At 51.8% G+C, this 141588-nt stretch overlaps 2 protein-coding genes across 11 annotated transcripts in view; one reads left to right on the top strand and one right to left on the bottom strand.

Annotated features, from left to right (window-relative positions):
* Positions 1–25995, top strand: part of Slc29a4 (solute carrier family 29 member 4) — a 27295-nt gene extending 1300 nt beyond the window's left edge. The window contains exons 1-11 of one of the 2 annotated variants that reach the window (XM_051161113.1): positions 7766–7891; positions 13132–13311; positions 16079–16210; positions 16792–16905; positions 17376–17504; positions 18358–18432; positions 21487–21731; positions 22506–22647; positions 22766–22953; positions 23919–24159; positions 25559–25995. In XM_051161113.1, the coding sequence (XP_051017070.1) occupies positions 13143–13311; positions 16079–16210; positions 16792–16905; positions 17376–17504; positions 18358–18432; positions 21487–21731; positions 22506–22647; positions 22766–22953; positions 23919–24159; positions 25559–25701 (1578 nt within the window). In that variant the 5' untranslated portion in view covers positions 7766–7891; positions 13132–13142 and the 3' untranslated portion in view covers positions 25702–25995. Of the gene's footprint in view, positions 1–7765; positions 7892–13131; positions 13312–16078; positions 16211–16791; positions 16906–17375; positions 17505–18357; positions 18433–21486; positions 21732–22505; positions 22648–22765; positions 22954–23918; positions 24160–25558 lie in introns of those variants that run through there. The other variant, XM_051161114.1, reaches the window with a different exon arrangement.
* Positions 25996–39080: 13085 nt separating this feature from the next.
* Tnrc18 (trinucleotide repeat containing 18) lies at positions 39081–141250 on the bottom strand. Of its 9 annotated transcripts, none has more exons than XM_051161102.1 (30): positions 140805–141250; positions 136635–137062; positions 111183–111338; positions 107720–107845; positions 104655–106286; positions 91076–91172; positions 90614–90822; positions 90228–90374; positions 89531–89721; positions 88147–88576; positions 86534–87535; positions 80109–80284; positions 78988–79124; positions 78709–78837; positions 76957–77128; positions 73608–73968; positions 69082–69354; positions 64109–64381; positions 56663–57090; positions 53490–53639; positions 52806–52947; positions 50566–50683; positions 50008–50083; positions 49797–49905; positions 46554–46670; positions 45828–45995; positions 44166–45523; positions 41096–41332; positions 40273–40347; positions 39081–39545 (listed from the first exon to the last, which is right to left on the bottom strand). In XM_051161102.1, the coding sequence occupies exons 2-30, from the start codon at positions 136819–136821 to the stop codon at positions 39339–39341; spliced, it is 8883 nt and encodes a 2960-aa protein (XP_051017059.1). In that variant the 5' UTR covers positions 136822–137062; positions 140805–141250; the 3' UTR covers positions 39081–39338. The 9 variants fall into 9 exon arrangements, with proteins under 9 accessions (XP_051017059.1, XP_051017058.1, XP_051017060.1 ...); XM_051161101.1 differs by lacking the exon at positions 140805–141250 and adding an exon at positions 138906–139284; XM_051161103.1 differs by lacking the exon at positions 140805–141250 and adding an exon at positions 138906–139284 and having other exon boundaries at positions 88147–88573.
* Between the last annotated feature and the right edge of the window lie 338 nt (positions 141251–141588).

Below are 141588 nucleotides of genomic sequence, written 5' to 3'. Positions count from 1 at the left end.
CCGGAGCCAGCCTCCAGCAGTGTCGGCCTGCAGCCCTTGCTGCTGCCGCCCTCAGGGGTCCTCCTTATCCACCTCGCCAGGCCAGGTCCTGGGAGCCACAATTGTCCGATTGCCAGACTAGTCCAGGGGGGATTCAGGAGAGCAGTAGATGGATAGATTTGGGAATCTGGGGGAAGGATATGCTGAATATCTGTCCCGTTGCCCTGTGTGACTCGGACAAGCTCTTCCAAGAAGTTGGATGCATTTGCACCCTACCGCACCCCCCACCTGAATCTGGCATTGTGCAGCGGTGGCCAGCATGTCCTTACCCTCCTAGGACAGTCCCCGCTGCCGTTGCTTCCTTCCTTCTTTCTTTCCTTCCTTCATTCCTCCCTTTCTTTGTTTTAATTTTAAAATGTTTCTTCTTCCTGTTTCTTTCTTTTATTCTTATTTCTTGTTGCCTTTATTTGTTTGCTCTTTTTGAGACAAGGCTAGCCCAGAACTCGCTGTATAGCCCAGACTGCCCTCAAATTCCTGATCCTCCTGCCTCTGCCTCCTCAACTACTAAAATTACAAGAGTTCGCTAACATATCCCGATAAATACGTGCATAGCACTGTGGGATTTCACAGTGTCCTCAGAGCCAATTGATTAAAAAAATGAAGTTTAAATAGATTTCGTTGAGAAACTGATTTAATTTTTATTTTAGTTTATGTGCATGTGTGTTTTGACTGCATGCACATCCGTGCACCATGCATGTTCTTGGTGGCCATGAATGCCCTGGGATTGGAGTTACAGATGGTTGTGAGCTACCTATGGTGTGGATGCTAGGAATCGAACTCAGGTCCTCTGGAAGAGTAGGCGGTGTTCATAACCACTATGCTATCGCTCCAGTTCTGAAAACAACCTGATTTTTTAATTGCCCACCCGGACCCCAGCCTCCAGTGCTGGGACTGACCGTGGAGCTTTATGTAAACTAGGCAAGCCTTCTGCCTTTAGAGTTTTGTGCAGTGTTGGAAGCTGAATTCACAGCCTCTTACACACTAAGCAAACACTTGAACTTTGAGCCGTACCCCAAGCCCCTCACTCGTAGATTCTAGGCAGGCATGTTACTGCTGGGCCACACTCTGGTTTCTCCAGTTACCTTTCCGCCTGGGAGGACTTGGGAAGCTGTCCGTGGTGCTGGCTGGAGTGTAGGGCAAGCCACGCGGGAGACCACGCGGGAGTTGATGGCAGGTCCCAGCCAGCGGCTCCCTTCGGCTCCCTCTGCAAATCTTCTGGGGACACATCCCTGACTCCCCACCACCACCACCACCAGGCCAGGTTTTGATGCCTCTGACTTGGTCCACCCAAAGGGATCCCAGAAATCCCAAGTTCTGGCGTTGCTATGAGGATAAGCATAGGTAATTTGTGACAGGGATGTGTCACTGTATTTTATTATAATACACCCTGAGCAGGGCCCTAGCTTCTCCTTTTACCAGCTGGCTCTTCTTGTCACCTATAAAAGGACTCCCTGGGCACCTGAGAATAAGAGCAGGTGTCAAAATGGAGGCCACACCCACATGGGCTCACTGTGATCCTAGCAATGGCCCTCCCTCCTTCCCGCCCTCCTTCCTTCCCTCCCTCCCTCCTTCCCTTCCTCCCTCTCAGAGTGTCTCTGTTCAGTGTCCTGCACAGGCTTCTGGCTGTTTCCACCGAGTTGATGGGAAAGATCCTAATGGCTTTAAGCTAATAAGTTGGGAACAAATTAGGTTTGTGTCCACAGAAAGCGGATGGCAAAGGGTGGACCTGAAAGAGCTTCGGGGAGGGTGACAGGGGACACCTTTGGGCTCTTTCTCTCATTTTAAATGTTAAAATTGCATCTATTTGTCATAGGGGAGGGCAGGCTGGGGGAGGTCAAAAGATAACATGCAAGCTGGATGCGGTGGCGCACGACTTTAATCCCAGCACTTGGGAGGCAGAGGCAGGCAGACAGCTGTGAGTTCGAGCCCAGCCTGGTCTACAGAGTGAGTCCAGGACAGCCAAGGCTACACAGAGAGACCCTGTCAGCCCCCCAAAAAGAAAGACAACATACAGGTGGATGATTTCTCCTTCCACTCTGTGATCCCGGGATAGAACTCAGGTCCCCAGGTTTACCTGCAGGAAACGTCTTTGCCCATTGGGCCACCTCACCACTCCCTCCGAGACTGTTTTATTATGAAAAAATGTACACACAAGTGAAAGCAAGAGGTGTTGCCATGGGTGCTCACAGCCTGTGCTGTTGCTTTTCCCAGCTATCAACCCACCTCCCCATTCCACAGGCAGTCCTTGCTCCACCTCATGCTTAATAGATTTATTTATTTATTTATTTTGGTTTTTCAAGACAGGGTGTCTCTGTGTTAGCCTTGGCTGTCCTGGACTCACTTTGTAGACCAGGCTGGCCTCGAACTCACAGCGATCCCCCTGCCTCTGCCTCCCAAGTGCTGGGATCAAAGGGGCCACCACGCCTGGCCCCGAAGAGAGGATTCTTACCCACTGAATCATCTCTCTCTTCTGTTGTTTTGCTTTTAAATAGGTCTCAGGTAGCCCAGACTGGTCTCAAACTCATTACATAACTAAGGATGACCTTCAAGTCCTCACCCCCCAGCCTCCACCTCTGGAGTGCTGGGATGGCAGGCACATACCACCATGCAGGACCACACTTGTGCTGAGTTTTCACAAACACAATGTCCAAGGCACACGTTACCAGGGCACGGAGCACACACCTCCATGGCTCCCTCCAGTCCTGCTCAACCGACAACAGGGTAGCCAGCATCTGGCTGCCTTAGTGTCCTTTTGTCTGTTCTAGGAATGTACAGAAATGCAGCCACGTGGTGAGTTCCCCCCTACCCCCGTGTCTGTCTGTTCGCTCCAGTAATACATCCGAGGCACACGCAGGTGCAGGGCACGAGGAATGGTTTGCTTTACATTCTGAGTGGGCACGACGTGTGGGCGGGCAAGCGGCAGGCTTTTCTCCATCTCCCATTCGTAACACATGGCTTGCCTCCATTTACTACTATGAATAAAATGTGCAGTTGTCCCTCCATCTCTGCAAGGGATTCTATATAAAACCCTTCTGGCACACAAGGCTTGCTCGATGGTGCCGGGCTTTGCATTGAACCCTTACACACCGACCTGTGCGCATCATTCCATGTGCTTTTTGTTTTCCTTCGAGGAGTGGAAGACAGGGTCTCATGCAGCTCGGGCCGGCCTCAAAGGTGTTATGCAGCCCAGGATAACTTTTAAACATCTGGTCCTCCTGCTTCCAGCTCCCAAGTGTTAGAGCTGCAGGGGCACACGCAAACCGGCATGCCCCATTTTATGAAGGGCTGGGGGTTGAACTCACGGCCTCACCCATGCAAAGCAAGGGTTCAACCAACTGAGTTACATTGTCGGTCTTATTACATTTAATCAAAGGTTTTTTGGTTGGTTTTTTTTTTTTTTTTTCCTGTTAGTAACTATGTGGATAATTACATGATTTTTTTTCCCCATTCTCATAGATTAGTGATAAATTACTGGAAGTGTTGCTCAGTGGCCGGAGTACTTGCCTAGCATGTGTGAAGCAATGAGTTCCACCCTCAGCACGTGCGTGTGCGTGCACGCGCGTACAAACACACACACACACACACACACACACACACACACACACACGGTGGGGAGTTAGAGAGATGGCTCAGTGGTTAAGAACACCAGCTGTTCTTGCAGAGAATCCAAGTTCATCCATGTCAGGCTGTTTACAGCCGCCTGTAACTCCAGCTGCAGGAGACCTGGAAAAATGGCTCAGCAATTAAGAGTATTTGTTCTTGCAGAAGGGACCCACTCTGGGTTCACTCTTCAGCACCCAACTGGTAAGTCACAACTGTAATTCCAGTTCCAGGATACCCAGTGCCTTTTTCTGAAAACCTTGGAGAATAGGTACACACCGATGTGTGTGTGTGCGTGCACACACACACACACACACACACACATATATTTGCATATATGCAGATAAAGCACAAGCATAAAAAATTTTAAAATAACATTCTTTAGAGAGACCACCGTGTCACTTGCAATGTAGCATATTCCTGTTTTCCAAAATTTCCTCAGTTCTTGTAGCTATATTTAGGATTTTTTTTTTTTTTTTGCTACTATCCAAACATGAAATGGCTTTGTTGTTTTCTTAAGTTTTTCTTCATTGAGTTGCACAATCTCGCTCTCCTCTCTCCTTGTGTTTTTACATAATGTTGGGTTCTATCACCTTTAAAACGTTCATAAGATGGTTTTCTTTAATTATGTGACGCAGTTGAAGCCCAGGGTATAGGAGAGAAATAAGAATTTTTTAGTATACTCACATCTCTGCACTCCAGGCTTGTTCTACAGAAATTGCTTGCTTTTGGTGTGTGTGTGTGTGTGTGTGTGTGTGTGTGTGTGTGTGTGTGTGTGTGTGACATCTTGTTGACCCCACTGTTGAGGCAGAGTCTCTCAGTAACCCTGGAGCTAGGTGGTTTAGCTAGAACAGCTGCAGAGTAAGCCCCAGGGACTCTCTCATCTCTGCCTCCCCGGTAGTGGGATTACAAGCACATCACCATTTTTTCAGGTGGGCTCTGGGGATTTGAACTCGGTTCCTCAGGCTTGCACAGCAAGCACTTTATTAATTGAGGCATCTCCCCAGCCCACAAGTTCCTTTTCTTCTGATGGCAGGTTTCTGCTCATTTATTGTTTCCCAGAAAGCCATTTTACCCGGCTCCTTTGGTTTTTTTCTATACCGAGAGAGTGGAAGCTGCCTTTTGGATTCTGCCTCACTTCACTTAACACTCTCACACTCCTGGCTTTCCCTATTATTCTAAATCCTTCCTAACTATGTACATATCTCGGGGACTTAGGATTTCTCTGTAGAGCTTACACATGACTCCCCTGATTTTCTTGGCTTTTTCAATATAGCATTCACATTGTCTCTTGCTGGGAGGCATATGACGTCTGTACTGTCTCCAGCTACGTGACCCCCTGCAGTGCTTGATATTGCCACAGCATCTTAGAATGTAAAGCCTTTCTATATTTAGAACTAATTCCTTGGGTTAGATTTTTTTCTGGACCAAAGGCATGGGGTTTTTTGTTTTGTTTGGTTTGGGTTTTGTTTTTTGTTTTTTGTTTTTTTTTTTAGGCCAATTTATTTTACAGAAGAATTGTTTCAATTGACACTTGAACCAGAAAGAGGAATATTGATTTGCTTATTTAATTTGCACTTCTGGGGATGGCACCAAAACCTTCATGTTACACAAATGCTCTACCACTGAGCCAGGCTCCCAGCCCCTCACTGGGGGATTCTAGGCAGGTGCTCTACCACTGAGCCACACCCCAGCCCCTCACTGGGGGATTCTAGGCAGGGCTCTACCACTGAGCCACACCCCAGCCCCTCACTGGGGGATTCTAGGCAGGGGCTTTACCACTGAGCCACACCCTAGCCCCTCACTGGGGGATTCTAGGCAGGGGTTCTACCACTGAGCCACACCCTAGCCCCTCACTGGGGGATTCTAGGCAGGGGCTCTACCACTGAGCCACACCCCAGCCCCTCAACTGGGGGATTTACAGAAGTGCTCTATCACTGAGTCAAAAGTACCCTTAAGTACATCTTAAGACAGAATCTAAGTTGCTCAGGCTGGCCTTCAGCTCACTCTATAACCAGCCTAGCCTTCCCTTTTGGTATTTCTGCTTCATCCTCTCAGGCAGAAGATGATGTTAAAATCTGGATGTATTCTTGTCCCCTATTGACAAAATGTCTCCCCAAGTTCCAGCTGCTTCCTGGCCTTGCCTGATTTTATGTCCTGACTCCACCTCCCTTCCTTTTCCCTTCCTCTCTTCCTTCCTCTCTCCTTCAGTTCCCTATATATTGCCTTTGCAGGTTAAGGGCTAAGGACAAGGTCTCTGTAGCCCAGGTTGGCCCTTGAATTTCTAATCTTCTTGCCTCCACCTCCCAAGTGCTAGGATAGCAGACATGTGCTGTCACACCTCGTTTATCCAGTGCTGAGCGTTAGACTATGTGAAGACTCAGTGCTGAGCGTTAGACTATGTGAAGACTCATGTGTTTCACATTGAGAATATTACAGTTCACTGGGACCTTCAACAAACCACCGTCTGCAGCTTACAGAGCTATAAATGAAGGCCATGGGTCGCAGGCTGTGCTGTCCTTGAGTGTATACATGACACTCTATTGAGCCGGGTATGATGAGTCACCTGTCATTCCAGCGCTCTAGAGGCGGAGGCACAAAGATCCTGAGTTCCAGGCCAACCTGGGCTATGAAAAGAGAGGCTATCCCACAGGACACTCCCAAGAACTCTGGTCTTTAAGAGAGGCTGACAAGACAACAAGAAAGACCTCAGCCATGGGCAGAACCAATCAGGCTTCCAGGATGAAGTGGGGGTGCAGGCTAGAGTGGGAGGAACCCAGACAAATCTTCAGTCCTGAAGGTTACTGGTCCCATAGACAGGTCTCAGTCTGTAAGAATTTAGGGCATTGTTTCCACCTAATTCCTGACTCCATCTTTATAGCCCCCATCGGCCACAGGGCCAGGGCCAGGGTCAGGGTCAGGGCCAGGGTCAGGGTCAGGGTCAGGGTCAGGGTCAGGGCCAGGGTCAGGGTCAGGGCCAGGGTCAGGGTCAGGGTCAGCAATCAGCATAGGCCCAGGTCAGGAGACTAAACCTGGCAGGAAGGTTGAAGGGGTTGGGCAGCTAAGATATCAAGCCACACTATGTGCTAGACTTGTCAGATACGGTGACCTGGGGGTGGGGAGAAGGATGTGGGGCAGAGACAGGTGGGGTGTGAGTGGGTAGAGGGCTGCACTTATGCTGAAGGTCAGGGAGCAGGATGGGGTGGGTCCATGCTGGGGGGCGGGGGGACGGGGGGGGGGAGGGCATGACACAAGCACAGGAGTTAAAGAGAGGTGGGGCAGAATGGCAGGGCGTGTGTGAAGGCTGTGGGAGGAGTCGTGGGGGGCAGAGTGTATGGGAGGTGATGGGGTGGAGCTAGTGGAGGGAGATGAGGGGAAGTACAAGTCACATGTAAAGGCTGGAGGTGGAGCCAGGTAGATTGGACAAAGTGGGCCCAGAGGAGGGAAATGGAACATGTGGGCATAATGAGGGTGGGGCTAGGCAAATGAAGTAATAAGGCGGGGAAGAGGGAAATGTGAGGCCAGACAGGCAGCAAGGGAAAGGAAGGAGAAGGGGTGTGGAAAGAATAGAGGTGGGGTTAGGCAGGCAGAGGGGAAGGCAGCGAAAGGGGCGGGGTCTGTGGTCTGGGTTGGGGTTGGCCAAGGGCACAGAAGAAACAAGGGTGAATACAGCAAAGAGAAGTGGGGGGCATTAGTGTGGGCAATTCAGAGGCGGATCTAGAGGCAGGGTCATGTAGAGTGAGTGGAGCATGGGTAAAGAAAACGGGCGGGGACTATGAGGACTGGGTAGGGCTAGGGGCGGAGAGCGAAGGTGGAGATGGGGCGGGTGGATGGAGGACAGGAGGAGAGATAGAGAGAGCCTTCTGAGTGGTGGTAGGCTCCGCTGGAGGCTGGACCTAGGTGGAACCGTGTGGAGGGGGCAGAGTGTGGTGGGGCGGAGTCACGACGATGGGGCGGAGCATCTGGATGGCGGAAAGCAAGAGTAGAGGCGGGAACTTGGGCGGAGCGACGCCGTGGGCGGGGCCTGTGGGGCGGGGCCAATCGGGCGGACGGGCGGGGCGTGGGCTGGGCTTGCTCGCCGCAGCTGCTGCGCCCCCCCCACACGCGCTCGCGGACCCAGGCCCGCGGACCGGGACACCAAGGAGGACGCCCGCCGCGCCCGGCCCAAGCCTCGAGGAGCGGGGCGCGGCGCACAGGGTCCGGGCGCGGGCGGCGGGCTGTCACCGAGGATCCCAGCCTGGGGCCGGCCGAGGTGAGTGTCGCCACGGAGGTGGCGGGGAGACGCTGGCGGGGACCTGTCGGAGCCTTTGTCTGCGGCGCACAGCCCCAGTCGCGCCGCCTCCCCCTCCCTCCCTCCCAGGCTCTAAATCGTTGCCGCACCCCTTGTCCTGGGAAGAGGGGTACTCTCACCCAGTGCCAGATCCCCTGCGTCCCAGCTGCGAGTGCGGGACGCAGGCTCTAGAAGGGCACAAATGCGGGTGGCCTTGGCCGAGCCGGGTCATGCCAGTACCTCCTTCCTTGGTCACACCCCAGGGGTCCTCGCACCTTAAGTTTCTTCCGAACCCTCCTCCTTTCTTCTCTCCCGTTTGCCCAGCCAGACCCCTTCTAGTTCTGGAAGAGGTTATGAGTGAGGCGGGGCCTGAACACTGACTGGGTCACGACCTCCGGGTTGCCCCAGAAGTCTCCCCTTTGCTGGGGGCCGTGTGGGCCCGGGGTTTAACTTCAATGCTGCTGGGGCTGCCTAAGGAAGAAACAGTCTGCTGGTGTTGGAATTGTTCAAAACCTAAAGCAGGGAGGGGGGTGGGCCCGGGCTACCCCTCAGCCCTGTGGGCATCCCAGGCCTTGACCAATCTGTGGTACTGACATCACATTCATCTGTCCCCTGGAGCTCAGCGGAGCTGCCCCCAAGGGGACTCAAAACCTACGCTCCTGTAGCAGCGGGGAGTGGAGCCTTATGATGCGTCGGGAGACTCCCTAAACGTCTGGGCACGGGACAGGGGCATCCAAGGGCATATAGTAAACAGGACTTGTGGCTGGAGCCCGAAGTTCAAGGCTTGAGGAGGTTAAACAGGCTGGCTTTCCAAGTAAAATTTAGTTTCCCTGCAGTTTCTGCTGGCTTCAGGTGTGGGGCAAGTAGCTTGGGAGACAATCTCTATAGAAACCGGGAGGGGCCGGTGGTCGCGATCCAGTTAGAGCTATCTGGCTTTCTTCTCTCTTTTTGGTCATCTCTTCTGCACACTGGTGCTGTGTGCCTAGTTTTACAGGACTGCTGAGGGCTTGGAGCCCCCTTTCATCCACCGGGTGCTAAGGGGGCAGTTTGTGTCGCTATTAAAACACTCAAGTGTGGGCAGTTAAGTTTTTCCTACCAACCACCCAGTCCCTCTCTGTGACTCTGTCATTCTCTGCATGGGTGAGCTCTAAGTGGGTGAACTGGTGCCAAGGATGGTCTGAAAGCTAAAGAAATGACCTGTGTCATCCCCAGTGACAAGTGACAAGCACTGAGGGGTCCCAAGTGGGGAGTGTAAAAAAAGCTTCCTTGCCCGTCTGTCTATCTGCATACTCTTACATTTTTAATTAAAATGGATATAGGGAAAGGAAAGAGCTGAGACCCTGGATACTGAACGTGGGGGTTTGGGAGAGGAGAAAGATGAAAGCCGTGGGGACAGTGTGGGTGGCAGCTGCCCGCCACGCTGACTGAGCCAGAGCGAGCAGCCTGGCAGGATGCCGAACACGTCCGCCTTCCCGGATGGTGTGGCTTGAGCCAGGCAGAAACCTCTCATGCTGGCCTGGCTTGCCTGGGAGACTGCATCCTGGGAGTCCCTACTGAATAGGAGCTAGGCTCTTTTGGATTCCCGGTGTCCTCTAGGACTGAGCTTCCATCCTGAGTGACTCAGTGGACACTGTGAATAGCCAATAGTGTCCCCTTCCCCAGCCCCTCCTGTCTAAGGTTGGCGAACTGCAGTCTGATCTGGTAACCCAGCCCCTTTGGAGAGCAGGCAAGTGTATGCCCAGTAACAGACAAGACTAGGGTTGTAGCCAATACCGCTGTCGTTCAAGCCCTGGCCAGCTATGCCTTAGTCCTTCTAAGGCTCTCCCAGTTCTAGACACAATTACTAGGACCAGACTGCCTGAAGAGGGGCTCTTCAAGAGCGACTTGAGCCTGGAGGGGAGGTTCACCTGGCCTCCCAGCTCCCAGTAGGACAAGTTCCCAACCTCTTGTCCACTGACCACGAGTACGAGTCACCTCTGGGTCAGCCACCAATAGGGACAGAGTTCCGTACCTTGGGACCCCCAGATCCTAAGTATGCTGCAGGCTCCAAGGCCCCAAGGAGACCCCAGTCTGAGTCCCTGACCCTAACACAACTCCGTTAAGAATGAGAAAATGGGATTGGGCATGGTGGCAAAATCCCAGCACTCGGGAGGCAGAGACAGGTGGATTGCTGTGAGTTCAAGGCCAGCCTGGTCGACAAAGTGAGTCCAGGACAGCCAGGGCTACACACAGAGAAACCCTGTCTCAAAAAAAAGAAAAGAAGAAGAAGAAGCCAGGCGTGGTGGCGCACGACTTTAATCCCAGCACTCGGGAGGCAGAGGCAGGCGGATCGCTGTGAGTTCGAGGCCAGCCTGGTCTACAAAGTGAGTCCAGGACAGCCAAGGCTACACAGAGAAACTCTGTCTCGGAAAAAAGAAGAAGAAGAAGAAGAAGAAGAAGAAGAAGAAGAAGAAGAAGAAGAAGAAGAAGAAGAAGAAGAAAGAATGAGAAAATAGGGTAAAGACGTAGCCAGGAGGGGGGATTTGGTAACTGGTGGGAAGAACCCACCTTGGGCTCTGGGAAAGAGGTAAACTGAGGCAGAAAAGCGACAGAAACAAGGGCTTGATAAAAAAATGAAACCAGGTGGATCTGGCACAGGGCATGCTGGTAGCACAGGTCCAGAAATATTTGATGCAGTTCTGAAAGGTGGGGTCCCTTAGGGCTGGGGGCCTCCCAGCTTCTTCCATGGTCTCTTCTTCTGCTTCCTGAGAGAGAGAAGCTGTCTCCAGCCTTGATCTGGGTCCAGAGGTGAAATGTCATTTCTATGTATGTCTCATACTCTATGAGAATTGTGTATCTTTTTGTTCTTTTGTTCTTGTTGTTTTTTTAAAAAATAAGATTTTATTTACTATTTATACAGTATTCTACCCATACGTGTGTCCGCGTGCCAGAAGAGGACACCAGATCTCATTGTAGATGGTTGTGAGCCACCATGTGGTTGCTGGGAATTGAACTAAGGACCTTTAGAAGAACAGACAGTGCTCTTACCCTCTCAGCTATCTCTCCAGCCCCCTTTTTTATTATCAGATAAAACTTTCAACAGGGTTTGAAAATTCACCTAATAGAAGTTAAAGGAAGAAAAGCTAGACACCCCATGCACACGGGGTTACTGACATACTGACTGGGACATTTCCCAGACACAGGTTTCCTTTCCTCCAAAGATAAGGGCTGTCAGATCTGAACTGAAGCAAGAAACACTGAGGCAAGACTACAATGGATGTGGCTCAGTGGTAGAGCACCTGCCTAGAATCCCCCAGTGAAGGGCTGATATGTGGCTCAGTGGCAGAGCACCTGCCTAGAATCCCCCAGTGAGGGGCTGGTGGTGTGGCTCAGTGGTAGAGCACCTGCCTAGAATACCCCAGTGAGGGGCTGGGGTGTGGCTCAGTGGTAGAGCACCTGCCTAGAATCCCCCAGTGAGGGGCTGGGGTGTGGGTCAGTGGTAGAGCCCCTGCCTAGAGTCCCCCAGTGAGGGGCTGGGATGTGGCTCAGTAGTAGAGCACCTGTCTAGAGTCCCCCAGTGACGGGCTGATATGTGGCTCAGTGGCAGAGCACCTGCCTAGAATCCCCCAGTGAGGGGTTGGGGTGTGGCTCAGTGGTAGAGCCCCTGCCTAGAATCTCCCTTGAGGGGCTGGAGGTGTGGCTCAGTGTCCCAGATGGAGGGCATCATTACAAACCTGGGTTGGACTGTGGGTTCTACTACTTTCTACCCATGAGAGCAAAGTGGGCGTTATTCACCCTGCATTGCTCACTTCTGTCGACTGGCTAAGGAATGCGTAGCAGCACCTCCCTCCCAGAGAGGACGGATGAGTGAGACAGCTGCAACTCTCTGCTGCCGAACAGTCCCAGTAATTTCAACCGTTGTTTCTGATTGTTCACTGTGTTCTGGCATTCCTGCTCCAAATTATTTTTCCACTCCACCTATGTCTCTTTTTCCCATTGTTTTCTTTTTCATGAAAGCCACCTAACTGCTCTTGGGTCAAAGACCTCTGAGCTGGCCTCCTGGTCTGTAGTCACTGCTCTTTCCACCCGGTTTCCATAGCAACAGGCAAGGTCACATCACCTCACCGCTGAGCTTGTATCCTTAACGATGAGACATCAAAAGAGAAACAGGGCTGGAGAGATGTCTCTGCAGTTAGGAACTCACACTGTTCTTGCAGAAGAAACAAGTTTGGTTCCCAGGACCCGAGTCAGGTGGTGTACTATTGCTCATAACTCCAGTTCTAAGGGGGATCTGAAGCCTATGAGTCCCTTAAGCACTAGCACTAATATATACAAACACACATATAATTAAAAATAATACTCAATGATTTCTTAAAATATACTTTTTAAAGGATGGGAGAAATCAAGGTATGTGTCCTGGGGCATTCCTGTAGTTCCAGCTCTGGGAGGATGGAGCATAAGGATCACAAGTATCAGTGTGGGCTGAGGAGCACGACCTTGTCTCAAGCAAAGCAAAGCAGAGATAGCTCAGTGGTAGAGCACCTGCCTAGAATCCTCCAGTGAGGGGCTGGGGTGTGGCTCAGTGGTAGCGCTCCTGCCTAGAATCCCCCAGTGAGGGGCTGGTGGTGTGGCTCAGTGGTAGAGCCCCTGCCTAGGATTCCCCAGTAAGGGGCTGGGGTGTGGCTCAGTGGTAGAGCACCTGCCTAGAGTCCCCCAGTGAGGGGCTTGGGTGTGGCTCAGTGGTAGCGCTCCTGCCTAGAATCCCCCAGTGAGGGGCTGGTGGTGTGGCTCAGTGGTAGAGCACCTGCCTAGAATCCCCCAATGAGGGGCTGGGGTGTGGCTCAGTGGTAGAGCACCTGCCTAGAATCCCCCAGTGAGGGGCTGAGTGTGGGTCAGTGGTAGAGCCCCTGCCTAGAATCCCCCAGTGAGGGGCTGAGTGTGGCTCAGTGGTAGAGCACCTGCCTAGAATCCCCCAGTGAGGGGCTGGGGTGTGGCTCAGTGGCAGAGCACCTGCCTAGAATCCCCCAATGAGGGGCTGGGGTGTGGCTCAGTGGTAGAGCACCTGAATCACATGTGGGGGTCTCTGAGGTTCATTCTCAGTTCTACAAAATAGATTCAAACAAATACACAAATAGAATCATGGGACAGAAGGACTCCGACATATGCAGCCTGATGACCTAGCTGTAGGATCAAGGTGTCCTCTCCCCTTACCACTTTGCCCGCCTTGTCTCCTTTCCTCACAGCGTGAAGTGCCATGGGCTCCATTGGAAGCCAGCGCCTCAAGGAGCCCTGCGTGGCAGCCACATCTGGCCAGAGTGTGGTGACAAGCTTTAGCTTTGACAACTTCCAGCTGGAGATGTCAGCGGAAGGGGCTCAGGACCCCAGCGTCAGAGTCAGGGGTGTCCCCACATTCACAGACTCTGGTAAGTAAATGATGTGGTCTGCCCCCAGGGCAATGACTAGCCACATGGGCCCTGTGGCCAGTTTGGGCGGCATCAGGAACCTCAGGTTGTCATGGAGACTAAAAAGGCTCAGTCAGTGAGTTGGGCGGTTGGAGTAACAAATATAACTAACTATGCCCACCTCTGCTCTGTGTCACAAGACCTCTGCTATTGGCCCTCCGCCGTGACAGACCCTGGCTGTAGAGTTTCCTTCTCATTTGTTCTTCAAAGCAAACCACTCCTCGTTGCAGAGAACAAGGCTTGGATGTGACATTCAGATACTGTGTGGTCTGGAGCAAAGACCTAAACATCTCTGAGCTTGCGTCCCCAACACTAAAGAGCTGGCCCAACCGACTATGCGATTGGACTTGCAGAGCAGCTCTGGATCCAGGTTCAACCCTGGCACCATCCCTTGCCTGCTTGGGAACTTTGTGCATGCTTGAGGGACAATGCTGTTGCCGGTCTCGATGCAGCTGAGGCAAAATTCATAGTGTCCCTTAAAACCATCCTGGGGACCACCTGGAAGCCACCTGCACGGTAGCACCTGGAAGCCATCTGTGAGATAGCACCTGTGAGGTAGCACCTGTGAGGCAGCACCTGTGATCCACCTGTGTGGTAGCATCTTGTGCAGATGGTTGTTTGAAGTAGAACTCCTTCTGCCTCAGACATGCTCACGACTCTTTTGCCCCTGTGTGGTGGAGTTCTGCTGCCTGAGCCCCATGTTGAGTTTCAAGAATACCTGCTCCTGTGCAGAGGGACAGTGCCAGGCCTCAAGGTGACAACAGTCCTGGCAGGTGCCTGAGACTTTATTTCTGAAGGCTTGGGGCATTAGGGGCCCTGGTTGGCTGTAACACTTGGAATGGAAGTGCCACAAGAGGCCAGGGGCCCCACTCATATGCCAGGCATTTTCTTTCTCATTCCTGTAGACAGCAACAGCCTGCCATCCCCTCGATGGTCAGGGTCAAGTCCCTCATCCACAGAGGTCTTCCTTGGCTGATGCATCAGGACTGGAGTGGCAACCCTTTAAGCCCAAAATGACAGCGTCATGGTGTCATGGGGTCAAAACTAAAATTCCCTAGATGATGGAATGAGGACATAGCCCGGTTGGTAGAGCACTTGCTTAGCGGGTGTGAAGCCCCGGGTTCCATCCCCAGTATCAAGTAGATCAAGTACGGTGGTGTGTACCTGTAATCCCGGCACCCCGGAAGTAGAGACAGGAGGATCAGAAGTCCAGGGTCATTCTTGGCTATGTAATGAGTTGGAGGCCAGCCTGGGCTACATGAGATCTTATTGTGGGTTGAAGGGAGAAGAAAGGGAAAAGGAAAGAAAGTCACTAGATCAGCAGGGACAGTAGATGAGCGTCTTGTTAGTAGTTGCTAAAGGGACGATGATGATGGTTATTAGTACCGTGTCCATCCTGGATCCTAGCATCCCATCTGGGGAGACAGCTGTCTGCCCTGCACACTGTATTACGTTAGACCTTGCTAGCCCCACGAAGCATTGCCGTTGGCTTCTCCCACCACAGCGTCTTCAGAAGGCTGCCCCACCATCTGGTCAGGCTTGCTGTTCCTGTGGCCGTGGCCGTGGCCAGGGTGGTTGTGATGGCTTTTGGTGGGCAGAAGCTGTGACAGTGGTGGGCAGCACATACAGTCGACAGCATCCTTGGTGGCCATAGTGGCTGAGTTAGTAGCTTGTCTCATTGCTGTGACAAAATACCTGACGAAGACAACTTAAAAGGAGAGAGAGGAAAAAAAAGGTTCGTCGTGGCTCACAGTTTGAAAGGTCGGGTCCATTATGGTGGAGAAGGCGTGTTTCCATTCGGTCCAGGGAGGTCCCCAGCCATGGGATTGGTGCTACTCACATTCAGGATGCCTCTCACTACCTCATTTAACCCAATCTAGATCATCTCTCACAGGCATGGTCAGAGGTTCCCCCCTACCCCCACCCCCATTGTGAGTCCATACATCATCTATTTGACAATTGGGATGGGCTATCACTGGGCCTGGGGAAATGGTTCAATGAGTAAAGCACTTGCCAAACAACTGTGATGATCTGAGTTCAAATCCAAGAACCCATATAAAAAGCCAGGCACTGTAGTGCACTTCTGTGATCCACCTGCCTCTACCTCCAGAGTGCTGGGATTAAAGGCATGTGACACCACACCCAACTAAAATTTAAAATAAAAATAAAAAAAAATTAAGGGGCTGGAGAGATGGCTCGGGGCTTAAGGGTTCTTTCTGCTCTTCCAGAGGACTCAAGTTCAGTTCCCAGCACCTCCATCATCAGGTGGCTCACAACTGCCTGTAACTTCAACTCCAGAAAATGCAATGCCCTCTGCTTCTATGGGTACACACATACACACACACTTGGAAAATAAATAAATATAGTGCGGTGGCCCACGTCTTTAATCCCAGCACTTGGAAGGCAGAGGCAGGCAGATCTCTGTGAGTTCGAGGCCAGCCTGGTCTACAAAGTGAGTTCAGGACAACCAGGGCTACACGGAGAAACCCTGTCTCAAAAAAACCAATAAACCAACAAACAAATAGGGTAGGTACACGGAGAAACCAATGAATGAATGAATGAATGAATGAATGAATGAATGAATGGGCTGTAAGTTTGTGGCCTTGTAGATAATGATGTGGATGGCGGGGCCTCTGCTTGTAGGCAGCGGCTGTGGTGATGAAAACCGTGATGTAATGGCCACAGCCTGAGTGTGCTCTCTAATCTCTCTTGGTGTCTCCCCACTTAGCGGCAGAGGAGCCTGTGCCAGACGACCGCTACCATGCCATCTACTTCGCCATGCTGCTGGCTGGCGTGGGCTTCCTACTGCCGTACAACAGCTTTATCACCGATGTGGACTATCTGCACCACAAGTACCCAGGTGGGTCCCTCGGCCGTCCACAGAGCCCTCGCACGCGGCCCAGTACCCTCTCCCTGGGCCAGGGCCTTCTGGGAGTTCCAAGGGACGCGACCCTGCTTGGAGATGTCTCATGAGGAGAATGGCTGATGTGGTCTTAAGGGACACACCGCGCTGAGTGGATGGATAACTGGGAGCCTAGTAGTTACTTTACACGTTGCTATGGTAAAATGAACAGGAAGTGGCTCCCTCTATAACTTCGCTAGGCCCGCCCCTGGTGACTTACTTCCTCCAGTGAGGCTCCGCCTCCTAAATGTTCCACCGCCTTCTCAAACAGCGCCACCTGCTGGGGACCAGGTGTTCCAGCCGGTGAACCCGTAGGGGACATTTCATATTTAAAAGTGGTTTATGGACCTACGTGGTGGAAGCTGTGTTAGCCAGGGCTGTACATGACTGTCAAGTATGTGACTGCATGCTCCACTCGCAACTGCTAAGTGACAAGTTCACTCTGAGCAATCAGCTCCCTTGGGGAGAGTGAAAAGCCATTACAGGGGTGGCTGTAGAGATCAGAAGTCCCCCTGAGTCACTGTCACTCTTATATCCAGGGACCTCCATCGTGTTCGACATGAGCCTCACCTACATCTTGGTGGCATTGGCGGCTGTCCTCCTAAACAACGTTGTGGTGGAGAGGTTAAACCTGCACACAAGGATTACCACAGGTATTCAAAGGCCACCCTGTGTCGTCCTCTCCCGGGAGCTCCTAGCCCATGGCACTGCCCACCCAGCTTCCCAGCCTTGCCTGTGAAACACCTGTGTTTTCTAGGACCACTGCAGGCTTTATGGTTGGAAAAATCAGGGTCAGGCTACTTGCCAGTACAATGCAGGTGCCTCCACAAGGCTCTTGTGACCCCCAAGTTACATCCCCGGGTCCCTACATAACAGCCCTTCTCCCCTTTGGCCATCGCTCTGTCCAGTAGTGGTCAACCTCAAGGCTCGGCACCGGGGGCTCCTCCTCCAGAAAGCCCCCCAGTCTCCCTGTAGACTTTCCTGGAGTCTTCCACCTACGTAATATTCAAGGGGACAAGGTAGCCACAACGTCTGAGACCTCGCTCTCTGGAAAACAGCGTGAGGTGAGGAGCCCTCACCTGGTTGCTCACTGCGCCCCTCGCGACTTCTCTGCTCCCTGCAGGCTACCTCCTCGCCTTGGGTCCCTTGCTCTTTATCAGCATATGTGACGTGTGGCTACAGCTCTTCTCTCATGACCAGGCTTATGCCATCAACCTGGCCGCCGTGGGCACTGTGGCCTTTGGATGCACAGGTAGGGAGTGGGGCCAGGATGTGCCAGGAGGGCTGAGCCTAAGGGCTCTGTGCGTGCCCCCATCCCCACCCCCCATACAAGGTGAGGCAGCCCAAGTGCTGGGCACATAAGCCCCTCACATGCACCCAGCCACTCTCATGTGGTGCGGGCTTGGAATGCAGCACCCTAGTTCTCTTGAACTCCTGATCCTCCTGCCTCCACCTCTTTGGTTTGGATTACAGGCGTGCACCCTGCCTCCCCCATACCCAGTCTATGCCGTGTTGGGCATGGAACCAGGGTTTCATTGTTGCTAGGCAAACTCTGTGCCCAATAAACCATATCCTCAGCCCACTCCTTATTTTTTTAATCGAGACAGGATCTCACATAGTCCAGGCTGGCTTTGAACTCCTAAGTCCTGCTGCCTCCAGCTCCCAAGCACTGGCATTCCATGGACACCCAGATCCTTCTTGCTTTTGCAACAGAAATGGGAGCGGGGAGGCAGAGGCTGTGTTCCATGCAGCCCCTTGGCGAGTTTTTTAGGTTGCCAGCCCCGTTTCAACCCATCACCTGTTCAGTCACTGCTGTGGGAAGAAATGCTGAAAGTTCGCCACATCTCATCCAGCAAGGGACATGTGTCATCTCTGCTCCCATCAGCCAGGACATGTCAGTGACCTTGAACCCCAGGAGCAGGGAAGTGACTGTGCTATGTGCACTGTTCAGGGCAGCACCGTTTCCTTCTTTTGTTGTTGTATGGGCTGTGGTGAACGTCACCACCGCCTCTGGTGCGCTCATCCCTGCTTCCCACTGCCAGCATAGCACCTGCGTCAACCAGTGACAAAAGGTATCTGACCACTCCCTCCCTCTCTCTCTTAAGTGCAGCAATCTAGCTTCTACGGCTACACGGGATTACTGCCCAAGAGGTACACGCAGGGGGTGATGACTGGAGAGAGTGAGTATACAGACCCTCCACCAATAGGACTAGGGACCCTAACGAGCATGTCCTGGTTAGCAAGGTAGGCCAAAAAGGCCTATGCATGCTGGACTGGGGGTGGTGACCATGGATGGTGAGGGATGGAGCCCTGGGTGGGAGGGATCCATGTGTACACCTGTGCATGCCAGGATTCAAGGCAGTGAGCAAGCAGGAGGGTGTGTTTTGTGTGCCTGTCGTTGTGACTTTTTTTGGGAGAGACGTGGACACTCCAGATAGGGTACCATGGGGCACACCAGGAAACAGCTCCAGATAGTCTAGCCTTGGTGAGTTTGTTAGGCTGATTTACAGGGCCACAGATGACTCAAAGATGGCTGCACAGAGAAGCCCACCCTGGCTCATCCCAGCTCCCCTGGTGGGAGAGAGACCCCCAACCCCAATTGTTACTGCTTGAATAACCTTGAAGGGGACAGATCTTGAGAATCTTGTATATGGTTTCATTGACCTTTATATATATATTTTTTTTAAATTTAGTTATTTAAGGCAGGTAGTGGTGGCGCATGCCTTCAATCCCAGCACTTGGGAGGCAGAGGCAGGTGAATTTCTGTGAATTCGAGGCCAACCTGGTCTACAAAGTGAGTCTAAGACAGCCAGGGATACATGGAGAAACCTTGTCTCAAAACAACAACAACAACAACAACAGATTTATTTATTTATTATGTATACAATGTTGTGTCTGCGTGTACACCTGAACACCTGAAGAGGGCATCAGATCCCTTTATAGATGGTTATGAGCCACCATGTGGTTGCTGGGAATTGAACTCAGGGCCTCTGAAAGAGCAGCCAGTGCCCTTAACCTCAGAGCCATCTCTCCAGCCCTTTGCTGGACTTTTTTGGTGTTGTTGTTGTTTGGTTTTTTTTTGTTTTTCGAGACAGGGTTTCTTTGTGTACCCTTGGCTGTCCTGGACTCACTTTGTAGACCAGGCTGGCCTCAAATTCACAGCGATCCTCCTGCCTCTGCTTCCCGAGTGCTGGGATTAAAGGCATACGCCACTACGCCCAGCTCCCTTTGCTGGACTTTTAATCTTTATTTTCTGAGTCTTTCGACCCCTTCCTCCTTCCTCTAGGGAGAGAGTGTTCAGATTTTAGAGGTTTGCAACATTGTGTGAGTGTGTGTCTGTGTGTGTAGGAGAGACTGTGTGTTTGTGTATGTGTGTGCCAGTCTGTGTGTTTGTTTGTGTATGTGTCTGTATGTCTCTGTGTGTGCATGTGTCTGTGTGTATGTGTCTGTCTGTCTGTCTGTCTGTCTGTCTGTCTGTCTGGGCAAGTATGCTAAGGGTTAGCCTGCCCAAGCCCACAATAGCAGCTGCCGCCTCTAAGGACCAAGCCCTCTTCAGATCCCCGCATCCACCACCCACCCACCCCTGCTTAGGGCTCTGTTAAACACGTGTCTGTCAAGCCACCTCCCAGATGCCCCTTTCTGATACACAGCACCCTTGCTCAAACCTGAAAATGTCACCCAGCACCCAGCCCTCAGTAGTGACCCCCTGGACATGCCTTCCCAGGGGACTCTGAGTCTGTCCCCTCCTGTCCTCTGTTCCATAGCTAGTCATAACTGGACAAGAAGCCAATGCCATCCTTGTGGGCTGCTCCCCACATCTCCTCTTTGGCACCCTTCTGTAGGCTTCTTCTACCATGTGTTGCCTGGAACATCAGACCCCACCACCCAGAGCTGACTTCTGGAAGGTGGCCAGCACCTGGGTGGCTTTGCAAGCCAGCAGGTTTTGTTGTTGTTGTTGTTGTTGCTGTTGTTGTTCTGAGACAGGGTCTCATGTAGCCCAGGCTGGCTACATGTAGCTGAGGATAACCTTGAACTTCTGATCCTCCTGCTTCCAACTCCTGAGTGTTGGGAGCTCAGGCATGTGGTACCTCTCTTTACACCATGTTGGGAGTGGACCCCAGGACATCGTCCATGTTTTTTGTTTGTTTGGTTTTGGTTTTATCGAGACAGGGTTTCTCTGTTATCTTGGCCATCCTGGACTCGCTTTGTAAACCAGGCTAGCCTCGAACTCACAACGACCGATCTGCCTGCCTCTGCCTCCCGAGTGCTGGGATTAAAGGTGTGCGCCACCACACGGGGCAACATTGTGCATGTTTAACAAACACTCTACCAGCTGAGCCACATTCCTACCGCAAACCGTTAGGTTTTGTGGTGGAGCCCCTGAGGCTGGCCCATCAGGATGGTGTTGGTGTACTGATTTAAAACCGCAATTCAGTAGCCAAGAGCCCTTCAACATGGGCTTGCTCAGAACCCTGTCCGTCCTCACCAGACCATGGTCCAGCCCCATACTGCTCCACGGCTGTGGGGTTGAGCTTAGACAAAACTCCAAATGCTATCTGCAGCAGTCCTGCCTGCCTTGAGGGTGACACCCTCCTCCAGCTGGCCTTTGCTTTGGTGGGGGGGGGGGACCTCTCAGTATTCCACAGGCACTCAAGACTCTTGCCTGCTCGGAGTACTCTCTCTGTCTGTGGCCTCCTTCTACCAAGCCCAGGAAGGCAGGGCCTTGTGTCCTCTTCACAGGGTTGGGTGGGTGGCGGGGGCGAGGGGGCGGTGGTGGCAGGGGGTGAGGGGGGGATCCTTGGGACAGGATACCCAGCAAGACCTGTCCACAGGTATGTGAGCAGATGACAGAGTCGGGTGGGGGTACTCTGGGCCGAGGAGAGCTGAGGCAGGCTGGGTGGGGCTAGCAAGATCAGACTTAGCTGGGCTGGGCATGGGGAGACAAGGCTAGGGGTGAAGAGCTGCAAGTGGCTGAGGGAAGGCTAGGGAGAAGCTGGGACCTTGGACAGGATGGAGGGGGTGGGGCCTTGTAGGATGGTGGACCAGGTGGACTGGGGCTAAGGCAGTAGACAAAGGAGTGGGTAGGACTCAGTGAGGAAGGGCTAGTGGTGGGTGGGGATAGAGTGGGTGGGGATGGAGCAAGGGTGGTAGAGGCACACGGGTGGGGTGGCATGGATGATAGAGACACTGAGGATGCTCAGTTGCCACCGGCTCACCCCACCCCTGCCCTCCAGGCACGGCCGGGGTGATGATCTCGCTGAGCCGAATCCTCACGAAGCTGCTGCTCCCGGATGAGCGGGCCAGCACCATCATCTTCTTCCTGGTCTCGGCTGGCCTGGAGCTGCTGTGCTTCCTGCTGCACCTGCTGGTGCGGCGCAGCCGGTTTGTGCTCTACTACACCACCCGGCCTCGTGACAGCCGCCCCATCCGAGCAGGCTACCGAGTGCACCACGATGTCGCATCCGGAGACATCCACTTCGTAAGTGCGGTAGCCTAGCCTCCTCCTCCTCCCACGTAGGTGCCTGAAGAGTTCCTCATTGGCCCTGCTCCTGGCCCCGTGATCTCGGGCTGCGGGCATGCTTCCGTATTCTGAGACCTTCCGTTCTGTGGATCGTCCTCTCACCCCTCCACGGCTCCATGGGTAGCCTGCGAACCCTCCACCGGCTGTGGCTTTCCCTATATGAAGCCTGAGGCTCCTCTTCAGCCTCTCTGACACTCTGAGGGCTTTCCAGCTATGGCCAGAGAGAAGAGCCCAGGGTGTGTGGCAGATACTCAGAGCCCAGTTGGGGAGGAGAACCCCAGAGCCTCGAAAGTGGAGTCCAAGGAAGTCAGGTAGATGGAAGGCAGGGGAGTCCTGTGATGAGCTCTCTTGCCTCACAGCTCAGAAGTGCCTCTCTGTGAGGACCCAGCACAGGCCACTGCTTCAAGGGTGGCCTCTTAATACCAACTCCTTAAGTAACTGCAGCCTGGGTGAGCCAATTCACAGTTGTGGAAAGCTAGAGTGCCCTCTGGTGGTCACATGCTGCATACCACCACCATCCCGCTCCACCCTAGGGCTCAGGGGAGGCTGCTGTGACTTCAGGCTGGAGGGAAGAAGTAGGGCAGGTAAAAATTGTCGTCGTCCCCTCTCTTCCTCCTGTCCGATAAGAAGTGCACACAGTAGGTGCTAATGGAATGTCTGGCTGACTGTGGCTCCACCATTTGCCCTGGGTACCCGACCCATGACACCCGTCATCCATCCTTTTCCACCCAGGAGCATCAAACTCCAGCCCTGTCCGGCAGCAGGTCCCCAAAGGACAGCCCAGCCCATGAGGTGACTCACAGCAACAGTGGGGCCTACATGCGTTTTGATGTGCCTCGGCCGCGAGTCAAGCGGAGCTGGCCCACCTTCAGAGGTAAGTGTGAGGCACTGTGGGATCCAATGGCATGAGTGGCTGTCGCCCAGGCTGGAGATGGCAGGGGCCCCATTAATGCCACCCTCTAATAACATCTCGATCCCCCCTCCCCCACCAGCCCTGCTGTTGCACCGGTATGTCGTGGCGCGGGTCATCTGGGCCGACATGCTGTCCATTGCGGTAACCTACTTCATTACACTGTGCCTGTTTCCCGGCCTGGAGTCCGAGATCCGCCACTGTGTGCTGGGCGAGTGGCTGCCCATCCTGGTCATGGCTGTGTTCAACCTGTCAGACTTTGTAGGCAAGGTGAGCCACAGGGTAGCTTTGGGAAACCCCAGGAAAGCTCAGGTGGGGAAAATGGAAGCCATGAGCGTTACCATCTCTAATACTGTCCTTGTCCAGTGTAGCCCTTGCCTGGTCTCTCTGGCGTCAGCTGCCCCTCAGAGGCTAGAATCAGCTCCAGTTCTCCTGCCTTGTGGTCACTAGTGGATCCCTCTGAGGATGACACAGGCACAGGCTTCTTCCAGCTAGGCAGCATATCTGTCACATGAGTAGATGGGTTTGGTGTTCCGGACTAGAATGGGTGGTACCCTAGCCACCCCGAAGCTCAGAGGAGCTATGTCTCTTTGTGGTCAGTTTTGCTATTACTGTGATTTATGGAGTATGGAGTGGGGTGTAACCCTGAGCCTTGCTCTTGTCAGGCAAGCATTCTACCACTAACCCACACCACGAACCCCTTACCAGGAGTACTCAAGTATTCTTCAGTGAGGTGTTGGGGTGTGTCTCAGTGGTAGAGCACCTGCCTAGAATCCCCCAGTGAGGGGCTGGGGTGTAATTCAGTAGCAGAGCCCCTGCCTAGAATCCCCCAGTGAGGGGCTGGGGTGTAACTCAGTAGCAGAGCCCCTGCCTAGAATCCCTCAGTGAGGGGCTGGGGTGTGGCTCAGTGGTAGAGCACCTGCCTAGAATGCCCCAGTGAGGGGCTGGAGTGTGGCTCAGTGGTAGAGCCCCTGCCTAGAATCCCCCAGTGAGGGGCTGGAGATGAGGGACCAGAGGCATGGCTCACCAATAGAGTGCTTGTGTAGCATATTCCAGGTCTTACCTTCCATCACCAGTACTAAAAAGGAAAAGCAAAAGTGTATCAGATGTAGTGGGCCTTGCAAGGTAAGCTGGATGGAGCCAAGGGTGTCTGGGGACAGGGTGTAGCTGGAGGACCGGGTGGAGAAGTGGACTCCTGGACAGGTGGGTGACCCTATACTCCCTGCTCTCTGCAGATCCTAGCAGCCCTGCCCGTGGACTGGCGGGGCACTCACCTGCTTGCCTGCTCTTGCCTGCGTGTGGTCTTCATTCCCCTCTTCATCCTGTGCGTCTATCCCAGTGGCATGCCTGCCCTCCAACACCCTGCCTGGCCCTGCGTCTTCTCACTGCTAATGGGCATCAGCAATGGCTACTTTGGCAGCGTGCCCATGATCCTGGCAGCTGGGAAAGTGAGCCCCAAGCAGCGGGAACTGGCAGGTAAGACCCACTAGCTTGAGGGACACCCAGGGCATCCTCTTGACAGCCTAATGCCCCCCTGGCAAGGAGACTGAGGCCTGAGAAACTGAGCAAGAAGCCAGCCAAGGGCAGCGAGAGAGTGAAAAAACAGATTTGGTTTCAAAAGCTAAGTGACAAGAGACTTGTAGATATAATGACATCTCTAAGTCATTTCTTTATTTCATTCATTCACTTTTTCACTTATTCTGCTGCCAGTTGGGGAGTCTGTATGCCTGGCATTCTCTTGGCAGTGGGGACACAATGCTGCCGACATTTGCAGGATTACAGCCCTGAGGTGGAGACAGCCAATAAACAGAGAGATAACAGATGTGATGTGTCTCACGGTGGTACATCCTAGGGGTTGTTAGTCTGAGAATTTAGGGCAGATGCAGGGGTTAGAGGGCCATACTGTAAAGAGAACAATCTGGCATGACTTTACTGGGGAGGTGGCTTTTGAGCAAAGTCCTGGAGGAAGAAGTTGTTAGAGAGACAGGTACAGGAAGCTGCAAGGAATGGCATCCAAGCAGAAGGAGCCAGTCGTATTTGCAGAAGTCCTGAAGTGTGGCTCAGTGGTAGAACACCTGCCTAGAATCCCCCAGTGAGGGGCTGGGGTGTGGCTCAGTGGTAGAGCACCTGCCTAGAATCCCCCAGTGAGGGGCTGGGGTGTGGCTCAGTGGTAGAACACCTGCCTAGAATCCCCCAGTGAGGGGCTGGGGTGTGGCTCAGTGGCAGAGCACCTGCCTAGAATCCCCCAGTGAGGGGCTGGGGTGTGGCTCAGTGGTAGAGCACCTGCCTAGAATCCCCCAGGGAGGGGCTGGGGTGTGGCTCAGTGGCACCTGCCTAGAATCCCCCAGTGAGGGGGTGGGGTGTGGCTCAGTGGTAGAGCCCCTGTCTAGAATCCCCCAGTGAGGGGCTGGGGTGTGGCTCAGTGGTAGAGCACCTGCCTAGAATCCCCCAGTGAGGGGCTGGGGTGTGGCTCAGTGGCAGAGCACCTGCCTAGAATCCCCCAGTGAGGGGCTGGGGTGTGGCTCAGTGGTAGAGCCTCTGCCTAAATTCCCCCCTGCCTTCCGGGAGGGGCTAAAGGTATGGGTCAGTGGTAGATAACTGGCTTAGCTAGTGAAAGGCTTAGGGCTGGAAAGAAAAGGAGGGTGAAAGGGAGGGGAGGAAGGAAGGAGGGAAGAAAGGAGGGAGTGAGGCAAAGAGAGGGGCAAACAAGTAGGCAAAGCCCTAAAACGGGACAGTGGGTTTCCAGGGGAGGGATGTTTACACAGGGTGTCACAGGCTCTGGAGCAGGGGCAGTTGTCATGAGACGCCATGGCCACAGAGATTGTCTAGCAGCATGGCCTCAGCTCCCGTGGCTAGTGCTGACTCTTGCCCACAGGAAACACCATGACTGTGTCCTACATGTCGGGGTTGACCCTGGGCTCTGCTGTGGCCTACTGCACGTACAGCCTCACCCGCGATGCCCACAGCAGCTGCTTTCAAACAGCCACCGCCAACGACTCCATCCCCGTCGGCCCCTGAGCTGGGCCCACCTGCCCCTGCCCACTGCCCAGGGAGGGCTGCTCGGCCCAGCCACCCCGAGGCCTGAGGACCCTCCCCACCCCTGCCTCAGTGCCTGCGGGGTCCTGGCCGCCTCCTAAGCCACTAATGCCACCTCTCTGCTTTGTTCCAGTTGACCACTGCAACTGGAGCGTTGTCTACGACACCCAGGGCACTGCTTACCCCCTGTGTCCTGTGTTCGTTCAGACACCTGCTCTTCACTCTCTATGTCCAAAGGCCCAACATTTGTCACATCAGCATGGTGGGTGAGGCCGTTCAGGCTCAAAGCAACCCGGAATGGCTGACCAAAAGTCCCAGTTGACTCTCTTCCCTCTGATCCCACTTTGTGTGTGTGGGTGTGTGGGTCTATCACAAGGGTCCCATGGCTTCAATGTGGCTTTCATTCACTGGGCAGGGAACATCGCCTCATGAATATTAGAAATCTTAGAGGAAAGTGACAGTCCCTAGTCCCACTCTGTCCCCTTCTTGTTCTCAGTCACCCTCCCCCCACATAAAGCATTAAGTCTGGAAAACTCTACACAGGTCTACACAGGCCTCTCCCGTAGTCATAGCAACAGTGCTGACCTACCTGGGTGTGCCCATCTGAGGTGGAGGACTTCCTCCATGTATCCCGTAGAGCACAGGCTAAGGGCCATGCCTAGCAGGGATGGCCTCCTGTCTCCTCCCCAGCTCCACCTGACCTTTCCATAATGCAGGGGCAGCTGAGGTCCACTGGTGATGTAGGCCACCCCACCCCCATGCATTGAGAATTAAGTAATGACATGACCACTTGAAACGCTGGCAAATAGCAGCAAGCTGAGGAGTGGAGTCCCTGGGTGGCAGGGCTGGCTGTGGGGCCTCCTGCCAAAGACAGCTTTTGCTAACCCAGGACACTTGCCTCGCTACACACTCTGGCCCCAAGCTGTGACCACCCTGGACCAACCCCCCTGCCATGTCCCATCTACTTGTGTATCTTCTGACTACCGCACTGGCCATTAAAGATGGCAGAGACTGCCCACTGCTGTCTCTCAGGAGGTGTCTGTGAGGGGAAGGGGGTGGGAAACGGGCCAGTGGGGGGTAGGGTGGGGGGGTTAGAGTGGGGTCCTGGTGGGATAAGACTTCCCCACAATGCTGAGATATTTGTGGTTCCACCTATGAAACTGCCTGCCTGCCCTGAGCTTTTGTATTTTTAGAACTGGTGGTTGATCAGGTGTAGTGGATGTAAACATGTTTTTGTTTTGATCCCAAGTGTGGGATGGAGAACAGACTTGTGAGAGATCAGGTGATCTTTATCCACTAGAGAACAAACCACCTCATGCGGGGGCTTAGTTTTGCCAGCTGAAAAACATCTTAGTGCAGACTCTGAGAGGAGCTATATATATATAGAAGCCCAAAACAGGAGGCGGGGTCCTTTTGGGTCTTGGTATTGCTTGGCTCCACTTCGAGATGCTCCTAGAGAGAACCGCTCCAGAGAACGCTCCAGGGCTCCGGGTTCTGGCTGCTGTTCCAGGTTCCAGGAGCAACTGTGGTTGAGTTGCTGGTCTGCTGAAATCCTGCCGACTACACCAGGGGAACTACTCCCAGGAACCGAATGCAAAAAGGTCTGCTTCTCCTGTTCCCATTAGCATCTTCTCTCTCCTATCTAGGGTTGGAGGGTTGGAAGGGAGGTGTAAGCATTAAAGGACCTCAAATAAAGTAGGTTTGGAAAAGGTCGAAGCCTACAGGTGGCACCCAGTGTGCTTGGGCATAATGGGCAACTTAACTTCTAATGTTGTGGAGGAAGACACAGGTTTTGAGGATGCAGAGATGCTGTTTCAGGGTGTCGGCAAAATCACAGCTGCTGTTGCAAAGTTCTTTCCTGCTTTATACCCAGAAGGAATTTTCTGGTTTTTCTTTGTCTTTTTACTGTATTACATTTTTTTTTTTTTTAAAGAGATGAGAGCTGGAAGGGTCAGTAAATTCTATGATTCTGGAAAGGATTGCAGAGTTGGCTGTACAGCTAGAGAATTTGTGGGTAGAGGTTCAAGCATTTGGAAAGCAAAAAGCGCCGTTGGTAAAGGGAAAACACCTGGTAACTGAGAGCCAGTGTTTCCCACAATTGCCGCCCCGCCCCATGTACCAGGTGTTCAGAGCACCAGTGTAGGGAAGGGGGCGGAGAAAACCGGGAAGCTGGAGAGGCTGTACAGATTCTAGAGGAAGCCGAGTGGTGGTGGCGCACACCTTTAATCCCAGCACTTGGGAGGCAAAGGCAGGTGGATCGCTGTGAGTTCGAGGCCAGCCTGGTCTACAAAGCGAGTCCAGGACAGTTAAGGATACACAGTGAAACCCCGTCTCAAAAACAACAAGAAAAAAAAATATTCTAGAGGAATGGGAAAGCAGACAGGCCAAAAGGGCTTTGGAGACGAGTGCTCCGCTAGAGGACTTCTCTAGGGCTGCACAGACACCGTCAGCTTTTCCAGTCTGTGTGCAACATCTCCCTGCTAATGATGGTGGTGAGGCTCATGATGAGATGGCATGGCGTCCAGGAAACATGCTAGATTTAAATCATTTTAAAGATCCTATTATATGCATTCATCTTTTGTTAAACAAATGTTAAGGAACTGAGCCTCGCAGCATAGACTTATTCCCCAAGATTGGAAGGGATTGGTGTCAGCTGTGTTAGAAGCTGCTCAACAGTTACAGTGGCTATCGTGGTGGAGAAATGAAGCCAGGAGAACAGAACAATAAAACATGACAAGGGGGCTAAATGTTAAAGATGAATTGCCTGGTGAAGGGCGTTACGCTGATTTAAGAGAACAAACCCGGTCTGAAGATGTAGTAATTGAACAATGTCGTGTTGCATCTCTAAGAGCTTGGGACGTGGCTGAGGAGCCTGGTAAAACCACCACTTCATTTCCTAAGGTATTTCAGGGCCCTGGAGAAGCCTTCACAGAATCCTTACAGAGATTGGGTTCAGCTGTAGGTAGAGCTCTACCAGATCCTGAGACCAGACAGGCATTGACACGGATCACGGTGTATGAGAATGCGAATACTGAATGTCAGAGAGCAATTAGACCATTAAAAGCATGAGGAGCCCCATTAGATGAGCGGATGAGAGAGAGAGTTGATATTAGCTCTCCGGAGCATCAAAACAGTACCATAGGCCAAGCTATAGCTAGAGGTATCAGATATCAAAACACCCAGTGCTTTAATTGCGGTAAATTGGGCCATTTGCAAAGAAACTGTAAGGTTTCCAGACCTCAAAAATAACAGGTGCACTCACGCTGGAGTAAATGCTACTCAGAGAAGAGCACAAGGAGCTTCCGGCCAGGATGGTGATGATGTGCCAAGACTTCCAGGGCATTGTAGGCACTGTGGGAAGGGAAAACATTGGTCTAGGGGTTGTCAATACAAGAGAGACACATGAGGTAATTTCTTGCCATTGGGTAATGAAAGGAGGGGCCTGTTAGCTCGAGGCCCTGTAGCAAACAATTGGAGCTTTCTTTGATCAGCCAGGAGGCAACAAACTTGCAGGAAAATGAAGACTAGGTACCAATGATTTAATGCATGCTACTGAAGGCAGCCCAGCTTTGGATCTGGCCTCAGATAAATCTGTTACATTATCCCCACAGGTTGAATGTTACAAATAATCACTGATGTTTATGGTCCCTTTACCTTCAGGGACAGTAGGAATAATCTTGGGAAGTAGATTGACTTTTCAAGGCTGTATTATGCATCCTGGTATTATAAATGGTGATTGTGAGGAAGAAATTAGAATCATGGCATATGTAGAGAAGGAGATGCAAATTAATGTAGGTGATAGAATTGCTCAGCTGTTACTGTTTCCTTACCTCAAGGGCAAAGCCACTCCAGTAGAATGAACAGGTGCATTTGGGAGTACTGGAAGATGTGTGTTCTGGCAAACAATGGTTAATGATCAGAGACCTAAATTAATGGTACAAATGAATGGTGTTGAAATAGAAGACTTGAGCCAGGCAGTGGTGGCACACGCCTTTAATCCCAGCACTTGGGAGGCAGAGGCAGGTGGATCTCTGTGAGTTCAAGGCCAGCCTGGTCTACAAAGAGAGTTCCAGGATAGCCAAGGCTACACAGAGAAACCTTGTCTCAAAAAAATAAAAGATTAAAAAAATAAATAAATAAATAAAAAGGAAAGAAAAGAAAAAAAGAAATAGAAGGTTTGGTGGATACAAGAGCAGATGTCATGATCCTTTCTCAAAAGTCTTGGAATCCAGATTGGCCATTTCAGAAGGTTAACACACAATTTATAGGAATTGGTAAAAATTATCTCGAGTAGGACAAAGTGTATGGTAGATTAAGTGTGTGGGACCAGAAGGGCAAACAGGGAAGCTGAGACCCTATGTGGCCGACATACCCATACGTTTGTGGGGAAGGGATCTTTTATCACAATAGGGTACTCAAATTAATATTCCTGCACTCATAGAGACAGACAATGATGAAATTAGGGATGAGATGGTAGATGCTCCTGGGGAAGGCATTGACATGAGTAATCAAGATCAATCACAAGCTGTGCCCATCGCCCAGACACAGAACTTCACAGGTATTGAGTTTCCAAGTTTATAAAAAGAGCCACTGCTGACATACCAACAACCTTGTCCCTAAAATGGATATCAAACAGGCCTGTGTGGCAAGAGCAGTGGCCCATAACAAAAGGAAAATTGCAGGCACTTTAACAACTGATACAGGAGCAGGTGGAGGCTCACCATATAGAAGAGTCTACCAGCCCATGGGAATTCCTCTCACCATATAGAAGAGTCTACCAGCCCATGGGAATTCCTCCGTGTAAAAATCAATGGGTGATATTAACTGGCTGAGGCCTACAATTAGATTAGCTACTTGTAAGTTAAGTAACTTGTTTCAAACATTGCAAAGGGTTTTCCTATTTAAACAGTCCAAGGTGTCTAAAGGCTGAAGCAGACCACAAGATGCATATGTGGATAGAATTGATCCTAAGCTTGATTGTATTTTGATTATTTTGCCTTCAACTCCTTCTCCTACTGGGCTCATTATGCAAAGGGAAGATAAAATCGTGGAATGGATTTTTTGTTTTGTTTTGTTTTTGTTTTTTCGAGACAGGGTTTCTCTGTGTAGCCTTGGCCATCCTAGACTCACTTTGTAGACCAGGCTGGCCTCGAACTCACAGCGATCTGCCTGCCTCTGCCTCCCGAGTGCTGGGATTAAAGGCATGTGCCACCACGCTCGGCTTGTGGAATGGATTTTTTAGCACATAAAGTAAAAAATTGAAGACATAACGTAGAAAATTTTTCTGAATTAATTATAAAAGGTAGACTAAGACTGCATCAACTGTCAGGAACAGATTCGGTAGAAATTGCAGTGTCTCTTACTAATGCTGAGATTATGTCATTATGGGTAATCAATGAAGATTGTCAAAGAGCTTGTAGTAACTACTTGTGAGAAATTAATAACAAATACCCGAAAAGCAAGTATATACAGTTTATAAAAAGAACTAATTGGATCCTTCCTCGCATTGTAAAGAGAACACCAATTCCAGAGACACCAACCTTCTATACTGATGTAAACAGGATGGGAGTGGCAGGTTATAAGTCAGATAAATTAACTAAGGTGATCAAAAGTCCATATACCTCAGTAAAAAAGATCAGAATTGTATGCAATCCTTATGGTGCTGTTAGATTTTCCTGAATCTCTTAATATAAATACTGACTTTCAATATGCAGAAAGAGTTGTTTTGCATATAGAAACTGCTGAACTTATTCCTGATAACTCAGAATTGACTTTGTTATTTATGAAATTGCAACAGGCCATCTGAAGTAGAAACTATGCCTTGTGTATTGTTCATATTTGGTCTCATACAGGTTTACCAGGTCCATTGGCACAAGGAAATGAGGAAATTGACCAATTACTATTAGGAAATGTGTAAGAAGCCTCAATTTCATGAAAAGCATCGTGTTAACAGTAAAGGTTTGAAGAAAAGAATTCTCTATTACTTGGCAACAAGCCAAAGACATGACTAAAAAGTGTCCTATGTAGGCTCAATTTTCTTATCCAATATATTTTATTAACAACTTATTAACTGAGCATATGCCACTTATAACCCGACTAACCAAAACAATAGGAAAATAGGATTAAGAAACACAATAACGAAACCGTAAGGATATCAGTTCCGAGGAACAATTCTTCTGGTGTAATCAGCAGGATTTCTTCTGCTGGACCCTGGAGTAACCAGAACCTCAGCAGGATTCAGAGCCCCAAAGCCTGCCCTCGAGCGGTTCTCTCTAGGAGCGTCTCGAAGTACAGCGATGAACAGCCAAAACTATCCAAAGTCTCCAAAACCCCCACCTTCCAGTTCTTGGCTCATTTATATATCTCCTCCCAGAGTCTGTTCACAGGATCTTTTCAGCTGGCAACAATCAAGCACAAGGTGGTTGGTCTTCTAGTGGATTAACCTCACCAGTTCTCTCACAGGAACATTCCGATCCCACACTTGGGATCGTAAAAAACAGGTTTATGTCTCCTTCAGTCCTTCATGTTCTTTGTATAACCAAACTCCATTGCCTGCCAGAAGTAATCCTAGGGGTACCAAAAGAAATGAAATCTGGCAGAGGGATGTGGTTCATTTTGCAGAATTTGGAAAACAAAGGTATGTACCTCATGCCATGGACACATACTCAGAGTTTCAGTGGGCATCTGCTTTAAGTTCTGAAAAGTCTGATTGTGTAATTATACACTGGAAATAATGGCAATTGTGGGAATACCTGCATACATTAAGATTGACAATGCTAGAGCCGGGCGTGGTGGCGCACGCCTTTAATCCCAGCACTCCACTCGGGAGGCAGAGGCAGGCGGATCGCTGTGAGTTCGAGGCCAGCCTGGTCTACAAAGTGAGTTCAGGATGGCCAAGTCTACACAGAGAAACCCTGTCTCGAAAAACCAAAAAAAAAAAAAAAAAGATTGACAATGCTACTGTATATTTATCCAGTAAGATGAAGAAAAATTTTGCATATTATAATATAAAGCACATCACTGGTATACCACACAATCCTACAGGACAGGCAGTTGTAGAAACAACTAATTGTGCCTTAAAAGAGATGCTTAGTAAGCAAAAGAGAAGTGTAAAGAACCCCCCCCCCGGGATAGATAAAATAATGTTTTGTTGACTTTAAATTTTCTTAACGTTGGTGAAAAGGGACTAACGGCAGCTGAGAGACATTAGGTTATATTTTAAAAACTGGGGAATGAGAACAACCAATATATTACAAGGATCTGACTGGAAACCTGCAATAGTTTTGAGATGGGGACGTGGTTATGTTTATGTGTCTATAGGGAGTGAAAAAATATGGTTACCGGCAAAACGTATAAAGATTCGATCTAAGCAGGGAAGACCTCCTACTACCTGAAACATGAATATGTTCACATAGCAAGGGAATCTGAAGGGCTGCCTGGTCCTTATGACATGCCATCCTTTCATAAAGCAAAGATATTACAGTTCAAAGAGACATATAAAGTCGATGCCTTGAACCTGCTCAAAAATAGGACAGGCGTTTATCTTTAGATAATTTGTACACCTTGCATATTCCATATATATGTAGAAATGTACCCACACTACTACTTTTAAAAGTTTGCTTATTTTCTGACAAAAAAAAAAAAAATAAAGACAAAAACAACCCAGATAGTAATGAAGACAAAGCAGGCTGCCCAGGTGATTCAACCACAAAGACTGCCTCAGCTACTGTTTCCTCAAGAATTTGCATGCATATCAACTTCTATTTATTTATTTATTTATATTTTTCAAGACAGGGTTTCTCTGTGTAGCCTTGGCTGTTCTGGACTCTCTTTGTAGACCAGGCTGGCTTCGAACTCAGAAATCCACCTGTCCCTGCCTCCTGGGATTACCACCATGCCCAGCTCGCCTATCAACTTTAAAAGGGCTAGCCCAAAGGATAGATTCCCCAAAAGATTGGACAGAAACAGATACAGCTAGCTTTTCCAGTGCTTGGCCAATGTCTTATCTTTCTAAGGGTACCCAAAAGATATTTTTACTCCCAGAAAGCAGAAAATAATATTGAGAACCCAGTAGGTGGGGTGGGTGTTTTTGGTCAGTTACCAATGTTTGTTATTGTCTAGGGGGTTGGTTATAAGTTAGTAAAGGTTACATTTAGGGATTTCTTACTTTCTCCCCTCTATCCTTTTTCTCTTATCTTTCTATCCTCTCTAGTGTTAGGGGAAAGAAGGGAAGAGGGAAGGATAAAAGGGGAAGATACATAACTATAAGGTAAAAGGTAGATTAATTCTAATAGCCTCAAATATTTTACATTGGCATTGTAGACCGACAGAAATTTAAGATTATTTTGTTTGCCAGGCAGTGGTGGCACATGCCTTTAGTCCCAGCACTTGGGAGGCAGAGGCAGGTGGATCACTGTGAGTTCGAGGACAGCCTGGTCTACAAAGTGAGTCCAGGATAGTCAAGGCTACACAGAGAAACCCTGTCTCAAAAAAACAAAACAAAACAAAACAAGATTATTTTGTTCCAACTTTTGCTTGATGTAGTGTACATATTGTATATTGATAGATTTTGTTCAATGTTTGCTTAATGTACTGTACATATGCAACTCATTTAAAAATGTGATGTAAAGTTCTAGTCTTGTGAGAGCTAAGCTATTACAACTGTTCAGGATGGTTGGAGATAGAAATTAGTAGTTAGTCACCTATAAATCTTATTTGTAGTCTTGTTAGATACTAGTTTAGTTAATTACAAAAGAAGCTTTATTTAGTTTCTTGTATATGTTTTCAAGTTTAAGCAGATAATACATAGCTAGAAATAAGCAATGCTTGTCTATTTAGATATACTGAGATAGATAAGTTAATCTATCGATATAGATAAATAGATACATAGAATAGATATGATTATGCACTATAGTAAATTGGTAGGTGGTCTTCAAACACTTCAGAGATCTACAGAATATGGCATTTAAAAATAAAGGGCTTTTCTGACAGAGACACACATCTGCTCCTCGTAGCACCTCCAATCTACTTCAGCAAAGATGATTGGCATCAAAGAAACAAGTGTGGCAGAGTAGCCACTGGATTGAGGAACTGTTCTTTTTTTTTAATTTTTTTTTTTTTATGTGCATTGGTGTTTTGCCTGCATGTATGTCTGAGAGGGTGTCAGATCTTGGAGTTACAGTTTGTAAGCTGCCACGTGGGTGCTGGGAATTGAACCTGGGTCCTTTGGAAGAGCAGTCAGTGCTCTTGACCACTGAGCCATCTCTCCAGCCCCAAGGAACTGTTCTTATTTCTACTGCCGATAGCAGACTGACTGTCCAAACTATGATCAAGCATGACACTGAGAAATTGACTATCCAGCTTTGCAGAGACTAGGTGGGCCAGTCCTGCAAAATACCTGTTTCCCAGAACAATCTGTCAGATATTTTGGGCTGGCAGGCTGAAGACTGGATGCCCCAACAATAGAGAAAAACCTGTGATTGTCCAGGCAGTCAACTCTCTCTGTCCTGTCTATACTTTTTGAAGTTGCTTGTCTGCACTTCCTTCATATTAGATAATATCTCCTTAAGTCTTTGATAGGGTTGAAGACTAGATAGCCATAATATTACTATAAGCATTAGTTTAAGAGTTAAGTACATGCCAGGTGGGGTGACGCACACCTTTAATCCCAGCACTTAGGAGGCAGAGGCAGGTGGATTTCTGAGTTCGAGGCTAGCCTGGTCTACAAAGTGAGTCCAGGACAGCCAAGGCTACACAGAGAAATCCTGTCTCAAATAAAATAAAATAATAATGTTTAGAGGTTGATAAATGTAAATTATAATAAAGTGATTTAGGAAAACTTTGGACACTATAAGACTCAGTAGGACAGGCTACATAGAGGAATAATTTCTCCGAGATTGTCAAATACAAATGGACTGGTCCTTGTAAATGTAACTTTTATTGGATAATTGTTATTTTATTGTATATAGTTTATCATTTTTTAAATAGAAATGGGGATATGTAGTGGATGTACACGTTTTTGTTTTGATCCCAACTGTGGGATGGGGAACAGAATTGTGAGAACAGGTGATGTTTATCCACTAGAAGATGAACCACCTTGTGCGGGGGCTTGATTTTTGCCAGCTGAAAAACATCTTAGTACAGACTCTGAGAGGAGATAAGTCCAAAACAGAGGCTGGAGCTTTTTTTTATTGTTTGGCTGTTCATCGCTCCCCTTCAAGACGTTCCTAGAGAGAACGGCTCCAGAGAACACTTCAGGGCTCCAAGTTCTGGCTGCTGTTCCAGGTCCCAGCAGCAACTTTGGTTGAGTTGCTGGTCTGCTGAAATCCTGCCAACTACACCAGGGGAATCGCTCCTAGGAACTGAGTGCAAAAAGGTCTACTTCTCCTGTTCCCATTAGCATCTTCTCTCTCTCCTATCTAGGGTTGGAGGGCTGGAAGGGAGGTATAAGCTCAAAGTAGGTATGGAAAAGGTCGAAGCCTACAGTCAGGGCCTGCTCTCAGGCCTAGTGGTGAGCATCTGGGGCTTGCACTGGCCTTATGGCCACCAGCCCTGTGAGGGTGGGTGCATAGATGCTGCTGGGGTGTAGGAAGAGAGGCTCAAAGACGGGGAGTAGGTTGGTCCCAGGTCTACCACTCTGGAGCTGGAAGGCAGGCTGCTCAAAGCCAGGAATGGAGTCTTTTGGTTGCAGTCCCCAATTCTGGTGACAATTTGGAGACAGACTCTTCCCCCCGCCAACCCCCGCCTTGTTCATATGGGCACATGAGCATGGATGTGTGCACAGAGGCCAGAGGCCTTATTTACCTAGTCTCTCACCAAGCTGTTCCTCAATGTTTAAGGCTAGACCAGCTGGCCCGCCAGAATCCACCTGTCAGCACCCACTGGCTGCACTTTTTTTTGGGGTGGGGTGGGGTGAGCATTCTAGGGATTTGAACTTGGTTCTCATGCCCGGATGCCAACACTCACCTTCACTATTCTTTCTGCATTGCCCCCTCCAAATGGGGACTTGGAGGAGGTCCACCTAAGTCCTATAGCCTCAGGCACGCCCTTGCTGTGCAACCCTTGTGAGCCCCAGTTGAGCAGCCTGATGAATCAAGACCAAGGTGGTGGTGATGCCACAGGTGGCCGCCAGATGGCTCTTCCCACCGTGTTATTCCCGGCAATGGCTAGGTCTGTCTTCTCATGTTAAGACTTGTCATCACACGCCAGGCGTGGTGGTGCATGCCTTTAATCCAGCACTCTGGAGGCAGAGGCAGGCAGATCACTGTGAGTTCAAGGCCAGCCTGGTCTACAAAGTGAGTCTAGGACAACCAGGGCTACACAGAGAAACCCTGTCTTGAAACCCCGCCCCCAAAACAAAACAAAACAAAAGCTTGTCACCACTGTCCTCTTCCCCAACTCTGACACAGGAAAGTCTAGAATGAGAGCTACAGCTCTCCATGTCTCCATGTAAGTTCAAACTTGTGGCTGACCAGTACTCGGTCCTCCACTGGCCCCAGAACTTTTACCCGTGCCTAGACACAGGTGTGTGACTTCCAGATGTGGGCTTGAGTGTGCCTGTATGTAGAGGGCAGAGGACAGGACACCCTGATCCTCAGACACCATCCACTCTTTGGGACGGGTTTTCATTGGCCTGGGCTTGCTGTTTGGCTACCGTAGTTTCTCAGCGCCAGGATCCCGACGGCACCGCCGTGTCTCTTCATTGTTTTGTCTCTTTGTGTGTTTTCTGGGGATGGGACTCAGGCAAGGCATTTTACTGACAATTTCTCCTAAAAGGTTTTAGACTTAACGTGTGTTTTGCCTGCATGTATGTCTGCACCATGCGACACCTGGGCAAAGAGGGCGTCAGATCCTTTGGAAGTGGAGTTACGTATGGCTGTAAGCTCCCATGTGGGTGCTGGGTACTGGGTCTAACACGCAGTAGGCACACCTCCTGAGCCATCTCTCCAGCCCCGAGCTCTTGAATTTTAAACAAGACAAGATGACTCTGGCTTTGAGAACTTTCTGAAACGCTGGACCAAGCTCATCTCTGAGCTCGGTACAGCGGCTCCAGGCTGCAGTATAGACTCTGCCCCCTGGCATGTGGGGCTCCTGTCGCCGAACAACAACGTTGTGCGGCTCCAGTCCTTCTCCATCTCCAGGAGCTCTAGAACAAGGACCCCGGATCCCCCACACCAATTCTACCCACCATCCCACACCCAGAAAATAAGCCACTCTAAGACAACGTATTTTTCCAATTAAATTTTTTTCTTTTCTTTCTTTTTGTTTTTTGTTTGTTTTTTTTTTTTTATGAAAAAAGATCACACAGAATTTGCCAACGAAATTCCAAGAGAAACTTAAAAAAAAAAGAAAAAGTCAGAAACAGTAATTTCCCCCCACCCCCAAAAGAAAACAAAACAAAAAACCGAAATCTGGCTTCTCCTTCCTTCAAGATTGTCCTGCTCAAAGCCTCCGGGGACCCCACTGGGGTCTGGCAGGCACGGGGGGGACTGGCTAAGTGCTTCGGGCTGAGCTGGGGGCTGGGCTCGGGTCCCCTCCATCTGTCTCCATCCCTCGTCCATCTGGGGGCACATACAGTACACATGGGCAGGGGTGAGGGTGCAAGGGAGTAGGGGGTAGGCATGAAGCCGGTGCTAGACACTCACAATCTAACAGGAAATAAAAAATAATATTCTGCACGTCAGAATGTGGTTTTTTTTAATAATTTCATAGCTATTTTTCACAGTTTTAAAAAGTTTATATATATATATTTATATATATTTATCTTTATATATAATTAAAAAGCTGACTCCATTTAAAGGTGTATGATACAGGGGCAGGCTACAATAAACTGTACAGGTAACCCTTTCGGATCCTCCTGGTGGAGGGGCCGGGCGGGCCGTGCCGAGCATGGGCGCGGGTTTCAGCACCATTGGGGTTTTGTGTAGTGTAAGGGTCTGGGCTTGGAGGCGGGGGCCCACTGGGTATGGTGATGCCCCTGGACTGCCCTCCCCTGCCTTATTCCCCAAGTCCAGGCTGTCCTGAGAGGGTGGAAGCCGGGCATGCAGCTGCCCAGATGCCCGGTGTGATTGGTGAAGCTGGCTGGCATTGGGTCCCCCACCCTCCCGAGCCCATGGTGGGAGGCCTTCAATGGACTCCGTGCTGGGTGTAGCTAAATTCCATACTGAGCATCAGTCAGGGTCCTTGGAACGCTCTTTTGCCCCCATCCACAGAACCACAGTCTACAGAGGCCCGGAGCTCGGAGGGCAGCCGCATCAAGCCAATACAAAGTGCTGGAGGGAAATCCCCGCCGAAGTGACCCTGATGGGACAGCAGAGCCGGACCCTGGTAGCTGGGGGTGGGGGGTGGGGTAGGTGGGGGGGCGAGGGGGGGGGTCTCAGCATGAGGGCACCAGGGGATGACCAGAAAGGGTCTGGAAACGTGTGCACATGTGCGCACACACGTGCATGCATACGGGCACACACATGTACACACTCGCACTTGCCCGGGGCGTCCACCTGGCCACATGCACACGCCCACGAGCACACTGGCATGCACACAACACACGTGGTCCCGCGCCATGGCAGTGGTGGGGAGGGGTGGGGGTGGGGTCTCTGTGGGCCCCGCTGGGTAGGCGGCGCTCAGCAGAGCACAGGCACACCGTCTGTGGAGAAGATCATGCCTGTGGTGGGCTCATAGGTGCCCGCGAGGTAGTACAGTCCCTCGCTGTCCTGGTACTTTTTCGTCTTTAGCATCTGCTCATACTGTTCCAAGCCCACCACCAGGCACTTGTGGGACACTGTCTGAACATCGTTCTCGTCCACATGGGAGGACTGGTACAGGGCGCGCTGTGTGGACACAGTGTGGATGTTAGGGACTGGAGGGAACCCTCCCTGGACCGGGGGGGGGGGGGGGACTCAGGATGCCTTAAGGGGAGAGAGGGAGAGAGGGGGAAAAACAGACGGGAACAAAGAGACAAAATGTGAGAGATGGAGACAATGGCAGAAAGACAGGAACTAAGATGGAGGGAAACAGAGGTGACAAGAGGAGACAGAATGCCCAAAGATAAAAATGAATGAACAAAATGGAGACCCCCTAGAACCCGTGCAAGTAGCAGGTGGGTGTGGTAGCCCACCTAACGTCAGCCTTGGAAGACAGAGACAGGGGACCGCTAGAGCAAGCCAGCTAGTAAGACGAGCCATACCAGGGAGCTCTTGGGTTTGGTACCAAGGAAGACTCCCAGTATCACCCGTGGGCCTCTACCTGCCCACACACACTCACACTCTCCACCAGAGGTGTGACCATGTGTATATGCGGACACACAGAAAAGAAATAAAAATGAGAGAAACAACAGAAGATGTGCCTACAAATGCCAGAGCGAGACACAGAAAGGAGGTTCTGGGCTAAAGGCAGTTTCAGTGAGCAGGCAGGACAGAGAAAGGGACCCCAGTAGCTCAGAGCCACAGACACAAGGGAGAGAGGCTGGGAGGGACAGAGCAGAAAGCTTGTAGAATCTGCATCCCATCTGGACAGAGCCTGCACCCCGGCACCATCAGCCCACTGCTGCCTTCTTACCTCCATAAAGTCCTTCCTCTGGCTGGATGCCCGCAGGGCTGCAGGAAGGCTACGCCCCGACTTCTGGTCCCAGTGCTGGGGAGGGATACATGAGGGGAATAAGGGTAAGACTGAGCTTTGTTTTACCCCCACCTGAGACCCCAGGGTGACTAGACAAACTCCCTGGATTCAACCTTCCCACTTGCAGGGTCACTGTTCCCAGGACCCAGATACCCATCCTTAAACGGTGTTATGTTTTTTTTTTTAAAGATTTATTTATTTACTATTATGTATACAGTGCTCTGCCTGCATGTACACTTGCAGGCCAGAAGAGGGCATCAAATCACATTATAGATGGCCGTGAGCCACCGTGTGGTTTCTGGGAATTGAACTCAGGACCTCTGGAAAAGCAGTCAGTGGTCTTAACCTCTGAGCTATCTCTCCAGCCCCGGTGTGATGGTTTTTTATTGCCATTTTTGACACAATCTAGAATTATCTGGGGAAGGGGTCTCAGTAAGGCAATGAATGTCTAGGGCAGGTTGGGTTGTCGGTACATCTGCTGGGGGGTTATCTTGATTTTGTTAACTGAGGTGAGAAGACCCCGCCCACTGTGGGCAGTGCTGCTCCCTGCACGGGTGAGCACTGAGCAGGAACGCATTCATTCTCTGGGCTCCTGACTTGCCTCTGTGACTTCCCACACAGGAGGAGTTTAATGTAGAGCTGCCAGCTAAAAGAAAACCCTTACTCCTCTGCCAGGGTGTTTTATCACATCAACAGAAATGAAACATGATAGGTCTGCCTTTACACACCAGGGTCTCTCTCCGTGCCCATCAGGGAAACCCACCTGGTCCTCGTGGAACTGCTTGCCCGGGCTGGTCTCCTCCGGATGGTAGAACCACTTGACACGGACCACCATGTTGTTGCCCCAGGACTCCCACATGCTCTGGATCCGGCCAATGTAGGGCAGGTTGGGGCGGCCAGCCGACAGGAAGACGGCGCAGTCCCCAATGCGGATCATCTCCTTGCCTCGAACGATGGCCTTGTAGAAGAGCTTGCGAGCTTTGCCCTTCATGCCTCGCCGCTGTGGTATAAGTTCGTTAATCAGACACCGGGAGCCCGGCACTGGGCCCCGCCCCCATGGAGCGGAAGGCAAGACACCCCACCAGCCAGGCCTTGCCTGGGCAGTTCTGGATCCCCCGCCCCCCCCCGGACTTAAGTCACCAGACATCAGTCCTGGAGGTCTGCATGAAAGGTATGCTTTAGCTTGAGTTTGGAAGTACTCCCCTAAATTCACACACCGAGGGCCTATTTAATGACTAGCCCGTGGTACTACTGAGGGGGCGGAACCCTTCAGAACAGGTGCCTAACAGGAGTGAGCTGGTCATGGGAGGTTCAGCCTTAAAGGAGCTACCAGGCCTCCGGCTCTTTGCTCTGTCTGCTTCCTGAAGTCAAGAGGTGAGTAGTGCTGTGCATCAGCACAGGCAGTGGGCGGGGAACCATGAACCAAAACAACCCTTTCTTCTTCCTAAGTTGATTATCTCAAGTACTTTTCTCATAGCAACAAAATCTATTCAAAACGGGGATAGGGGTGGGGCTAGAGAGATGCCTCAGAGGTTAAGAGTGCTGCCCGGTCTTCCAAAGGTCCTGAGTTCAATTCCCAGTGATCACAACCATCTATAATGAGATCTGGTGCCCTCTTCTGGTCTACAGGACTACATGTAGGCAGAGCACCATATACTTAATAAATAAATAACTAAATTTTTTTTTTTAAAAACAGGGAGTGTATGTGTTTGTATGTGCATGCCCAATGTATGTACATGCAGGTATGCAGGTTTAGCCGCCATTAGTGTCTTCTTCTATCACTCTCCACCTTATTTTGTTTATGTGTGTCTTTGTGAGTGTATGTGCACACGTGCATGCAGGTGCCCACAGAGGCAGAAGGTATCAGATCTATTGGAACTAAAGTTACAGGCATTTATGATCCACCAGTGTAAGTGCTGGGATTCGAACTCTGGTCCTCATAAGTGGATAGCAAGTATTCCAGTAACCTCTGAGCCATTTCTCCAGCCCTGGAACCTTTTTCCATTGTTTGAGATAGGGTCTCACTCTCTATGTAGCCCTGGATGTCCTGGAACTCCCTATGTAGACTAGGTTGACCTTGAACTCACAGAGATCTGCCTGCCTCAGCCTGCTGGGATTAAAGGCGTGCGCCATCATTCGTGGCTCCATCTTATTTTCTGAGACAGGATCTCTCACGGAACCTGGAATTCATCAGTCTGCCGCTGAGGATGTATGTGGGAGGGGTGGGAGAGGAGGAGGCAGAAAAGGATGAAAGGGGTGGAGGGAAGGGGACGAAGAAAGTGCCCCCTTCTCAAACAGACCTGATTCTGACATTGCTGCACCCACTCCCTGCAGCCTCACTGAACCTAGGAGCTCATGCTGACACTAGCCAGGGTCTCCTAGAACCCCGGTGGAGGTTACCAGGTACCCCCAACCTGTCACAGTTAATCCTCAGCTCCTGAACCTGCTAGGGTGGCAACACACCTGGGTAGGAAAGAACCTGCTGATGGGGACCCCTCATCAGAGCTGTCCACACAGCCCTTGGGACCCTGGCCTAAGCACATAGATGGGAAAGCCCATCCATGAGCCTGGCTGCTAATGATCAGTTACTGACTGTCCCCAGAGCCTCTGGTAAGGTCTTGGCTGCCCAAGACGGAGTCACTAGGAAGTGGTGAGGCAGCAGCAGGGTGGGGCAAGTGAGGTCACCAGCTCACTCTTGAAGGTATGCCCTCACGGGAATTCAAGGCCCGGGACTCTCCTTCTTTTTCTTTGCTTCCTGGACACAATGTACCTTGTCTCTCATATACACACATACATACATACATACACACACACATACATACATACATACATGAATATATAGCGTGTATGTGCGTGTGGACATGTCTGACTTTATTCACATGTATTCCTATGTACTGTGTTCATGGGTCCATGGGCTATTTATGATAGTTACATTTCTCATTGCTGACCAGATTTTTTTTTAAAAAAGGAGGATTCACTTTAGCTCATGTTTTTCAGAGGATTTAGTGTAAGGTCATTTTGCTCGGGCAAAACACCTGGCAATGAGAAAATGTGGCAGCTATTCACTTTATAGCTGACCAGGAAGACAGGAGGTGATCAGCAATGATATATACTCAGGACCCACCCCTCGGTGACCTACTTCCTCTAGCCAGACACCACTTTGCACAAGGTTCTACATCCAACATGGCGCCATTACAGCGTTTCCTTCTGAACACACGACGGTGTGTGGTGGGTAGGGGATGGCGGTGGGGGTGGGGCACCCTCAATTCAACTCAGTAGCACCCATGCTTGCATGTATGTGCCTGAATGTACATCTGTGTGGGTGCCCGATGCCAGTGTACATGAGGCCTGAGCACACAGGCACACATGTATGCGTGCTTTTTGCACTTGTAGGTGGGTAGATGACAGACAGACCAGCCCTGCCTGTCAGGGTAGAGGTGGGACTTAATGACCCCTGGCCTACCATACGCAGGCTGCTAAGGGGCTACACAGAGTCTAAGCCAGGCAAAAGGCGTTGGCTCTGGTCATGTGTTGCTTCAGTGCTCCCGACTTGAGGTTTAAAAGCAACAGGGACTGAGGGAGGTGCAGTGACAAGCAGGCTGGCTTCTGAGGGATAGGAGGGCCCCCTCTTTCTGGCCTTAGCACCCCAGGAGGGCCTGTGTGTATCCCAGCGGTGTCCTAACTTGAGCTCCAAAAGAAGGCTGTGCAACTTGAGGGCGGGGCCGCTCCACACAGGACACACAGGACGCGGGACTAGAACGAATTTGGGGACCAGGGTGCTCATCTGGAACTCTGGGCCCTCTCACCCCCAGATTCCCTTGTAGCAAGTTTACCTGGGTGGGCTTGCCAAACCACTTCCAAAGCTGCCGGGCAGGTAGGAAGGCGGCAATCTTGGGCCGGTTCTCCACCGATGGCAGCCGCTGCCGCTTGGCCAGCTCCTTGGTGGTAGGCAGATGCACGCCTTCTCTCTTCTTGGGTCTGCTCTTGGCCCCAGCCCCAGCCTGGGTCTTTGGCTGCAGAGTCTGCTGGGGCTGGGGTGGGGGCTGAGGCGGTGGCTGGGTGGCAGGGGGAGCCTTCTTGCCTGGGGAGTGAGCTGAGGAGCGTGCCTTGCTAGGTGGCTTGGGCACCTTGGTAGGGAGTGCTGGCTGCGTGGAGGGACCAGCTGCGGGGGTGGGGGTGGCTTCGTCATCTGAGCTGCATGAAGAGTCCTCGTCTGTGGTGGAAGAGGAGGAGGAAGAAGAGGAGGAGGAGGAGGAAGAGGAAGAGGAGGATGAGGAGGAGGAAGAGGAAGAGGAGGATGAGGAAGATGAGGAAGAAGAGGAGGAAGAGGAGGAGGAGGAGGAGGAAGAGGAAGAGGCGGGAGAAGAGGCCCTGGAGCTGGCGGCACTGCAGGTCCGGCCCCCTGCACCCCGGCTTTCCTCTCTGTTCTTTTCAGCATCTTCTTCACCTTCTGTCTCAGAACCGCTGCTGCTGCTGCTGCTGCTACTGCTGCTGCTGCTGCTGCTACTGCTGCTGCTGCTGCTGCTGCTGCTGCTACTGGGGGTCTCTGACTCCTCTGCTCCATCTTGTTCAGCCTGGGCCTTGTCTGGGCTCTTGGAGATGCTAGGATCCTCTAAAGGAAGGCCCGGCCCGGGCTCCTGAGTGAGGTCTTCCTCCAGAGCCTGAGGCCAGGTGGCCTTGGGCTCACTGTTGCCGACACCTGGTGGGTAGCTGCCCAGGCTGAGCAACCCTGGAGACTCTGGCCAAGCCCCGGGCCCCGGATCTTCCCGCAGGAGCAGGGCTTCTTTGGCCTTTTTGCTTTTGGGAGACATGATCCCCTCGTGGTCTAGTTTGACAAGTAGCTCATCATCCTCCCCTGGCCTCCGGGGACCTTTGGCACCTGACCCCTCAGCAGCCCGAGGCTTCTTGGGTTTGGGGCGAGTGGCAGGCATGGTGACGGGCACGTTGATGAGTGGAGCTGTGCTGGTAGCTGGAAGCTCCCCAAAGGGCTCGGAAGCTGGGCAGCTGGAGAAAGCAGGTGGCATGGGGCTGGGCTGTGCGGAGACCGGGCGAGCTTTGGGGACTCTGGTCCGTTTGTCCACTGCTTCCGGGGTGCCCTTCTTGGAACTTGGAGTGTTGATGGGCTCCAGGGCCAAGGGAGCACCGGGGACCTCCTCTGTGGCAGCCCCTTCCACCAGGACACTGGCTCTGTCTGATAGAGAGATCACAACTGGAGGTCAAGAGTGGAGAGGAGAATGCTGGGAGAAAGGCAGGAGCTCCTGCTGACCAAGCGAGGAGTCAGAAAGCCCTTGTGGGACCCTCTGTAGGGACCTGGGGGAACATAGAGTCTTCAAATGCTCCCAAGCTCCCCTAATCAGGAAGCGAAGCATGTAAACCTGCCCGGCAGCATAGAATTCTGGTTAAGACGGAGACTTCGGTCACATACAGGAAGCCCCAGCATCCAATCCCATAGAAGTCTCATTCCCCTAAACCTCCCCAGACCAGGGAAAACTTACCAGCCTTGGTTTTGGCGCTAGGTTTCCGTCCTCGCCCTCGAGCCTTGCCCCCTGTAGCCTCCTGAGGCCCCGTGGCAGTCCCTTCTTTGCCTTCCCCAGTATCTTTGCTGGTCTTCCTGCTACGGCGTTTTGCACTGGGCACTAGGAGTGCTGGGGACGGCTCAGCACCTACGGGACAAAGGGGACAGTGGCTTAGGTAATACTGATCCAGGCTTCTTGCATGCTGGAGGGATACCCTGCAGCTAGCCCATGTTAGGGAGCTCAGCAATAAGGTCTAGAATCCCCCAGTGAGGGGCTGGTGGTGTGGGTCAATGGTAGAGCACCTGTCTAGAATCCCTCAGTGAGGGCTGGAATTGTGGCTCAGTGGTAGAGCCCCTGCCTAGAATCCCCCAGTGAGGGGCTGGGGTGTGGCTCAGTGGTAGAGCACCTGCCTAGAATCCCCCAGTGAGGGGCTGGGGTGTGGCTCAGTGGTAGAGTGCTTGCCTAGGATCCCCCAGTGAGGGGATGGGAACCTGGTTCAGTGGTAGAGAGCTTGCCTAGCTTGTACAAGGCCCTGGGTTCCATCCCCAGTGATGCAAATGAAGAGAGAATCAAATGCCAAACTGAGCCCAGAGATCTGTGGAGGGAACCCAGGTAACACTGAGAAGGCAGTAGGTGCTTCTGGGTAGGGAGACAAGAGCCAGGGACACCACCCCCTTCTCCCCATGCCATAGGTTCATCACTCACACTGGATTTTATAGTCAGGTGGCAAGAGGCGGATGTGTGAGAGTGGAATCCTGCCCGTGTCCCCATCATCAAACTCCACAGTGATCAGGTCTCCATCATCTTCCAGGTCCAGTAGCCCTGAAGGAAAGAGCAGGTCATGGAGGCTACTGTCCTGGAACTGTAGCCCAGGCCACCAAGGCACCGCCTTAGAGGATCCAGGGATGTACACACAGATGTGCAGGTGTGGTCATGAAGAGCCATACAGGTCAAGGACAGAGGAAGTACGGCTCTCTCATTTCTGGTCTTACACTTTAGAGGTGGGTGGTAGGGATGACTGGTCATACACAAGACCCTCCTCAAAGCCACTTTGTAAAAAGCACTACCAAGTACATTGGCTCTGAATGTCAAAAATAAGAACTGGGCATATATCAACATTCCAGAACATTCCACAGGGACAAAGTCATAACTGATTGTGGTTTTGAGTCAGACCTCTTGCATGTCAGACAGGAGCTCTACCACCAAGCCACATCACCCAACCCTGTTTTCACTTTTTTTTTCTTTTTTTTTGAGGCAGAACCTCACTTAAGTTGCCCATGCCAGCCTTGAACTCACTCTGTAACCCAGGGAGGCCTTGACCTTCTCATCCTCCTGCTTCAGCCTCCCCCCTGAGTACCTGTGAGGTAAGGCCTGTGCCACTAAGCCTCCATGATTTTAAATCTTGCGTTGCTGTTCTGCAAAGAGGTGAGGCCAATAAGAGTGGGGCCAAGGCCAGGGATACAGGGGACTCCAAACCCTAATGAAGGGGTCTATATACGCAAGAGGACTGCAAAGACTTGTGCAGCTTTAGACAGAAGGGTATTAGGTACAGCCGCACACTAGACATGGAGGACACGCCAGCCCCTTCCCACTATGCAAAAGACATGGGCCTTGTGGCACTGACCAGCTGAGGAGAAAGGACCTATACACACCAGTATTGGCGGCTCTCTAAGCAGAAGCGTCCGCCCACCCACCAGTATGCAGAGCCCCAAAAGGGTTCTTCAATCTCTAATGAGAGGAGGAAGAAGAAAACTAACCCAGACCTGGAGGGGACACAGAAGACGAAAAGGAGCAGAAGGAATCTGAAAGAAAGAGAAAGACAGAAAGACAGAAAGAAAGAAAGAAAGAAAGAAAGAAAGAAAGAAGAAACAAACTACCCTTGTCAGATTCCTTCAACATCAGATGCGCTGAGGGAGCAAAGATTTCAAGCCAAGTGTAGTGGTGTGTGCCTATAATCCCAGCACTCCAGAGCCGAAGGCTGGAAGATCAGAAGTTCAAACCCAGGCCTGGCAAGAAGGCTTGGCAGGTAAACGTACTTCCTGACACACCTGAAGACATGAGCTGCATCCCCAGAGCTGACACGGTGGAAGCAGAGAACATGCTCCTGCAAGCCATCCCCTAACCTTCGCATGAGTGCCCTGTCATGTTTTGGAGGTGTTTTGTTGTTGTTGTTTCGAGACAGGATTTCTCTGTGTAGCCTTAGCTGTCCTGGATTCGCTATGTAGGTCAGGCTGGCCTTGAACTCACAGCAATCCGCCTGCCTCTGCCTCCCGAGCACTGGGATTAAAGGCGTGTGCCACCACCGCCTGGCCAGAGTGCCCGGTCATGTACAAGCCTGCGTTTGGTGCATGTGCGCACACACAGGATTGCAAAACTAGAGATGACAAGAGGGTTAAACAATTCTATATAGAGAGAAAATAACAAAATGAGCCTCCTACAAAGATTTAGGATTATTGATGTGTGTGTGTGGGGGGCTAGGTGCGGCTTTGCATGTGTGCACGTGTGTAGAAGCCAGCAGCTGACACTGGGCATTACACTCAGTCTCTCTACTTCATATCCTGAGACAAGCTCTTCAACCAAACCCAGACCTTGCTAATTCAGCTAATCTGGCGAGGTGGCTTCCTTTTGGGATCCCAGGTCTGTGCTCTGTATGTCGGAATTATAAGGAGACACACTCCCCTAGCATTTACACGGGTGCTGGGTTTCTGAATCCTAGTCCTCACACTTGCACAGAAACTGCTTTACCCACCGAGTCATCTCCTCAGCCCCCTGATTTAAGGAACGACAATGTGGTGAACTTCTCAAATAATATTAGAAGTGCAATATAGAAAGCAAATGTAGCCAAAGCATCGTGGCACACGTCTTTAATCTCAGCGCTTGGGAGGCAGAGGCAAATGGATCTCTGTGAGTTCAAGGCCAATCTGGTCTATGTAGCTGGTTCTAGACTAGCAAGGGCTACATGGTAGGACTTTGTCTCAAAGAAAAGCAAATGAGGACTTTGAAAAGGTAAAAAAAAAAAAAAAAAAAGCCAGGGTGTTGGCAGCAGCACACGCCTTTAATCCTAGCACTTGGAAAGCAGAAATGGGGGGGATCTCTGAGTTGGGAGGCCAGCCTGGTTTACAGATCAAGTTCCAGGACAGCCAGGGCCACACAGAGAAACCCTGTCTCAAAAAACAAAAACAAGCAAAAAAGGTAAGGGGTAAATTATTTCTAATGTAGAATTTATACCCAGCTCAACTGTCTCTATGTAAGGGTAGACCAAACAGGTGGTAACATTAGGATCTGATAAGCTTGTCATCCATGGAGTCTTTCTCAGAAAACTACAAGAGGCTAGGGCGTGGCTCCAGTGGCACAGTGCCTGCCATGAACACACAAGTCCTTAAACTCCATCCCTGGCACAACTCGGTGAGATGACAAATGCACCCAGCATTTGGGAGCTGGAAACAGGAGGAGTCAGAAGTCCATACTCCTCATTGTCTACATAGAGGGTTTGAATCTAGCCTGGGCTACACGATGTTTATCATGATTGATCGAAAACACACACACACACACACACACACACACACACACACACACACACACACTCGTGCCTCCATGACGTTCTACTTTGCCACATATCCAGAATCAACAGAGCCAAGGACCAGATCAGCAATATGCCCACTGAGGTTGCAAGACAACATAGGCCTATGAAGCCAGGAGAGTGAGCCATTCTCTGACGACAGGATTTGTGTGTGGGTGGGATGCCTTCCCAAGAAGCTGGTGTGTAGCCAGCCTGCAGATCAGATTCTAAGGTTGGACAGCCAAGACCCCGAGACCTGCTGACTTCATCTGAATAGTACCCGGGTCAAGCCATACCAGAGGTATCCCTGAAGTTCAGTTATGCAAACCAGCAACAGTCTCTACAGTTTCAGGCAGCTGGGTGAGCTGGGGAGGAGAGAGCTGTCTCACCTCGGACCACCGTGCCTGGGTACAAGCAGCGGTATTGCTGGCTCCAGTAGGCGGCGATCCTGGTCCCCTGGGGCAAGAAGCGTGTAGAGGCCGGCCTCACGTCTATAATCTAGTAGAGTACAGACTGAGGGTCAGAAGGTGACTGGAAAGGCGGTGACCAAGAGCTCTGGCCACAGCCTTGGAGCGGGGTCTTCTCCCCTCTCCCACTCACCGCTTCCTGCAGTAGTTGCTCCAGGCAGTAGATGTGGGGTCGGTTCCCACGCTCGCCTTCCACCACCACACGGTATCTGCAAAGGTGGGGACAAATGGACAATGGGGCAGTGGCCAGAGAACCCCCTTCCTAAGACTGAACCGCACCCTACCCAGCAGGATCAGCTCCGCAGCCTGGCCCACGGGAGTCAGCTTTTCGATTCAGATGTCTATTAATTTACTATATACATGTGAGTTGCGTTCTAGCTCTTCCTGCATCCAAATTCCCCACTTATATAACTCAGGGGTTAGAAAGCATGCCCTGCCAGACCCCTCATTCCAAAGGAGGGCTTCACACCTCACTTGCCCACTTCCTGTTGGGCCCCGACAATGCCCAACAGAAGCTGGGGTCTACTGTAGAGCAACTGCCCACTACTGGCCTCAGTTACTCCCTCTCCCCCATCCCCACGGATGCTCTACCATCTCCAAGAGGGGAGAAGCAACCTGCCCCAGGGGCCCAGAAGTAGAACTAGCCATGGTTGTGGGAGGTGAGCCAGGAAGACCCACGGCAATCACTCACATGTCAGGGGAGTGCACGGTCTGCACGTGCCCTGCGTATAGCAGCTTGTCGTCCATGGGGATCAACACACGCAGGCCGTCCTTGAGCTCGTCCTTGTCAATGATGCAGGAGCGGGGGGCTGCAGAGAGGCAGGCGATGAAGCCAGGCAGACTCAAGGGGGAGACCACCCCAGGCCTGCCTGGCGACTCTGCCCACAAGTCCCCTCTACGAAATAAAGGCTGTGAGAGCACCCAGGTAAAGCTGCAAGGTGTGTGTGTGTAGGGCTGTCCCCATATACACTGGGTCCCAAAGGCACATGGAGTGGGAGATGGACAGGCCCTCTTCCCAGTCTTTACAGACAACCAAGACCACCTTAGGTAAGTGAGAAGCCAGATGTAACCAACATTTCCATCCCATAGCTCAATATAGTCCAGGGCTGTGAAGCACCCTCCCCCCAACACATGTTAAGTGTATCTTCTTCCAACACTGTGCCCAGCCCCGACCCCCCACCATGTCCCCAGAACGGTGTCTTTTTTCTCTCTATCTGAGCCCCCTGCCCTGCAAAGACTGCCCATCCAGTTTCTCCCTTATTCTTCTCCATGAGACCTAATGTCTTGTCCCTGTCAGTGGCAAACATGAAAAAGACCCCAGTTGGGGCTTGTTGGTAGTCACCTGTTATCCCAAGTGACACAAGAGACATGAAGACTGAGTTACATGGCCACCCTAGGCTACACAGTGAGCTCAGGGTTAACCTAGGCAACTTAATGAAATTCAATCTTGAAATAAGAAAGGAGGCAGAAGGAAGAACTCAGTGGTAGAGCCCCTGCCTAGAATCCCCCAGTGAGGGGCTGGAGTTGTGGCTCAGTGGTAGAGCCCCTGCCTAGAATCCCCCAGTGAGGGTCTGGGGTGTGGCTCAGTGGTAGAGCACCTGCCTAGAATCCCCCAGTGAGGGGCTGGGGTGTGGCTCAGTGGTAGAGCACCTGCCTAGAATCCCCCAGTGAGGGGCTGGGGTGTGACTCAGTGGTAGAGCCCCTGCCTAGAATCCCCCAGGGAGTGGCTGGGGTGTGGCTCAGTGGTAGAGCACCTGCCTAGAATCCCCCAGTGAGGGGCTGGGGTGTGGCTCAGTGGTAGAGCACCTGCCGAGAATCCCCCAGTGAGGGGCTGGGGTGTGGCTCAGTGGTAGAGCATCTGCCTAGAATACCCCAGTGAGGGGCTGGGGTATGGCTCAGTGGTAGAGCCCCTGCCTAGAATCCCCCAGTGAGGGGCTGGGGTGTGGCTCAGTGGTAGAGCCCCTGCCTAGAATCCCCCAGTGAGGGGCTGGGGTGTGGCTCAGTGGTAGAGCACCTGCCGAGAATCCTGCTTCTGCATCAGTGCTTAGAGGCAGAGGGAACATTGTATACCTTAAAAGTTGGGCCAGACAGTGCCAGTTGCTCTGGCCAGCAGAGAACAGAATGCTAGCTCTGCACAGATCAGGGGAGACCTCCTGGTTTCCAGTCACCCCCATGGGCCTTAGCTGTACCCCTCTTATCTTTGTACTGCAACAGTTCATGACAATCAGGGCAGGGGGCTGCAGCTCAGACCTTCATACCCCATCACCACGGAAGGATGCCTGCTGAGGGCAGCACTGCCACCCAGCCACGTACGTGAGGATGTGGCTGGCTGCACCATTGCCAGAATGTGACGGGCAGACTAGCTCCTCTTCCAACCTGCTGTCCACAGTTCACACCCACTATCCCTCCTCCTAGCACAGGCCCTGGGGTCCAAGTACCCTCTCTTCAGGGCATTGTTAGAACACCCCTAAACTGTAGCCATCACACACAAGGGTGTGATCACTCACAACCCCACCCATCTTACTGACAGCATCTCCGTGGACCCCCTAACATCAGTCCTCACCTCTTCCTGCCTCCATCCTTCTGTCTCTGCTCACATGACCCCGCCCGTTTGTTCTCCCACCTAACCCATCATGCTGGTAAGTTGTCTCTGTCTCCCCAAATGTTGTCCCAGTGGTAACGGAGGTGTACTGCCTGCAGGTCTCTGCTTTCCTCCCTACCTCCTGCACATCCAGGCTTACATTAAGACTCACGGCCAAGGCCCTTACTTCAGAGACCGGCCCCAAGATCGGCATGTCCTCTGCCTACCCGATCCTTCTCCATCCTGCAGGCTGGCTAGGCCGGAGCTGAGCTACACCAGCCTCAAGGCCTCACCCTGAGCTTAGGTCTAATTACTTCCTGGGAACCCCTGAAGCCTCTCAGGACACTCACCTGGGGTCAAAGGTCGCTCTGCGGCCCCACCGCGGGGCAAGTGCTCATCCTCAGAGAAGCTTGAGTCCTGGTTGGGTTCAAAGTCCTCCTCGGCTGCCATACACTCCATCAGCTTACTCACAGCACCCCCTTTTCCTCGGTTCTGGGAGAGAACGCACACGCTGATGGCACTGCACAAGGCGCAGGGGTTGTGGCGGGGGGGTGTTGCGGGGAGGTGGTTATCCTGTCATTCTGGGAACATTTCTCAGAAATCCAGGGCCACGGTCAATTTGCAGAGGTACTAGCCATGAGCACTGTAGCCCAAGCCTTGTGTACTCAGCACAGTACCTGGTACTCAGTGCTCAGTACCCTCCTCACATTAGCACAGCAGACAACTTGGCCTCTCTGCCTTAGAGAGATGGATTTCTAGCCACATACAATGAAGTTGAGGGGAAACTGGGCTATGGGAGTGGGCGATGGCACACCCAGGCACACCACAGCCCTCTGCACCCTGTGGCCCTGGGTTGCCAATAATGTTGGATCTTGCCTGAGACATGAGCTGGCACAGGTTTGTCACACTCATACTCAGAATGGGGGGCGGGGGGGCAGGGGGGACAACAATGTCAACGCACTAGGGGCACTGCATGCCCACACCTGAACTGGGCCCCAATCTGGACGATATATGAGCCCCTTCGACACTCTTACCTCCTTCTTCACTTCTTTCCCTTTGGCCTTGGCCTTGCTGCGTTTAGCAGTTGCCAGGGGCCCTGAGTGGGGGGCCCTGGAGTCAGGCAGGGTGGAAACACGGGCCGGTGGCAGCGTGGCTGCTGACCCAGCCTCCTTCCCTTTCTTGTTCTAGAAGAGAAAAGCAAAAGGTCAAGTCATCAGGGGCCAGGGAGGACCCAGGCCACTTGGGCAAGATGGCGGCGGCGGGGGGGGGGGGGGGGCACGGCTCACAGGAAGCACTAAAAGGCCTGTTCTTTGTTTTTGGTTTGCTTTTTTTGTTTTGTTTTGTTTTTTGTTTGTTTTTCGAGACAGGGTTTCCCTGTGTAGCCTTGGCTGTCCTGGACTCCCTTTCTAGACCAGGCTGGCCTCGAACTCACAGCGATCCACCTGCCTCTGCTTCCCAGGTGCTGGGATTAAAGGTGTGCGCCACCACACCGGTTTAGAAGGTCTGTTTTTTTGTTTGTTTGTTTTGTTTTTAATAATTTATTTTTATTTTATGTGCATTGGTGGTTTTCCTGCATGTATGTCTGTGTGAGGGTGTCAGATCTTGTAGTTACAGACAGTTGTGAGCTGCCATGTGGATGCTGGGAATTGAACCCGGGTCCTTTGGAAGAGCAGTCAGTGCTCTTAACCACTGAGCCATCTCTCCAACTCCAGAAGGCCTGTTCTTTAAGGGAGGAAAATAGCTGTCACTGGGTCACCCCAAAGGCTGGGGTGGATGCTGGCTCACAACCTGGTGATCCTCACTGATCTACGGAGCCAGCCTTCCTGAATCCCTCAATATCCCAGGCAATGTCTAGGCCCTCGTACTGAGCTTTGTCCCTCAGTGAACACAGCCCATCCTTAGGAAAGACGCCCCGGAGACTCTGCATTCTCCACCCACAGAATCCATCCTTGTGCTGGTTCAAATCCCTCCTCCCTCCCTCACCCTGAGCTCAGTGGAGTCAAGTCAACAGAACTCATCTGTCCTGTAAAGCTCACAGGTGCTTTCCTACTTGCAAGGAGGGTTGCTGTATCTATACGTAAAGCTTTGCTGTGGTAACTGTCTCAGGGAAACCTTGTTCCAACATATAACTGTGCTTAAACATGTGAGAGAAATAAACCAGGAGGTCAGACACTGGGAGTTTTGACCCAGCGCCCCTCGGAAGCAGAGCTGACCTGCTCTCACAGGTCGCTTCCCTGCCAACCGTGAAGCCTGCAGGGTCCTATTACGTGTGTGTATGTGAGTGAGAGCATGTTTTCGCCAACTGTGAGTGTGAAGGCTAGAGGACAACATGCCAGGGCCAGTTCTCTCCTTCAACAACGTAGATTACAGGGATCGAACTCAGGTTATCAACCTTCTGGCTTCAGAGTAAGCATCTGTACACACTGAGCCATCCTGCCATCCCTCACAAATTATTTCCACCATTACCATATAGTTTATTATATAAATCAACAAACAAACAAAGTGCTGAAATGTGAACACTGGCACCTTATACATCATTACAGAACTTTCTAGAAGCTCATTCATCCAGGTAACGAACATTTACATGCAAACTCTTAGGTTTTGTGATACTGAGGATGTTTCAGAAACTCAGAGCTTTGGGCATGTTAGGTAAGTGCTCTACCACTGAGCCACACACCAGCCCCTCACTGGGGGATTCTAGGCAGGGGCTCTACCACTGAGCCACAGCCTAGCCCCTCACTGGGGGGTTCTAGGCAAGAGCTCTACCACCGAGCCACACCCCCAGCCCCTCACTCTATATTTTGTTTTGTTCAACGCAGATTCACTGAGGTCCTATTATGAGACATCTCCCCTGAGCAACACCACTGGTATCCACAGAGGTGCTCTTTTGCTGAGGGCTGTTCCCTGTGGTATGGAGGGACCAGCTTTATTTAACTCATTCAAATGCTATCAAGCCAGGTGTGGTGGTGCACGCCTTTAATCCCAGCACTAGGGAGACAGAGGCAAAAGAATCTCTGTGAGTTCGAGGCCAGCTTGGTCTACAAAGTGAGTCCAGGAAAGCAAAGGCTACACAGAAACCCTGTCTTGGAAAAAACAAACAAAGGAAAATGGCAACAACACCTTACCAGTGAGTTTTAGCAGCCATGCTCCTGGAAGGGCATTTAAAGTGGTTTAGCTGTTCCCCAGTCACCTGCAGATGTGTATGAGCCTTCCCAGGGCTCTGCAGTGAGGGAGCCTGCTCACTGGGCATCTCCATATAGAGATCTGGGAACTCCGCCCTACAGGTAGGGTGGGAACTGGCCAATGTCATTCACACAGGGACATCCAAACAACAACTGGAAATAACCTAGGTGTCCAGCTAACTGTCAAGAAGGGGGCACTGACACACGCTGCTGTGACAAGCCTCTGCTGCAGGCTTGGTGTCAGCACCATGGCACAGTAGTAGCCAGTATGCCTGAAACTTTGCTTCAGACCTTGAGACTACATAACATGCATGTGGCAGTGGCAAGAAGATTACAAGCTCAAGGCCACCCTGGGCTACAAAAGACCCTGTCTAAAAAGGAAAACTAAGCTGGTGAGATGATGGCTCAGCAGGTAAACGGGCTTTTCTTTTTCTTTTCTTTCCTTTTTTGTTTTTTGGAGGTTTTTGTTTTTTGTTCCCGAGACAGGGTCTCTTTGTGTAGCCTTGGCTGTCCTAGACTCACTTTGTAGACCAGGCTGGCCTTGAACTCACAGCGATCCGCCTGCCTCAGCCTCCCAAGTGCTGGGATTAAAGGTGTGCACCACAGTTATTCACATTTTTATAATAATAACAATAACAATTATTATTATTATTGTTGTTGCTGTTGTTGTTATTGTTATTATTATTTTGGGTTTTCAAGACAGGGTTTCTCTGTGTATCCTTGGCTGTCTTAGACTCGCTTTGTAGACCAGGCTGGCCTCGAACTCAGTGATCGACCTGTGTCTGCTCCCCAAAGTACTGGGGATTAAAGGTGTGCACCACCACCACCCAGCTTTAAACATATTAGTCTTAGATGATGAGTGAGAGATGAAGGCCCTGTGTCAGGAACAGGAAGAAGCAAGGTTCCTCCTGACAACCAAACACGGAGGGACCCTCCATGGGCACACAGCTAGCGTCAAAGCTGTATTCCCATGATGGAGATGGGGGAGGGGAGGACGGGGGACAACACCCGAGCTGAGCCCTTACCTTCCTGGGGTCCTTCCTGTCCTTGGCTCGGCCGGTGTCCTTTCGTGGGCTTGGGGCACCACCCCTGCCACAGCGGCTAGGCTTGGCTGCGGGCACTGTGCTGCTGGGTGCCTGGACTGCAGCGGAGGCATCGTGTAAGAAGATGCGTTCGCTCCGGCGTCGTGTCCACAGGTCATCGTCGCTGGCCTCCGGCCCTGCCTCGAAGCCAGGCTCCTTGGGGCCACGTATCTTCCGGGCTTTGCGTCCCTTTTCTGAGGTCAGCTTGCCCTTGTCTGGGCTGGTGGGACCGGAGGCCCGGGCGCCAGGGACAGGAGCAGCCAGGGACTGGCCTGGCTCCCCAACCCCCTTCTTGGGCCTCAGCAGCCCAGCGGGCGACTGCTTAGGAACCTTGATTTCACTCTCTGAGTCTGTGTACTCGAACTCTGTGCCTGGAAGTGAGAAGGAGGAGGTAGGGGTTGGTGGGTAGGGTCCCCTCTGCCTGGCCAAACACGGCCACCAGCAAGAAAGCCACAGACCCATTCCACCCAGCGACACGCTCTCTGGAAGCTTTAATCCGGTTACCAGGAAGAGGTAAACTGAGGCTCAGAGAAGGACAAGCATGCACCCAAGTCTCCTATCCCCTACCCCACGGCTGCTCCCCACCTCTCACTCCAAGAGCAGCGCTAAAATATGTAGGCCACAGCCTACGTGAGCCTCTACAATACTTCTCGGAAAACCCCAGAAACCAGGGAGGCTGGGGCGAGGGCTTTGCAGTGAGGCAGTGGGGAAAGCCCCAAGCCTGAGGCCCGTCATCCAACTTCCTGACAGATTCCCTTCCCACTCTTGGGCTCCATGATCACCCAGGTCCACTTCCTGCTGACAGGCTTCCCAGAAGCCCCTCCTCTCATCCCCCTTAACAGGCCCCAACACAATGGGGACCATCTTCCTGACGCCCTGTACCTCTAAGGCACACTATCAGCTAGCTCTCCTCCATTCCAACCTGTCTGCTGCCTATCCTGACCTTCAAGTCGCCATCTCACTGTTCCCTCTGCCTAGGGCACAAGCATCCCGCCTCGGGAAATACAGGTATATTACAACCTGCTGATCCCCGAGGGTGTTCCCCCACAGTCCCTCTGCTGTCATGACAATCCTTCTCCACACTTCTAGCCTTCTCTGTCCACATTGTGAGCTTATCCCAGCCTGCCCTGGTCTAAAAATAGCTCTGTAGGGGGCTGAAGAGATGGCTCGGAGGTTAAGAGAACTAACTGGCTGTTCTTCCAAAGGTCCTGAGTTCAACTCCCAGCAACCACTTGGTGGTTCATAATCATCTATAATGAGGTCTGGTGCCCTCTCCTGGCCTACAGGCACACATGCAGGCAGAATACTGTATAAATAAATTTTTTTTTTTTTTTAAATAGCTGAGTTCTCTTGGGGTCTCTCTCCTGTCCCCAGAGCTCAAATTAAGCACAGAGCCCAGAAGCCAGGAGCAGCATACAGGGGGCTCAGGTGGTGGAATGTCGCTTAGAAACAAAGGCTAAACGGCATGTTTATCATCCCACAGACCAGACAGCAACCCCCTCACCACCACCACCAACGGCAGAGGGGCAAAGGGTCCAATCCGGGCCCTACTGACTCTCAGGCAACAGGCAGCCTGTTCACACGGGGCCCCATGGGAAGCCCAGATCCTCTCAGAGGTACCCATAGTGGCAGGGACTGTGGGGGTGGGGAAACCTGGTGAGAAGGAGGCCCTTCAAAGCTTAAAGGTCTTGTTAGTTAACTTGTTAATAAGCTTCTCCCTGATGAAATGTGCAGGGAAGCAGCAGGAGGTGAGGGGAGGGGCGCGTTCCTCTACACGCCAAGGACCCAGGCTATCACATCAGCAGATAAGAGCATTGGTTGCTCTTCCAAAGGACCCAGGTTCAATTCCCAGCAACCACATGGTGGCTCACAGCCCTCTATAATGGGATCTGATGTCCTCTTCTGGCATGCAGCCGTACATGCATGAACATAAATGAATAAATCTTTAATCCCAGCACTCGGGAGACAGAGTGCTGTGAGTTCAAGGCCAGCCTGGTATACAAAGCAAGTCCAGGACAGCCAAGGCTACACAAAAGAAAGAAAACAGAACAACAACAAAAAAAAAAGTTGAGCTTTTTGGGTCTCTGGCATGTGAGAGGCCTGGGTTCCGTCCCCAGCAATGACACAGAGCCCGCCTGGTGGTGCAGGCCTGTAGTCTCGGCACTCAGGGGGCAGAGGCAGGAGGATGAGGAGTGCGAGGTCAGCCTCAGTGCATAACCCCTTGTGAAAGCACAGAGCACTCTGTATGGAGCCCGTACAGGAAGCTGACAGAGACCTGGAAGAAGAAAGTGCCCATGGAAGAGAAGCATGCAGCTGCCAGGATCAGGTCCCAGCCTTGTACCCCGTAACTCGGGGAATTTGGGGCAAGCTAAAAGTACGGGGTGCACGCGCAAAAGAAATTCTCAGAAAAAGAAACGTAAGAGCCACAAAGAAAAGAGGCCATTCCAAACTGTCTAGCCACACCTGAGGTAAGCCGTAAGGCCAACCACCCGCAGAACTCCAGCACTGGAAGGAAGTTTGACAAGGAGACCTATAGCTGAAATGGGTCTGATTAAGACATGTTCTGATGGGTCAACTCAGCTGTGATCCGATCACCTGGGGACTCTCCAGATCAGGTTGGCCTGTAGGCAGCCTCGTCTGTAGGGCATAGTCTTTATTATGGTAACTGAGGCAGGAAGATCCAGCCCACTACGGGTGGTACCATTCCCTAGGCAGGAGAAGATAAGCTGAGCATCAAAGTTCATTCACTCTTCTCCTTGACTGTGGTTGAGATGTGATCAGCTATTTGCAGTTCCTATCACTGGGACCGCCCTGCTGTGATGGACTGCAAACTGTAACCATGAGCTGAAGTAAACTCTCTCCCCTAAATTGTCTTTTATCAGGACAGCTTATCACAGCAACAGAAATGTAACTCGGACAGCCAGTAAGACAGCTCAGTGGTTGAGGGCAGGTACCACTCTGGCGGAGGATCATGGCAGAGGATCCAAGTTCAGTTCCCAGCACCCACATTGGGAGGTTCATAAGAACTACCTCTAATGCCAGCTCCTGGCAATATCTCTGCTCTCCGTGTGCACCTGCACTCATGTGCACACATTCTCCTACACACACACACACACACACACACACACACACACACACACACACACACAAAGTGGTGTTAGCTATAAAAGCCTAAAAATGGAAGCAACTCCAGTATGCAGCAATTAGCAAGTAGATGCGGTACAGGGCTACACCACATAGCTGCACAAAAGCAGGAAGTCCTAGCAACCGTTACCACAGATGGACTTCAAAACCATTGGGAGGAATGAAAGATGCCAAACACACAAGGCTACGCATTTCAGGACCTCATTTCTACATACTGTCAGCACAGGTAAATCCAAAAAGAAAGAAAGAAAGACAGCTGGCCAGAACTAGAGGATCTATTATTTATTTGTTTGGAGGCAGGTAGGCAGGTGGATACATAGTACATGTATGGAGATGTTCTTTTTTTCCATCATGTGCACTGTGACATGTGTGTCCATATCTACATATCACCTACACAACGATAACACATTTTTAAAAAATTTTTAAAAGGCCAGGTGTCGGTAGCCCACGCCTTTAATCTCAGCACTTGAGGGGCAGAGACAGGAGGATTACCGTGAGTTCGAGAGCAGCCTGGTCTCCAGAACAGCCAAAGCTACACACAGAGAAACCCTGTCTTTTTTTTTTTTTTTTTTTTTAAAAGACAGGGTTCTCTGTGTAGCCTTGGCTGTCCTAGACTCACTTTGTAGACCAGGCTGGCCTCGAACTCACAGCGATCGCCTGCCTCTGCCTCCTGAGTGCTGGGATTAAAGGCGTGCAAGAGGCAAGAAAGAAAACCAGAATATCAGATGAAAGTGGATTTTAGAACAAGACATATTCCCAGAAGGGAGAAAGGAACAGTTCTTGACAATAAAGATCAAGAGGATAACAAAATAATCAAAAACACGCATGTGCTCAATAACAGTATTTACAAACACATAATGCAAAAATAGAACTGAAAGAAGCAATAGCAAATTCTGAAAATTACAGTTGTGCATCTTAATACCTATCTCTAGCAAAATGGAAACGGCAAGTCTGAGCTATGGAAAATTATAAAATGTGCTTTCCAACTAAAAAGGGAATCCAAGCAGAGATCCACAAGATGACCAAGCAACTACCCTCAACTGTCTGGAGAATGAATAACTTTCTGAGTCATCATTGGGTCAATGCAGAAATCAGAAGAGAAACTTAGAATTATTCTCGAATAATTGAGAAAACCCGACAGGCCTCAACCCGTGTGCAGCGCAGCTGAAGCTGTGTTTTCAGAGAGCTTTGCATCTTTGGACCACACTTCTATTGGAAAAAAGTAAGGCCTCAAACTAATGACCTAAGCATATACCCTGCAAAGCAGGAAGTGATTGCAAATGGCTGACACACCCAAAGAACACAAGAGGAAGCAATGAGCTGGGCTGGTGCCCAATGGCTCAGAAAGTAAGGAAGCCCGGTGACCTGAGTTCAACCCCTGGGGCCCACAGGGTGGAGAGAACCAACTCCTGGCAAGTACACATACACATGCATACAAAATAATGGCTGGGCTCGGTGGCGCACACCTGTCATCCCAGCACCTGGGAGGCAGAGGCAGGCAGATCGGACCTCTGTGAGTTCGAGGCCAGCTTGGTTTACAAAGCGAGTCCAGGGCAGCCAGGGCTACCCAGAGAAACCCTGTCTCCAAAAATAAAAATAAACCAGAAAAAGAAAAGAAAGAAGTGGGAGGTAATGAAACAGATAAATTCTAGCCAGACTGATCAAGGATCAGGGGAGGGTGTATGATAAATCACTACAGACCCTACAGACACGAAAAATATGGGTTGGGGAGGGGGCTGGAAGCTGGACAGATGGCTCAGTGGTTAAGAGCACCGTTCTTCCAGAGGAACTGAGTTTGATATCTAGCACACACATGATGCTCACATTGGAATCTGATGTCCTCTTCTGGCCTCCATGAGCACCAAGGCACACAAGGGGTGTACACACACACATATACGGGCAAAGACCCACATATATGAAAGTATTACAGGGGCTGAAGAGAAGGGTCAGCATTAGGAGTGCATGCTGTTCCTGTAGGAGCCTTGATCTTGTTTCATGTTGGCCTCCGTGAGAAGCAGCAGCCCAGTGATCTAGAAACTGCTGGTATGTTCCATACCACGCGCACGCACGCGCGCGCACACACACGCGGGAGCCCATTAAAGTAGGTATTGAGAAACTTGCGTCTCTAAAAGACATTAAAAGGCAAGTTTGCCCTGAGGGGAAACCTTTGTTAATAGTTGCTGGTGGGGCTGGAGAGATGGCTCAGTGGCTAAAAGCATTGGCTGTTCTTTCAGAGGTCCTGATTTCAATTCTCAGCAACCACATGATGGTTCACAGCCATCTATAATTAGATCTGGTGCCCTCCTCTGGTGTACAGGCATACATGCAGGTAAAGCACTGTATATATAATAAATAAATATATTTTTAAAAAAATAGTTGCTGGTGATGATGGAGACCCAACAGAAGACTTTAAGGAACTAAAACATCCTATGCTTTCTTCAGAGGCACCCCCAGAACCGTGCACGTGTCCCACTGGCTAGACTTGAGAATGTTCTGCATGTCACTGCCCCCGTGGTAAGGTTTCCTTTTGAAGCTAAGAAGCTGCTGCTGCTGCTGGAATCTGGATATAGAATGTCACAAACTGAATGGGAGGTGAGGTGAGCCGCACCGGGTGTGGTTCAGAGGGCGACACACCAAGTACCAGATGACCTTCATAAATTATATATAAAAATGCCCAAAGCTAGCTGGGCATGGTGGTACATGCCTTTAATCCCAGGCAGGCAGATCGTTGTGAGTTCGAGGCCAGCCTAGTCTACATAGCGAGTCCAGGACAGCCAAGGCTACACAGGAAAAACCCTGTCTAGAAAACCCAAAATAAGTAAATAAATAATTTAAAATGCCCGAAGCTCTCAAGCTGAAAGATATTCAGGGTACTGTGGTGCAACTTCCAGAAGGATTCCTATGGAAGCAAGGAAGATCTGAGCAAAGTACAAGCCAGGAAAATGGAGGAGGGGTTGAAGAAGCGCAAACAAAAACAACTAGGGGCCAGCAAGAGGGCTCCACAGAAGAAGACGCCTGCCACCAAGCCGGACAACCTGAGTTCAATTCCCAGAACTTCTGCTATGGCACACGTAGGCCCATTTACATAAATGCAAAGGAAGTTAAGGTACAATTTAAAAAAAAAAAAAAAAAACTGTTCTAAACAATTAGTTTAAGCAATGGTACATACGGCCAAGAGACGCTGCTTATTATGTGTGCAACTGTCAAAGAATAAATGACCGTCTATTGAAACAAGTGGTCATGGCTTGAAATATATGCTGAGATACCTGACACTTGGAGAACAAGAAAGGAACACCGAATGTAAAAGCCTCCAGACACCACGGCAATCGGTGGTAAAATTTAGGGGAGAAGAAAGGTGCTGTGGGGTCGACTTAGGAAAATCTCCAGGGAGCATCAAGGAAGCCATGCACTTGTCACAGCCTCACGTCTACACCACGCATGCCCCCCACTTGAGAAAGGAACTCATATATCCCAGGCTGGCCTCCAACTTGCTATGTGGTATATAGCTGAGGCTGGCCTTGAACCCCTGACCCTCAGGTCGCTTGAGTGCTGGGATTGCAGGCATGCACCACCGTAATCTGGTTGGTATATATGATGCTGGAGAGAGAAAGAAATGTAGGGCTGTGTGTAGGCCAGGCAAGCACTCCATCATCAGCCCCAGGAACCATGCCCAACCTGATGGTTGGAGAAAGGGCCCCTGGGGACTCATCAGAGATCCAGGGATGAGACTCGAGGATATAATGGCAGTGAGTCAGGGTTAGCCTGAGCTTCCTGCCCTGCAGTTAATGTCCTGACCTCAGCCCGCTAAGGCAGTGAGAGAGCAAACCTCTAACCCTGACTCACGCAACCGCTGGCTTCAGGCCATCGAGGTCACCCTCCTCTCTCTCGCTGGATCATGGACCATCTTCAGTGACCTGGAAACAGGATGCCTTCCCTCCCTCTTCCTTCTTCTCCATCACTGTTTTCCTCTCTCTGGAGACCGCTAACCTAGCAAACAGCCTCCAGTTCCCAGGCCTGGTCAGGGCGTTCCCTGAGCTCCCGGAGAGCCTCAATGTGCCAGTGTTGTTAATGACAGCGTGAGAGTGAAGGGAGCAATTCTTATGTGGCTGTGGGTACTCCCTCCTAGAATATAACAGCCCACGGGGTTACCAGCAGCATCCTAAGACCCAGCCAGCTCTCCTGCCCGCCACTGAGTCTTAATCTCCTTATCTTTGCAATAGGCCCACAGCACCCACTGGTACTCACCGATCAGGCTCTGCCGCTCTTCCTTCTTCCGAGCCTTTTGTTCAGCTTCCAGCTGTACCACAGACAGGGGTGGCCCCACGACAGGGCTGGGGAGGGCGCTGGCTGCAAACCGAGCCAGTAGGCCCAGCCCACTCTCCTCCAGACCGGGCGACAGGGCCTGTTCCCCAGCACCCAGTCTATAACTACCAAAGGCTTCCTCTTCTTCTTCCTCCTCCTCCTCCTCAAGCTCTTCTTCCTCTTCTTCCTCTTCGTCCTCCTCTTCTGAGCTGTCATCTGGCATGCAGAAAACAAGGAACAAGTCAGGGTCCTGACCTGGGCATATGCTGCCCCCCACCTCCTCCCACCACCCACTTTGGCTCCAGTCTCTGTCCTCACCAAGGGCTGCTGGGGGGGGGGGGATCCAGAACCAGCCCACAGTCCCACCCATGGCCCAAGGCCTCTACCAGTCACCCACACAGGGGCAGCCTGAGCAGCCTGGGGAAGGGAGAGGGGCGGCTCTAGGTGTCGGGATGGGCTTCCGGGAGGGCAGCACCGACATGCACCTGTGCTGAGGGTGGGGGACAGACACACAAACGGACAAAGACAGGAGACAGCGCTCATCACGGTCCACACACGCGCGCGCATACACACACGTCCCGACATAGACATGGAGGCTGAGGAAAGAAACAGGAAAGAACAGAGAGGCAGAGGAGGGAAAAGGAGGAAGGGGGCTGGGCTCAGGCCTGGGGATGGAAGCAAGAGGCTCATAGCATTTTGGTCAGCCAGAGGTCAGAGGGCTGTTGGCAGAAAGCAGAATTTGATCTCTTCCTGGAAATTAGGAGGCCCTCAATCCTTTAATCCCTGAGCAGAGCTGGAATCTAGCCCCCTCATGCTAGGGAGCCTATCTGAACCTGGGGTGACCCTCCAGCCCACTAGCCCAGCTAAGAGGGTCCCAGATCCTATGCGGCACGCCTGTGGTTTAAGCACCACAGCGAGTTCAAGGCTAGCCTGAGCTACATAGTTGAGACCCTGGTTCAAAAAGGAAAAAGAAACAGTGCTCGCCATGGATCTAACTGCCCTGGGGGCTGTGTACGCTAGCGATGCCCAGCCTAGGGCTCTGCTGGGTCAGAGGATAGCCTCACCCCAGGAACCTGTCCCGCTGGCTCAAGGGCTGGCAGCCCCTGCTAGGATGGCCAATAGGGCTGACAGAAAACAAGGCAACACTCAACACTACTCTAGGCATGTGATCTCTGTGAGTTCGAGACCAGCCTGGTCTATAGAACGAGTCCAAGACAGCCAAGACTACACAGAGAAACCCTGTCTTGAAAAACCAAAAAAGAAAAATAAAAACTGTCTTATGACCTTCCAAGGGAAATAGTGCCATGGAGCAGGTGGCATCAGGTGTGATCTGCCTCAAGGACTTATGCACTGGGACCCAGGTAGGTCTGGGAGGGTATATACATGCTAGACATGAGGGTTGGACAGGGTGATCAAATATTGCTTTTTCTGCTAAGGCCCTCACCACAGCTTGGTTAAATGAACTAGTAGCTGTAAGTGACACCAGGGGTGCCAGAGGGTGGAGCTCTTCACCTGCCTAGTTTCAGTCAGGCCTGCTAGCTTGGGAGGGGAGGTAGGAAGAGCTGGGGGCGGGGTGTCCTAAATAGGGGCTAAAGAGAGGGAAAGCAGAGAGAGAGACAGAGAGACAGAGACAGAGACAGAGAGAGACAGACAGACAGAGCAAGCCAGAGAGAAAGCAAGAGAGGAGCTTGGTTAAGAGGGTGCGAGGCAGGAGGCGTTCCCAGAGTGATGGATGAAGCAGGCTGGGGATGCCAGCGGGGCAGGCAGGGGCAGGCAGGCAGGCAGTGCGCACTTGCGATCAATCACATTGCGACGTCACATGGTTCTGTCTCCGCCCCAGTGGGCCACAGCGGCAAAGCAGGCTAAGTGTAGGCAGACATTTTTCGGCAGGCCTCCCTGGAGTTGGCCAATTTGGGGTAGGGTGGGCAGGGAACAGGGAAGGTGGCTGGCTGGGATGGGGATGGGAAATTTCCCCTTTCTAAAAACTCCCCCTCTGTCCTGGCTGCTCAGGTGTGGAGACCGGAAACCCAGAACATTCTTTCGGGAAGGATTCTCAGGCGGTAGGCATCACCGGGCAGGGAGGCAAGCTTTGAGTCCCTGCTCTGGGTTTCTGAGAGCCACAGTCAGATCCCAGAAAGCCAGAAGCAAGTCGGTCTCAGCAGTTTGATGCTGCTGCAGAACATTCCAGAAGGCAGAGACCCAGAATGGGTGCTTTTGTCCTAAGAGGGGAACTGGACTGTCCTGAGGTCTCCTGTGGTCCTCATAGCTGAGGTCCTTGTCAAGACTCATGCAGGGTCTAGTCAGATTGGACCAGCACCTATAAGGACAAGAAGAACTGGAAGAGACCTTGAAGGAAAAGGGGAGGAAGGTGTCAAGAATTTCTGGAATTCTCTATGCCTGGATCCACAGAGCTTGCCAAGGGTAGAGGAGGAGGAAAAGCCCCAACAAAGACTCTCAAGGGAATGAAGGAGGGGGGAAAAACCGTAAATATTAATATATGGTTTTTCTTTTGTTTTGGTTGTGGTTGTTGTTTGTTTTTAAATCCTGGCTCAGGGCAAGGGGTTGTGGGTAATTGAGTTCCCAAAACCTGGTAAAAGTCAAAGTAATGTGCTGCTGCCAGACCCGGTGGGGGCAGACCCCGAGGAGGGGGGGGATAAACAGAGAATAGAAAAGGAAAATATTTTTTGCCTACCTACGGAGCAACGAGCCAGGCTCGGACTCAAACTCAGTAACCCGCTACGCCGTCTGCCCTACTCCCAGCCTTCGCTTTGCGTCCAAGTGCAGCGTGAGAGCAAATGCGAGAGACCGAAACAGACACTCAAAGCATCATGGGTAGGGGTCAAGGGTTGGAGGGATGGTCAAGCTGCTGGGAGGAGAAAGCAGACATACTAGAAAAGCCACGCCAAATAAGTGTTTTAGTACCGAAGGGGCAGGAAGGCCCTATTACCCAAATATCCCATTCTGAGACCTCACCAGGCGGCTTTGCTTTGAATGGTAGAGGCAAGCTGGGGAGCCACGCCCTGGCCCTCGCCCCTCCAAATCCTCTGGCTATGGTCCCTTGGCACTGTCTATGAGGCCTGGGGATGCCTGCTTCGCTGTGCTCTATGTTGAAACGGAAGGAGCTCAAAACATTCAGGGTGGGGACCCTGAGCTTTAAGGGTGTATAAGGAAGGGCAGAGGTGCCACATCCCAAGTTATGGGGAGGGAATTAGGGACCAACCAGTCTCATCCACAGAAAACCAGGCGGGGAGGCCTGCGACAGGAAATGGGCAGCCTCTCTTTGTGGTGCAGGCTGTATTGACTCGGATATTTCAGGAATGAAGCGCCCAAGAGGCACAAGGCTCCCTCTGTGCCATCGCTTGGCCACCCCAAATCCCATCTCTGCCAATTAGAAGGGCTGGGGTGGGAGGAGAGGAGGTTGGGCACTGAAGGAAGACTTGGAGATGGGGCAGAGTCCTGGTCCCAGGGGGCCTCAAACAAAACTACTGTCAAGTCCCAGTTTGCTCTGACCCTCCTGCCCATGCCTAGGGCCATTCTTGGGGACCAGCAGCATGTTGCTAACCCATTTGGAGATTTTTCAAACTCTAGCACTGGCGGGAATTTACTCTGAAACAGACCCTAGCCAGGGGGTAACAAACAGTCTCACTTTCTTCCCTTGCAGGGACATTTTCTGACTGAAGGGCCTGAGGGCTGCTGGATCTTGAACTGCAGGCTAAAAGCTCTGATGTTGGAAAAGTGGGAGCCAGAATGTTCTTTAGTGGTGGACCCCCCTACACTGCACTGGGGCCAGATCTCTGTCCAGCAACCCCAAGAAATACCATTTTTGACCCTCAACGTGGCAACCTGAGCCAATAGTTTCAAATTGGACAAGGAAAAACAAAAAGAATTAAAAAAAAAAAAAAATCAATGAGACAGCCAAAAGGCCTTGACTCTGTTCTGCCCACGGGCCCTTCAAAACAGAAATATGTGTTAGCAAACAAAGTTATCGGTAAGTTAATTGTTGTTCATGTTATTTGTTTGGGGTTTTTTGTTGTTGTTGTTGTTTTAGCCACTAGTGGGTAGTAGCAGAAGCTTCCAGAAAAATAAAACACATACAAGCAGCTTAAAAGGAAAAAAAAAAACAAAAACAAAAAACAAAACAAAACAGATAGATGATACAACACTTGACTGTACACCTGAAAAATGGAATGGATGCCAACGGTACCAGGGATATTTGAATAACAGGAAAGCGGTCCACCCATGTCTATGGCTTCTGAAGTGAGGACGAGGAGCGGGTAAGAGAGGAGGGGGGAAGGAGGAATGAATGAAGGGGGAACGGCAACCTGATGTCTAGTTAAGGACATAGCAAGAGAAACGAGGCACACAGTTTAGTTAAAAATGAACTCGGTATGTTTAATAAAACTTGGCATTACCAAAATCGCGGTACAAACGTCAAGTCACACGCCCACACGAAAAGTCCGGGTTTTGTTTGTTTTTTGTTTTGTTTTGTTTTGTTTTTTACAAAATGCTCCTTGGGCAAGCCTCCGCCAGGCTCATGCCAAGAGAAAGCCCAGGCCGGCCTGGGGTGGGGAGAGTCTGGGGAGGGCAAAGTTAGGCTTTTAGATTTGGGAGCTGGGGGGGGGGGAACCCTGGGGGGGGCCGGGGGAGAGGGTGCAGAAGGAGGAGACTAAAAACGAGTCCGTGTAAGAGCTCCCTACGGGCTGGCCAGTGGTGTTATCACAGGTTTAAGGGGAAATAAAAAGCAAACACAAATGAAAAAAATATAGGCGGATAGGGCAGACTACGCTGCCAAAAACTAGACGGCTAAAGCCATCCCTGCTGTGTGCACACACTCTCGCACGCTCGCTTGCTTGCTCTCTCCCACTCATTCTTGCTCTAAAAACATGGAAGGTTATTTTGTGTTTGGCGCTAGTAACCTTGATCAAAGGAGTCCTCCTCCGAAGAGTCGCTGAAGGGGGAGCGGGCCTCTCGGAGCAGCAAACAGAAGGACTGCTTCCTGCTGGCGGCCACCTTGGGTTTCAAAGTCCGGGGGCCTGCCAGGCCCCTCTTGGTCAGCTTGGGGCCCGAGGCCGGCTTGCCGCTCTTGGCCACCGTGCTGCACAGGAAGGATGAGGTCAGTTTGGAACTGGAGGGGCCTTGGGTGGACCACCCGTTCTTCAGGAAGTCTTCATCTTCGTCTGAGTCCGTATCTGCAGTCAAAGTAGGTTTTATTTTTTTATTATTTGTGTGTATGTATGTGGTCTGTCTGTCTGTCTGTCTGTCTCTCTTGTGTGCAGGTTTGTATATGGTTGTGTGTGTGTGTGCATGTGCATGTGTACATGTGCGTGTGTGCATGTGTGTGCATGGGTGGGTGTGTGCATGTGTGTATGTGTGGGTGGGTGTGTACATGTGTGTGTGTGCGTGTACATGTGTGTATGGGGGGTGTGAGAGATGTGCACATGTCGTGCATATGTGCGTGGGTACGGAAATCAGGGGTCAACCTTAACCTTGGATCCTCAAATTTCTGCCCCCTTTTAAACATTTTTTGTTATATTTTAATTTTTTGTGTACCCGTGTTTATTTGTGAGGACGTGAGTGTGCCAGAAAGCACATAAGAAAGTCAGTGGATGGCTTGTGGGAACCAATTCTTTTCTACCCTATGGGTCCTAAGGATTGAGCTCAGGTAGTCAGGCTTGGTGGCAAATGCCTTTTACCCATCTCACTCACCCCACCTCGACGAGACCTGGGGCTTGCCATGTAGGCTAGGCTGGCTGGCCAGAAAGCCTCAGATAGCTTCTTGGTGTGCATCTGCCCAGCCCTGGTATTAGAAGCATGCACCATCCGGGGATTGAACTTGGGTATTCATGCTTGCATAGCAAGCATGTTACCCCGAGCCATCCACCCAGCCCTTCAAGGTAGGTTTTAGTACAGTATGTTGTGGGGCCGAAGGGGGAAGGGACTGGTGTTTTTGTTTTTTCCTATCAGATGCACTAGAAGCAGGTGCACACAGGCCGGGGCATGTGTGACACCAGAGCTCTCCTCTGAGCTGGCACGAACAGCTTGGACTGCCCACCAAGAGGCAAACCAGACCCTTTTTGCTGCTGCTATCACTGGGCACACCCACCTCCCTCGTCCCTGGGCCTGAGGGCTGGGGACAGTTACACGCGAGCAATGTTCTGAGGAAGGACCCTAGAGTATCTACTGGTTAAAGGCATGTGGTTCCCTTCTACCCTACAGACGTCATACCTCACGGTGGCTGCTTTGAGGAGGAGGACGTGGTTGACAAGGACCAATCCTACATACCTCATCCCCAGCTCTTTGCAGCAACAGCAGATTAAAATGAAATGCTATCTCAGCCCCACCCCCAAGTCCCTCTTTTCCACCACAGACGGCTGACCAGCTTACCGCCAATGGCTTTCCCTACGTCTCTGGTATAAACACACACGGTTGGGAAATGGGCCCAACAAAACAGAAGCTCTTTGGTTCCTTCCAACTTCAACCCAAACATACACCATCTTGACCTATTTTATACTGACGCTGGGCTATTAAACAAGACAAGAACAAAGGGCCCCAAAGCCAAGACAGTAATCCCTTGATCTGCTAAAAAAAAAAACAAAAAACAAAAAAAAAAAACCCTACACAGAACAAGATAAAACACAAATACACACAGCTACAGCCTGGCAGTGCCTAACATCTCCACATCCAAGAGAAACACGCAGGGGCACAGGGTGTCCCTAAAGTCGCTTTACTGACAAACCCCACTTGCCATCACAACCAGCACCAACAAACTTCAGGGAGGCCCGCTGAGTCTGGTGGAGGAGGGCAAATCCCACCAAACCTTACCAGTCCTTTACTACGACACCTTCCCATGTCCACACACACACATGTAGTGTGTGGGCGCGCGTGCATGTGTGTGTGTGTGTGTGCACTCATACGTATTACAACACACATATGGAAGTCAGAGGAAAACTTTTTGGTAGTTGTTCCACTGTGGGTCCTGAGGACTGAACTCGGGTTGTCAAGCTTGCACGGTTAAGCGCTACTGCCCACTGCACCATCACCCTTCTGGTGTGTTCTGACTCGGTCCTTCCAAGGCCAAAAGTGACTGGAGTTATTATTCACTGACTCAATCTCCTTTAAGAATACAGCAGGTATGACATCCCATTCATGCCCTCCAACCCCAACTGGACAAGCAAGAGGCCACCACTCTCTTCTACCTTCTGCCACAGTCTTTTTTTCTTTTCTTTTCTTTTTTTTAAGAATATGACTTTTTCAATTTACTTATTATGTAAACGTAACAGGTGCAGGCCAGAAGGGGGCACAAGCTCTCATTGTAGATGGTTGTGAGCCATCATGTGGTTGCTGGGAATTGAACTCAGGACCTTTGGAAGAGCAGCCAGTGCTCATAACCTCTGAGCTGTCTATCCAGCCCCAACTGCCACAAGTCTTTCATGGTCCTTTTTTCCTCGTGGCTGTCCATGACCTAAGGGTTCACGCCATTTGGATGTGAGAGGCATTGTAGCTTACACAATCTAACATGTTCCTAGTGCATAAGGCTGAGGGGTGGGCAGGCGGGCCTCATACCCACTAGAGCATCATTGGTCCAAGACAAACCAAAATGCGCATGATTCACAGAGTGCAGCGACCTGACCCTGTGGTGGGCACAGTCCACCTCCCTGCACATGAGCGGCTAACAGCTGGGAAGCCTAAGAAGACGATGCCTGACCTCCAAAGCTCACAAATGCTGAGTGCAGACCTTTAATCCCAGCACTGAGAAGACACAGGCAGAGAGAGCTCTGTGAGTTCAAGACCAGGCTTATCTACACAGTGAATTCTAGGCACACCAAGGCTACACAGTGAGACCCTGCCACTATGTGAAAGGAAGAAAAGAAACAAAGAAAGAGAAAGAAAGGAGGAAGGAAGAAAGAGAAAGAGAACAGAAAATACTGGGCTGGAGACATGGTTCAGCAGTTAACAGCACTGGCTATTCTTATAGAAAACCCAGATGTGGTTCCCAGCACCCACATGGCAGCTCACAACCGTCTCTAACTCCAGTTCTAGAGAATCCAACAATCTTAGGGTATACTGACCTTAGGGCACACAAGTATGTCACACACATCACTTGGGGTCAGGTGGGGGTGTCCAAGACAGGTTTCTCTGTATAGCCTTGGCTATCCCGGACTCACTTTGTAGACCAGGCTGGTCTTGAACTTTGGGATTATAGCCATGCGCTGCCACGTCCAGCTCACAAATCATTTTTTTAAAAAGAAAAGCACACTAAGCAAGCTGGGCACGGTTGGCACAAGTCTGTTATCCCAGCACTCAGGGGGTGGGAGCATTGAAAACTCAAAGCCAGCCAGGGATATATACACTGTAAGTTCAGACCGGCAAAGGCGACAAACAGAAGGAAAGCGCACGGGATACACACGATGGAGATATGGTGAGGAAATTAGGGCTGGACAAGGGCTCCTCCTCCATGGCAATTCCTGGATCTGGGTTGTACCGAGACCAATTTCCCAGCACCACCAGCAAGACAAAGGGAGAAGAAAATTTTTTTTTCCAGTAGACATTCAAACCCAAACACACACGTATCCCAGGAACCAGAGTCTAGCAAAGTCCAAGACACAGCAAATCTGACAGAACACCACGCGTGCAACTGGATGGGAGAAGGCCCTCCTGTCTCCCCAAGTGACTGTGTCCTTCGTTCCTGCCCGTCTTAGCCATCAGCTGCCTGTCCATACAGACGGTGTGAGCACCTATTCCCTTGCCAGGCAGAGGGCCCAGGCCTGCAAGTGGCCAAGAATAGCGCTTGGCTCTGAAAAACCACAAGGCCAGTTTCTACTTAAGTGGAATAAGCACTCAGTCCACCCATTGGTCCCACAAGCGGCTCCATTTCCCTGGCTCCTTAGTCACACATGGCTATGGCAGCAGACGAGGTCAAAGGGAAAACACATCCGGCACGGGTGGTGAGCTGCAGTGGGCAAGAGGACCAAACAGAACCCGGTTCCGCCCAGTTTGTGTCTTCCCACTTGGGCACACACTCTCTTCTCCCAATCTTTCCATAACCCACCAACACTACCACCCATGCTGCACGCCACACTTCCATGTGCTACGAATGACAAACATCCCACAGGCAGTGGAGCCCATCACCTCTAGCACTCAAAAGAAGTCACCCTCCAGGCCTCTCTAGGCTGAGTGGCTACAAACTCTATGGTGCAAGGTTTCCACAAGGATGGAAGGCCAGCCACTACCGGCTGGCCACTACTACCCACAAGTAGTTGTGTCTGTCCAACAGTACACCTGCCATTCACTGGCATTTACAATTCTGGGGCACGAATCTGGCTTCAGGCACAGTGCAAAGCTGCAAGCGACCCCTAACGACCCTCAGAGGAGGGCAAAAAAACGGTTAAGAACGAATGAGATTAGCGGTCACCATGCAGTGGCCCTGAAGGCAGATACTTACTGTAGGAGTGACTGCTCACTTCCGAGGCAAATGGACAGTGGACAGACTTGGGCTGGCCTCTGGCCTTGAAGCCCCCCTCCATCTTCCTGGCTTTGGCAGCCGTTTTGTGTTTACCTTCTCTGGAGGGTTTCAGAGACAAGCCGAGTCCTTTGGCCAGAGCCTTCCTGTCCTTGCCCAGCAGGCTGTCATACGGCGTCAAGAACCTGCCACAGCCCCCACCGGTTTTCGATTTCCCCCCAGGACTGTCGGAAAACTTGAAAGGTGACTTCAGCTTGTGTTGCTTTGTGAGGGAGAGGGCTCTGTCTAGCTTGCTTGCCAACTGCTCCTGGTCGCTTGCCATCTTTTTCTTCTTAATCTTCAGCTGGGGAAGAAAGGTCACAGATTAAGACCTATGGCCAAATTAGGATAGTGAATTTCAGGTCACAAGGCTTATGAGACTAAGCTAACTGCTGTCCCATGTCCTCTGACACATGGCAAATGGTTCAACTAGTCCTCCGGCCTTCCACCTGAGATGGGGCTACCTGTGTCTGAGCGCCATCAGGCTATTACGGAGATAACCAGCATAAGGCCCATAAAACATTCATTTCAGGCCAGTGAAATGACTCAGGAGGTAAAGGTGCCTGTCACCCAGCCTGATGACCTGAGTTCAATTCCAGGACCTACGTAATGGAGAAAAGAGATTCTGATTTCCACGTGTGCCTGACGCACATGCCAACATAGACACACATACATGCATAAGTAAAGTGGGGAGTTAGCGAGATGGTGCAGTGGTTTAAAACCCTGAAATATTCTTGGCAAAGGACCCAAGTTCAGTCCCCAACACACAATCCCCTGACACTCCAGCACCAGGGAATATGACGCTCTCTTCTGAAAGCTGCAGGCATCTGTATGTATGTGCACACATATCCACACACCAATACACATAATCTGAAAATAACAGAAATAAATCTCTTTGGTGGGGTACAAGACAGAATTTCTCTTTGTAGCCCTGATTGTCCTGGACTTGTTTACTTGTTTAGTAGACCAGCCTGGCCTTGAACTCACAAAGAGATCTGCCGGCCTCTGCCTCCCTGAGTGCTGGAATTACAGGTGTGCACCACCACACCTAGCTAATTTTTTAAAAACAGATTTATTTGTTGTATATGAGGGCTCTATCTGCATGTACACTTGCACGCCAGAAGAAGGCATAAAATCTCATTATAGATGGTTGTGAGTCGCTGGGAATTGAACTCAGGATCTCTGGAAGAGCAGAAAGTGCTCTTAACTGCTGAGCCATCTCTCTAGCCCCAGAAATAATTTTTGTTTGTTTATTTTGTTTTTTGAGACAGGGTTTCTCTGTGTAACAGCTCTGGCTATCCTAGACTCGGTTTGTAGACCAGGCTGGCCTCAAACTCACAGCAATCTGCCTGCCTCTGCCCCCCCCCCCACGAGTGCTGGGATTAAAGGCATGGGCCACTTCTGTTTTAAAATAAATAAATGCAATAAATAAACCACTTATTAAAAATGCCTAGCCTGTGGGCTGGAGCGGTAACCCCATGGTTGAGAGCACTGGCTGTTCTTCCAGAGGACCCAGGTTCGATTCCCAGCACACACACAGCAGTTCACAACCATCTATGACTTTAGTTCCAGGAGATCCAACACCCTCTTCTGGTCTCCACAGATAGTGAAGGAATGTGGTGCACAGATGTGGCACAAGTAAGTGAAAACACACACACACACACACACACACACACACAAAATTAAAAATAAATTTAAAGATGGCTGGCCTGGTAATCATTTATTAAAAGCTGTTACCATGGTAACAATCATGGCTGGCAACCGCCTTCCCACCCTGGCTTCAAACAGCGCTGTTGGGGCGTGCCTAAAGCACTACTTTGAGGAAATGGGCCTGCAGATGGGCTGGAGCAGGTAGCTGGAAACTGAGCCCAGAGCACAGCAGATCTGCCTTAGATCTCATCTTCCCACAGCAGCTGCCAGAGACTGCTGCTCAGTCTAAACCAGCCCGCCCAACTGAACGGGTCAGAGCTGCCAAGAAAAACGCCCGGAGTGTGCCTTGGATGCCTGGACTGGGGAGAATGATTAGAGATTTCACAGATTAAATTTCTCCTTGCACGTCTATTGCCAACAGTAGTCATTTGTTGAAATGAAATATGCAGTTTCGGAGGCATTAACGCTCTGCCATTTCAATGCACCAGCTCTGTATCTTTAATCACGTAGCATTTGCTGGAGGCGGAGAGGAGAGTGGGATGGCATTGTTGAAATAATTAACAAAAGCGTCTCTCACCATGACCTGAGAGGAAAAGAGATCCTGGTATACAAAAAACTGTCAATCTTTCCATGCTTTCATTTTACATTTTCATTTACTTTGATTTTATTTTCCTAGACGCCCCTGGCTGGACTGAACTTGTTACGTAGACCAGGCTGGTCCTGCACACACCACCATGCTCTGATAGCTTCTTCATTTTATTTTATTTTATTTGTGTGTGTGTGTGTGTGTGTGCAAGTGTGTGTGTGTGTGTGTGTGTGTGTGTGTGTGTGTGTGTAAGGGGGTGCACATGCATCGAATGCAGGTGCAGGGTGACAACAGGTATCTTTCTCCTTTACTCTCTCTCTACCTTATACACTGAGGCACGGTATCTCACTCAAGCTAGGATGAGACCCACAGTTGGCTGGAGCCAGCTTCCCCCAAGACCAGGATTACAGATCAAGCAGCCTGCCCACCCAGCTGTATGTGGATTCTAGGGTCAGGACGCCAGTCATCACACTAGAACATCAAATGCTTTACCCACAGAGCCATCTCCACAGCCCCTACACTGGCTACCTCCTCCCCCCTCCTCCACACACCCCTGGCACCCAGCAGCCCCCTTATGTGACATTTCCCCTCTGATGACAAAGATCAGGAGAGGCACAGTAGCGTTCAGAAACAGGGTCCTGAAGCACATGGTCTCAAGGCTCTGTAGAAATCAGAAATTACCTCTGGAGAACTCAGACGGAATCACAATGGCACTTAGCCCGTGTGCAACACTAAGGTGCTCATTAAACAATTACAGCGCTAAACAACGGAGTAACAACTATTTGGTTACAAACTTGCTAACTAACCTCCCGCTTGCTTCGGCAGTCTCTGCTCACAAACCGATGTTGCTTTTAGCCTTGCTGGTTTTTAGACAGATCCTTCAACTCCCTAGAACCTTCCTTTTCTCCAGCAGTGGGGGAGCTAACCGTTTCTTTACAGAAGTAAGAAGGAACAGACCTCGAAGGAGACGGTTCTTTTTCTCAGGTATAACCTCCAGCCTTCCAAGAAGAGCACTGTGTGTGTCCCAGTGAGTATGCAAGTGTTGAGTTTACTGACCTGACTCATGAAGTCAGATGAGGATTCGGGATCTTCCCAGCTCTGGTTCCTGCTCCGGGCTTTCCCCAAGCCGATGAGGGCATCTTGGTCCTCCTCAGGCCCCTTGTGTCTCTTCCTTATCCCTGCGCCCAGATCATAGTCATCTGACGTCAGCAGGGGCTTGCTGCTCAGCCTACAAACCAAACACACCCCGGCAGGGTCAGCAGCTCAGCCCAGGCCACGCTCAAAGGCAAGGGGTAGGGTACTCCACCCGTGTGGCCCTGAAGGGTTGGGCAGGCACCAGAATGACCAGTGTGGGGGAGACAGGTGACTGAAGCAGAGAGAGAGAAGGTGGAAAAGAAAACCAACCAACCAACCAACCTTCAAATCAGCATCTTTCACCATCAGCCTCCCTCTTATGTGATTCCAGACACACACACACACACACACACACACAAAATAAGACATATCTTTACCAAAATTGCACCAAGAGCAAAGGTCAGAAAATATTAGGGAAATCTTCCAGGGTGGGAGAGGAGAGCATATCCAAAGCTGGTATGAAGGGAGAGGCCTGCACTGGGCCCCTGTTCTGGAGAGCACAGGTAGATGTGGCTCTCGATCCATGAACCTGCCTCCGGTTCCCAGATGCTGGGGTTAACAGATCTGGGCCACCGCACCTGACGCAAGGGGGTGGAACCCAGGGCTTTGCGCGTGCGAGGCAATTACTCATCACGCTATATCCCCAGTGCACCCGTGACTATTTGTTTTGGGGGCGGTTCTTACTTGCTTGGTTTTTTTATACACAAGGAAACTGAGACTGGAGGCTCAGAAACGCTAATCCTGGGCCCAAGGTCACAGGGAGGAGTGGAGCTGGGACTCAGTAACACTGCTGATGCCCAGGCCTGCACTGCTTATGGGCCCAGCCATTCTTATCTATTCCACCAGTCTCTCCCTCACCCTCTTCTGTGACTGGGGACAGATATATGTTCATCTCTTTGTTCTTTTTCCAGTCAGGCATATCCAAGGTTAAATGTAAGACATGGCAAGATGGCAGCCATTTTCTCATGACAAGACCATTGCAATTCTACTGCCTTGCCTGTGGTCACCCCAAGTCTTCCAGACTTCTTCTTCTTCTTTTTTTTTTTTTTTTTTGTTTCCAACCACTGGATAACTTAAGTGTCCATCCACCCCTAGGTGGCAACCTGGACAGGTCTACGACCTTAACAGACCTCATCTGGCCTGTTTACAGGTATGCAGGGAGGCTGCGCAGAAGCCTGGCCCTGGAGAGAAAGCCCTTATCCCTGCCAGCATTCAAGAGGACCTCAGGAGGAGCCCTCTGAAATGGCTGCAGTGCCACCCAAGTGGACCTTGTTCCCAGAGAGCCTGTGGGAACCCGGGAGGACAGAGATGTATCCAGCCTGTCCTAGAAGGCTGGAGTTGAAGGGGTACTTCTGGCAGGGAGGAGACACGGAAAGAAAGACGCAAGAATTAGTCCCCATGTTGAAGAAGTGGGTGGGACAGGAAGGTGAGGCCAAGCGCTCAGGTTAGAGTTAAGCTACTGCCGATCTTTCCAGATCTTTCCATTCTCTTCGCTCACCCTCCTGGACTGGGCAGCACTCCGGGCTCCCTGGGAGCTGCCGTTCAGGGATCAGAGCACCAGGCACTACACCAGGTCCCCTGGCGCCCAGTGGTGGGCACCGTACAGGGGGCCCTGCTCCTCCCCTCCGAGCTGGGTACCAGTCCGTTCCCGACCCACCGTGGGGCCAGCCTTACTTTCCGCTACCGCTGTGGCTCTTCCCTCTCTTGCAGGGGGGCGACAGGGCGCTCGGGGTGTGGGTCCGTTTCCTCGGCCTGCCAGGGCCTCTGCGTGCCAGGCTTCTATGGGCATCCTCGTGCCTGTCCCTTAAAAAGAATTCACAGGCTCGGCTGGGAACCTGGGGTGGGCGGGGGCGCGGAGTGGGGCACTTGGGGCCACGCACACACCTGATGACTACCACAATCGACCTACTGACCAGATGTCCAGGACGGGGCACAAGCTGGGAAGCCACTCACCCAGAGTCCCGGCGTCTCTGGAGCTTGACCAGCTCACGCTGTTTCTCTTTGTACCGCCGCTGGACCTCTGCCAGTCGCATCCGGAAGTCCAGTTCCAGGGCATCCATGTCCTCCAAGGAAGACTTCATAGCAAACATCTGGAAAGGGTACCAGGAGGAAGGGGAGACAAATGAGGATGCTGATGTCCCGCCCCCTTGTCAAACACTGTCTGGATCTCATTGCTGTGTCCCTTCTTATTGGTGGGTTGGTTTTTTTTTTATTTTATTAATTTATTCTTGTTACATCTCAATGGTTATCCCATCCCTGTGTCCTCCCATTCTTCCCTCCCTCCCCTTTTCCCCCTATTCCTCTCCCCTATGACTGTTCCTGAGGGAGATTACCTCCCCCTGTATATGCTCATAGGGTATCAAGTCTCTTCTCGGTAACCTGCTGTCCTTCCTCTGAGTGCCACCAGGTCTCCTGGTGGGTTGGTTTTTAGAAGCAGTGTCTCCTGTAGCCCAGGGCAGGCCTCAAACTTAGCAGGTAGCCAAGGATGACCTTGAACTTCTGATCCTCCTGTCTCTACTTGCTGAGTGCTGAGATCACAGGTGAGCACCACTGTTTCTAGTTTCTGCAATGCTGGGCTCAGACTCAGGGGTTCCAGGATTACACTGTACTTCAGGTTGGTTTGGAACTCACTAAGTAGCCTAGCCTGGCCTGGAACTCTCAGCAGTCCTCCTGTCTCAGCCTTGCAGTTGCTGGGGTGACAGACAGGTAAGCCATCATCAAGCCAAGTCATTCCATCATGGATCCTTGCGTTCTATGGACCTCGCGTTCCTCTCTATGTTCAGGCCCCACCCCCGCCCCCTCCCCCACCCCTCCCACACTGCCAACTTTGCCAGGCAGCATGAGCACTTTTGACAACTAAACCCATCCAGCAGTACGCATTTAATGAGGTAAATAGCAAGTGTGTCGTTTATGCACGTGGGTGGGGCTCGCAGTGGACAGCTAAGGATGGCCCCAGGCCGCATTTCCAGTCTGCCTTCATAGGAGAGCCAAGAAAAGGAAATCGGCCCACTGTGGCCACGTAGCAAGAAAGTGAGGGGCTCCTGGCCACCAGCCTCTGCCCCTCAGGAACTCACCCGCTCTTCTTTCTTTTGCATCCAGCTGTACTTCTTGTTGGAGTTGAGTTCCCGCGGGAGCCGCAGGTTCTTGAGTGGGTCTGAGAAGGGGCTTTCTAACACCTCCTTCAGCATGTGGCTGCTGGCCGCCAGCAGGCTCTCCAAGGACGGTCGTACAACCAGGTTTGGCTCTGTAGCTGGGGAGGCAGAAGAGACCTGGGAGTCAGTGCTGGGACCTGGACCACGGGCAAGATGGCTACACTCACCTGGCCAGCCATCCTGAGGCCACACAGCACTGATGTACTGGACTGAGGCCATCCTGGGATATTATGGGATGTAAGACACAGTATCAAAGACAAGAGTAAGGCTGGGCCCTGGGATATGGGATAGTTTTGTCCCTGCGCTGTGTGTGAAAGGTCAGGAACAAATACCTCAGAGTGGCCAAAAGCTGCCAGAGGTTCCTTCCCAGGACAATAGATGCTTCTACTTAGATTCCTCTTTAGTGAGTGTGTGGCTTCCCGTGTCAGGGAAGCAGGTGTGGTTCGCACCTGTCACCCCAGCACTCAGAAGGGTTAGGCAGGAGAACTGAGCTCAGGCTGTATAGAGACCCTCTCACCAATCAACCAGACAAGCAAGCAAGCAAACAAAAAAATCCCAGGGAGAGGGGAGCACAAACGGCTGAAGAGACAGCTCAGCAGGTAAGGGAGTGTGCTGCTCTGCAGAAGACCTGAGTTCAATTGCCCGGCCAGGCAGCTCACAGCCACCTGTAACTCCAGCTCCTGAGAGATCCAACCCTGCTGCACCTGCACACTCACACTCACACACACACACTTACATACAAATACACACACACAGACACACATACTTAAATACACACACGCACATATACACACACATACACATAATATACCACGCACAGATACACAGACACATATTTATATACATATACACAGACACACACATAATACACACACACACACACACACACACACACATTATATATAATTAAAGGCCAGGCATGGGGATATACACTTTAATTCCAGCATTGCGGAGGCAGAGGCAGGTGGGTCTCTAGGATTTTAAGGCCAGCCTCATCTACAAAGTGAGTTCCAGGACACAGCCACAGCTACACAGAAAAACCCTATCTTGGGAAAAAAAAAAAAAAAAAGGTGCCATGGCACACGCCTTTAATCCCAGCACTCGGGAGGCAGAGGCAGGTGGATCTCTGTGAGTTCAAGACCAGCCTGGCCTACAAAGCAAGTCCAGGTTACACAGAGAAATCTTATCTCAAAAAAACCCAGGCGTGGGAGGGGCGCAGCGTGGCTGGAGGGAGGGAATTTAAAGCACAAACTGCACTAGGGAAGTGGCTGGTGAGGAGAGTGTTCACTGTGCGGCTGAGGCACTGAACACGAATACCCAGAATGCACAGTAGCGCGTGCTTACAGTTCCAGTGTGAGTCAGGCAGAAGACATTTCCCAGAAGCCTGGAGAACCAGCTACCTGGCGGATCCTGTGGCGGACGGGGTATAAGGGGAAAACAGGCACCAGAGGTTGTCCTCACACCTCCATGCGCCTGCCTGTGCGCATCAGCACGAACACACACGCGTGTGCGCACAGAACACACACAGGCACACAAAAACACATATTTTAACAAGCACACATCCTGGGAAAAGGTGCAAAAGCCCGACACAAAGTCTCTTCTGGGGAGGACAGGATGAAGTGCATGCTCGAGTTCCAGGGAAGCACTCATGTCCCAACACTCTGACACACTCAGCCTCCTATGTAAATATTAAAACACAACGGGAGGCCTACGGATAGCGGTGCCATCCACAGTGTTGCCTAGGATGCACCAAGCCCTACATTCAATCCCCAGCACCATATAAACAGGCCTGATTAATTTTGTTACTTAGTGTGTGTGTGTATGTGTGTGTGTGTGAGTCATATTCTCTCTCATACACATATACACACAGACAGCGTGCACATGGAAATCAAAGGACAACCTTCTAGGAACTGGTCCTCTCCTTCCATCCTGAGCTACAGAGACTCGAACTCAGGTCTTCAGACTTAGCAGCAAGCACCCTACTCGTTGGGCCATCTCACAGGCCCTCACCTTGTTTCCAAATTGACATTTTCTTTTTTTTAATCTAAAAGTTAAGCAATTATTTTTGCACCATCCAAGCATGCTTAAGAAAAAAAAAAAATGCAATCAGCCACATCTGAAGGCCGAGAGGCTTAGCATGAATAATCCCAGGATTTACAGAATAATCAGGGCTTCGCAGCCCTGTGCCCAGTGCAGGTTGGATTCCTCCGCTGTCCCGTCACACTCACTGAACCACTGACATGTCCCTACTTTCCCCACTAGATGTCAGCAGAGCTCTCCTGACCTGGTGACAACCAGCACTGCTACTGCCAACAACATCCCAGCCTCCCCGTCACGGGAAATCAGAGGTTTGGGTTGTTTGTTTCAACTTTTCCTCCTTTCTTTTTAAAAAAATTTTATCTGTGTGATTATTAACTTTTTATGTAACTTTGGCTGACCTGAAAATCACTATGTAGACCAGGCTGGCCTTGGACTCCTAAAAATATAATGGCTGCCTCTGGGATTAAAGGTGTATGTACCTCCACACCCAGCTACTTTTAAATTTTTATTATTTTTTTATGTTTTGCCTCTGTGTGTGAGTGCAGGCATGTGTGTGTGCATGGATGAGAGAGAGAGAGAGAGAGAGAGAGAGAGAGAGAGAGAGAGAGAGAGAGAGAGAGAGAGAGAGATTGGTGCCAGCAGACAGCAGAGAGGCCAGAAGATGGTCTCCTGGAACTGAATTTACAAGTGGTTGTAAACTGCCCATGTGGCTGCTAGGAATCAAACCAGGTCCTCTAGAAGAACGGCCAGTGTTCTTTACCACTGAGCCATCTCTCTAGTTCCATTCTTTCTTTTTTGTTTTGAGATAGCATCTCCTACAGTCCAAGGTGGTCTGGACACAGGAGTCTGACCTTGAACTCCAGCTACTCCTGCCCTTGCTTCCTGAGTGCCGGAGGACAGGCTGTCCCACCACACCCGGCTTACGGAACCAGGGCTCTATGCATGACAAGGCAGGGACTCTACCCTGAGCTGCATCTTCAGACTTTTTAAATTTTTTTTTAATTTTTTTTACTGTGCAACAGTTCCTCGGGCTGGCTTTGAACTCACTCTGTACATAAGCCTTCACACCTCATGCCTCAGGCACAGCTGGATGACAGCCCTGGGCCACCGGCAAGTGGTTTTCATCTTTACATGTTTGGTTGTGAGCCGAGCTGAGCCGAGCCTTGAACAGCTGAGCCATCTCTCCAGCCTGGCTTTTATTTTTACATATCCTTAGGTAAAGGAAGACGACACAGTGGGAGTTGAACCTACCAGGTTAATAGCACTTTAGACTGAAGCAGCCTAGTGCTGCTCCACCCACCCCCATCACGTCAAAGTCCTCAGTGGGAGGGACGAAAGTTTGCCAGGTCTTTCTCCAATCAAACAACCAGCCTGGCTCACCCAACACTCCCCAGGGCACAAATGCCAAGCCGGGCTTTACTGATATGGTTGCAACCCCTAACATAGTCTAATCCCAGTCATCTCGGTACAGGTGAGAGCCTCCTGCCTCAGCCTCCCAAATGCTTGGCACCACAGGTGTGCGCCATCCCAACCAACCCCATAGGTACAACGAGGCACGGCCTATGTAGAGGGTTCCTACAAGAGGTAGCCGAGTTAGAGTATTAGGGTGAAAGCCCTAACCCAATATGGATGGTTTCTTCCAGAGGAAGTCAAAGTCTAAAATGAAGGATTACAAACCAATGAGAAAGGCCTGACGAGGTCCACCTCAGACTTACTATCTCAGCACTCGGGAGGACGAGGCAGAGGAATTGCTGCAGGTTCTAGGCCAGCCTGGGCTACGTATCTGTCTTTTAAGAAAAAGAAATGAGCTGGGCGTGGTGGCGCCTTTAATCCCAGCACTCGGGAGGCAGAGGCAGGCGGATCGCTGTGAGTTCAAGGGCAGCCTGGTCTACAAAGTGAGTCCAGGACGGCCAAGGCTACACAGAGAAACCCTGTCTCGAAAAAACCAAAAAAAAAAAAAAAAAAAAAAAGAAAAAGAAAAAGAAAAGAAAATCTCTAGTCACTGACAAACTGTTCAAGCAATCCCAGCAAATATGTACATCAGCTTGTGGTTGTCACAACTAGGGGTGACCTAGAGAGGGGCCCGGCTGTTGCTCACTGCTGGCCTTTGGTTTGGGGGTTTATCTCTAGCAGTATGGGGAGAGAGGTCCCTCAAAAAAAAAAAAAAAAATCAACAGGGGTCTAGTGTGCAGGTTCATGAAGGCAACCCCTGCTGTGCGCGCGCACATGAGCGTTGCGTGTGCATTCATGTGTGAATGCTCGCGTTCCTGCGGTACACATGTGGAGGGGTTCAGACACACACAGTCACGTGTCAGTCCTTCCCTCCCTCCTTGTCTGAGAAAGGATTTTCTGTTGTTGTGTTCTCAGCAGGTTCGAAGGCCACTGGACTCCTGCAATTCTCCTGCCTCTGCCTCCCAGCTTGTTGTAGCAACAAAGCAATTTCAGATGCGCGTCCCCACAGCCAGCTTTCTATGGCCTCTAGGAACTGGAACTCGGGTCCTCACATGTATGTGGCAGTGCTCTTAGCCTTGGCACCATCTCCCCAGGGGCCCGGCTGCAGGTTTGTGTACTGGCAAAAGCATGAGCCCCAGTGGGCCCATGACGAGGGATCTCAGAGTTCTTCCTGGGGCTTCCAGGAAAGACGCAAGACTCGGGCCAGCTGAGCAGGCCAACGGGCATGGGAGAAATTACTAGAGGCCCCGGTGAGGGCAGTGAGGCTGGCAAAAATGAGGTCAACAGAGAGAAAGAAAAAAATTGGAACAGGGAAGGAGAGAGAAGTAGAAGAAGGAAGAACCAACTGGGCATGCCCAGAAGGGGGGGAAAAAAAACAAACAAGGGCTGGAGGGATGCCTCAGAGGTTAAGACTAATGACTGCTTTTCCAAAGGTCCTGAGTTCGATTCCCAGCAACCACATGGTGGCTCACAACCATCTATAATGAGATCTGGATCTGGTGCCCTTCTGGTGTGCGGGCACACATTCAGACAGGATACTGTATACATAATAAATAAATAAATCTTTAAAAAAAAAAAAAAAAAACCTCAAGATGACTTAATTCAAGTACGCAGATCCAGTTGTACCTAATGCTACTTCATTACTGCTCAACTTTGGTTCCATGAGCAAACAAATTCTTCTCTGCCTTTTTGGGGGGAGGGGAGACAGGATGTAACATAGCCTGGCCTGCCCTCAAACTCAGTAGGTAGCTAAAGAAGACCTTAAGTTTGGGTCCTCCTGACTCCATCTCTCAAGTGTTGGGCTTACATGCCTATCCATACATGCGGAGCAAGCGCTCTACCAACTGAGCTACATTCCGGTTATTATATTACATTTATTCACGTATGTGTACACGCGCGTGCATACACACACACATGGAACAGCACATGTGTGCAGCTCAGAGGACAACTTTTGGGAATCATTTCTCTCCTACTATGTAGGTTCTGGGGGCTCAAGACCATCAAGGCTTAGTGGTAGGTACCTCTCCCCCGACCCCGACCCAGCATCTCAGAAATCCTGCTCTCATACAATATAGATCGTAACAGGGGAAGGAGGTGGGACTGGAGGCCTAAGTCCATCAAAACGGCACCTCTAGTTACATATTTTCTCACTCCTCCCATCTCCATGGTTAATAATGGCTAGAGCAAGCACTCTACCACTGAGCTACACTACAGTCCCTCACTGGGGGATTCTAGGCAGGGGCTCTACCACTGGACCATGCCCCAGCCCCTCACTGGGGGATTCTAGGCAGGTGCTCTACCACTGAGCCACACCCCAGCCCCTCCCTGGGGGATTCTAGGCAGGTGCTCTACCACTGAGCCACAACGCCAGCCCTCTTTTTACTTTTTATGTTTAGAATAGGACCTCAATTAGTTGCCTAGGCTAACCTTGTATTCTCTAGCTCAGACTGGCCATAAACTCCCAATCCTTCTGCCTCAGCCTCCCATATAACTTGGATGATAGGCCCATGGCACTAAGCCTGGTTTTACAGTTACAAGAGGAACAAAGCAAAAGAGTGTGAAATAAAACATATACTTGGGGGGCCTTGGGAGTTTTTAAGAAAAAAAAATCTATCAATGTATTCTGTTGCCCCTGGCTGGCCTGGACCCTGCTGTGTACACCAGGCTGACCTAGAACCAGAGATGGACCTGGGTCTCCAGGTTCAGACACTGGGCTCTGGGACAAGCAAGTCACAGGTCAAGAATACTGAGGTGAAAGGCATGCACCCCCACCACCTTCTTCTATAAATCTTCTGCTGGCGGGGGGGGGGGGGGGGAACGACACGAATACCGGAAGCCTTCAGCCCAGCGCTTACCTGTGACCTCCTGGCCTCTCCTGTCCAGCTCCAACTCTGCTATCTCACTCAGCAGGGTGATGCCCTGCAGGAAGCCATGTTCCAGGACGACGGTGGGGGCTGCGTCCAGCTTCTCCCCGGCTGGGACCCCTGTACCCAGGGAGGGTAGAGGCCTGGCCTGAGGCAGCTCGGCAGCAGCCGCTAGTGCATTCATGCCAGCCAGTGGGTCCTCCAGGCCTGGCAGGAATGATTCAGAGTGGGTCTCTTCCAGATAGCAGGTGCTGCCGGGAGCAGGGGCAGCCTCCTGGGCCTCCAGGTTCAGACACTGGCTCTCTGGGACAGGCAAGTCACAGTCTGAGAGCTTTAGGCTAGGCTGAGGCTCGGTCAGGGATGGCTGGGGCAGGCTATCCTCAGGCCCTGCGTCTGCCGTGGGCCTCTCCATTGGCACATCCAGGGGCACCTCCACCGGCTCTTCCTTAGTCTCCACCAGCGGCTCAGGTGTCAGCGGTGTCCCCAGTTCCAGGGCAGCCATGCAGGATTCCGTCCTACCCGGTAGCTCTACCTGCGGTTCAGCCACCTGTGCAAAGTCTGATGCTTCAGAGGGCTCCTGGCAGCCCTGAGCTGCTGTGTGCAATGCCTGGGCCTCTAGCAGGCCACCTCCACAACCAGCAGCAGGACTCACAGCCACCATGGTCTCCGGGGGGACAGGCAGGGCCAGTGGTGACTCCAGGGGAGGCAGCTCCGTGGGGCCCTCTTCGATATCCTCAACCTCAGCCTTCACCTCGCGGTTGGCCAGCGGCTCTTCCTCTGGGCTGTCCCGAGGTGGCTCTGGAATCTTAGAGGGTGACAGGCAGATGGGCTTGTCTTCGGGAGACAACGCCAGGCGCTCAGGTCCATCAGCGGGGAGGGGCACATCAGGGGCGAGGCCATCAGCATCAGCAGCCGCTGTGGGCTGCAGCAGGAAGGGGTAGGGTCTCCCATAGTGTGGTGGCAGGGCTTGGAATGGGTACCTGGGAGGGATATCTGCCAAGAACAGAAGAGACAAAATATAGCCAACTGCCTTCTGCTTGATCAGCTGCAAGGTGGGGAGCACCCCCCTAAATTCCCCCATCCTACTCCCTCACCTCAACCCCCTCCCTATCCCCTTCCCTCCTGATCCTGAAGTAACCCAGGAAGGACCCTTCTACATGTCTGAGCCTTGGAGAGCAAAAGCAACCACCATCTTGTCCTCAAGGGTCTAAACAGTTGTAAGGGTGAACCGAGACTGGACCAGAAGCAAATGCTTAAAGGTCTATGAAGGCCCATCAGTTAGACCAGACTGTATCTCACTCCAATAAAGCATGTGTTCAAAAAACATCATAGTAGCTGGGCATTGGTGGCGCATGCCTTTAATCCCAGCACTCATGAGGCAGAGGCAGGTGGATCTCTGTGAGTTCGAGTCCAGCCTGGTCTACAAAGCAAGTCCAGGACAACCAAGACTACACAGAGAAGAAACTCTGTCTCAAAAAACCAAAAGAATAAAATAAAATAAGTGAGCATACAAAGAGACAACGTTTAGTGAGAGAACCAGGCCACCAGTGACACTCAGGAATTCACTGTCCCATGGCCAGGCAGCTGCTGTCCTGCACTCCCACCTGTGAACAGGGCCTGGAAGGGGCTAGGAGTCTCCTTCTCCAATTCCCGGTCTTTCTTCTCCACCACATTCTCAGGAGCCTCTTCCTTTCGGGTGAGGCTGGGGGTAGGTGGTGGGGAGGCAGGCGGCGGGCTGCTGGGGTGCGAGCTAGGCGTGGCGGGATAGGTGTAGGCCGGCGGCTTAGACACATCCTCCACTTTCTGGATAACCTTGGCCTTCAGAGCAGTCACGGGGGAGGCTCGGGGAGACGGGGGTGGGCTCATGGCCTTGCCGTGTGTGCCTGTGGAGCCAGTAGCCAGCCCAGCAGGCTTGCGGGGCAGCAGGCCAGGGCCTGTGGCACTCAAGCCCGCCTTGCCCGTGACCTCCAGGCTCCTCTTATTTATCTTCTCCTCCATGTCAGTTCGATGCTCCTGTGCTTTCAATCGCTCCTGCTGAGGAAGGAGACAAGAGGTGGGCTCGGCACCTTAGGAACCATCACTGGCAGAGTCCCTGGAGCTTTCCGCTCCAGAGAATATCAGGCAAGATCCAATCTGCCACAGACATTCTACCGTAGCACGCGTGTAATAAACGTGGCATTCTACAGAACCCAGGGAGTGAGTCGGGGGCAGGGCACAGAGCCCTGGCTGGTTCAAAAAGGGCCTAAAATCCCTTGATGCTGGATGAGCGAAGAATTCCGTATAAAGACTCCAGCCCAGCTGGGACCCTCACAGCTCAAGCCAGGAGCCCCTAACAACAACGGAAGCGCCCACACCCCGCACTCATGGCGAACCGCTTACTACCTGCTCAGTACCTCACTGGGGAAGAAGAACCCACTAAGGCGTCTAACAGCAAAATGAGAAACCCACATCTAGGACAGGCAGGACTTACAGGGGCCCAGCAGCTAGTGCCCCAAACGCCACAGAACAGCTCTACACACTTGCCGCTCCCATGACCACCTGCCCCTAAAAGCGAACTCACTAACCATTACTAACTAGGGCCTCTGCTTCCTGGAAGCAGAAACTTCAAGACCAGAGACGTTAAGTCACTTGCTGGAGGACACAGAGCCTGAAAAATATCTACTACCCAGCTGACTACTCCAGGGCAACTACTGCCCAGAGACAGGGAGGGCCCTCTGAGACCCTTTGGGTGTCCAGTACAAACATCTCCAATCCATAGGTCACCTCCATCTTTTTCCCCCCCAGTCCCCGCTGCCTACCAGGTCCTCTCCATGCTAGGTGCAATCCCCTGTACCCTGGGCCCTCTGTTCAGATGCTGACACACACACACACACACACACACACACACACACACACACACACACTCCAAGGCAGCTCTCCCTGGACTGCCACTCTCTTCAGGTTGTGTGGCTTAGGGTGTCTGCCTCCCACCACAGGGCCAGGACTCACCACCAGCTGTGCACTCCGCTGCAGTTCCAGGGCCTGGGCTGCCTGCTGCTGCAGGTACAGAAGCTCTTGCTGCCGCAGAAAGTGCTGCTGAGAGAAAAGCTGCAACTGCTGGGCGTGGTGCAGTGGGCTTCGGCCCGGTGGGTACAGGGCCGGCCAGAGGGGAGGCACTGCCGCTCGCTCCATCAGCTCAGCTGTGGAGACAGACAACAGGGAGCTACACCCACACGGTCCCAGTCTCCAGAGGGAGATGCCGAGATCCAATGCACACAGCCAGGCAATGCCAAAGCTGAGGCCCCTGCTGGCTTCCCTGGCCTAGAACACCATCCTCCCTGTCCCCGCGCGCCCCCCCCCCCCGCCCCGCCACTATGCATATGTGCATTGCATCTCTGCCCGGACCCCCAAGTAGAATATCCTCAAAAGTCACAGTTGGAGTGTGCCAACCTGCAGGATGGTACCAAAGCCACCACGGAGACTTATACCCCATGATCTGTAGAGCGGGCTCCAGAAGGGACAAGGACACCCAGTCCCCACAGGTGACCCTAAACTGAATCCTCATGGAGTTTCTAAAATCTGTTCTCTGGACACAACTGAGATCCAGGCTTTCCTGGATGTACTTGTCCCCACCTCATATGCAGAGCTGCCCCTCCCCCATGGGAGGCCAGGAAAAGTCCCTGGTGGTGACCCAGGGGTCACTTACCAAAATGAGGCAGATGTTCACTAGGGATAACCACCAGCTGGCCAGACTGGGGGTCCCTGACGAACTGGTAAGCTGATGGCAAGGAGCCCCCTAAGCCAGGTGGGAACGCGGGAGCCATGCCCTGGTGTAGAGACGGGGGTCCCAGGCCTGGGGGGGGGGGGAGAAGGGGAAATCCAATTTTACATCAATGTCAAGAGGTTCCTGGTCCATTAACAGCACTGTAGTCCCAGATCTCCACTGAGAATCCCAAAAGGAAAATAAAAAGTCCAGGCAGACTGGGAACAGGTGTGCTGTGTGCGTCCCACCTTACTAGGAAGTAGAGAAAGACTAAGCCAGCCCTACCTAGCCTTCCGTCAAGGAGAGAAACCCCATGAAGCTGCACTCACCGTAAGGGTGTCCAGCAAGCCACATGGATGTGCTGCCTGAGCGAGGCAGCCAGGGGTGCGTGGCCAAGTGAGCTGCAGGGTCAGCAGACCAGCGTCCTGAGCCTGCCAGCGTCGTCGGGCCCCCAGTCACCATGAGGTTGGGGTTTAGACCATTGGGAGCACAGCTGGTGGGGTGTAGGCGGGCCAAATCAGCCAATTCCTTACTTTCTCTGCAGAGGCAAACAGAGCTTATAGGAACAGCTGGTGGCGCAGGAGAAGGAGAGGAGGAGGAAGAGGTCCACAGCCCAAGGAGTACACAGGGTGAGCCTGCAGACAGTGAAAGCTCTTCCCCACTGGCTGGAAGGGACTTCAGTCACACAGATGGACAAGGCCAGGATGGCTGGCTCTCAAAGGCCAGAGGCTAGCTCATCACCCTGACTCCAGGAGCCCTCAGCCCCACTCTCGGGTTCCCTAAGCCCTCACCGGAGCAACTTCTCCTGGTCCCGGTCCAGCCGTGTCCCTAGCAGCCGGTCCTCTCGGTGCCTGGCTCGATCGCAGTCATCATCAGTCCTGCCATGCCCTGGGGACCAAAGGTGGTGGTGAGTCCCCTGCCAGCAGTTGTCCAGACTAAACTCCCATTACATCTCTCACCTATCACTGCCCTCCCCTCATACACCCTACAGTACACTCCAGCAACCCCTGTGAGGGTCTTTCTCCCAGCAACACAGCCTCTTATCACCCCTGAACCCCACTGAGGGGTCTTTGGTCCAGAAACTTCCCATCCATCCATCCCACCCCAGAAGCCTGTCTATTGCTTATACAGACTGAGACCAGCAGACACAGGTTTAAGCACAATAAAAGCCCATCAAACATAGGCGCAGTGGCGCACACCTTTGACCCCAGCACTCAGGAGGCAGAGGCAGGCGGATCCCTGAGTTAGGGGCCAGCCTGATCTAACAAGGGAGTTTCAGGACAGCCAGGACTACACAAAGAAACCCTGTCTCAAAAAACAAACAACTGGGGATAGTAGCCCACACCTTTGATCTCAACACTTGGTTGAGGCAGGAGGATAGATGTGAGTGTAAAGCCAGCCTGGACTATATATCAAATTCCAGGCTAGCCTGAGCTACAGAAAGATCCTGTCTCAAAGGATGGGAGGCAGTCAAGCAGTAGTGACGAATGCCCGTTCATAATCCCAGCACTCAGGAAGGCAGAGGCAGCTGGGTCTCTGTAAGTTCGAGGCCAGCCTGGTCTACAAAAAAAAAAAAAAAAAAGAGTCCCAGGACAGCCAGGGCTACACAGAGAAACCTTGTCGTGAGTCAGCAGGTGCTGGCAAGACTGATGCCCTGAGTTCAATCCCCAGAACCCACATGGTGGAAGGAAGGGAAACCAGCTCATACAGGTTGTCTTCTGACCTTGACACAATTGGGGTGACATACCCATGTGCCTGCACACACGCACGTGCACACACTCACACACACACACACTCACACACTAAGCAAACGGCATAAAGGGGAAGGGTTTGGGGGTGTGGCTCCGCTGGCAAACTGCTTGCCTAGTAGCTGCCCTCCTCCCCTTTCCCCCCCACCCCCGCCGCCGCTCCATTCCCTGTAGGAGGGTATACACGCAGAAGAGGATTTTTTTAAGTTCAAGGCCATCCTTGGCTCCAGGGCAAATTAAAAAACAATCTGGGCTACATGAGCCTCTATCTCAGTAAATAAATAAACTGATCACATAATGATACAATCAAAGTAGTCAGCCCTGGCCTGGCCCAGCAACGTCTCAGGTGACACAGACTGGCAACACAGATGGCTTGGGAGTCCCACTGCTGCGAACCCTGCCTGAGTGCCCTTGCCAAGGTATAGGGTAGGCCACGTTCAGGGTCCTCATAGGCCAAGGTCCCACTTGAGACGCAGCAACTGAGCTCCTGCACCTCATCTATCTCCCTGCACCCCCAAAAGCTCAGAGCCCTCGCCAAGACAAACTCAGAGACCGCAGACCCTTCGGTCTCCCTGGGAAGACCTCCAGAGCACAGGAGAAAAACTAGGAGAGGATGCAGCTGCCGTGTGAGCGCAGGACAGTGGCTCAGGGAGCGCACAGCCACGTGAGAGCACACACCCAAAGGCCAAGTGCGCTAGAGAGATAGCCAAACAACCTCATAAGGGACACGGACAGTCCCTAGAGGCAGATGGAGTGGGGCCAACAAGTCTACCTGACAGGAAGTTGAAAGTTGCCTAGAGCATCTAAAACAACAGGCCTAGCGCAGAGAAAACCCTGACCAATTTCAAGAGTCAAGAGGGGACAGAGGTGGAACACGGGAGGGAGGTGTCCCGGTTACCTGAAGGGTCCTCTCCCCACAGTCCATGGAAACAACTGCCAAGCTCTTTACTGACTCCAGTCAGTACAAAGTGAATGGACAGGTGAGGAAAGAAGGGAAGGGAAGAAAAGCAGGAAGCAGGGAACAGTGCCATCTGCAAATGGGGGTTGGCCCGGCAGGGGCACTCCTGGCCTCTGAGGCCATGGCGATCTCACACTGACTGGAATCCTCGCGTGACTGTTGTTAATCCTGCCAGCCCATCAGAATTCCCTAGCAGCCCAAGCTCTGGGCATGTCTATGAGGGGGGTCTCCAAGAGGAGTCACACTCCTGAGTGTGGGCACACCTATTACTTACTCCCTGGGTTGGCGACTCAGACTGAGTAAAGAGCAGTGTGGCCAGGGGATGGGTCAGTGAGCAGAGGCGCTTACAGGCAAGCCTGGCAGCCTAAGTTCAATCCCTGGGGCCTCAGTGGTGGAAGGAGAGAACAGATGCCGGCAAGCTGTCCTCTGACGTTGACATATGTGTGCATAATAGACAGACAGACAGAAAGACAGATAGATAGATAGATAAAAAGAGTTTGGGGTTTTTTGTTGTTTTTTTTTTTTTTCCAAGACTGGATTTCTCTGTGTAGCCTTGGCTGTCCTGGACTAGCTTTGTAGAACAGGCTGGCCTCGAATTCATAGAGATCCGCCTGCCTCTGCCTCCTGAGTGCTGAGATTAAAGGTGTGCGCCACCACGTCCGGCTGAAAATAAAAATTTTTAAATGTCAGCTTAATGTTGGCAGCTCTTTTTTTAGATTTAATTTATTTATTATGCACACAGTGCTGCGCCTGCATGTACACCTGCCTGACAGAAGAAGGCATCAGATCATGTTATAGATGGTTGTGAGCCACCATGTGGTGGCTGGGAACTGAACTCAGGACCTCTGGAAGAGCAGCCACTGCTCTTAACCTTGGAGCCATCTCTCCAGCCCTGAAAATAATTATTTTAGGAGAAGAAAGTGGGCCGGGCGGTGGTGGCACACACCTTTAATCCCAGCACTTGGCAGGCGGATCACTGTGAGTTTGAGGCTAGCCTGTTCTACAAAAGTAAGTCCAGGACAGCCAAGGCTACACAGAGAAACCCTGTCTCGGAAAAACAAAACAAAACAAAACACAAAACAAAAAGAAAGAGAAAGAGAGAAGAAAGTGGCTGGAAAGACAGCTCAGCAGTTAAGAGAACCGGTCATCATTATAAGAAGCAAAGATTAGGTCCCAACAATCCACGTGACCAACCAGGCATCTTGGACACACCTACAACTACAGCTCCAAGGGACCGGAGACAGGAGGATGGCTGGGGCTGTCTGACTGCCAGCTGGAGCCAAGAAGACATGAGCTCTGTCCAGCTTTGGAGAGACCCTGCCTCAAAGGCATGGTGGGAAAGGAATGGAGGACAACACCCAACGCCCTCTTCTGGCCTCCACACGTGGGTACGGGCACATGCACACAAACACGTGTGCAGAAACCAAGCAGTAACTCTTTAAAGGAGAAGGTGAGGTGAACTCCAGTATTCATCTCTCTCTCTCTCTCTCTCTCTCTCTCTCTCTCCCTCCCTCACTTTCTAACCTCTGATGCAATGTGACCAGGTGCCTCACGCTCCTGCCTGCCTCCCGCTTCCCACCATGAGGTACTGCACACTCAAACCGTAGGCCAAAGTAAACTCCTCCTTCCTTCCCTAAATAAATGCTTTTGTTGGATAGTCCATCAGAGCGACCAGAGAAGTAACTAGCACACATGTGTGAATGCGTGCACACACACACACACACACACACACACACACCCTCGAGCATAATAACAGCAAAAGGGTGGCAGGACCAACCAGAAGCTGGGGAGATGTCCGAGTTGCTGAGGTGGTCATTGTGAAAATGAAGACCTGATTTTGAATTTCTACAACCCATATTTAAAAACAGCACAAGCTGGGTGTTGGTAGTGCACACCTTTCCGTCCCAGCCATTGAAAGGTAGAGCCAGTTGGAGCTCTGTAAGTTTGAGGTCAGCCTGGTGTACAGAGTAAGTTCCAGGGCTACACAGAAAAACACTGTCTAAAAACAAAACAAAAAAAAAAACAAAACAAAAAAAAAAAAACTAAACAAACAAGCTAATAAATAAAATAGAGAGAACAAGCCAGGCATTGGTAGTGCACACTTTTAATCCTAGTCCTTGGGAGGCAGAGGTAGGTGGATCTCTGTGAGTCCAAGGCTCGCCTGGTCTACAAAGTGAGTTCCAGGGCATCCAGGGCTATGCAGAGAGGCCCTGACTCAAAATAACAGCAAGTAAACTGAACACAATAGCACAAAGCTGTAATTTCAGTGCCAGGGAGGCAGAGACAGAGGATCCCTCACTGTCCAGCCAGCCTAGCTAAAGCAGTCATAGACTGTCTCCAAACACAAGGTGGGGGCTAGAGAGATGGCCCACCAGTTATAAGCACTTGCTTTTCATGTTGAGGACCCATTTCCCAGCACCCCGCAGGCAGCTAAGAACCATCACTAACTCCACTTCCATGGGATCTGATGCCCTCTTCTAGCCTCTGAAAGCATTACAGCGCACGTGATGCACAGACATACATGCTGGCAAAATATTCTATTATACATAAAAAATAAATAAATCCCTCAGCTGGATGTGGTGGCACACCCCTGGAATCCCAGTACTCAGGAGGCTCTCTGTGAGTTCGAGGCCAGCCTGGTCTACAAAGTGAGTCCAGGACAGCCAGGACTGCACAGAGAAACCCTGTCTCAAAAAACCAAAAAGAAAAAAAGATCAACACCTCTGGCCTCTAGGAAGGCATATATGTATGCACGTGCACGCGCACACACACACACACACACACACAAACATGAATATACACACATAGAGACATACAGACACACACAGACATAAACACCCACACAAACATAAATATACACACATAGAGACATACAGACACACACAGACATAAACACACACACACACACATGAATATACACACATAGAGACATACAGACACACACAGACATAAACACACACACAAACATAAATATACACACATAGAGACATACAGACACACACAGACATAAACACACACACACATGAATATACACACATAGAGACATACAGACACACACAGACATAAACACACACACAAACATAAATATACACACATAGAGACATACAGACACACACAGACATAAACACACACACACACAGAGATACAAACATGAATATATACATAGAGACATACAGACACACACAGACATAAACACACACATACACAGATACAAACATGAATATACACACACAGACAGACAGACATAAACAAACACACACACACACACAACACACACACACACCAATGGCCTGACTAGAGGGCCTGTAGCTAGGGACCATGGGGAATCTGCCACTCTGAAGGGAACAGCAGGTTTGAGGCAGGGCCATAGGCACAGAGAGCCATTCAGAGTTCCACAGCTGTGCCTGGAAATCAGAGCCAGAGCAAGCTCATGCTTCCTTGTCCCTGGGGAGACGCCACGTCAACCAGGCTCCCACACTCCCAAGGGCTCAGCCATCTGGGAAGGACGTGCGTGCCACCAGTCTCTGTCTGAGACCAGCTGTGGGTACAAGGCTTGCTGCTGAGGCTCCAGGAGTGTAGCCTAGCCCCAGGGCCACAAACCTTCTATACACCCTGACTGAACTGCCCTGGGTTACTTCCTGTCCCTAGTGTCACCTGCCTCTAGACACCAACTCAGAGAAGCCTCCGTGCCCAAGGCCACTAGGCAGAGCTCCAAGCCACTCTCTGCAAACTGGCTAGCTCCCAAAGAAATGTGACATGACTGTCACGCCCAACCTCACGCTCTGAGGGCCCCTCCTCTTCTAGCTACACTTTGCAGCTCCCTTATGGCCTCTAAGCCCGGCTCATGGTCACTGCACAGAGCTAAGCCCCTACCCGGGCTCATGTCATGGGTCCGGATGTTCCCTCCACTCTCTGCACGTCAGTCACACGCCCACATCCCCTCCCATCTTAGGGACACATACACTCTGCTCCCTCCACACACAATGCCCTTCCAGTGGACTATCCAACACTGCTTCAGCTTCGGCTGTCCTCTCTCCCAGGAGGGAACGAGCCATCCTGACCACCTCTCCTCCATCACACTCCTCACTTCTCTCCCCCAGTGCACTGATCACTATGCCTGAGGTTGGCTCACCATCCAACTGCCTGCACGTGAGTGTGTGCAACACACTGCTCAGGTTCCAAGCACACCCCCGGCCCCGGCTGTCCATCTCCTCTCCACACAACACATAGCACATGCCAGGAAGGAGAGGGATCTGTGAGAGGAGTGAGAAGTGCAGAAGAAGAAGGATCTGCAAACACCCTGAGGCAGGAACCTGCAAAGGAACAGCGGGGAGGCAAAGGGAGTAAGCAGGAGAGTAAGGAGAAAGACAGATCGCAGTGGTAGAGCCCCTGCCTAGATTCCCCCAATGAGGGGCTGGGGTGTGGCTCAGTGGTAGAGCCCCTGCCTAGAATCCCCCAGTGAGGGGCTGGGGTGTGGCTCAGTGGTAGAGCACCTGCCTAGAATCCCCCAGTGAGGGGCTGGGGTGTGGTTCAGTGGTAGAGCACCTGCCTAGAATCCCCCAGTGAGGGGCTGGGGTGTGGCTCAGTGGTAGAGCCCCTGCGTAGAATCCCCCAGTGAGGGGCTGGGGTGTGGTTCAGTGGTAGAGCACCTGCCTAGAATCCCCCAGTGAGGGGCTGGGGTGTGGCTCAGTGGTAGAGCCCCTGCCTAGAATCCCCCAGTGAGGGGCTGGAGTGTGGCTCAGTGGTAGAGCCCCTGCCTAAAATTCCCCAGTGAGGGGCTGGGGTGTGGCTCAGTGGTAGAGCACCTGCCTAGAATCCCCCAGTGAGGGGCTGGGGTGTGGCTCAGTGGTAGAGCACCTGTCTAAAATTCCCCAGTGAGGGGCTGGGGTGTGGCTCAGTGGTAGAGCCCCTGCCTAGAATCCCCCAGTGAGGGGCTGGAGTGTGGCTCAGTGGTAGAGCCCCTGCCTAAAATTCCCCAGTGAGGGGCTGGGGTGTGGCTCAGTGGTAGAGCACCTGCCTAGAATCCCCCAGTGAGGGCTGGGGTGTGGCTCAGTGGTAGAGCACCTGTCTAAAATTCCCCAGTGAGGGGCTGGGGTGTGGCTCAGTGGTAGAGCACCTGCCTAGAATCCCCCAGTGAGGGGTTGGGGTGTGGCTCAGTGGTAGAGCCCCTGCCTAAAATTCCCCAGTGAGGGGCTGGGGCGTGGCTCAGTGGTAGAGCCCCTGCCTAGAATCCCCCAGTGAGGGGCTGGGGTGTGGCTCAGTGGTAGAGCACCTGCCTAGAATCCCCCAGTGAGAGGCTGGGGTGTGGCTCAGTGGTAGAGCACCTGCCTAGAATCCCCCAGTGAGGGGCTGGGTGTGGCTCAGTGGTAGAGCACCTGCCTAGAATCCCCCAGTGAGGGGCTGGGGTGTGGCTCAGTGGTAGAGCCCCTGCCTAGAATCCCCCAGTGAGGGGCTGGGGTGTGGCTCAGTGGTAGAGCACCTGCCTAGAATCCCCCAGTGAGGGGCTGGGGTGTGGCTCAGTGGTAGAGCCCTGCCTAGAATCCCCCAGTGAGGGGCTGGGGGTGGCTCAGTGGTAGAGCACCTGCCTAGAATCCCTCAGTGAGGGGCTGGGGTGTGGCTCAGTGGCAGAGCCCCTGCCTAGAATCCCCCAGTGAGGGGCTGGGGTGTGGCTCAGTGGCAGAGCCCCTGCCTAGAATCCCCCAGTGAGGGGCTGGGGTGTGGCTCAGTGGTAGAGCACCTGCCTAGAATCCCCCAGTGAGGGGCTGGGGTGTGGCTCAGTGGTAGAGCACCTGCCTAGAATCCCTCAGTGAGGGGCTGGGGTGTGGCTCAGTGGCAGAGCCCCTGCCTAGAATCCCCCAGTGAGGGGCTGGGGTGTGGCTCAGTGGCAGAGCCCCTGCCTAGAATCCCCAGTGAGGGGCTGGGGTGTGGCTCAGTGGTAGAGCACCTGCCTAGAATCCCCCAGTGAGGGGCTGGGGTGTGGTTCAGTGGTAGAGCACCTGCCTAGAATCCCCCAGTGAGGGGCTGGGGTGTGGCTCAGTGGTAGAGCACCTGCCTAGAATCCCCCAGTGAGGGGCTGGGGTGTGGCTCAGTGGTAGAGCCCCTGCCTAGAATCCCCCAGTGAGGGGCTGGGGTGTGGCTCAGTGGTAGAGCCCCTGCCTAGAATCCTTCACTGAGAGGCTGTGGCATGACTGAGTTAGTGTAAATAGGTAGCACACAAAAAAAGCATCCAGGACAAACAACTTCTTTAGCCCAAACTTCTTTTTTTTTTTTTTTTTTTAAGTTTTTCGAGACAGGGTTTCTCTAGGTAGCCTTGGCTGTCCTAGACTCACTTTGTAGCCCAGGCTAGCCTCGAACTCACAGTGATCCTCCTGCTTCTGCTTCCTGAGTGCTGGGCTTCAACCATATTCTCTTCTTACACACACACACACACACACACACACACACACACACACACACACACACTCATTTCTCTCTCTCTCTTCTCTGTCTCTCTCTCTCTCTCATGACCCTTGAGGACACAGGTCACGAGCCACTCTACACACAAGAGGATCACCCTACCATGTCATAGAACCCTATTCAGGGTAGAAGACTTGTCCCCTGTCACTCCATCCCAGAATAAGCAGGTGCTGCTGTAAAACCCCCACCAGCGGAGGACCAGCTCCCTTGGCTAGGTATCTCTGCTTAGAGCAGAGGCTCAGTCAGTCAGCAAACATCCACCAGGTACCACTCACTCAGACATCTATGTGAGAAGAATTCAGAGACAGGACAGACAAAGAGGAGCACATCCTGGTTCAAAGTCCAAAGCCTCAGCCGGGCGTGGTAACAAATGCCTTTAATCCCAGCACTCGGGAGGCAGAGGCAGGTGGATCTCTGTGAGTTCAAGGCCAGCCTGGTCTACAGAGCAAGTCCAGGATAGCCAAAGCTACAGAAAGAAACCCTGTCTCAGGGGGTAAAAAAAGGCCAAAGTCTGAGATGCTCTAAAGAGACATAAGGACACCCAGAGGTTAGTCAGGGACAGTCAACAAGGGGGTGGGTAGTGTTCTTCCAGGAAAACAGGCATGGGCCAGCTGGAGCACTAGGTAGTGTAAAGGATACTGGTAGCACAGGCCTTCAGTGAGCTCTTCACCAGGGCTACGTAGTGAGAACCCCATCTCCAAAAATGAAAACAGTGCTAGGAGAAAGACAAGGCCCAGTACTCCACCCCTGGGGCAGGGTGAGGCCCTGAAACCTGCTCTGATATGACAAAGGGGTCAGGAGTGCTAGGATGTCTCGGAAATCCGTCCAGGAGAGAGGCCGCAGAAGGGCCTGCTTACAAAGACCAGGGTACCCAGTAGGTGGCAGGAGGCAGGCTGGGGAGGGGAGGATCCCAGGGGACACACATACAAGGTCCCAGTGCAGCTCTGGGCGTCTAGTCTGGAAACTGCAAGAAGGAAACTTCCTTCCTTCGTAGGTGGCTTGGTCTGTGGTCCAAGAGGCTGGGGACATGAAGCAATGCCTGCCTTGAGGTCATACAAGGAAGGACCAGCTGGACATGACTTTTTTCCAGGACTTCACTCAGCTGGCCAAGCCATCACACAAGGACGAGCGTGTGTGTGTGTGTGTGTGTGTGTGTGTGTCTGTGTGCCTCTGAAGCCTGAGCCGGACGAGCGTGTGTGTGTGTGTGTGTGTGTGTGTGTGTGTGTGCGCGCGCGCGTGCACCTCTGAAGCCTGAGCCACAGGCCTTTAGCACAGCAGCAGGCTCTCGCTTAGCCGACACAGTACAAAGCTCAATAAACACATTGGAGCTAGGTCTCCAAAATACACCAGGACATGAGGATAAGGCCAGCACTTTAGAACGCTGAGGCAGGAGGATCAAAAATTTAAGGCTAAGCCGGGCGTGGTGGCACATGCCTTTAATCTCAGCACTTGTGAAGTAGAGGCAGGTGGATTGCTGTGAGTTCAAGGCCAACCTGGTCTACAAAATGAGCCTAGGACAGCCAAGGCTACACAGAGAAACCCTGTCTCGAAAAACCAAAAAAAAAGTTTGAGGCTAGTTTGGGCTCAGCCTCTGTGATAATAAGCAAGACCTTGTCTCAAAACAGAAAATTAAAGGGCCAGGGAGATGGCTTAACAGACACAGTGCTCGGCATGCAAGTATGAGGACAGATTCAGATCCCCACCACGCCTGGAAAAACCTCCTACTGTGAGATAGGAGGCGGAGTCTGAGGAATCCCTCAAAAGCCCACAAACCAGCTAAGCCAGCCTGGTGCCCACAGTTAATAAACAAGGTGGATGGCACGGACTAACACCCAAGATTGTCCTCTGAACTTAAAAACGTGCAAGAGGCATACACATGTCCACATATACAAATGCAAACACACACACAAAATAAATTAATATGAAAATGGAAGAGGGGGGGAAAAAAAAAAAGCCAAGCAAGATATTTGGGCGGATAAAATTTTGTTTGCCACACAAGCCTGATAGCCTGAATTTGATCCCCTGAACTCAGGGTAGAAGGAAAGAATCAACTTTAGGAAGTTATTCTCTGATCTCCATATGTGCACATGGCAAGCACATGTTTATACACTCATACCTGCACATGAGTGTACACACACACACACACACACACACACACACACGTCTGCATATGCACACACCCAGGCACGCACACACACATGCACACACTCATGCACACACACTGATAATAAACATTTAAAAAAGAACGCCAAGCATGGTGGCACATGCCTTTAATCCCGGCACTTGGGAGACAGAGGCAGGTGAATTTGAGGGCAGCGTGGACTACAAAAGCGAGTCCAGGACAGCCAGAGCTACACAAAGAAACTCTGTCTGGGGGGTGCAGGGAAGCAGCAGCAGCAGCCAGGGGTCTGGAGGGACAAGTCAGGAGGTAAAAGGGATATGATGCCCCCTTCCCACCTCTATGGGCACTAGTACACACATAACATGTACACACACACACACACACACACACACACACACATGCACGGACATTCTTTTTTTTTTTTTTTCCAGTTAAAAAAAGATTCACTTTCTGGGCATGATGGTGCACACCTTCAATCCCAGCACTCAAGAGGCAGAGGCAGGTGGATCACTTTGAGTTCAAGACCTGCCTAGTCTACAAAGCATGTCCAGGACAGCCAGGGCTACACAGAGAAATGCTGTCTCAAAAAAAAAAAAAAACCAACAACAAAAGATTACAAATACACAGGGAGCCGCCTCTTCCATTCACAAACATTCACTCATTCACCTATTTACACCTACTATGCTCCAGGCTCCTGGGGGACCAGACACCAGAGGCATTGAATGAGGCAACGCCTAGCTCTGCCCCACTGGAGAGCTCAGAATGGAAGGTTCAGGCTAGCCTATTCCTAGGAATCTCTAGGACAGAACAAGGTGACTCAAAACAGCAGAGGTACAGTCTGCAAAAATATTCCGCACAGCGTTCTCGGCACAAAAGAGAGCAGGTAAAGACTTAAAGTGCCCACCAGGGAACGAAGACCTAGCTACAGGGCCTGCTGGCGTGTGCTCTCCATGGATTATTAAAGGCCGTAAAAAGAAAGAAAGAGAGAGAGAGAAAAAAAGATACTTGTAAAAGAGTCTGCCATCTCGGGAGAAACAATCCACACTGTGATACGGGAACAACACATAAGACCAAGACTGTGCTGCGCTAGCCACTCGGCAGGTAGACACAAATTGCATGGGAAAATGAATTCAGGGAAAGCCAGGAGAGTATTTGGGGTGCTGGGCAAACATAATGGCCTTTTTCTTCGTTCTCCTCTCCTGCACTGCACGAGTCTATGTGGATAATGGAGAAAGGCAATCAAAGTTTCAATAGCAGCCACGACAGGCAAGTGGGGAGCAGGCAAACAGTACTGGAAGGGAGGGGTGGGGGTGAGGATAAGGAAAGCAGAAGTGGGGGGTGGTAAGGAAGGGAGGAGTGTGGGTGGGGTAAGGAAGGGGGGTGGGGGGTGGGGTAAGGAAGGCAGAGGTGGGGGTGTGGGGGTAAGGAAGGGAGGGGTGGGGGGTAGGGGTAAGGAAGGCAGAGGTGGGGGTAAGGAAGGGAGGGGTGGGGGTAAGGAAGGCAGGGGTGGGGGTAGGGATAAGGAAGGGAGGGATGGGGGATGGGGGTAAGGAAGGGAGGGGTAGGGGTGAGGGTAAGGAAGGCAGAGGTAGGGTAGGTTGGGTGTAAGTAAGGAAGGGGTGGGAGAAAAGTCTAAGAAATCAGCTAGGAACAGTGGCACACACCTTTAATCCCAGCATTCCAGAGTCAGAGGCAGGTGTATTTCTGTGAGTTCAAAGCCAGCCTGGTCTACATAAACAGGTTCCAGGCTAGCCAGGGCCACAGAGTAAGACCCTGTGGTTTTTTTGTTTTGTTTTGTTTTTTTTAGAAAAAAAGGAGGGAGAGGAGGAACAAGAGGTGAAAGACAGTGAAGCAGATAGAGCCAAGAATTAGGAGTTGGGCCGAGTGGTAGTGGTGCACACCTTTAATCCCAGCACTTGGGAGAGAGAGGTAGACAGACAGATCTCTGTGACTTCAAGGCTTGCCTGGTCTACAAGAGCAAGTTCCAGGACAGCCAAGGCTACAAAAAAAAAAAAAAAAAAAAAAAATCCAGTCTCGAAAAACAAAAACAAACAACAACAACAACAAAAGAATTAGGGACTGGGGAGATGGCTCAGAAAGTAAAATGCAAGTGCAGGGACCAGAGTTTGAATCCCACAGAAGCAGTAAGACAGGGTGTCAGGGCTCTGTAAGCCTAGAGTCCCTAGGGCCAGATAAGAGGTGGAGAAAAGAGAAAAGGAAGGTCCCGGGCCAGCTAGGCTGGTATCCACAGCCCTAACAAGAGAGACTGCCTTGGGCCAGCGAGGTAGAGACGCCTGATGCCACCTCACCTGGTGACCTGGGTTCCATCCCCAAAACCCCCATGGTGGAAGAGGAACCATTTCTTACAGCTTGTCCTCTGACCTCCACATGTGCACTGAGGTGTACTCACATGGGTGTGTTGCGAGACACACACACAAAGTAAATAAGAGAGCCTGTCTCAAACAAAGTAGAAGGAGGAAGGAACACCCCAGGTTGTCCTCTGACCTCCACACTTGCACGTGCCACCTGTAACCACGCCCACACCCCAAGATAAACGTTCAGGAGCATGGGACAGGGCCTGGTGTAATTCCCAAGGACATAGGAAGGAGATCACAAGTTCGAACCCATTTAGGCTACAGAACAACTTCAAATCTGGGCAAATTAATGAGAAATGGGGGCTGGGGGTGTGGGTCAGCTACTACATTGCTTGCACAACATGCAAGTCCCAGGATCCACCACAGCACTGTGGGAGGAAACCAGCCCATGCCCACAGTCCCAGCACTCAGGAAGTGGAAAAGGCATCAAAAGTTCAAGTGCTGCAACGCCCATAATCCCAGCACTGGAGAGGCAGAGGCAGGCGGATCTCTGTGAGTTCGAGGCCAGCCTGGTCCAGGACACCCAGGGCTACACAGAGAGACACTGCCTCAAATACAAAAAAAAAAGGAGGCTGCTCCCCACAAAATAAATAAAAGGGGGTGGGGTGGGATATATAGCTTGATGGCAGAGCACCTGCCTACCTTGTGAGACCCTGTAGGATCATCTCCCAGTACCACCAAAACAAAAGGAGAACAGGAGCCAGCACCTACCTTTGACACTGTTCATGGATGAAGAGCGTTCCTGGTCAGCGAGCCCAGGCCCCAGCCGGCTACCGGGCCCACTGTCCTTCTGCCGGGCCACAGCCACGGCAATGCCAACAGGTGGATGTCTCACTTCCACTTCCCCCTGGGCACCAGAACCCTCCCGCCCAAAGGCCTTGGCACTCTCAGGTCTCTCTGGGTCCCGTTTCAGCTGTCGGCCTCCTCCAGCTGTAGGGACCCCAGGGTGTGTAAGTCGGGCCTGGGCTCTAGGGGGTCCCGCAGATGTGGGCGTAGGTTCAGGTTTCATGGTGCCCAGGCCTCCAAAGGGGCTCTTCTTCCCACAGCTGCCAGGGCGCACAGCCACAGCCTCCCGGGCAAAGCTACCACTGTATTTGATGAGGCTCTGCATGGCAGAGGCCTCTCCGGGTCCGTGGGCTGCAGGGTGGAGGTCGGCACCCGGCCTGCCGCAGGTGGCTGAGGCACGGGGCATTGCACCCGCAGGGTCCAGGTAGGCCTTTTTGGATGCTGTGGCGACAGCTGCTTCCTCCTCAACTCGGCTGGCATGGTGGTGCTGGGCTGCCAGCACGGCCATCTGTGTGGTGGCAAAGTTGCCCAGGTCAAAAGATTTCCACTTGTGTTCCGGCCCAGGTGGTCGGGATGGTTCCAGGCCGAAGAGCTTAGCAGCCTGCTGGGCTACAGAGGCGTTCGGGCCTCGGGGTGCACGCTCGCAAGGCCTCGGATCAGCCTCAGGCTTGAGTAGTTCCTTGGGCGGTAGGTAGGCGCGGGTATCCGGAGAGGACCGGGATGAGCGGACCGCTGGAGGAGGTCCATCGGATGGAGGCGGACGCTTGAGAGACCGGATGACGGAACTTTTCTCCCGCAGGACCTCTGGTCGCTCCAGACGTGGAGATCCAGGTGGACCTTGCAGGACCCCAGGACGGCCTGGCTCACGCTCCCTGGCCCGGGCATCGCGAGCCTGGGATGCGATCTGGATGGGTCCCACGCGCTCATCAAAGGCCTCCACAGAAGGCACGAAGGTGGGTGCCACCACGCGGTGCTCACGGCCTGGTTCACGGAACACAGTGTAGATACCAGCTGGTGTCGAGGAAGGGGGTGCAGGGGGACCCTTGGGGGGCAGTGGTGGTGGCGGTGGCGGCGGCGGTGGCGGCAGTGGGGACCCACAGGGCCTTGCCGTGGGCAGCAGGGCCTCAGCCCGCCGCAGCAGCCGAGCGGTCTCCTCCTGCCTGGCTACCTCCTTGGCACCTCCACGGCCCAATTCGGCCACCAGCCCCGCGTCCACCGCACCATTGCACAAGCTCAAGGCGGATGGCTGCAGAACACCCTTGGTTTTGGCCTCTGCCAAAAAGGGTGACAGGCGTGAGGGTCCTCGGTCCTGGCGGCCCTCGGCTCTGGCCTCCTGGGTCAAGTCCACCACGCCACGAGGCCCGGACACCTCCTCACGTGCCCGAGGGTCTTTCTTGCCGAACAACAGAGGAGGGTCTCCGCCACGGCCTGAGCGATCCTTTCCCGTGCCTTCCCGTGAGGCACCTTTGGTTGGACCGCCTGAGGAGTGGCCACTGGGGGTTCGGGATGAGGGCGTGTGCGAGTGTAGGGTCCCCGGTGTGGGCAGGTAGAAGCCATCTAGGGAGAAAAAGGACACAGTGAGCCAGGACCATTACCCAGATGGCTTCCCCTCATCCAAGGGTGCAATACACCCCAGAGAATGTGCAGGGGTCAGGCCCTTCAGAGAGAAGTAAAAGCTTGTCTGGAAAATGAGCAGAAATCTGGCTTTAGCCATCTCATCCTCCTCGGCCTGTTTCCTCATTGGTAAGGGAAGAAAGACCAAAGGTTGTTTCCAGTGCTATCCAGGGCTTTATTAGAAGACCGTGGGAAAGCCAGTGATGGGGGAGGGGCCTTTAAGCCTGGGTCTCATAAAGGCACTTGGTGGCCCAGCATTCAGGAGGTGAAGGCAGGCGGATATTGAGTTTAAGGGCATCCTTAGCTACATAGCAAAGGCTAGACCACTGTGGACTACATCAGGGGAGAAAGAGAGGAGGATGGGAAGAGACGAGGAAAAGGAGGAGAAAAAAGAGAGAGAAGAGAGGGAAGGGAGGGAAAGGGAGGAAGCAGAGACCTGCAAGACAGCTTAGCAGATAGCAGTGCCTGCTGGGTAGGTAGCAGTGCCTGCTGGGATGCCCGAGGACCTGAGCGTGATCTCCAGGCCATGTGGTAGGAGGACAGAAGCCCCAAAGCTGTCCTTGGCTCCACACACACAAAATGGAAGAAGAAAGAAAGGAAGAAGATTCAGTTATTGGTTTGATTGTTTGTTGGTGATGGTGGTGGTGGTTTTTTGTTTTTTGTTTGGTTTTCGAGACAGGGTTTCTCTGTGTAGCCTTGGCTGTCCTGGACTCGCTTTGTAGACCAGGCTGGCCTCGAACTCACGGTGATCCACCTGCCTCTGCTTCCCGAGTGCTAGGATCAAAGGCGTGTGCCACCACCGCCCAGCCAATTATTGGTTTGAAAAGGGGGAAAGAAAATATTGGTGAAGGGTCAGGTATGGTAGTGCACGCATATCTTTAATCTCAACGCTTGGAAGGCTGAGTCAGGCTGATTTCTGTGAGTTAGAGGCCAGGCTGATCCACATGATGAGTTCCAGGACAGCCAGGGCTACACAGAGAAACCTTGGCTCAATTTTTCAAAAAGTTGGGGTGGGCCAGGCAGCGGTGGTGCACACCTTTAATCCCAGCACTGGGGAGGCAGAGGCAGGTGGATCGCTGTGAGTTCAAGGCCAGTCTGGTCTACCAAGTGAGTCCAGGACAGCCAAGGCTACACAGAGAGACCCTGTCTCAAAAAACAAAAAACAAAAAAAAAAAGGTGGAGTGGGAATACTGGTGAAGGGGCTGGGATGCTGCAACGCCTGCAAACCCCAGCACTCCATCCGAGGGACCTTCCAACAAAGAGGTACACACACCATGGAGGATGCCTGGAATCCTGCAGAGAAACAAACTCCCAGGAAATCATTCTGCCACCCCGTCCCTGCCAAGCAACAGCCCCACCCCTTCCTGCCCCCTCACCTTTCTGGGTATCAAAGATGCTGGGCTGCCCCAGCTGGCTGAGGAGGGGGCTCCCGCTGCTGGGGGGCTCCAGGTGGTTCAGATGGAGGTAGGGTGGGTACAGCCCGCTGGGCAGGTGGGAGAAACCTAAGGAGAGAAGACAGAGGACTACGCTAGTCACGTTTCCTATGGGGAGTGTCCTTCTAGCATTTTCTTTTCCTTGGAAAAAGCCACAGTGGCCCCTCAGTCCCCTGGTACAAGAAGCTGATTGGTTAATACCAGTTCCAATGGTGATAATTCCACCCCACCCCTCCCCCACAAAAAACGCCGTGCCACTTGAAGGCTTCCCTTGAGGCCCAGGAAACCCACAAGGGCTTGGATACAAGTTCAAATTACATCAGGGTCAAAGTCAGAACGGACCCAACTGTTACTCTCATTTCAACCTCAAAAACAACCCTGAGAGAACCACACCGCCCCCCCCAAGAGGGTTTCTCTGTGTAGCCTCGGCTATCCTGGACTCACTCTGTAGACCAGGCTGGCCTCGAACTCACAGAGCTCCCCCTGCCTCTGCTGGGATTACAGGTGTGAGCTACTGTGCCCAGCGGAGCACACACTCTTATCTCATTTTGGAGATGAAAAAAAGCCAAGCAAAACAAAACAAAAACAAAAAAACCAGACTCAGAGTGGACCACTGTCTAAGAGATCAAACTGCAGCACTGATCTGAAGTTGCCGGACCCTACAGCGTAGACTGGACCTCAGTAACAGTGCAGACTGGTCTTCGTGGCCTCTCAGCTGTGTGCCTCAGTACTGACTGCTCGCCTTCTCTGAACACAGAAGCCAGGCATCTCTAGCTACCCAGTCTCGTGAGGAGGGCCTCCTAGGTTCCCTGAAAGGAGGGCTCATACAGTGAGGCCCAAAGGGAAAGTGGCATGACTTCAAAAAAGGGTGGACACAGGTGACACACAGCCATGGATAACTAAGGGCAAAGAAAGAATGAAAGGATTTTAGGGGCCAGAAAAGTGAGCACTAGGGGACAGGCAAGGCTTCCTATGTCCTGGCTGGGTCTTGGGTCCTCTGGAAAGCAACAAGGGACAGTGTCCCTGGCCCTCCTCTGAGGTCCATCAAAGGTCAAGGATCTGAGGTTTGTCCCTGGCCATTAGGGATGATGTCTTTTTCTAACCATCACCTGATATATTACAGACCGCCGGACAGGGCGGAGGATGGCACTCCACATGTTTGCCGTTCGCATGCAAAAACCTGAATTGGATTCCAGTACTGCAACCCCCAACAGCCACTACACAGGCTGCGCTCTGGTGGTAACAGCCAGTAATCTTGACCACCTGAGAGACAGAGAGCCATTCAAGGCCAGCCTAGGCAACTTAGTGAGAACCTGCCACAAAATTAAAAACTAAGACCAGGTGTGGTGGCACATGCCTTTAACCCTACCACACCAGAGGCAGCTGCAGGTGAATCTCTGTGAGTTCAAGGCCAGCCTGGGCTACGCAGTAAGACTTCAAAATAACCAAATAAATAATAATAAAGATAGGCCAGGCAATGGTGAGGCATGCCTCTAATCCCAGCACTCAGGAGGCAGAGGCAAGTGGAGCTCTGTGAGTTCGAGGCCAGCCTGGTCTACAAAGAGAGTCCAGGATAGCCAGGGCTCTGCTCTGTGTAACAGAGAAACCCTGTCTCAAAAAGCCAAAATAAAATAAAATAACAATGAATAAAAGGGGGTTGTCCAGAGTGGTGGCTTCACACATGTAACCCCCAATACTTGAGAAGGAGAGGACTGCTGCAGATTCAAGGCCATTCAACCCAGTGAATCCCAAGCCAGCCAGCGAGCGCTACAGAGCAAGACCGTGTCTCAGAAACAAAACAAAATGAAAAGATCCCAAAACACAAGTCGCAAAACAAAACAGATGTCCAGTCCATGGGCATCACAATTAGACACTGAAGCAACAGTCAGCTGCAGGCAGCGGGCTCACTGCAGGCCCCTGTGCTCTAGTGTGTAATGGGCACCTCAGCCCTTTCCCAGACTGCTGCAGGGAACAGAGTCAGTACTGTGTGTATTTGCTGTAGCTATGGGCATCTCGGGAAGGACTGAGGAATGAGCTTGTGACATGGTAGGGGCAGCTTGTACACTTCCAGACCTTGGCTTAACAAAACACACACACACACACACACACACACACACACACACACACACACACACACACGCTGAGCTCAGGTGGGAGGGGCTTGAACAGAACGCCAGCAACCACCATCCCAGCCCTTGGCAAACACCCAGGAGAGGCAACACAGCCTTTATGCAAGACAGTTATACTCAGGGCCAGGTGTGGTGGCACACATCTTTAATCCCAGCACTCGGGAGGCAGAGGCAGGCAGATCGCTGTGAGTTTGAGGCCAGCTTGGTCTACAAAGTGAGTCTAGGGCAGCCAAGGCTACACAGAGAAAACCTGTCTTGAAAAACCAAAACCAAACCAAAAAAAAAAAAAAAAAAAAAAAAATTAATATATATATATATATATATATATATATTATACATATATACATATATTCATTCCTAGATTCAGGTGCCTGTCCCGAGAGGCCCAAGAAGAATGACTTTAGTGACCTCTTCTGTACAGGAAAGACCACATTGTTCTGCCTGACAGAGACACCTTCAACTACAGCTGAGCAAACTGCAGCAGCCACAATTCCACACTGGTGGCCTTCATTCTGTCTCCAACCCCAGGAGGGAGGGAATGGCCACAACAGCCAAAAGCAAGCAATAGGGCCCCCCAGAACAGCAGTGTCCACATTCTAGGTGAAGCCCACAGGGTCCACAAGACATAAGAGAACCCTAATCTCAACCAACTGATACCCCAGATCTCCCAGAGACAGAGGAGGAGGAGGCACGCCTCCCATACACCCACGGGGCATCAGGTTCGCTCAATCCTCAGTACTGCCAAAACCCAAACAAGAAACAACACAGTACCCAGGCCGGATTCTCCCACAATAGTTGGGGTGTGTGGGTGGGTGTGGGTGTGCAGGTGGGTGGAAGGTGGGAGTAAGTGTGGGAGGGGCGCATTCCACTGAATATATACAGCAGTCCTTGCCCTCAAAGTACACACCACGTGGTCTGGGAATAACCCCCTGCCTCCCACCTCCCACAATCTCGCCCCTCCCCCACCCCCACTCTCCCACCGCCACCCCTGGGTAAACCTTTTGTCTTCTACCACAGAACAGTTGGGAGAGGCGCGACTGCTTGCGCAGCCAGTGAAGGAGGAGCCAGCGGGCTGGGGTGAGAGGCTGCAAGCAGAGGCATAAATGGCTTTGTGCAAAGGCCCTGTGGTAATAAGATAAGCACTTCCGACTAGAGGGGAGACGGGGAGGCCACGGTGAGAGAAAGGTTGAAAATGGTGTTGGGGACATAAAATTGCCATCAGGGTGGAGACAGTGGCCCAGCAGCCCTCAGCCCCTCCCGTCTGGCCCACTCCTTACCTTCATGGGCGTGGGCAGCCCACAGCTGCACCATGGGCAGGTTGCTGGGGGTGGGGGAACGGAAGGAGAGGTCAGAGGGCAGGGATACGGGGCTCCCCTGAGATGAGGCAGAGGGCCCCATCCCGCTGGCCACAAAGCTGCCCAAGAAGGCCTCGCCTGCAGAGAAAAGGGAGTTGGGGGGGGGGACCCCTGTCAGGCAGCTGGCAAACCGGGCTATGCCACCTGGACCACCATCCCAAACCTTCCCCCCACCCCCCACTGCATTAGGCCTTCACCACTAGAGAGGCCAAAAGGCATCCTGTGGCCAGCCCAGCCACACACTGTGGTCCCAAACATCACAGAGACCAAGGAAGGCAGCCAGATTCGCCCTTAGACCCAGCACCCACGGAGAATGGTTTTACCACCCTGGCTGCTGATAGAAACCTGAGCCCAGGGACTGGAGAGATGGCTCAGAGGTTAAGAGCACTGGCTGCTGTTCCAGAGGTCCTGAGTTCAATTCCCAACAACCACATGGTGGCTCACAACCATCTAGAATGAGGTCTTGTGTCTTCTTCTGGTGTGCAGTTGTACATGCAGATACAGCGTTGTATACATATTAAATAAATAAAATAAAATAAAATAAAAAGAAGCCTAGGCCCAGTTGAGAATGAGAGTAGGGGTGACGGGAGGGTCCCCAAGGTAACCCAGGGCCACAGAGTAAGGAAGACTATGGTCACTGGAAAAGGAAGAGCTCATGTCCTGAGCTCAGCACAGGACATCCTCCAGACACCAACATCCTCAAGGACCCCACAGTCACCTGGGATGTGCAAGAGCCTCTGAGTGCCCAGTGTCTGTATGTGCCCATGTGCCCACTGATGGGGAAGCCGAGACCCAGAGAGGAAAAGCCACAGCATAGTGCAGGAGCCCTCACCCCGCCCCCCTGCACACCCAGCAGGATGTCCTAAACCCAACCTGAGCAGTAGATACGGGAATGAATCCCAAAGTGAAAGGAAAACAGCCACCTTCAGGAATGGTGACACACACCAGGCCTTGGGAGCTGAGGCCGAAGGATTGCAAGTTCCAAGCCAGCCTACACAGGGAGCCCCTTGTCTCCCCCCCCCCAAAAAAATAAATAAATAATAAAAATTCAAAAGATAGAGCCCATCATGACAGCTTATATCTGTTATATAGCACTGGAAGAGGCTGAGACAGGAGGATTGCTGCAATTCAAGGCCAGCCTGGGTTACATAGTAAATTCCAGGTAATTTGGGCCACAGGATGAGACCCTGTCCAAAAAAAATCCCACCTAAGCTCAGTCTGGGATGTCCTATAGAGTGTTCACCCAGTATACATGAGGACCTAGGTTCAAACTTCAGCACAAAAAAAAAAAGAAAAGAAAAATAAAAAATACTAAGAAAAAAACAAGGGACAAGGCATGAATTTAACAAGAATTATATGACAAATATGAATATTTTTTAGAAACAATAATAGAAAATAGGCCAGATGTTCTGCGGGTGATTCAAACTGTCCGCAGGACACCCTGCAAGGGAGGGTGCTGAGCCCTGAACCCAGAGCTGGGCCCACTGTAACCAAGACCCCAGCAGGTGTCCACCCTGGCCGGTCTCCAGAGGAGGGCTTTGTGTAAGTCCTCAGGGGTCTTCTCCAGTCCCCGAGAGGTGGGCACTGTTTGCAACAGCAGACAGGATGTGCATGGCTCAGATGCCAACTCCCCCTCCGATTCTCCCCTCCCTCCCCACCTCCCCCATCCAAGCCGCAGGAGACTCATAGACTCCACCCACATACATACAAGGTCCAGTTTCTGGGTCTCCAAGAGCCCTACAACCACTCAAGCCCTATACACAAGTGCCCACTGACCACACCTCTCAAGGGGGATACGGTTCCAAAATATGCTCCCAGGACCTTTGGAAAATTGAGTTACCAAAGGGCAGGCCTGCCTCATTGGTTACTGCTAGAGACCAGCACATACCCTCTGACCATGCATGCCTGTCACAGTGGCCTATGTCCAGGCACCATCACTGCAGCCCTGCCCCTCACCAGAGTCCAGCGCTAACTCCTGCGGCCCAAGGGCCCCTGTGTCCGGTCAGCACGTCCATGTAGCCCAAGCCAGGGAAAGTAAGGCCTCTAAGGCCCCCCGCCAAGCCCTAGGCTTCTTCCTTGTTGTGGCAGACAGGCGGCAGGGAGAAGGCTCCGGAAGCCAGCAGCCAGGGGTTTGCGCAAAGGCTTACATCAGCCACCAGTCCTTCCTGCCCAGGCTGTGCGGAAGCACAGGGCCCCGGGGCCTGCCCCTGCCTGGCCTTGTGAAACCCAGCAAGCAGCACCCCAATCCAGAGAAGCGTTGGGGCCCGGATGCCACCAACGGCTCCTGTCACCACCAGAGCACTAAGGGGGCCCCAACTGCCTCCTCCCAGGCGGGGGGGTTGGGGGTGGGGGGGTGGCAGGCTAGGGATCCCAATACTGCTGAGCTGCAATCCTGAGGCAGGCACAGAGAAACAGGAGTGGTGGCCCAGGACAGTCACCAGAGCTACTGAGGTGAGGCAAAAGGATTGAGAGCTCAAAACCACTCTGAGCTACAGTAAGAAAACACTAGTCAGGGCAACTCAGACTGTCTTAACAAAAGGTAGTGAACTGGGAAGAGTAGTTCAGTTATAGAGACCCTACTTTGAAACCCCACGAGGGGCTGGGGTGTGGCTCAGTGGTAGAGCCCCTGCCTAGAATCCCCCAGTGAGGGGCTGGGGTGTGGTTCAGTGGGAGAGAACCTGCCTAGAATCCCCCAGAGAGGAGCTGGGGTGTGGCTCAGTGGGAGAGCCCCTGCCTAGAATCCCCCAGTGAGGGGGGTTGGGGTGTGGCTCAGTGGTAGAGCACCTGCCTAGAATCCCCCAGTGAGGGGCTGGGGTGTGGCTCAGCGGTAGAGCCCCTGCCTATAATCCCCCAGTGAGGGGCTGGGGTGTGGCTCAGTGGTAGAGCCCCTGCCTAGAATCCCCCAGTGAGGGGGGTTGGGGTGTGGCTCAGTGGTAGAGCACCTGCCTAGAATCCCCCAGTGAGGGGCTGGGGTGTGGCTCAGTGGGAGAGCCCCTGCCTAGAATCCCCCAGTGAGGGGCTGGGGTGTGGCTCAGTGGGAGAGAACCTGCCTAGAATCCCCCAGAGAGGAGCTGGGGTATGCTTCAGTGGGAGAGCACCTGCCTAGAATCCCCCAGTGAGGGGGGTTGGGGTGTGGCTCAGTGGTAGAGCACCTGCCTAGAATCCCCCAGTGAGGGGCTGGGGTGTGGCTCAGTGGGAGAGAACCTGCCTAGAATCCCCCAGTGAGGGGCTGGGGTGTGGCTCAGTGGTAGAGCACCTGCCTAGAATCCCCCAGTGAGGGGCTGGGGTGTGGCTCAGTGGGAGAGCCCCTGCCTAGAATCCCCCAGTGAGGGGCTGGGGTGTGGCTCAGTGGGAGAGAACCTGCATAGAATCCCCCAGTGAGGGGCTGGGGTGTGGCTCAGTGGGAGAGAACCTGCATAGAATCCCCCAGTGAGGGGCTGGGGTATATGTAGCTCAGTAGCAGAGCACCCACACAGCATGATCAAGGCCCTGGATTGCTTTCATAGTACAAAATACCTCCTACAGAACAGTCACACCAGGACCACCAGCCCCATCACCCTGTCTGACATCTTCAACAAAGCCACAAGCATAGCTTTGGGCATCAGGTACAGTACTGGGTAGACAACTATGCATACCAACAAAGAGAGAACCAGGGCCCAGCAGACACGTGTCACTCTGGAGCATCAGAAATGCAGCCATGGAGACTGAAGAACTGTGTGTTTTATCTTATTAAATTCCAATTAATTTAGATTTAATTCAGCAATGTTCTAGGCTGAAAACCTTTTCTGGCTAGAAACTGAAAGAGTGGACTGTTGTGTCTCTGTGGGGAAGAACTGGGACAAAGTGAGATTCCTCAAGAGAGCAGAGCCCACACCCTAGCTTCTAGGCTCACTCTGGTGTGCATGTGCATGTATGTGTGTTCATTCAGCACATGCACATATGTGTACATGTGGCATACGCACATTCAGATGCCTTCCTCTGCCTTATTCCCTTAAGACAACATCTCTTCTGGGCCTGGATCTGAACGGATGGATGTCCAGCCCTAAGGATCCTCTTGTGTCCAACCCACAGAGAGCCTGGCCACACCCAGCTCTGAACGTGGGTGCCGAGAGCCGGACTCCTGGTCCCCGTGCTGGCATAGCAAGCGGTTTTTCCTGATGGGCCATCATTATTTCTTTTTCTTTAGACAAAGTCTCACTATATAGCCCAGGCTAGGCTGGCCCTCACTATGTAGCCCAAGCTGGCTCCCAGTGTCAGACAGTCCACGTGCCTTAGCCTTTCTGAGCGACGGGATCACAGGCGTACAGCACCACCCTTCCTAACTTGTGGCTGTCATCCTGACCAGTATGTAAATCTCCCCAGGCTGTGTAAAACACATGAAGCGTTGATCATCTTTTCCCTCCAGGTTGATGAATGGAAAGATTCGAGAAGCTTCCATTTGGGAGATGATTTGAGCTCGGTCTGACCATGTGATACCAACTGCTGTCACAAACGACTGGCCAAGTGACTCCTCCAAGGTCAGGATCTGAGGGGCGGGGGCGTCCATCTCCCCTACCCACACACTGTCTACCCTCCCTCACAGGAGGCATCACTGAACTGTACATTACTTGTGTACGTGTGATAGACATGTGTGTACTTGTGCTTGTGTGTGCCCGTGTTTTCAGAGTCCTGAAGTTGACCTCACATGTCTTCTTCAATCACTTTCTGCCATAGTATGTGTGTGTGTGTGACAAAAAAACAAACAAACAAAAACAAAAAACAAAAAAAACTTGGGCTCTGACTTGGTTACACTGACTAACCAGCAAGCCCAAGGGCTCCTCCTGTCTCAGCCGCCCCACAACCTGGATTCCAGGCAGGTGACGCATGCCTCTTCCGTTTTTGTTTTTGTTTTTTTTCCCTCCACAAGGGTGCTGAATCTCAATCAGGTCCCCATGGCTTGTGACTGTCACTCCTACCAAAAAAAAAAAAAAAAAAATCCAAATACTTATCCCATTCAAGCACTGACCACGGCCGAACTTGCTTGGCTTCCAAATCAAAACATTCATTCAAAGTGGTATCAAACTCCAAGCCTCCATGCCTGCAAACTTCAGCTGTCCTTACCCACAAGCTTCAGGGCCCTTCCCAGATCCTGGCTCCCTATTATCCTGAGGCCCTTGTCACTCATTTTGCATATTAAAAAACTAAAACCAAGAAGAGACTTGATACCCTATAAGCATATACAGGGGGAGGAAGTCCCCCTCAGGAACAGTCATAGGGGAGGGGAGTAAGGGGAAAATGGGAGGGAGGGAAGAAAGGGAGGATACAAGGAATGGGATAACCATTGAGATGTAACAAGAATAAGTTAATTTTAAAAAATGTGGAAAAAAAAAGAAATTAAAGTTCACACCTTTAATCCCAGCACTGGGTAGCAGAAAGACAGGCAGATCTCTGAGTTCAAGGCCAACCTGGTTTACAAAGAGAGTTCCGGGACAGCCAGGGCTACACGAAGAAACCCTATTGGGGGAGGTGAGTCAGATGTGGGGCTGGAGAGATGGTTCAGAGGTTAAGAGCACTGCCTGCTCTTCCAAAGGTCCTGAGTTCAATTCCCAGAAACCACATGGTGGCTCAAACCCATCTATAATGTGATCTAAGGTCCTCTTCTGGCCTGCATGTGTACATGCAGGCAGAGCACTATATACATAATAAATAAATAAATCTGTTTAAAGAAAAAAGAAGTCAGATGTGGGGACACGCCCACGTTATCCCAAGGCTAAGGAAGTAGAGACAGGCAGATCCCTGGGGCTAGGTCAGTCAGTCTAGCCTACTCCAGACCATCAAGAGGCCCTGCTTCAAAGAAAATGAACAGAGGTGGTACTGGTGACCCACGCCTTTAATCTCAGCACTCAAGAGGCAGAGGCAGGTGGATTGCTGTGAGTTCCAGGCCAGCCTGGTCTACAAGGTAAGTCCAGGGCAGCCATAGAGAAACCCTGCACAAAAGAAGAAAGGAAGGAAGGAAGGACAGACAAAAATGAACGGCTTCCTGAGGAATGACCCCAGTGTTCTTCACCAGCCTCCACATACAGGTTTATGTGAACATACACAGGTACACCTGTACGTGTACACACATACACAAACATACACACACACACACACACACACAATCAAAAGTAGTATCAAAATCTAGATGGGTTGGCCTGAATTTGTAGAGCATCTGTTTTGTTTTGTTTTTGGAGACAAGGTTTCTCTGTGTGTAGCCTTGTCTGTCCTGAACTTGCTTTGTACACCAGGCTGGCCTCCAACTCACAGAGATCCACCTGATTCTGCCTCCAAGTGCTGGGATTAAAGGCGTGCACCACCACGCCCGGCTTGTAGAGCATCTGAACATTAGGCATGAAGCCCTGGGTTCCATCCCCAGGAACTCAAGAAAGAAACAGGTCTTCAGAAGTCCAGGGGGCAAGCGGCAGATGGGGGGACGGGAAGAGGGGGACTGTTAACAAGGGACAACCCGCTCACAGTCAGGACGAGTGCCTGCTTGGGTATCTGCGCTTCTTGAGCAAAGCTTTAATGACATTCATAAAACTCTCAGCTTTCCCAAGTCGTTTTCCTACACACCAGGCTGTGTGCCAAGCGCATACCTCACCGGCTCCTGTAACTCCATGCCTATCATGGAAGGAGTTAGTCACGCTGTGCCCAGTTAGGAAGGAGAGAGCAAAGACACTGTGACTTGCCCAGGTCACCAGGGACGGACAAAGGGTGGGGGTGTGGTCCTGACACCACACTTCCTTATTGGCTCTGTTATCTCAGTAACAGATGGTAAGGGGCACTGCCTGTGGTGGTGGTGGGGGGGGCTAGGATACAATACTCCCAGAAACCTTGATGTCACGTGGGGGCCAGTGACGTCCTGCCTGTGCTATGGATGGAATCGCGAGGTCCCCTAAAGCTGACCCTACATGTGGTTTCAGCCATAATCCAAAAGCGATCCTTAGAATTCCAAGAGTAACAATTGGCTATGTCTTAAACCCCAGGCCATTCTGAATAACCCGAGGGAGGCCCGCCCCCTTCTGCACCTCTCTCCCCAGTGCATCCAAGCCATACATGCCGCCCTCAGCTCATTCACCATAGCTTCCCCTCCAGTGTTCAAGCTCAGTGCTACATTATTCCCAATGCTTCATCTTGCCAAATAAACTCTTATCGCCCCCCCCCCCCCGCAAGGATGAGTACATAGAGTCCAGTGGCTCATACCTACAATCCTAGCCCTTCAAAGGTGGTGACAGGAGGATCAGAAGTTCAAGGTTACTAATGACTACATAGCTGGCATGTTATAGGCCAGCCTGGGTTCCTGGAACCCATCCAGAAAGACAGGGGTAAAGACAACATGAAACCAGCTTTGGGATAAAAACAAAGTCCAGAGCCGGGCGTGGTGGCGCACGCCTTTAGTCCCAGCACTCGGGAAGCAGAGGCAAGTGGATCTCTGTGAGTTCGAGGCCAGCCTGGTCTACAAAGTGAGTCCAGGACAGCCAAGGCTACACAGAGAAACCCTGTCTCGAAAAATTTAAAAAAAAAAAAAAAAAAGTCCACCTCAGGTAGGTAGATGGTATTTTATAAGAAACCACCATAATACTGCTTGTAGCAGAGTGTTCTTGTGGGCTGAAAAGAGGGCTCAGAAGGTAAAGGAGCTTGCCAACAAGCTGAATACCTGAGTTCCACCCCTGGCACCCAGAAGGTGGAGGCAAAGAAGAACTTCTCCAAGTTGTCCCCTCACCTGCACCTGCGCACAAAGGCGTGCGTGTGCACACGGACGCCCACACACAATAAATAAAAGTGAAATTGTTTTTTCAGAATTGTCCTTTTAAATACTTATTGTTTTAATTGCATACACACGCGCACGCATGCACACACATGCACGTGATTAAAGGGACCTCGGAGCTACAGGTGGTTCTGAGCTACACAGTGTGGCTGCTGGGAACCCGGTTCGGGTCCTCTGCAAGCGCAGAAACGCTCCTGTCTGCTGAGCCCTCTTCTCCAGCCCGCCCCTGTTTTATTTCTGAGAGAGGCTCTCAGCTAGCCCAGGCTGACCCTAAACTTACTACGTTGCAGAAGGTGACCTTGACCTTCTGAGTGCTGGGATTACAGGTGTGCAACAACACCTGGCTGTTGCATGGCTGGGAAAACCCAGAGCTTCCTGCATGGTAGGCAAACACCTACCAGAAAGAGCCCCATTCCCAGCCCTGTTATTCTATTGTGCAATTCATGACCATTGCTCATCTCTTCCTGTGTCTACTCTTACGAGTTAAGAGTTTAATCGGAGGTATGAATATCTAAGAAAATCTGCCGGTGGTGGTGGTGGTGGTGGTGGTGGTGGCGGCGGCGGCGGCAGCAGCAGCAGCAGAGTGGGGGGTCCGGAGGCAGCACACACCTTTAATCCCAGCACTTGGGAAGACAGCCTCGTCTAAAGAGTAAGTTCAAGGCCAGCCTGGTCTATAGAGTGAGTTCCAGAACAGCCAAGGCTACACAGAAAGACCTTGTCTCGAAAAACAAAACAAAACAAAACACACACACACACACACACACACACACACACACACACACACGATAGAAAAGAAAAAAATGAGCCTAGCAGTGGTGCATGCCTGTAATCCCAACACTCAGGAGGCAGAGGCAGGCAAATCTCTGTGAGTTCGAGGCTAGCCTAGTCTACAAATCAAGTCTAGGACAGCCAAACCCTGTCTCAAAAATCCAAAAAAAGGAGGGGGAAGGAAAAAAATGAAAATCCATAGGCCATATTCAGATCTGTGCTACCTGCACTCCAAGGGTCTCAGGCCCTGGGCATCTGGGAAGCCATCCATTGAAGAAAGGGCTTCCCACAGCTATGCCTGGGACTCAGCACCTAAGAGCCTTTGCACAGCAGCTGGGAATCCATTCCCCGTTAGGTTCATATAATGACACACTGACACATGAAATGAGGCCCACCCCTTTCCCAAACAGCCCCAGCTAATAAAGCAACCAGGCCGTCCACCCACTTCTCTTCCCTGTTCACTGGCCCTGCCCCATGCTGCTCCCGGAGGCCACAGGCCGCAGCACCTCTGTCCTTTCCATGGAGTAGGAATCCGGCTCAGATTCCTAAAGCCACTCTTCCAGCCCTGTGTGGGGATGCTCACCTGGAGCCCCAGACATTAGGTGACAGCTCAGGCTGCATGGCAAAACCATCTCAAAAACAAACAAACAAACAAGCAATGTGCCCCCCAAAAAAAAATCAACACTAGTCGTGGTATAAACCTGTGACCCCAGCCAATTCAAGGCCAACCTGAACTAGAGACCCTGTCTTGTTTGTTTGTTTGTTGTTTTTTGAGACAGGGTCTCCCTGTGTAGCCCTGGCTGTCCTAGATTCACTTTGTAGACCAGGATGGTCTTGAACTCACAAAGAACAAAGATCCGCCTGCCTCTCCCTAGAGGGCTGGGATTACAGGTGTGGACCACCACACCTGACAAAGACTTCTTATTATTTATACACTATTCTGCTCACATGTGTGCCTACACACCAGAAAAGGAGACCCTATCTTAGAAAGGGGAGAAATGTAAGCCAGGCCTGGAGGCTCAGTCCTTGGGAGGAATTTGAACAGTTACTTGCACACCTGGAGCATTGCAGCAGTGTTCACAAATAGGGCATAGATTAAAATAATAATAATAACAACAACAACAATAATAATAATAATAATAGCCCAAGAATTCTTCTGTGGGTAAGTGGGTAAATAAAATTGGGGTATGCCTAAGCAGTGGAATATTATTCAGCCTTAAAAAAGGATGAAAAATGTGACACCTGTTCAAACAAAAGGGCAGATACTGCATGGTTGGACATGATGGTAAGGAATCCAGAACCATCCATTAAATGAAGGAGGAGACTGAAAGGTAGGTCCCAGGGGAGGGGGGAAGGAGGAGGAGAGGAAGGGGGAAGAAGAGGGGCACAAAGACTCATGACTGCACCAGAACTGTGCAGGGGAAGGAGAGTGAGAAAGAAGGGTAAAACATAACCCCAGCACTTGAGAAGCTGATGCAGAAGGATCACACGTTCAAGGCCAGCCTGGGCTACAGAGTAAGTTCAAAGCTAGCCCAGACAATTTAGCCCCGGTGGAGGAATAAAACCAGAGCTGCAGCCTGGTGTAGGGGTGCAAGCCTTTAATCCCAGCACTTGGGAGGCAGAGGCAAGCGGATTGCTGTGAGTTTGAGGCCAGCCTGGTCTACAAAAGTGAGTCCAGGACAACCAAGGCTACACAGAGAAACCCTGTCTTGAAAAACCTAAAACAAAATGGAAAAAAAAAAAAAAAAAACCCCAGAGCTGTGGACTCTAAGGAGGAGAGAGAGCTTAGGCAGCTCCCTGTGAGGGAACAACTGATTGCAGGAAGGAACACAAAGGAAGGAGCCACAAATGGGGTTCATGTGGCCAATAATTAATCTTGAACAGAATCCTGGGAGAGTTTATAATTTGACTAATTCCCATGACCTCTGTTGTGGATGTATCTTAGGAAAAACAAGGCAAGTCAATGAGTAAGAGTGAGTCTAGAACGGGTGGGACGGTTCAGTGGGTAAAAGTGCTTGCCGAGCAAGCCTGATCAGCAGAGTTCAAGCCAGAAAACAAAGAACCAACTTCCAAAAGCTGCCCTCCATATGCAAGGCTGGCAGGCAGTCTCACAACCCGCTCACCCGCCCGGCGTGCACACTCGCTCACTCATATACCATAATACAATTAAAGACTTTTCAGATGTTTTATTTATTATAGTGTTTTCCCTGCATGTACTCCATGGATCAGCCTAACTGTTAAATCAAACATTTAGTGGCCACATACATGAATACATTTTTTAAAAAAGATTTACTTATTTATTATACAGTATTCTTCCTGCATGTGTGCCTGCAGGCCAGAAGAGAGCGTGAGATCTCACTACAGAGGGTTGTGAGCCACCATGTGGTTGCTGGGAATTGAACTCACGCCCTTTCAGAAGAACGGACAGCGCTCTTAGCCTCTGAGCCTCCAGCCCCCATATAACACAACTGTTTTAAGTAAAAGGAAACAAAGGTCAGCTGACCTCTGGGTAAAGGGCTCGCTGCCAAACCCGATGACCTGGGTTCGATCCCTGGGATCCACATGGCAGAAGGCAAGATACTGAGTCCTGCAAGCTGTCCTCTGACCTCCACGTGTGCACCTTGGTGCACATCCAAGCAAACAGATAAAAAGTAATGTTTGGGTTTTGGGAGGGTTTTTTTGTTTGTTTGTTTGTTTTTTGTTTTGTTTAAATGACTCCTGCAAGAAAAAAAAAATCCCTCTTATCATCCTTTTCTTCTACCCCACCCCCACCCCAGCTTCCCGGCGGACAGCTAAAGCCTGAGTCCTGGAGGCTTCACTTACTAGCTGTGTGACCCTAGGCAGACGACCCAACCTCTCTGTACCTTCCCACTCCCACAAAAGAATTGAGAGCATTAAGAAGCCTAGATCCTGTAATTCTCCAAACCCCCTGACATTCTGACACTCACCCAGTGAGAGCAGCTGGGGCGGCAGGTGTGGGAGTTTCCCTCCGCGGCACTCTCTAGGTGCTGTGGCTGGGGACCTGTGGCTTCCACCTCAGGGCTCAGTGTCAGAAGTAGCTGAATGGATGGAGCTAAGGCAAAAACTCAGCCTTAAAAACCAGCCACACCCCTCCGGAAGAGGGCGTAAGGGCTAGTCCCAGGGAGATAAAGCCCACCAGGGCCTTCCCCCACCCTACGGTCCGCTCAAACTCAACCCCTGCAACTGCCAACTCCCAGGCTGCCCTCACACCTCAATCTACACCCCATCTGCCCAAGGTGCGCCCATTCCCAGTACACCTTTTAGAAGAGACCCCGTCGTTCCTCCAACAAGCGGCCAGCAGGATACCTCCGCCTTCACAAAATCGGGCACCCTCCCTGGGATGCACAGGCTTTGTCTTGTCCCCCACCAGACCTCTTACTCTCGAGAGTAAAAGCTTAAGATTTAAATAAAAAGAGTACCAAAGGCTCCCAGGGAGAGGTCAAGACCAGTTTACCCAGTGATATGCAAATAGGCCAACTCAACCTGGGCCCCCAGGGCTCCAGACAGGTCACAAGCAGCAGGCAATTACCGAGGGACTTCCTGGAGGAAAGAATTTATCCCTAAGGACCATTCCTCCACAGGACTGGAGGAGTTTAGGGTGGAGGGCCTTCAGGGGACTGCTTGGGCGAAGGGGAAAAAAAAGCCCTGAACAAGGATAAAGCAGCCAGAAATGCTAGGTGAGAGCTACCTAGCACAGCTTTAGAGTTAAGAATTCCCCTTCTAAACCGAGCATGGTGGCGCACGCCTTTAATCCCAGCACCCGAGAGGCAGAGGCAGGAGGATCTCTGTGAGTTTGAAGCCAGCCTGGTCTACAAAGTGAGTCCAGGACAGCCAAGGCTACACAGAGAGACCCTGTCTCGAAAAACAAAACAAAACAAAATCCTTCTATGGGTTGACAAGATGGCTCAGGAGGTAAAGCTTGCTGCTGAGCTCTATGGTTTGAGTTTGATCCCTGGATCCCATGAGATAGAAGGAAAGAAGGAACCACCTCTGTCCCAGTTCCCAGGTTGCCCTCTGACCCCTAACACGTGTCTGCATGTGTGTGTGTTTGTGTGTAGGTGTGTGCCCGGATGAGGCTCAATGACAGGCTGCAGATTTAACATACATGAAGCCCTGGCTTCCATCCGTAACACCAAAACAAAACAAACAAACCAGCCAGGTGTGACGGCTCTGGCCCCTAATCCCAGCACAAGGACAGCTGAGGCAGGAGGATCCTAAAGAATTAGGGACCAGTGTGAACTGCAGGAGATCGTATCTCAAACCAAACCATCAAATTAGCATATTTCAGGACCCTCTCAATTTAGAGCCACCCGCCCCCCAACTGCCCCCCATCCCCGCCCCCGAGGCATCTCTAAAACCCAGGAGGCAAGGATGGGTTTAAGACCACTGTTGATTTAGGCAGGGCTTTGTTTTGTTTTGTTTGCAAAGGCTTTACAACTACTATCTGCCCTACCTGGGGAGCTGTTTAGCATCTCCCTTTGCTGACTAAGACGAAGCTAGGAAAGCCTGGATTCACTGAGGTTGGGAGAGGTCCACTTCCTTAATCCCAGCTCAGCCCCTAAGGCTGAGACAGGAGTTCCAGGTGAAGGCAGCCTCACCGACAGAGAACTACAGCCCAGCCACAGAGACCTTATCTCAACAACAACGGGTACTTTAAATTAATGAATTAACTTTTCAAACAGGACTTGTCAGGGCTGGGGTTTAGGCAGAGGCAAAACCAGGCGGAAACCCAGGCACCCAAACTGCCTGAGTTCGTTCGTGTGTGTGTGTGTGTTCTCTCTCTCTCTCTCTCTCTCTCTCTCTCTCTCTCTCTTCTCTTCTCTCTCTCTCTCTCTCTCTCTCTCTCTCTCTCTCTCTCTCTCTCTCTCTCTCTCTCTCTCATCCGAGGCCAAAAAGAAAAGTACCAAAAGCCAGCACCAGATATGCCTGGCTCTGAGATCCAGGCACTGAGGGGGAAGGCTGAGGTGGAGGAAAAGACCTCAAAAGGTCAGCCACATACCAACAGCTGTCTCAAAAAAAAAAAAAAAAAGAGGGTAAAAGTATCTCTCTACAGAGATAAACCTGGGTTGGGTGTGTCTCCCTCCCGCCCTCTCCAGCTCCCTCACTTAACCTGAGGCTAGGCTGAAGGCCAGTAAGCCCCAGCAATCATCCTGTCTCCACGCCCCAAAGCACTGGAAATATGGGAGCGCGCGCGCGCGCGCGCACGCACACACACACACACACACACACACACACACACACACAAGGCCCTGCCTAGCTTTCCAGGTGGGTGCTGGGATACGAACTCGGGTCCTCGTGCTTAAGCAGCAAGGGTCCTTACCTGTCTCTCCCCCCGCCCCCGTCACATTCTCAAGTAGCCCAGGCTACCCCCAAACTCACTTCAGACCTAGGGCTAGCCTTGAATTCTTTCCTGATCTTTCTGCTTCTAACTTCCCAAGTACCGGAGCACTTAGCGCGCCCCCTTTCCGTCTTAAACTCCCGCGAGACTTCTGAGACAGGTGACTCCATGCCGTCAACCAGAAGACAAGAGAGGACCAATGACCCAGAGGATAGAGAAAGACTTACAAAAAAACGCAATCCCCACCATCCAGGTCCTGAGAATTAACACGGCCAGCAAAGAAGAAGATGCTATACAAAGCCATAACAGCAACAGCAGTAATAGGGCTGGGGGTGGCTCAGCCGGCAGGGTGCTTGCCTAACACTCAGGGAACCCACCCCCGAGTTCCATCCCCAGCACTGGCTGTGGTGGTTGCGCACCTATTAATCCCAGTGTCCTTTGGCGGGTGGAGATGGCAAGATGAGCAGAGATGGCTCAAGATAATCTCACTACGTGCACCGAGAGAGACTGGTGGACAGGAAATGATCAAATATGAATAAAAATAGAAACTCAAAAACAATTTCAGACTGGAAGGACTGAATTCGAAGACTGACAGGCACCCAGCGAAGCAAACACAAAAGGAGGCCACAGCACACACTTCTGCACAGACTCTCAAGACAGCTGGGATGGGAAGAAAATCCCTAATCGCAGCTCAGGCTTTCTTTGAGCCAGGCGAGACACTCTGGGCGCTTCTGCGCCTAGACGCATTTAGCCTTCACACACAGTCGTGAAAAGCGACTATTAACAGCCATTTTAGCAGAGAGAAAACGGAGGGTCAGTTAGGCAAAATGTCCAACCCACACAGCTAAGATGAGACCAAGCCAACGTCCTACCCTCTACCCCACCCCACCCCCCCCCGTCCCCATACCCACATTTGTCACTATTGTGACAGCTAAAAGATGTCAAGCATGGGTGGAGGTGGGGGTGGGAATACTTTGCTTATGAAGCTCAAAATTCAGAGCAGGCCACGCCTTTAATCACAGCACTCTGTGAGTTCAAGGCCAGCCTGGTCTACATACATAGTTCCAGGGCTACAGAGTGAGGCTCTGTGGGTTCATGGGCAGTTCATGGTTACTGGGGGGAAGGTGTCATTTTCTCCAGTGGTGTGGCCACTGATTAAGTTGCTTATGCTCCTATAAGTAACCTGCCACCAAGCTCAAGAAAGAAACTCTAGCTGGCGGCAGTGGTGGCACACACCTTTAAACCCAGTCCTCCAGAGGCAGAGGCAGAGGCAGGTGGACCTCTCCTGAGTTTATGGCCAGTCTGGTCTACAGGGTGAGTTCCAGGATAGCCAGGGCTATACAGAGAAACACTGTCTCAAAAAACAAACAAACAAGAGCAAGAAAACAAAGAAAGGAAGAAAGAAACATTAATTAAATTGAATGGGTCATACACACACACACACACACACACACACACACACACACACACACACACACACACACACACACGCCATGAACCTAGGAGGAACATTAGTTTCAAAAGGTGGCAAGGGATGAGAGAGGATTACTGGGGGAATGTATATAAAAAGACTAGAAGGGCTGGAGAGATGGCACAGAGGTTAAGAGCACCAGCTACTCTTCCAAAGGTCCTGAGTTCAATTCCCAGCAACCACATGGTGGCTCACAACCATCTATAATGTGATCTGATGCCCTCTTCTGCCCTGCAGGCACAGCACTGCATACATAATAAATAAATAAATTAAAAAAAAAAAAAAAAGACTAGAAGGCCGGGCAGTGCCGGCGCACGCCTTTAATCCCAGCACTCGGGAGGCAGAGGCAGGTGGATCACTGTGAGATCGAGGCCAGCCTGGTCCACAAAGTGAGTCCACGACAGGCAAGGCTACATAGAGAAACCCTGTCTCGAAAAAACAAAAACAAAAAATAAAATAAAATAAAAGACTAGAGTTCATTGTATACAAGAATGAAAATGCCAACACATAAAGATAAGTATATAATCAGTCACAAGCTAAAACAATTAATTTTAAGTCCTCAGCACCACCAAAAAGTGGGGGAGGGGTAGGCACAGCATCACAATCTTCAAAAGCAGAACCAGGACACTGGGAATCCAAAAATTCCCTAACCACTAGCATGTCAAGGTAGAATAAAGGCATTTTCCAGACCCACTTGGCCTCAGACCTGCCCTCAGCACACCCTTTCTCAGAAGGCTTCTACTGAACACGCCGTAAAAACAGGGCTGTAACCCTTGGAAACAGGAAGGCACCGACATCAAGGAATCCAGTGACAGACAAGCAGGTGAGGGAAGAGGGAACTGGACAATTCGGGTCTGGAACCCTTAAGGAAAGACAAGGGGCAACTTGGGCAACAGATATTGCCAAATATAAACTGTATCCACAGAATAGGAGGCAGGGACTCTAAACAACAAAACAAAATTGATAACTGCAAAAAGTAAATGTAAGTTAATTTTTATTACATCATTGACTCTAGGAACAAAACGTACAAATTTATTACATAAGTAATAAACCTGGCTTAAATGCTGGACATGGTGGTGCATGCCTTTAATGCCAGCCAACCTGGTCTACAGAGTGAGTTCCAGACAGCTAAGGCTACACAGAGAAACACTGTCTGGAAAAACCAACAAAGAAACAAAACAAACAAACAAACAACTTGTATTTCATATGTATCAGGAGACTGGGATAGAACTGACAAAGGGGTAAAGAACTACACAATTACCATAATAATAACACTTACTAGGTCCCTGTTACATATTAAGGAACGTGTTAAATGCTGTATTTGCAATTACTTCTTTTATGTGCGCGTGTATACCTATGTATGCAGGCATTTTGCTTGTATGTTTATGTATCACATGCATGCAGTGTCTGCAGAACCCAGAGACAGAGTGATCCCATGGAACTGGAGTTATGGATGGTTGTAAGCTCTTGTGTAGGTGCTGAGAATCGAACAAAAATCTTCTGCAAGAGCAACAAGTGCTCGTAACTGCTCTCTCCAGACCCTCCATTTTATTAGCAGTCTTCTTTTTCTTTTCTTTCTTCTTTTTTTTGGGGGGGGGGTGTTTTTGGTTTTTTGTTTGTTTGTTTGTTTGTTTTTGTCTTTTAGTTTGGGTTGGGTTTGGTTTCGGTTTTCTGAGACAGAATTTCTCTGTAGCCTTGGCCGTCCTAGAACTTACTCAATAGACCAGGCTGGCCTCGAACTCAAAAGACCTGCCTGCTTGTCTGTCTCCTTAGTGCTCAGATGAAAGGTGTGCGCCACTACACCCAGCTTGGTTTGTTTCATTGAAGGGGGATCTTATATTAGCACAGGCTAGCCCCAACGTCACTATGTACCCAAAGGAGAATGCTCTTGCATTTATTACTCAGGCCTCTATCTCCCAAGTACTAGGATAAAGGCAAAGGCACCACCATGACAACTAATGTGACTAATCAAATCCAGGGCATCACGCATGCTATACAAGCCCTAACGGAGCTATATGCCCAGGCCTGCTGTGGTTAATGTTTTCTTTGAAATTTTTGAGGCAGGGTCTCATTATATAGCCCTGGCTGACCTGGACTCTCTCAATATGTAACCTAGGCTAGCCTCCAATTCAACAGAGATCCCTGCCTCCCAAGTGCTAGAATTAAAGGCATACCCTACTGGGTGTGGCAGCATTTTAACAGAAAGATCACAAATTTGAGGCAAAAGAGCTATTGTGAATTTCAAGCCAGGTTGGGCTACCCAGGGAGACCCTAAAATAGTCTGATAAACCAGAAATTTGAGATGAAAGCATTTTAAGGCTGGGTGTGGATGTGGTAGCACATGCCTGTGGTTCTAGCACTTGGGATGTGGGGGCAAGAGGATCAGGTGTTCAAAGCTAGCCTGAGCTACATAAAATGGAAATATTTTAGTCTGGCTATTGTACAGAAAAAAAAAAAAGAGGGGAGAATTTTTATTTACGAGAATCTGGGGTAGTGCTCAGTGGTAGCTACAAGGCTCTGGGATCTATCACCACCAGCCCCAAGATAAAAAATGTAGGTTGCCTCTGGTGGCTGAGGACCACACTCCAGTCCCAAGAGAGTCAGAAGAGTTAGAAGGAAATTCCAAAGCCCTGGGAGAGGTGTGGATGGGCCCCAGGGATGTGTGAGTCACCAGCTAATGATGTCCGTAATTACAGCAATCACTTCTGCAGTAACTTCTGCAGAGGGCTGCGCCTGGGTCAGGCTCCTGGCCTGAGCTTGCTCCATCACACGTCACAAGGCAACAAAGCGTTCGGCATTAATCGGTCCACTTTGTAGATGGGAAAAATTGAGACTTGCAGACTCATCACAGGCACAAAATCAAGACTTGGATCTCAGGCCTGAGCCGGGGTGCTAGCTCACAGGGCAACTTGCCTCCAAGCCAATGAACTTGAGTTGGGTCTTCTGGACCCAAATGGTAGAAGGAGAGAATTGATCTGTGCAAACTATCCTTCTGAACTTACACTTTGAACATACATAAACATGTATACACACGCATACACAATAAATGTCACAGAAAGAGAGAGAGAGAGAGAACACGCCAGAAGGTGGTGACTCAGGCTTTTAATTTAGGCACTCGGGAGTCAGAGGCAGGCAGATCTCTGTGAATTGGCGGCCAGCCTGGTCTACAGAGTGAGTTCCAGGACAGGCAAGGCTACACAAAGAAATCCCATCTCGGGGGAAAAAAAAAAAAAAGAAAGAAAGAAAGAGAAAAAAAGTTCATGAAAGAAAATAAATGCATAAGCCTCGGCCCTAGAACAGCCAGCCTCCAAATGAAGCAGCTTCTTAGAAAAAGATTGCAGGTTCAGAACCTCAGCTACCTCTTGCTGAGAAGCACGTAAAATTGTTAGAAAGGGTGTGTGAGCCTCTGAGCCACACCTCCAGCCGCTCACTGGGGGATTCTAGGCAGGGGCTCTACCACTGAACCACACCCCATCCCCTCACTGGGGGATTCTAGGCAGGGGCTCTACCACTGAACCACACCCCATCCCCTCACTGGGGGATTCTAGGCAGGTGCTCTACCACTGAGCCACACTCCAGCCCCTCACTGGGGGATTCTAGGCAGGTGCTCTACTTCTGAGCCACACCCCAGCCCCTCACTGGGGGATTTCTAGGCAGGTGCTCTACCACTGAGCCACACCCCAGCCCCTCACTGGGGGATTCTAGGCAGGTGCTCTACTTCTGAGCCACACCCCAGCCCCTCACTGGGGGATTCTAGGCAGGGGCTCTACCACTGAGCCACACCCCAGCCCCTCACTGGGGGATTCTAGGCAGGTGCTCTACTTCTGAGCCACACCCCAGCCCCTCACTGGGGGATTCTAGGCAGGGGCTCTACCACTGAGCCACACCCCAGCCCCTCACTGGGGGATTCTAGGCAGGGGCTCTACCACTGAGCCACACCCCAGCCCCTCACTGGGGGATTCTAGGCAGGTGCTCTACTTCTGAGCCACACCCCAGCCCCTCACTGGGGGATTCTAGGCAGGTTCTCCACCACTGAGCCACACCCTCAGCTGAATCTAGGCAGCTCTACCAAGCTGCATCTCAACAGTCCTGCTTTTTATCTTGAGACAGGATTTCACTATGTGATGGTTTTCACTTTGACCAAAGGTAGATGTGAAGCATCTCTGGGCAGCAGGTATGCTAAGGACCCCTGGCCTTCCTGGGCTGGGGATCTGACTCAGTGGTATATGCAAATTGGTTTCACTACCAACAATAACAAAAGGAAAGAAGGAAGGAAGGACGAACGGACCCTGGGGGAAGTCTCAACTCCAGATGGTGGGTTTTTCTTTTGTGTCTGTGTGTGTGTGTGTGTGTGTGTGTGTGTGTGTGTGTTTTAGACAGTGTCTTACAAATCCCACACTGGCCTCAACCTATCTCCACCCAAGGAGAGCCAGGTTTACAAGTATATGCTACCAATGCAGGGCTGGGGATCAAATTCAGGATTTCATGCATGACTAGTAAACACTCTACCAAATAGTGACACTAAAGCACAGGCCCCTCTCGCTGGCGTTGGAATGCCTGCCTGCCTGCCTGCATGCCTGTAAAGATGGCCTAGAATCTAGATTGAAGATAGCATTGTGGGGTGGAGGTGAACTCAGGTTGGAGAGCGGCTGGTCCAACAGAAGGAGTCAAGACCACCCCTAACTGGCCCCAATCAAATCAAGTGGTCACATGTAGACTGAGCCAAGATCACGAGTTCAAGGTCATTCTCAGTTATGTAGTGAATCAGAGGCCCAACAAGCTATAATAGACCCTGTCTTAAAGAAGGGAAAAAGTGAGCCAGGGTGCGGTGGCGCACGCCTTTAATCCCAGCACTCGGGAAGCAGAGGCAGGAAGATCGGTGTGAGTTCCAGGCCAGCCTGGTCTACAAAGCGAGTCCAGGACAGCCAAGGCTACACAGAGAAACCCTGTATGGAAAACCAAAAAAAAAAAAAAAAAAAAAAAATCCCAGCCCTCAGGAGTCTTAGGCGGGAAGATCATAAATTCCGGGCCAGCCCGAGCAACACAAGACTCTATTTTAAAAGAGGAGGAAAAAAAAAAGTCAGACAATGTGGTGCACACCTTTAATGCCAGCACTTACAAGGCAGAGGCAAGCAGATCTTGAGATTGAGGCCAGCCTGGTCTACACAGCAGAGGTGCAAGCCAGTCAGGGCTACACAGTGAGACTGTCTAAAAAAAAAAAAAAAGAAAAGAAAAGGAGGGGTGTACATCAACCCATCTTTTTTCTTTTTTTTCAAGACAGGGTTTTTCTGTGTAGCCTTTGGCTGTCCTGGACTCACTTTGCAGACCAGGCTTGGCCTTGGACTCACAGCAATCCACCGGCCTCTGCCTCCCAAGTGCTGGGATTAAAGACATGCACCACCGCTCCCAGCCTATAACTCATCTTATCTCCAAACTCTTCTTCTCATGCCCTATGACCATCTCTGACCAAAACCCAGGTCTCCCCTCTTTCCGTGTGTGTGTGTGTGTGTGTGTGTGTGTGTGTGTGTGTGTGTGTGTGTGTGTGTGTGTTTATCTAACATTACCTGCTGTCTCCCACAAACATGCCCTACACCTAAATTGAAAGTATTCTTTTTTCCACTAAGACCTTGGCAAACATGGTGTCCCCTGGCCCTAAATACTTCAGCGTCCTTATTCCCAGAAAATAAGGGCAGCATTTAAACAACCTCGGTGATGACTAGCAGCCAGGAACGCAGTATTGATTCACTGTTATCGGCTAATCTACAGCACATATTCCAATTTCATCAACCGCCTCCATGTACGATCTTTGAGACCGTTCCCCCCCCCCCTTTAAACCAAGATCCAATCTCGGGGCTGCACACTGCCTGTAGCCATCTCCATTTTTCCCCCTGTTGTCTCTTGAGCAGTAACAGCTCTCTGCCTACCTTTGCCTCACATACCACTGACTTTTTTTTTTTTTTTAAGAGTCCAGGCTAGTTTTGTAAAATGGCTGTTTAAAATTCCAAGACTTCCTCGCTGGTCTTCAGGGACCGGGTAAGATCTGCCCCGCCCCTCACAGTCTGTATCTGCCAGTGGGCCGATCTCATCTCGCGGCTCCCAACCTCTGTCCGATTCCTCACCAAACTCTCTACTTCTGCCATCTCTCTACTCTTCACACACACACACACACACACACACACACACACACACACACACACAAGAGTACACTCTGGGGATGATCGAGGTCAAGCCCTCTGGCCTGGCCCTTCACCCCAAGGGCCAGACCAAGACCCAGAGCGTTTTATTTCCTACGTAGCCTGTGTCTCCATTTACAATGATTTCCGCCCGATTTGGGTGTTTATTGCCTGGCTCCCACACTACAAATGGGGCCCCCAAGGAGGAGCAAAGCCTTCTTCTTCTTCTTCTGTCTATTTGGTTCCCTGCCGTAGTTCCAGGCCCCAGTGTGATGCCCCGGTGAGCAGGAAGCTCTTGGAAATCGTTTGCTAAGCAAATGAGCAAGTGAGAAAGGAAGAAAAGCAAGGCTTAGGCTCCCGAAGTACCAAAAGGCACCAACAAGACGACTAGAGAGGGTAAAGTGGCCTGCAGGACACACCTCACACCAACCCCTGGACTCATCAAGTTGTCCTCTGATAACACACACACACACACACACACACAATGTAGTATTTAATAAAATAAAAAATTTAAATCCCAGGAGGTACTCAGGAGGTAGAGACAGGTGGATCTTTTTGAGTTCGTGGCCAGCCTGGTTTACAGAGAGTTCCACAAGACAGCCAGGGCTAACACAGAGAAATCCTGTCCGGCTGGGGGGGATAGGGTGGGGCGGAGAGGAAGCATTCCAGGTGACCTCTCCAAGGCCAGGGAATCCAAGGGGCCCTTCTAGGTTCCAGAACCTTCCCCTTGCCCTTCCCTTGCTGCCTTCTGACCAAACAAGGAAGGCTGAAAGGGGGGAAACCCTTATCTTCTCATCCTTTGCCTCCACCAGCCAGTTCTAACTTGACTAATCTTCCTAAATCAGTCCCGGTAGCACAGGGTAGATTCCAGCTTTGGGAACCCATGGCGGTTTGCCTATTGTCCAAGGGCCTGGGTCAAAGTGCAAAACCTCCTCCTCTCTCTAGATCCTTGAGTCCCCACCCTCCTTTCAGTCCAGGGTGTGGAGTCAGAGCAAATAAGTGCCCGGGTACAAGATCTGGGTACAAGATCTTGCTAACAACACTTTCACGGAAAGACGGACCCTTCCCAGGCACCCCCCCTCCAACTCCACCAAGTAAGAGGCTAGCCCACTGATCAAGCCTCACTCAGCAGGACTTACAGCAAATGGAGAAGGAAGCCACCACCCTTGCTTCCAGCTCAGCTGGTGTGTGTATGTGTGTGCACACGAAACAGTGTCTAGATATGTAGTGTAGGCGGGGCCCCACCTCCCGCTCCTTCTACCCCCTACCTCTCTGAGTACTGAGTAGATTTGAACCTCCATACCTGGCACCCCATTCTTTCTTTTTTTAATTTTTATTTCACCTGAGGAAAAGACTAATGCCCTTAGCCAAACCCATATCAAAACTGAAAACTTTGCCTCCAGCAGACCCTCACCCAACAGTCCTGCACCCCCGGGGGTTACCAGGCCAAGCTCCCCATACCTAGTGAAGTGGCAGGGGCTTTTGCACCCCAGCAGCCACAGTGGGGGGAGGGGGTTGCCATCTACACATCCTCCAATGGGACCAACCCAGAGGTAGCAAACATCCTCTTCCCTCAGGGCTGTGTGACCCTAGCAAATAGGCTCAGCCTCTCTGACATTTTATACAAAAGTAAACAAATAAAGATGAGTCTGATAAGGCTGGCAAGATCTAAGGAGCTGGCAGCCAGAAAAAGCACAGGGTGGTGCCTGATGCAAAGAGCTAGCTAGCATCTGCACTCTCCGCCCCCCCAATCACGCAAAGAAAGTGGAGTGGGGGAGGGGGCGTTGGGTCTCTATCCCCACCAGCCCTAGGGGTTGATGGGGTGCGGTCCCATATCATGGTTAATGGGATTAAGTATGGCTCTGGCTCTGGGCGTTGACTTAGGGTCCGGTCTCTCTGCCCCATCTGGAGGTGAAGACAGACGGGGCAAGCCGGGAAGTAACAGGGCAGTGAGGGTTCCCACTCTTCTCTCTCTGGTAGGTGACGCCTCAGGGGGACTGCAGTGCCTCTCCCTCTATCTCCTCCGGGCCCTCAAGCTACCCCTGTGTGTTAGTCATAGGGCTCCAAGCAGAGAAGGCCACGACACAGGATTCCAAGGCTGTTTCCAGCTAGACTTCCTAGTCTGTGTCTGGGTCACCCCATTCACCAGACTGGGGGTTTAGGCACGATAGGCAGTCTGACTTCGCTATGCCACCAGGGTTGAAAACGGCTGTGCGCACTTAGAACGGCGGCGGTGTCGGCGGCGGCTGCAAGGAGTGGCTTTCGGCTGCGCTGCTCTCTCAGCCAGGCCTGGCCAGATCCCAGGCCGACCTGGAGCAGGCGACAAACTGAGACTCAGCCAGCCAGGAACACCCTGAGGTCAGATTCCCAGGGCACAACCGCAGCCCCTGCCGCTGCCGCCGCTGCCTCCACCTAGACCAACTAACCCGGAGACCCCAAAAGTCCACACACGCACACGCCCACAAAATCTCCAAAGCCCCCTCTCAAGAGGGGGTGGCCTAAATGGCCTTTGTATCCCAGGGCCGTCCCCAAATTCTGTCTTGGGAATAGTGTCTGCTGTCTCACCAGAGTCTCTGAGCACCATTCCTGTAGGAAGCTGGTCTTGTCACCACTACCACCATCACTACCACCACCACCCTGGAGCGGACGCGCCTTCAGCTCTCAAGGGGCACACGTGCATGGGGGTTGGGGGGAGATGACCCGGGTTCCCGCGCCCCCGCCGGCAAGGATCTCCGCTCGCCCCTCCCCCGCCAGGCGCTTCACAAAGGCCCTTTGTCCCGCTGAGTCCTGGACTCCCGATTCTAGAAAAGTTCCAGGAGGGGGGAAAAAAATCAAAGGCAGAGGCTAAATCGGCGAGCCGTGGTCACCCCGGCCGGCACGGGGAGAAACTCAAGTGGTGACTCTGGGCCCCCAGGGTGTCGTTCCAAGACTTGATCCAAAGACCGGGGAACGGGCTCTCGTGGAAATCGGCAAGGTGTTTTCAAAAGAAGAGCTGGAGTGTTCTCCTTAAGCCAAACGCAGAAGCCAGGAGCGGCCGGGGAGGAGGGACCGGCACACGGAGCCGCCACCAGGCTCCTCTCCCGGCAGCATGGTGGCGAGGATATGGCTTGCTCCTGCCTGGCTGGCCCTCTGCTCCTTCCCAGCGCAGCCGGGGCAAAGGGTGAGGAAGTGGGCCTTTTCAGACACCACCCCCTGCGCTCCTGGGTTCAGCCAGAGTAGAGGCAGGATTGCATGGACCGATTTCTTCCAGATAACCAGGGTCCCCAGAATCTTAAAGGTTCACACACTGACCAGGCTCCTAAAACTGGGATAACTATTCTCCTTCATTACCCCCCACCTAACCCTCAGAGTTGTGGAACCTTCTGGGACGCAGCTGCACTCGGGAACAGAACCCAAGACGGACCAGTGCAATGAAGGGAGCTTGCCAAAGAAAGAATCTTAAAGATCCATCCGGGAGCGGTTGTCTCCATGAGGTGTGGAGCTGGCATGCTATTTTCGCGCCTACATTATTTTACTTTATTTTATTTTGCAAACACCGCTTTCTTAAGAGCCTTCGGACTGGGATCCCGCAGGGTGGTTGTGACTGCAGACACTTGAGCCTCGGGAGCACTGGGACTACCTGGTACACAAGGGACAGAAACCGAGACTCTGTCTTCCCAGAGACCGACTTCTGCGCTGGGAGCTGAGCCTCCTGCATACCCCGGTGAAACAGGACAGAGCCGTCCAGCTCCAGCCGCGGAGGTTTTGCCTCGGGTTCCCACCCTAGGATCCCCAACGAGACAGGAGGGTGGGTACCAGCTCAGTTCGCAACACTTACCCGGGTGCGGGTGTAGGTTGAGGCCGGCCATGTATTTCCCCGGTGGCAGGGGACCTGGCAAGCCCGACGAAGGCAAGCGTCCGGCGGTGGCCGCGCCCACACGGTGGCTGTCCATAGCCAGGCCGGACAGCAGCGGCGGCGGGGGGCCGTGGACGGACCGCTGGGGCCCGAAATCTCGGCCATCCATCCTCCGCGGGAGTGCCGCGGTCAGCCTCCCCACCGGGCCCGCCGGCCTGCTTCAGTGGGACTTAAAAGTTCGGCTTCGATGTAGTCCTAGTGTCCTCGGGTGGCGGGCGCTCCGCGGAGTGCATGGCGGCGGCCAGCGGGGCTTGCGCTCAACCACGGGCCCGCAGCCCGTGGCGCATGAACCGCCCGCGGTGAGTCCCCTCTGGGCTGCTGATCCGAGATGCGGAAGGAGCACACAGCGTCTAGTTGAAGAAAGATGGGCCGAGGAAGACACAGAAGAAGAAAGGGGGGAAAGGGCGGTGAGGTAGGGGGAAAAAAGAGAGAGAGAGAGAGAAAGAAAACAAGTTGCAGAAAGTCGCCTTGCCCTTCAGGGTTGAGAAGTAGCAAACCGAGCTCATGGCCAGAAATAAAATTGGGAGTTGCCGCCCCCTCCGAGAAATGCAAAGACCTACGTATGATCTTTCCTCCAGCAACTCCGGGTTCCTAGGGACCTGGATTAGGAAACCGCCCCGGTTCGCTGCGCCCCAGCCCGGACTCTTGCCTGCTAAGTCTTCCGAAACTGGGGAAGGCAACCAACCGCGCCCGCACGGTCAACTAAATCTAAACCCGAAGAGTACTTTATTTCCCAGGCGTCACATGCTCAGGAGGTTTAAAACTTCCAACGCTTTTGAGTTGATCGAAATGTGTGTGCCACTATCTGATTCGCGAAGTTTAATGTTTAACCTTTTTGAAGTCCTTGTCTACCCTTCCCCCCCCTAGAGTTTTTAATCTCCTTGTGAGCCGCCAAAATTAATAATAAAAAGGAGTGTTCGGTTTAGGGGCTTTTTGTTTGTTGTTTACCAAGGTCAGATACAAAACGGGCTTATTTTTAAAGGAAGATCACTGTTCCCCTCTTGCTGCCCCCGTTGGGCCACTGCGAGTTGCAGAATCGAGTCCCCGAGACGTGGCATTCTCACCCTCGGACTGGAAAAAAAGACTCCTTCAAAACAAGATTTGGTTTCATTTTCCAACGCCGGGCCTGGGAATCCCGAGGCCAGGAGGAGACGTGGCCTAATGTGGAAGACTTGGGGCTCATCAGAGGAAAAAAAGGGGGGGAGCTTCAAAGATCTTGCTTCTAAGCCTAGCTTTGAGACCCACAACACACCCCCAAAATAACCTACAAAGGAAAACCTTAACAGTGCGGGCCAGCAGAGGGGCGCCTCCTCAGCATCGGGTAAAACCCCCTGTAATTCCAGTTTAAGATGTTTAAAAGATCTATCTTTTTTTTCCCAGTTCCCTAGGGGAGCAGGAGGAGGTCTCGGAGAGCTCACCCCTTCCTCTCTATATCCCTCTGATTCCGGGAGCCCCGGCGTGCTCTAGCAACCCAAGACTAAGCCAAAGCCACTCGCTCCAGGGTGGCCGCGCTACGCCCAGACCCCAGAGTCCTCTTCCCCCCAACTTTGCTAAGGACGCCTATTTCAACGTGGCTTTGGTTACAAACACCCCCTCTTCCTCTCACCTTCCCTCGTTCTTAATCAGGCTCTAGTTACCAGATCCGCGTTTACTTTTGAAAAAATCTACGGTCGTCACAGCCTGCGAATCCTGTTTCAAAGACGCGAGGAGATTCCCGCATATACTTAAAGATAATATTCTTTAAAGGCAGCGTTTTGAAAAAGGAAGTGCCCAGGCGCCCCACTTTGAGGAAGTCGGGGTAAAGCCCTACGGAGCAGCCTTTGCCATGACTGAGAAGCTGGCGTGGCCATCTGCGGGGCTTCTCTGCGTCCCCCGCTACTTTTCCCCTCTTAAATGCAGCTAAAATGGCTGAATTCCGGCTTTTAATTAAAAACAGCCTATAATCGAAACCGTCTCGGCGTCCCCGGGCTAGCCCGCCGCCTGCCGGGAACCGACTAGGGAACCGCCGCCCTCGGCGGTGCTGCAGACTGGGCGCTCGGGTGGGAGCCCAGAGCGCAGCGATGCGCCCTCTCCCCTTGGGTCTCTGCCCTCCGCTTCCCTTCTGGGGACCCCGGCAGTTTCGGGGTCCGCCTACCCTGCGGACCCAAGGGGCGCGCTGCACAAGTTTGGGGAGCAGCGGGACCCGGAGCGTACCTGGCGCAGCGGGGCTCCGGGCTCCAGGCTCCGACGGCGACTCCGGCAACCGCCGCGGTTCCTGGCGCGGCTAGGCGCCCGTACTGCCCGCCATCCCGCGGCCGCCGCTCCCCTCCGCCACCCGCAGCCGCCTCACACTTTTTGCCCGCCTTTCCTTTTTTTGGTAGAAAACCGCTCCCCGGGCCGGGCGCGCGGCGCGCCAACTCCTCCGCCCTCCCGCGGCCCCGCTCCCGCAGCCCCCGGAAAAGCCAGCTTTCCTCCCGCCGAGCTCCCCGCTTTTTAATAAAATCCAGGTAGCGCCGGTTTAAAGAATCCCAAATCTCCATATACAGCCCGGGATTGGAAAAGGTACATTACACAACCCCCCTTTCAAGTTCCTCTCGCTGGATCTAAAAAAAAAAAAAAAAAAAAAGCGGGGGGGGGGGGGAGCGAGGGGGATGGGGGAGGGGAGCCTCGCAGGCGAAGAAACACGCATTGTTCCCCGGTGCCCGCCCCCCCTTCGGGCCAGCCCCCGGCCGCAGCGCATTGGTCCCGCGCGCCGCCCATCACGCGCATGTAAACACCTTGGCCCTCAGCCATTCCTATAAAACCAATTACGGACCTCGGGGCTCCAGCAGTTTCCAGGCTCCCCACAGCGGGGCTGAATGATCAAAACTGGTGGTGAGAATTTTTCCGAGCCGTTTCTAGGCAGCCCTCCCCCTCACCAGCTCCAGCAGACCCCCCCCTTTCTCCTTCTTCTCCCTTTTTCCCTTCCTCCCCCCCCCCCCCCCCCCCGCCTTCTCCACCATCCCAGCCCCTCCTCTTGCGTCTGGGCTGAGTGATCAAAATAGAGGAAGATGGTTGTCGCCGCAATCCCGGGCACTGCAAGGCCTCCTGTCAGCTTCCTCCTGCGGGAGGAGGTGACAAGCTAGCCAGGAAGGGCCTGGAGCCGGCGGCGAGCTGCTACTTGCGCCCGCGCTCGGTGCTCCCTCTCCAGGGTGCCACTCCAAAGAGCTCGGTTCAGACGCCAAAATAGCAAGGCCTGCTTCTTTTTTCTTTCCTCCCCCTCTTTTTTCTTTTAAAATAAAGCAGCGATTCATTCCATGTACCCCCCAGCAGTCGCAGTCGGGTGGGTTGGGCAGGTGACAGGCTTTTTTTTTTCTCTTCCTTTTGCCCCAGCTTGAGGGTCCCCTCCCTGAAACGCGGTGTGAGAAGGCTTTACTTGATTAATATTTTGGACAGGCCGCGGCAGCCGGCAGCGGTGAGTTGCATTTTATAAAAAGGGTTCCTATAGAAACCCGGGCTGTGGGGCTCTGCGGCCGAGTGCGCACTGCGCGCCCCTCCCCAAAGCCCCCTTTGGCGTGGGCGCCCCTCCTCTCTCCTCCACCCCACCCCCAAGAAAAACCAGAGCAGAAAAAAGGATTAGATCGGCGGAGCGCAAGCTGACTCCCTCTCGGTTCTGACATTTCAGCCCTATTAGCATTTCTCCACGGGGCCTTCTGAAACCTATTAAGGTGTAATATTAAAAACCTCTTGGCTGGGGGCCTCTCTCGCCTTCCATCCGCCGCGCCCCCTCCAGGGAGGGCGAGACCGGGAAAGGGAAAAAAAAAAATCTGTTGAGCTCAGAGGAAGCAAGCCAAGCCCAAAAGTGCTTGGCTGGCCACGGCAGCCAGAGGGGGAGGGGAACCCCAACCGCCCCCCCCCCCAGACTTTGTACTTTTATTTTGCTCTTTCAGCAAAAAAAGAAAAAAAAAAACTTTCGAGGTTGAGTGGCCGGGAGCTGCCGAGGGCAGATCTACCTGGCTGGGGACGCAGGGAGTGTGGTCCTGGCCATAGAGACGGGTCCTAAAGAGGGGAGGGGGTCCCCGCACCCTCTCCGCAAGCCCCACAGGAGCCCGAGCCCAGCTAGGCATTACCTACCCTGGAAAAGAAGCTTGGAAAGGCAGAGGGCCTTGCAGATCCTGCCTCGAGAGCAACCGTGGTTATAGGATTTTAATTAAAACAAAAGAAGCCCGCTCTTTCGCCCTGCTCTGCGGACTCAGCGTTTTCGCACTGCTGCTATTTTTTTTTTTTTTAAGAAAATCCATTTTTAAGGCAAATTTTCTGAGGGTTTTTTTTTTAATGAGCTAGTTAGCGCTCATTCGTTCTATTTTCTTTTCTCTACTTTTAGAAAGAAGGAAAAAAAGAGGGGGGAGATTCGAGAGAGAACTGGGGGTGTCTAATTTAATTCCAGGATAAATTTGAAGGAAAAAAAATTCGGCCTCTTGAGGACAGTTTCAAGTTGCCCTTCCTGGAGCTTCCTGCGCTGGTTTCTAGGCTGCCCTCTTTTGGAAGCTGGAGCTCGGTGTTGGGAGGAGGGAGGAGTGAGGAGAGAGGAGAGAAAAGAACGAAAATAGCCGGAGCCGAGGGGAACTGAGTGGCGGTGTCCGCGAGCTTGGAGCTGGGCGTGCAGGTCTCAGTCGCAGCCAGGGGCGACCAGAGGCCCCCGGTGCTGCCCCGGGACCGCCAGGAGCAAAGACGCAGAGGGGGGGGAGAGAAAGGAGGTATTGTGTCTATGGCCTTAGGGGAGGGGGGCGTTGATTACAAGAAATAAAATAAATGCCGTTAAGCTACGGGGGCTGCTGGAAAAAAAAAAAAGAGGAATGGGCTGAGGGGGTGGGGGGCGCCTAGTGCCCTTGAGTCGTATCCAGAGGCCTTTGTGGGT

This window comes from Acomys russatus, chromosome 19, assembly GCF_903995435.1.
Source record: "Acomys russatus chromosome 19, mAcoRus1.1, whole genome shotgun sequence".
In the NCBI taxonomy this organism is placed as follows: Eukaryota; Metazoa; Chordata; class Mammalia; order Rodentia; family Muridae; genus Acomys; species Acomys russatus.
This window is presented reverse-complemented; position numbering and strand designations above follow the sequence as displayed.

What these genes read in the sequence shown, in the direction of transcription:
- Tnrc18 (XM_051161102.1), bottom strand. Translation starts at nt 136,821, where the DNA reads ATGGATGGCCGAGATTTCGGGCCCCAGCGGTCCGTCCACGGCCCCCCG. An exon ending in CTTCCAGGCCCTGTTCACAG is followed by an intron (nt 87,536 to 88,146) that starts GTGGGAGTGCAG and finishes TGTTCTTGGCAG; the next exon opens with ATATCCCTCCCAGGTACCCA. An exon ending in AGCCACAGCGGTAGCGGAAA is followed by an intron (nt 77,129 to 78,708) that starts GTAAGGCTGGCC and finishes TTTGGTTTGTAG; the next exon opens with GCTGAGCAGCAAGCCCCTGC.